Source organism: Ovis aries, chromosome 18 (genome assembly GCF_016772045.2).
Source record: "Ovis aries strain OAR_USU_Benz2616 breed Rambouillet chromosome 18, ARS-UI_Ramb_v3.0, whole genome shotgun sequence".
NCBI lineage: Eukaryota > Metazoa > Chordata > Mammalia > Artiodactyla > Bovidae > Ovis > Ovis aries.
The window spans coordinates 46,722,511-46,861,827 of NC_056071.1; the positions used below are offsets into that span (position 1 = coordinate 46,722,511).

Here is a 139,317-nt window from a genome sequence, read left to right on the forward strand (position 1 = left end):
GACCTAAATGTAAGAACAGAAACTATAAAACTCCTCGAGGAGAATGTAGGCAGAACACCCTCTGACATAAATCACAGCAGGATCCTCTATGACCCACCTCCCAGAGTAACAGCAATAAAAGCAAAAATAAACAATGGGACCTAATTAAACTTAAAAGCTTTTGCACAATGAAGAAACTATAAGCAAGGTGAAAAGACAGCTTTCAGAATGGGAGAAATAGTAAATGAAGCAACGGACAAAGAATTAATCTCAAAAATATACAAGCAACTCATGTAGCTCAAAATCAGAAAAATAAATGACCCGATCAAAAAATGGGCCAAAGAACTAAACAGACATTTCTCCAAAGAAGACATACAGATGGCTAACAAACACAAGAAAAGATGTTCAACATCACTCATTATCAGAGAAATGCAAATCAAAACCACAACAAGGTACCATCTCACGCAGGTCAGAATGGCTGCTATCAAAAAGTCTACAAACAATAAATGCTGGAGAGGGTGTGGAGAAAGGGAACCCTCCTACACTGTTGGTGGGAATGTAAACTAGTACAACCACTATGGAGAACAGTGTGGAGATTCCTTTAAAAATTGCAAATAGAACTGCCATACAACCCAGCAATCTCACTGCTGGGCATACACATCGAGGAAACCAGAATTGCAAGAGACACATGTACCCCAATGTTCATCGCAGCACTGTTTACAATAGCTAGGACATGGAAGCAACCTGGATGTCGGTCGGCAGAAGAATGTATAAGAAAGCTGTGGTACATATACACAATGGAATATTACTCAGCTGTTAAAAAGAACGCAGTTGAATCATTTCTAATGAGGTGGATGAAACTGGAGCCTATTATACAGATGAAGTAAGTCAGAAAGAAAAACACCTATATAATATATTAATGCATATATATGGAATTTATAAAGATGGTAATGAAGACCCTATATGCAAGACAGCAAAAGAGACACAGATATAAATAACAGACTTTTGGACTCTGTGGGATAAGGTGAAGGTGGGATGATTTGAGAGAATAGCACTGAAACATGTATATTACTATATGTGAAATAGATCACCAGTCCATGTTCGACACATGAAACAGAGAACTCAAAGTCAGTGCACTGGGACCACCCTGAGGGATGGGATAGGGAGGAGGTGAGAGCGGGGTTCAGGATGGAGGACACATGTATACCTGTGGCTGATTCATGTCAATGTATGGCAAAAACCACTATAATACTGTAAAAGTAATTAGCCTCCAATTAAAATGAATTAATTTTTTTAAGTTACCAAGATTATTTTTAAATTTTTTAATATAATTTGTACCTTTATGTTCAGAAAACTTACTAAGCACACAAATAAAAAGGTCTAATCCATAAATTTTATAAGAAAATAGGCAACTTACACTTCCTAATTTTCAGAGTTTTATATTTCATAAAAACTTAGAAAAAGAATAAAACAGAGATTCTGACTTTTAAAAAAACTAATTAAATAAACAAATAAATTGGAGGCTCCACAGTTGGTCACAAAGGCTGTAAAAACTCTCCCTGTGGCTCTGGGAGCCTTGTTTACTGCTCCTTGATCGCCATGACAATGCTACCATAAAGAACCCCAAGTAGACTGCTATGCATAGTCACAGAAGACATCCATATGCATGAAGCACCTGTCAGCGCTCCAATCCCATCATTTTCAATACCTGTCAACAAGCCATCAAGGACTCTCTGAGTCTGTGACACAAACAAAACTTACTGTCTCAAAAAAGTAGGCAGCACTGTACGTATTTTGGGAGTGGAAGGAAACGACACAAGAAATGTCCACTATTTGGGGTAAAGAATGTGTATGGGTTTGCCAGTTCACTAGGAACTGTTCTCTGACCCATACCCCTCCCCCAACAGTGCAAGGATCCATTTTCATGGATAAAAATTCAAACCCACTTTTCATTTGTGCCTGAACAATATACACTGACTCACTTCTCGTGAAAGGCAAGGCAGAGAATTCTCTCAGAATGTTCTAGAACAAACTACCAAATGGCAACTAAACCTGGCATGGTGTATATCAGCCACAGCAATTTTTCAGGAAAGGCTTTGGTCACTTGGGCAGAATTAGTTGTAATGGGTTAGTAGGACCAGGAAGATGTCTAGACTGAGAGGCTACTGATAATACAAGCCCAGGTGAGAATCAAGAGTCAGGACAGAAGGGTCAGCCTCCAGGCCAGCAAGATAAACAGTATGCAATTACTGAACCCAGGAACAGGACAAGGGATAAGATTTTACAGCCAAGAGCTAGGACTCAAAACAATTCACAGTGAGAGGAAAGACAGGCAAGCAGTAATTCACGGAGAACGATCCACAGGTGGGGGAAGCAACGAGCAGAGGTCCAGTACCAGCAAGTAAAAGATCCAAAGCCTGGGGAGAAAAATGGGTCATTTCAAGGCATCAGCAGTCAAGGCCTCATGTTGTAAATCTGACTCTGATACAAAATTTGTCTCAGCCAAGCATCTCATATGCTGGCTGCCAAGTCTCTGCACACAGCTGCAAAGAGATAAGTGGCTTCACCTGTCTAGGAGATGGCTTCTGGTGGTTCTGAAAAAGAGAAGGCAAAAATAAAAGCTGAAATAAGAGTGTGCCTTTTTATTGATCTAGTAACACATACATAAATAAATGCATGTGCCATTTAAATAAGACTAATAAAGCTCAACATTCAGAAAACGAAGATCATGGCATCTGGTCCCATCACTTCATGGGAAATAGATGGGGAAACAGTGGAAACAGTGTCAGACTTTATTTTGGGGGGGGCTCCAAAATCTCTGCAGACGATGACTGCAGCCATGAAATTAAAAGACGCTTACTCCTTGGAAGAAAAGTTATGACCAACCTAGATAGCATATTCAAAAGCAGAGACATTACTTTGCCGACTAAGGCTCATCTAGTCAAGGCTATGGTTTTCCCAGTAGTCATGTATGTATGTGAGAGTTGCTGTTGATGTGAGAGTTTTCTGTGAAGAAAGCTGAGTGCCGAAGAATTGATGCTTTTGAACTGTGGTGTTGGAGAAGACTCTTGAGAGTCCCTTGGACTGCAAGGAGATCCAACCAGTCCATTCTGAAGGAGATCAGCCCTGGGATTTCTTTAGAAGGAATGATGCTAAAGCTGAAACTCCAGTACTTTGGCCACCTCATGCAAAGAGTTGACTCATTGGAAAAGACTTTGATGCTGGGAGGGATTGGGGTCAGGAGGAGAAGGGGACGACCGAGGATGAGATGGCTGGATGGCATCACTGACTCGATAGACGTGAGTCTGAGTGAACTCCGGGAGTTGGTGATGGACAGGGAGGCCTGGCGTGCTGCGATTCATGGTGTCACAAAGAGTCAGACACGACTGAGCGACTGAACTGAACTGAATAATGCAGAAAACAGTACCCCTGAATTTGTTTCACTTATGTCTATAGAAAATGACTAATGTGGGTAACAATAATGACGACAGTCATAACAAAAAATTTCTACATGGCAGGGACTTTTGTGAGTAACAAGAAAATAATAGGAACAATAGTAGTATCTAATATCATTAAGCACTCACTAACAACCAGGCTCCGTTTCTAGGTGCTTTTCATGTGATGTCTTTTACTCATCTCAACGATTCTCAGTTAGGTACTATTATTATCTCCATTTTACAGATGAAGCACACAGACATTAATTTTCTCAGAGTCACACAGCTAGCGAGTTTTGATTTGAACACGTTTCCAACTTCAGTAGCCACTCCTAGGAGGAAGAATTAACATGACCCTAGATCTTGGGATGGATCAAAGGAAAGAAAGAAAAAATGTTCACATTCCCAAATCTCCCTTCTCAATTCTGATTCTGTACCTCAAACAGCCTAACAGTCTCTCCTCTACCATCCTCTCCTTCTGACATCTGAAAATGCTAAGCATGGAAAACTTGCAAGGGATTAACATTTACTGAAATACACAGCATTACCTGATGTCAGGTTCCATGCTCAATACTATATATATATGACCCCATTCAGCAGGTGGCTTTAAGAGTGTTGAATCCTCCAGTCAGTCCCCTCCACAGACCAAAGTATACTTTTACTAGCAGCTATTATTACATAACGGAGAAGGCAATGGCACCCCACTCCAGTACTCTTGCCTGGAAAATCCAATGGACAGAGGAGCTTGGTAGGCTGCAGTCCATGGGGTCGCACAGAGTCGGACACAACTGAAGCAACGTAGCAGCAGCAGCAGCAGCATTATTACATAAAGCCAGAAAACAAATCCCAAGTTCATGCCAAAGGTCATAGCCAGAAAGATGGGTTTCAGAGGCTGGGGCAGATCAAAAATGAAAGGTAGAAACAGGAAGAGAACTTCTTGACAGTCTTGATGAAAACTATGGAAAATGAGCTTGTACCGTGTGCCTGGCTGGTGTGTTTATGACAGACCTTCATCTGAGGAGGTCAAAAGTATCTGAAGGGTGCAGGATGAAAGCAACAAGTTCTTTGAACTTCTCAAGGCTGGGCCATGCTTAGCTTTCTGTACTTCATGTGTGATGAGAGAGTATAAAATTTACTGAGAATCCCAGGGACAGGGGAGCCTGGTGGGCTGCCGTCTATGGAGTCGCACAGAGTTGGACATGACTGAAGCAACTTAGTAGCAGCAATATTGTCTTTCCAAACAATGACAAATATATGGGGGGGGGGCAGTTACTCCTTGTCTATAATCAGATGCTGAAAATTGTAATAAACAGTGAATACATTAGAAATAAAATGAGAAATGAATACTATCATAAGGATGAGTCAGAGGATAGTTAAATGGCTGTTTCCATTCAATCTGTCTACTCTAGCCCTTCTCGTAAGGGCATCTCACACATTAAGAAGTGACAAGAAAGCAACCAATTAAACATCTGTCACCACTTTCCCTTTGGTGTTTAATCTACAACAACTTTCCATTTCCTTCTAAATGAGAGTTGATTATCCAAGGGAATGCTGGCTGCATTGTACATGACTTTGACTTGGCCCAGACTAGCATTAACCAGCCAACATATCAACACTGAAACTCACAAGTTCAACACAATGGAAAAGGAACATTTTCACCAGGGTTCAGTGAGGTTGCCTGTGTAAGCATTCCATTCACTGACAGTAACAAAATTAATGAATATAGTGACCTAGATGGTGCTTTCAATGCTACCCTTAAACTGATTTCCAAATACTACTAACTAACCAAAATGAAACAGATCCTATCTAATGTCTATACAGTAACAGACCTTGTCTATTAGGAAATGTAGAAAATATTTCATGTTTTAATTTCAATCTTAAATCTTCAGGTCTTCATTATAAGGGGTGGCTACTCCAACTGCCTTTGTGACATAAATCTATTCTGACCATTAGCTCTCTCCTCCTTAAGGAGCCCCCAAATTTTCCCAGTTCTGCTCCTTTTGCTCACAGGACCCTATGATCAATATTCAAAACCCAAGAGGTATTAAGCCAAGTGGCCCTTTGCCTTCACGGTTATACAGTTACTCAAAGAATGCACTTAACTCGAGAAGGCAATAGCAACCCACTCCAGTACTCTTGCCTGGAAAATCCCATGGGCAGGGGAGCCTTGTAGGCTGCCGTCCATGGGGTCGCTAAGAGTCCGACACAACTGAGCGACTTCACTTTCACTTTTCACTTTCATGCACTGGAAAAGGAAATGGCAACCCACTCCAGTGTTCTTGCCTGGAGAATCCCAGGGATGGAGGAGCCTGGTGGGCTGCGGTCTATGGGGTCGCACAGAGTCGGACACGACTGAAGCAACTTAGCAGCAACACTTAACTCTCTCTCATCTCCCACCACACCCCCTCCTACATCCCTGTCTCCAGATTCACAGAGCTGCTCATCTTCCCTTAAATACACTGTGTGTCTCTATGAGTTGCTCACTGTTCTAGTCTGCTCTAGCCACCACAACAAAATGCCATCGGCTGGTGGCTTAAACAACAGAAATTTATTTTCTCACAGTCCTGGAAGCAAAAACTCCAAGATCAAGGTGTCAGAAAATTCAGATTCTTATGAAAGGTCTCTTTGCAACTTGCAGGCAACCACCTTCCTGCTATGCCTTTAAATGAATTTATTCTGTGAGCACATGAAGAGGAAGAGAGCTCTGATGTCTCTTTCATTTCTTATAAAGACATCTGTCCTCTAAGAATCCCACCCTCTGACTTCAATGGATCTTAATTACCTCCTTAAATATACAGTCACTTAGCGGGTGGTTATGGCTTCAACATGTGAATTTGGTGGGAACAAGTTTAGTAGATAACACTCATGCAGTATCACCAGTCGAGAAAGGTCCTCCCACTCTTTTCCCCTGAGAGACATTCCACTCAGTGTCCACCTAAATGTTATCATCTCCAAGAAGCCTTCTCCAGTTACATTCAGGAATAATTTATTACCATTGGGCCATTACATTTTCCCTCCTATTACTTCTTGTTAGCAGCTTATGTGCCTCTCCTCACTAAAATACTATGAATCCCTTGAAAACAGGGACTCTTCTCAGACTTATCATGCATTGCCCAGGATGCCTAGCACAGTCATTCACTGTCTCTGCAGTGTCTAGCACATGACTACACACAACAGGCACTCAGTTAAAAAAAAAAAAAAAAGAACTTTCTTTCTCTTTCTGCTACTCACATTTTCTGCAATTCCCCTTTAGTCCTTCTTGTCCTCTTTATGAACTCTCTTCTTTCCCTTTTTCCTTTCCACAACATTAACTTTTTTTTCAAGCCCCCCACCCCAAAAATATAACTTGCTCTCTCTTCCCTTATTTCCCCTCCTATACACTTGGTAAAAAAAAAAAAAAAAGAAAGAAAAGAAAGAAAGAAAGATACACAAGAAGAAAGACTTCACGTATGATTCCCAAAGTGCATCTGCATCCCAGACCTCTCTGCTGAATTCCAGCTCTGCATGCCCATATTCCTGATTGATAGCTCTACTGGATGTCCCACAAGCAGTCCAAATACAACAACCCATCCATGCATGGAGAAGGAAATGGCAACCCGCTCCAGCATTCTTGCCTAGAGAATCCCGTGGACAGAGGAGCCTGGTGGGCTGCTGTCCATACGGTCACACAGAGTCGGACACGACTGAAGTAGCAGCATCTACCATAGTCACCCCACATCAAATCAGTACCCAAATCCTGTAGATTAGACTGCCCCAACATCTCCCTTTCTGCCACTTCCTTAATTGAGCCTGGTGTGCAACTTGTCAGGATGATAACAATGATGGTGGGTGTGAGGGCAAGGTGGTGATGATGTTACTGATGATCTTGATGACAATTACTTCAGCAACAACTTAATTATTTGCCCAATTGTGGGAACAGGCTCATTCCCACCATTCCCCTACATTCTCTTTTTGATTCCACTATACCAAATACAATTACCCAACTAATGTGATCTTTCCTGCTATGTTTCTGTACACTCCTCCCTTACCCAACAGTATCAACAGTATCACCCTCCACCTTCTGAATCCAGTTCATTCTCACTCATCTTTCAAAACGGGTCAAGCTGCCACTTCCTACAAGAGGACCTCCAGGATATTCCTTGTAGCCAATGGCACTGCAAGCAATATCGCCTATGTGGAAAGATAAGCTAATTTTCCTTGCTGATTCCTGACTTTCCTCTTCTGAGTCAAAGGTCTTCACTGCCCCAGGAAAAGGAGTGTTATATACACACACACATGTACATATGACAGGAACTAAAGAGTCATCTGACTTTATAAATAGAAATTGGATATCATGTTGCTTTCCCTAATCACAAATTTGAATTATCTAGAATGTATGAGAACTTTGGCTCAATTTTAAAAATAAAAAACTATGTATTCTATCATATTAGATATTGTTTTCTCATATAGAATAAGCAGAGATCCTTCTATAAAACCCTTTCTGGCTGAAATGAAGAAATGAATGAATCTCAACTGAGAGTTACTCTAACAACACTGAGATATTCTTGAAACTGCCATAACTACAGTTAGTCTCAAAATAAGTTTAAAAGCAATAAAATACCTTAAAGAGTTGCAAGGTAGTCATGTTTGGGTCACATCCTTCAGGAAAAAAAATGGTGATATAAGCCTTAGTATGACTGTAAAATCTGCAACTGCCATAGATGACATACACAGCTCCTTGAGCAGGGTCATCAATGTTGCTAAGCACTAAACGATGAGACAGATCACCAATACCCAGGGCCTGAAATGTAATCAATACTACAACATAGAAACTAGGCTTATTATGTTTCAACATGGCCAGGTTTAAAAGGATAACAGCAGAATACAGAAACAGTTCTTTATTTACTTTTGTGAGGAGACGTGGAAGAAACCCTTAACAAGTGGGATAAGACGCAGCTGCATGAGCAAAAAGCTTGTATCTGAGCAGCCCCTCTCTGCTTGAAGACTTCACTAGACCTGACAGCTGAGATCTGCCGAAAACACCAGCACAGGCAGCCACAGCAGTGAGGAATGTGGGAGGTGTGGGGTCCATCTGACAGAGATTTCAAGCTGACCACTCATAACTGTCCACAAACTGACTGGGGAAAACGCACCTAAGTGTGCGTTTACACACAAGTGTCAGGGGTTTTCATGTAGATTTCTTCATCAAGCAATTTATTCTGAAAAAAAGAAAAAGCTATAATCTCACTGACTAATAATTAGGTTTTTAAACATTTAATCCTACAAATTACTTTCAAACTGTTTGATTGTGCTCAACCTACATAATTTTTCACAAACTGATTTTCTAAGGGAGAAAGCTAAGAAGCCATGTAGAAAAGAACAGACTTCAGTTGTGACTACTCAAGCAAGCCAAAATAAATAAATAAATAAATAAATAACCTTCTGGGAACAGAGTGTGGAAATGTTCTCAGAGCCTCCAGTATATGCACAAAAAGTAACCATAAGCCATTTATCTCCTTTCCAGATGAAGAGTAAAGAGATCCATATAGATAATATATCAAAGATAAGCATAAAATGACAGGATTGATTTTCTTATACAATTTACACTAAGTCTCATTGCTCTATAATTATACTAGGTATATTTTTTTAATGACAAACCTTAATACCAAACAACCTTATTTGCATCCTAAGCTATAGATTGCCAAGTACTTTCTTATGCATTAAGTCCAGTGATCCTTAAAATATTACCCTGAGATATATCTCTCATTTCTGCTGCAGAAACTAAGGTTCAGAAACGTGAAGGGCTTGCCCAAGGTCATGCAACTGGTCTGAGCCAGAGCTCTGCCATAAAATCTAATTCCTAATCTAATCACTTTTTGCACTGCACCCCTGTTGCCTCCATGCACCTACGTCTATCCAATCACATCTGCATGCCCAATACTATGAATCCACCTCTTCAATAAACACTGATCATCTACTCTGTGCCTAACAGTATGCTAAGGTATTCACATCAGCAGATTAAACCAACCACAGACAGAATTCCAGTTGACTGAATCCCTGGATTAAGAATCCACAAGCTTGGAGGACTGACCGTACAATGCCATTTCACATAATGGAGCATCCTCAGGTTTTGGTATCCACAGAGAGTCTGGACCCAGTTCCCCACAGGTACCCAGATACGGAGAGACAACTGCAATGATGAGTCCCATAAACAGAGACTAACAGCTGCTCTCCAGGCTAACTGTGTGGCACTACCCCATCAGAGAAAATAGCACATAACTTTTTAGGCACCTGGACTCAAAATATTGTATACTTTTTTTCATGTTGAAAAGTGTATTGTAGAATGTCATATGTCTAGGTGGCCTCAAAAAGGGCTTTTCCCAATCTGTAAAATGTGGGCATTTAGGAGATTTTTGCAAAAAATTAATAAATTCAAGCCCTCCCCCCACCCCCAAGAAAAAGCCGGGCATCCAAAGGTGACTCAGATAACATCACCGACCCCTCAGAGACACAAAATCTACTAGAAAGACAGTGACATCATCAGCATTAACAAAAGAGCTAATTTTTTTTATATATTACCCATGGGCCAGGCACAATTCAAAGCACTTTATAAGTATTCATTTAATCTCATAAAGCTATGAATTGGGTAATTTAATATCTGCATTGTACATACAGATAAGGAAACCAACATGAAAACCAAACTGACACAAAGGATTAAAAGTAGTAAAAAGAAGAGTTTGGTGCTAAAACAGTGTTAAAGACATTTCAACAGAGTAGATCCTATTTGAGCTGAGCTGTAAAAAATGAGCTGGGCTATGAAAGACGGAAAGGAAGACATTTCCAGTGGCAAGGCTGGAATCTTGGCAAGGCTGAAGAGCTGCCTCAAATGTGCTTCATGCTCTTTGGCCTCCTTGTCTTTCTGCTTTCCTTTAGCTACAAATCTCTTCCCTCTTCTCCAGCTGAATATATCCACCAGGGCTTATTGGCTAATTGGAAATGGCTAGAAAGAAGAAGGAAGCAAAGGATAACTCAAAAACATTTGACTAAAAAACAAGAAAGATGGAGCTGCTGTTAGCTGAAAAGAAAACTAGGGGAAGGAAGAGTCACCAAAACAAAAAGGGGAGGGGAGCCAAAACTGTGCGCCCTACACAGGGAGCTTCTGTTTAGAGAAAGATAAGTCTTTCTCTAATCTGCATAAAACACATGTCTAACAACTCCAGGAAATATTGAGAGTTTGGTTTCAGGCATGTTAAGGGATTTATTAGACATCCAAGTTAATCTCTCAAGTAACTGAATAAACAAATCTGGAGTTCCCTGAATAGGTTCAGAAAGGAAATACAATTTAGGAGCTGTGAGCTTAATTATACTGCTTAAAACCATGAGACTGGATAGTTTATCAGTGAAGAGGGAAAAAATAAAGAAGAAATCTAAGGACTGAGGTTTAGAATATCCAATGTTAAGAGATGAGAAAGATGAAAAGGAACCAGCAAAGAAGATCAAGAAAGTAGAAGTATCCTGGAAATTTAAAGAAAGAGTGATAATAATACTGCTGATTGATCCAGTAAGATAAGCACTGAGAAGGGACCACTGGAGTTAACGATATGGCGGTCACTGGTGACGGACAGGAGCAGAATGAGCAGTGAGGAATGGGGGAGAGCAAGCAGAAGCAACTGTAGAAGTTTCGTAGAGGAAAGTAGAAAATGGAGCAGTTGCTGGCAGTTGTGCTAATTATCATTATGTTGCTGCTGTTGTTTTAAGTTGGGAGAAATAGTTGCCTGTTACTAATGGAAACAATCCAATGGAGGAAAGGGAAATGATGGTGCAGAAGAAAGAGGACAGAATTAATGGAGCAATGTCCCTGAGTAAATACAAAAGATGGGATCTAGGGCACAAGTGGGATGACTGTCACAGTTGAGAGCACGAACAGTTCCTCCACAGTAATGGAGCAAAGGCAGACTGCAGGGGCACTGATGCAGGTATGCAGGTAGAAGTAGTAATGGGAATGTGGCCTATCTCTTCTGATTATTCTGTTTTCTCAGAGAAGTGGACAGGAAAGTCATCATCTTAGAATGAGGACTACAAAATATTGCAAGCATTGCTGGCAAAAAAAAAAGAAAAACGAAATACTAAAGACTGACATACCAGAAAAAGGAGTTGTCAATGATGTGAACCACAGAAACTTGCATACACTTGTTGTTCAGTCACCCAGTCATGTCCGACTCCTTTTGACCCACGGGCTGCAGCACGCCAGGCCTCCCTGTCCCTTACCATCTCCTCAAGTTTGCCCAAGTTCATGTCCATTACATCAGTGATGCCATCCAGCCATCTCATCATGCTCTGATGCCCTCTTCTCCTTCCGCCCTCAATCTTTCCAGGCATCAGGGACTTTTCCAATGAGTTGTCTGTGTGTGTCAGATGACCAAAATACTGGAATTTCACCTTTAGCATCAGTCCTTCCAATGAGTATTCAGGGTTGATTTCTCTTAAGATTGATTGATTTGATCGCCTTGCTGTCCCAGGGACTCTCAGGAATCTTATCCAGCACCACAGTTCAAAGGTATCAAATCTTCTGCGCTTCACCTTCTTTATGGTCCAGCTCTCAGAACCATATGTGACCACTGGGAAGACCACAGCCTTAACCATATGGACCTTTGTGAGAAGAGTAATATCTCTACTTTTCAACACACGGTATAGGTTTGTCCTAGCTTTCCTACCAAGAGGCAAACGTCTTCTGATTTCATGGCTGCAGTCGCCATCTGCAGTGATTTTAGAGCCCAAGAAGAGGAAATCTGTCACTACTTCCACCTTTTCCCCTCTCTATTTGCTATGAGGTATTGGGGCTGGATGCCATTATCTTAGTTTTTTTCATATTTAGTTTTAAGCTGGCTCTTTCACTCTCCTCCTTCACCCTCATCAAGAGGCTCTTCAGTTCCTCTTTGCTTTCTGCCATTGGAGTAGTATTATCCAGTTGAGCTATTTCAAATCCTGAAAGATGATGCTGTGAAAGTGCTGCAATCAATATGCCAGCAAATTTGGAAAACTCAGCAGTGGCTACAGGACTGGAAAAGGTCAGTTTTCATTCCAATCCCAAAGAAAGGCAATGCCAAAGAATGCTCAAACTACTGCACAATTGCACTCGTCTTACACGCTAGTAAAGTAATGCTCAAAATTCTCCAAGCCAGGCTTCAGCAATACATGAACCATGAACTTCCAGATGTTCAAGCTGGTTTTAGAAAAGGCAGAGGAACCAGAGATCAAATTGTCAACATCCACTGGATCATCGAAAAAGCAAGAGCGTTCCAGAAAAACATCTATTTCTGCTTTATTGACTATGCCAAAGCTTTTGACTCTGTGGATCACAGTCAGCTGTGGAAAATTCTGAAAGAGATGGGAATACAGACCACCTGACCTGCCTCTTGAGAAACCTATATGCAGGTCAGGAAGCAACAGTTAGAACTGGACATGGAACAACAGACTGGTTCCAAATAGGAAAAGGACTACATCAAGACTGTATATTGTCACCCTGCTTATTTAACTTATATGCAGAGTACATCATGAGAAGCGCTCAGCTGGAGAAAGCACAAGCTGGAATCAAGATTGCTGGAAGAAATATCAATAACCTCAGATATGCAAATGACACCACCCTTATGGCAGAAAGTGAAAAGGAACTAAAAAGCCTCTTGATGAAAGTGAAAGAGGAGAGTGAAAAAGTTGGCTTAAAGCTTAACATTCAGAAAACTAAGATCATGGCATCTGGTCCCATCACTTCATGGGAAATAGATGGGAAACAGTGGAAACAGTGCCAGACTTTATTTTGGGGGGCTCCAAAATCACTGCAGATGGTGACTGCAGCCATGAAATTAAAAGACGCTTACTCTTTGGAAGAAAAGTTATGACCAACCTAGACAGCATATTCAAAAGCAGAGACATTACTTTGCCAACAAAGGTCCATCTAGTCAAGGCTATGGTTTTTCCAGTAGTTATGTATAGATGTGAGAGTTGGACTGTGAAGAAAGCTGAGGGCCAAAGAATTGATGCTTTTGAACTGTGGTGTTGGGGAAGACTCTTGAGAGTCCCTTGGACTGCAAGGAGATCCAACCAGTCCATCCTAAAGGAGACCAGTCCTGGGTATTATTTGGAAGGAGTGATGCTAAAGCTGAAACTCCAATACTTTGGCCACCTCATGCGAAGAGTTGACTCATTGGAAAAGACCCTGATGCTGGGAGGGATTGGGGGCAGGAGGAGAAGGGGATGACAGAGGATGAGATGGCTGGATGGCATCACGGACTCAATGGACATGAGTCTGAGTGAACTCCAGGAGTTGGTGATGGACAGGGAGGCCTGGAGTGCTGTGATTCATGGGGTCACAAAGAGTCGGACACAACTGAGCAACTGAACTGAACTGATCCATATATCTGAGGTTGTTGATGTTTCTCCCACCTGTCTTGATTCCAGCTTGTAACACATCCAGCCCAGCATTTCTCATGATGTGCTCAGCATATAGATAAAACCAACAAAGTAACAGCAGAAAGCCCTGTCATACTTCTTTCTCAGTTTTGAACTAACTAGTTGTTCCATTCAGGGTTCTTCTGACTGTTGCTTCTTGACCTGCATACAGGTTTCTCAGGAGACAGGTAAGATGGTCTGGTATTCCAATTTCTTTAAAAGCTTTCCACAGTTTATTATCTACACAGTCAAAGGCTTTGGCATAGTCAATGAAACAGAGATAGATATCTTTCTGGAATTCCCTAGCTTTCTCTGTGATACAATGAATGTTGGCAATTGATCTCTGCTTCCTCTTCCTTTTCTAAACTGAGCTTGCACATCTGGAAGTTTTGGTTCACATAACACTGAAGCCTAGCATGCAGGATTTTAAGCATGACCTTACTAGCATAACCATACTTTGGCCACCTGATGCAAAGAACTGACTCATTAGGAAAGACCCTGATGCTGGGAAAGATTGAAGCCAGGAGGAGAAGGGGACAACAGACGACAAGATGGTTGGATGGCATTACTGACTAGATGGACATGAGTTTGAGCTAGCTCTGGGAGTTGGTGATGAACAGGGAAGCCTGCCGTGCTGCAGTCCATGGGGTCTCAAAGAGTCAGACATGACCGAACAAATGAACTGAACTACTAGCATGGGAGATGAGTGCAATTGTCCAATTAACATATTCTTTAGCACTACCCTTCTTGGGAACTGGGATGAGGATTGACCTCTTCCAGTCCTGTGGCCACTGCTGGTCTTCCAGATTTGCTGACATATTGAGTACAATACCTTGATGGCATCATCCTTTAGGGTTTTGAATAGTTCTACTGAAATCCCATCACATCCACTAGCTTTACTAACAGCAGTGCTTCCTAAGGCCTACTTGACTTCTCTCTCCAGAATATTTGGCTCTAGGTAGCTGACCACACCACTGGAACAATCCAGTTCATTTGGACCTTTTCTGCACAGTTCTGTGTCTTCTTTCCATCTCCTCTTGATCTCTTCAGCGTCTGCTAGGTCTATACCATTTATGTCCTTTATTGTGCCCATCTTTGGGCAAAATGTTCCCTTGATATTTCCAGTTTTCCTGAAGAGCTCTCCAGTCTTTCCTTTGGTTGTTTTCTTCTAGTTTTATACACTGTTGATTGAAGAAGACTTCTTGTCTCTTGGTGCTGTTCTTTGGAAATCTTCATTTAATTGAATATACCTTTCTCTTTCTCCCTTGTTTATCACGTCTCTTCTTTCTCTAACTATTTGCAAGGACTCAACAGACAACCACTTTGCCTTCAAGCTTTTCTTTGCATACACTGAAAGTGAAATTACTCAGTTGTGTCTGACTCTGCGACTCCATGGACTATATATAGGCTACCAGGCTCCTTCGTCCATGGAATTTTCCAGGCAAAATTACTGGAGTGGGTTACCATTTCCTTCTACTAGATAAGAAAATTGGTAGAACCACTTGGAAAACAGTGTAACAAAATTCAGTAATGGCAAAGATGTTCATATCCTGTGACCGAGCAGTCATTCCTAGTTATACATATTATAGAAACGTGTGTGTGTGTGTGTAATCACAGCCCCATACAAGAATAATCATGGCATGACTGCTCTTAGGTAGGCAGTAAAATTATTTTTTAAAAAAGAAACAACAGACAATCATCAACATACTGGCTACCATTAAGAGGAAGGGGGCTGTGACCATGAATGAACACACTAAAAGATTTTCAAGTACTCACAATGTCTTATTTCTTAATCTGAATGATTTGTTAAACTGTACACATACATTTTATGTACTTTTACAAGCTTTTCAATTTCAACATTAAAAAAATGTTTTTAATTCCTTAGTCTTGCCACTTTTGATTTATACCTGTCTCACTGGGTATTATATCAGTTCAAGAGTCTCCCATTCGCCTCCACCTTCCTTCTCTTCTGAGGATAACATAACTTCCCAAGGTGGTTGCAAGAAATCTTGCCAGCCGAAGTATCTGGTCCAGTAGCGTCTAGCTCAGCCACCTGGTCGCAGGGCATCATGCACTGGTGTCTGATAAATATGAGTTCAATTCCTGCCTCAACTCCAATCCAATCTTGAAGGCAGCATATTCTGAAACCTCCTCACTGAGACCTGGGTCCTCGTTTAGCCTACCAGCTCTCTCAGCACTTATGCATGGCCCAGCTGGCTCAGAAAACCTGAGTGAGGCTTCCCCAAGCTTATCCATTTCTCTGTCCCTTGCTTTCCATCTTCCTGCACCATGCTATGGGAAATACAGCACAAATCTTTACACTCTGAGTGTCTCCCTATAAATACCCACATCCTACATCTTTTCTATTTTCAGGCTCATTTGTACTTAGTCCATCAGACTCTGAATTTTAATAACAGTAAGAAAAGCTTTCAGTTCAGTTCAGTTCAGTCACTCAGTTGTGTCCAACTCTTTGAGACCCCATGAATCGCAGCACGCCAGGCCTCCCTGTCCATCACCATCTCCCAGAGTTCACTCAGACTCATGTCCATCGAGTCCGTGATGCCATCCAGCCATCTCATCCTCTGTCATCCCCTTCTCCTACCGCCCCCAATCCCTCCCAGCATCAGAGTCTTTTCCAGTGAATCAACTCTTCGCATCAGGTGGCCAAAGTACTGGAGTTTCAGCTTCAGCATCTTTCCTTCCAAAGAAATCCCAGGGTTGATCTCCTTCAGAATGGACTGGTTGGATCTCCTTGCAGTCCAAGGGGCCCTCAAGAGTCTTCTCCAACACCACAGTTTAAACGCATCAATTCTTCAGTGCTCAGCCTTCTTCACAGTCCAACTCTCACATCCATACATGACCACTGGAAAAACCACAGCCTTGACTAGACGGACCTTAGTCGGCAAAGTAATGTCTCCGCTTTTGAATATGCTATCTAGGTTGGTCATAACTTTCCTTCCAAGGAGTAAGCGTCTTTTAATTTCATGGCTGCAGTCACCATCTGCAGTGATTTCGGAGCCCCCCAAAATAAAGTCTGACACTGTTTCCACTGTTTCCCAGTCTATTTCCCATGAAGTGATGGGACCAGATGCCATGATCTTAGTTTTCTGAATGTTGAGCTTTAAGCCAACTTTTTCACTCTCCTCTTTCACTTTCATCAAGAGGCTTTTTAGCTCCTCTTCACTTTCTGCCATAAGGGTGGTGTCATCTGCATATCTGAGGTTATTGATATTTCTACCAGCAATCTTGATCCCAGCTTGTGTTTCTTCCAGTCCAGCGCTTCTCATGATGTACTCTGCATAGAAGTTAAATAAGCAGGTTGACAATATACAGCCTTGACGTACTCCTTTTCCTATTTGGAACCAATCTGTTGTTCCATGTCCAGTTCTAACTGTTGCTTCCTCACCTGCATACAGATTTCTCAAGAGGCAGGTCAGGTGGTCTGGTATTCCCATCTCTTTCAGAATTTTCCACAGTTTATTGTGATCCACACAGTCAAAGGCTTTGGCATAGTCAATAAAGTAGAAATAGATGTTTTTCTGGAACTCTCTTGCTTTTTCCATGATCCAGCAGAGGCTGGCAATTTGATCTCTGGTTCCTCTGCCTTTTCTAAAACCAGCTTGAACATCAGGGAGTTCACGGTTCACGTATCTGTCCAGTTTTGTTTCATGTACTTTGAAGCTCCGCTATTAGGTACACACTTACTTATGACTGTTACATTTTTAACACTAATAATAACTTTTGTCTTGAAGTCTAGTCTATCTGATATTAATACAGTTTACTCAGCTTTCTTATGGTTATAGTTCACACAGTATCTCTTTTCCCACCCATTTATTTTCAACCTACTTTAATACTGCCCTACAGGTCTGTGATCTCTGGTCATTTTTTTAAACCTTTTTTCTATGTCCTTCAGAAGAGATAATTTTTATCGATCTATCTTAAAGTTCATTGACTCTTCTGTCACTTTCAATCAAGTATTAAGCTCATTCAGTGAATTTGTATTTCACGTATTATACTTGTCAGTTCTAAAATTTATATCTGGTTCTTTTGTGTAATTTCTGAGATATTATTCTGAGATATATCTGAGATATAATTGCTGAGATATCATTATTTATTACAGAAGTATCTTCCTTTATATCCTTTACATAGTTATAATCACTGCTTTAAAATCTGCTTGCTAAGGATTCTTCAATATCCGCAAATCAATTAATGTAATTCACCACATTAACAAATTGAAAAATAAAAACCATATGATTATCTCAATAGATGCAGAGAAGGCCTTTGACAAAATTCAACATCCATTTATGATAAAAACTCTCCAGAAAGCAGGAATAGAAGGAACATATCTCAACATAATAAAAGCTATCTATGACAAACCCACAGCAAACATTATCCTCAATGGTGAAAAATTGAAAGCATTTCCCCTAAAGTCAGGAACAAGACAAGGGTGTCCACTTTCACCGCTACTATTCAACATAGTTCTGGAAGTTTTGGCCACAGCAATCAGAGCAGAAAAAGAAATAAAAGGAATCCAAATTGGAAAAGAAGAAGTAAAACTCTCACTGTTTGCAGATGACATGATCCTCTACATGGAAAACCCTAAAGACTCCACCAGAAAATTACTAGAGCTAATCAATGAATATAGTAAAGTTGCAGGATACAAAATCAACACACAGAAATCCCTTGCATTCCTATACACGAATAATGAGAAAGTAGAAAAAGAAATTAAGGAAACAATTCCATTCACCATTGCAACGAAAAGAATAAAATATTTAGGAATATATCTACCTAAAGAAACTAAAGACCTATATATAGAAAACTATAAAACACTGATGAAAGAAATCAAAGAGGACACTAATAGATGGAGAAATATACCATGTTCATGGATTGGAAGAATCAATATAGTGAAAATGAGTATACTACCCAAAGCAATTTACAAATTCAATGCAATCCCTATCAAGCTACCAGGCACATTTTTCACAGAACTAGAACAAATAATTTCAAGATTTGTATGGAAATACAAAAACCTCGAATAGCCAAAGCAATCTTGAGAAAGAAGAATGGAACTGGAGGAATCAACTTGCCTGACTTCAGGCTCTACTACAAAGCCACAGTCATCAAGACAGTATGGTACTGGCACAAAGACAGACATATAGATCAATGGAACAAAATAGAAAGCCCAGAGATAAATCCACACACATATGGACACCTTATCTTTGACAAAGGAGGCAAGAATATACAATGGAGTAAAGACAATCTCTTTAACAAGTGGTGCTGGGAAAACTGGTCAACCACTTGTAAAAGAATAAAACTAGATCACTTTCTAACACCGCACACAAAAATAAACTCAAAATGGATTAAAGATCTAAATGTAAGATCAGAAACTATAAAACTCCTAGAGGAGAACATAGGCAAAACACTCTCAGACATAAATCACAGCAGGATCCTCTATGATCCACCTCCCAGAATGCTGGAAATAAAAGCAAAAATAAACAAATGGGATCTAATTAAAATTAAAAGCTTCTGCACAACAAAGGAAAATATAAGCAAGGTGAAAAGACAGCCTTCTGAATGGGAGAAAATAATAGCAAATGAAGCAACTGACAAACAACTAATCTCAAAAATATACAAGCAACTTCTGCAGCTCAACTCCAGAAAATAAACGACCCAATCAAAAAATGGGCCAAAGAACTAAATAGACATTTCTCCAAAGAAGACATACGGATGGCTAACAAACACATGAAAAGATGCTCAACATCACTCATTATTAGAGAAATGCAAATCAAAACCACAATGAGGTACCACTTCACACCAGTCAGAATGGCTGCGATCCAAAAATCGGCAAGCAATAAATGCTGGAGAGGGTGTGGAGAAAGGGAACCCTCCTACACTGTTGGTGGGAATGCAAACTAGTACAGCCACTATGGAGAACAGTGTGGAGATGCCTTAAAAATTGCAAATAGAACTACCTTATGACCCAGCAATCCCACTGCTGGGCATACACACCGAGGAAACCAGAATTGAAAGAGACACATGTACCCCAATGTTCATCGCAGCACTGTTTATAATAGCCAGGACATGGAAACAACCTAGATGTCCATCAGCAGATGAATGGATAAGAAAGCTGTGGTACATATACACAATGGAGTATTACTCAGCCGTTAAAAAGAATTCATTTGAATCAGTTCTGATGAGATGGATGAAACTGGAGCCGATTATACAGAGTGAAGTAAGCCAGAAAGAAAAACACCAATACAGTATACTAACACATATATATGGAATTTAGGAAGATGGCAATGACGACCCTGTATGCAAGACAGGGAAAGAGACACAGATGTGTATAACGGACTTTTGGACTCAGAGGGAGAGGGAGAGGGTGGGATGATTTGGGAGAATGACATTCTAACATGTATACTATCATGTGAATTGAATCGCCAGTCTATGTCTGACGCAGGATGCAGCATGCTTGGGGCTGGTGCATGGGGATGACCCAGAAAGATGTTATGGGGAGGGAGGTGGGAGGGGTTCATGTTTGGGAATGCATGTAAGAATTAAAGATTTTAAAATTTAAAAAATAAAAAACTAAAAAAAATAAATAAATAAAAAATAAATAAATAAAATCTGCTTGCTAAATCCAACATCCAGCTATCTTTGGGTCAGTTTCTCTTCAGTGTGAGTCACATTTTCAGGTCTCTTCATGTCTAATAATTTTAAATGGACCTGGATATGAGAAATGATACATATGGAGACTCTGGTTGCTGTTATGTTTCTCTAGAGAGATTTATTTTTGTTTGTTTTGACAAAAACTTACCTAGGCTGAACTCAAACTCGAAACTCTGCAATCTCAGCTCAGCTCTTTATGTGTCATTCAGGGCCCATCTAGATATTTGGGCAACTGATACAAAGAATTTGGGGCTCCTTTTCCATGGCTCTCTCTTATTCCTGCCTTACTCTTCGGCTGCTAAGGTTATCTCAAATCCTATCTTCAGTAAGGCTAAGGGTTTGCTATCCATGGTTTGGTTTCCGAGTGTGCCAGCCTGGGACTTTCCTCCAGGCTAAAATCTGTTAATATAAGAAACTGGAAACCCACTCAGTGCTGGTCCCTTCCTCTAAATGTCCATATAAAACACATACAAATATGCCTCTTTGGTTTGCTCTCTAACGCCTTCAGATGATTGTGTTTTCCGTTTTATGTGGTGTTTATTGTTATCTGTGGAAAGGTTATCCTGACAGGAGCTTCTAAGCCATCGTCAGAAGCAGAAACTAGCAGCTGCTATTAAAGTCCAGGAATTCTGTGCCGATTCCCTCTAGTGTCATTGCTGTTGTTTAAGTCTCGAAAGAAACTCAATGAAGTCCTTCCTTCTCTCCTTACTTGTGCGCATACGTCTTTTCCCTGAAAGTAGAGAATTCAGCTTCACTGTCTCATTTTAGTGCTGAAAGGACTAAAGGAAATAAGAAAGGGAAACATGAATACATCCCTCTGTAACTGGAGATCTATTATGGAAGAGGCAGCACACTAAAATCGTCACTTGAACACATCAGGTTTCTGGGCTAGGAGGTCCTGAAGAAGAATCCGTGAGAGGACAGAGTACAGAGGAAATAAACACATCCATGGCTGAGTGAGAGGCAGATCTTGGTGGAGCCCCTCAGCGAGCTGTGAGGTGGGGAGGAAAGGCTGGCATCTCATAGATGAAGGAGGAGCCCCAAAGACAGCCTGTTGTCTGCTGTTACTGTTGATTTGCTCAGTCGTGTCTGACTCTTTTCAACCCCGTGCGCTGCAGCCCACCAGCTCCTCTGTCCATGGGATTTCCCAGGCAAGAATACTGGAGTAAGCAGCCATTTCCTTCTCCAGGGGATCTTCCCGGCCTAAGAACTGAACTTGAACAGGCAGATTCTTTATCCCTGAACTACCGGGGAAGCCCAAAAAGACATTTTACAACCCAAGAAAATGGAGAATGCCTAAATTTTAGACTTATACCCTCATGACATTTTAAACCTAAAAGATATTTATCACAGCATCTAAATCCAAAAGTCTTATTTTGGAGACAAGGAAACTGAATCTCACATTTTTGCCTGCCTCATAGCTTAGCCAATTTAACCCTGTCAGTACAGGGTTGGCGATATTCTATTCTTCTTAACAGCAGCCTGGGGCCTGCTCACATTTGTGTTTTGACTAATCAATGTTCTGTATGATAGCTTCAGGTCTGAGCCACTCAATTCATTCTTAAACATGCCAGAGAATTCTAATATAGAGCCTTTTGTTCTTTCTCTGTATATCTTGGAGTTTTAATCACAGCAGAGTGCACTGAGGCTTCTTTATGATTGCATAGAGTACACCAGGCTCCAACTCTCTTTTCTAATTACGACAAAGCCATGTGGCCTCTCATGGATTGCTCAGTGGAGTGTCCAGGTATAGATGGCTCACAGGATTTTATAAAGATTAATTCAGATTAGCTCATAAATTTATTGAAGGAGGTATCTATTAGGTGTTCCTGTCTGTCTGTGTGACTGCTATTGACAATAATAAAATGATATGAGTTTCAAACTCCTTTGTCCCATGCTGCCTTCAGATTTAATCATTAGTCAGAATCTGCCTTCTTCCCTAAGGTATTTTTTTTATCATTTCAAATAAGAATGACAAGCTGAGATTAGTGAATTTAAGAAAATTTATTTCAAATACTACTTTTATCTCCACAGATTTATCCTTTCCTCTCAATATCTGGGTTATAAAACAAATTGACATCTTCTGGACAAATTAATATATAATCAAGATGCGTATAATTGTTTTTTACTTGAAAGACAGCTTGTGCTTCCAGTGACAGTGGTGGCCAAGTGAAAACAGAGTAAAGCATTGTTCACAACCCAGGGTCAATAGTTACTAGATTTCTTTCAAAATGATGCACCCTTGCCCACCTGCCAACCAATAAGAGCCCAAATAGAATATAACAAATAGTCCCAAGGTATCCAATGTAACCAAGAGTAACCTAGCTTTGGGGAAGAATAAAAACAAGGAGTGAGGTTTATTTCCCTTCCATAAATAAAAAATAGAAATGCTAATATTCTTTTTAAAATCTACAAATATTCATATTAGTTTTGAGGCTGTAATTATATAACCCAAAGGTAATTCAAAATTCAGCACTTGGAAATACAAATAACAGCAGCATTTTTTAAACAACTATTATATGTAGAGCCAACAGCAGAAGCCATGTTATGTCTCACCCACTGGGGACTTTGGTCTCTTCTAATCCTAGAATCATTGATCTTCTTTTTAAGATTTTTGCATTTAATATTAAAATCCTCACTAAGAATACTTTCTCCAATCCCAGATTACTGCTGTTAGTTTCAGTGACAAGCCTGATGATCTCCACAATACATAATCAAAATTCATATATAAATAAGACACTGAATCAAATCACTTTTTAAAAAAGATAAATTATTATTTCTCAATAGCCACATATGCAAACATACTACAGGATAAATGAAATCTGATTAAGCAAATTCACAAAATCAGTGACAACCAACTCCCACTTAACATTTCAGACATCACTATCAATAACCCAAGCATGGGTCTCGATCAATTTCAGCGGTTGGCATGAATGAACAGGAGCAGGAGGGAGAGAGAAAACAGGCATCCTTCTGATGCTTTCACAGTATCTCTTCTACTCTGGTATGTTTTCCCCCCCAACATGACCCTGGTAGTTACTGGATTCTATCTTCCTTAGCCTGGAGAAAAATAAACACTGCCAGCTCCCTTTAGCCTCCTAACAACTTTATCCTATCTGAATATAATTGGTGTGTCATATTAATGGACACACTTACAACTAACTTATTTTCTGCTGCTTCCTCAGGCTTTAAAACCTCCTCTCCTGTTAATTTTTGCACATATTCACTCGATGAACAAATATTTTGATGTGGGCTGGGTGTCAAGCAACATAGAAAAGCAAGACTGAACTAGACAAAGAAGGGAACATACATTCCAGGCAGAAGATACCCATTAAAGAGAGATACTGTAGCAAGAAAAAGAGGTTCCATCCTATAAAGACTTGCTATTTTAGTGGCAGCTTGTAATTCAGCCCACGTTATTGGTAAATCTTAAAAATTAGCCCATCAAGCTAATTCTCAAGAAAAAATGTGACAACCACACAGTATGGTTAGTAACCAGGTAAGTGACTGTCAGTGTGATAGCACCAGATGGTCATAGGGAAAATGCATCTTTGCACATATGTCTCAGCGGGGTTAATGGTGTGAGTGACGGGCAAGTAAAATGCAAATGACAGGTAAAAACATTCAGTGCTCTCAATATGGTTTGTAAGATGAATTACATTTTAAATAATTTTGAAACTTCTTTTCAGAAACTCTAATACTCTCTGACTAAAATGCTTAAGTAGATAAATTATCATCACTAACATATATTAATTTTTGGCTTATGATGCTTTAGTAACCAAAAAAAAGGACCTATTTTTCAATATCTTAATTCCTTGAGTTTTTACTGAACTAATATCTTGAAACAAAATGAAGAATATAAGGCGAGGTCCATCCTTGGTTAGACTGGAAAAGATTTGCTTGTAGTTTGGCACTATAATTACATCTTTAACACACAAAATGTCCCTGAGGGTTTTATTTCAGATATAATCAATCCCCTGGGAATTTACCACAAGACATTAATATATATGTATATACAAAATATATTAATATAAAAATGTGATGTCTTAAGCTTTAAACAAAGTAAATTTATTTCCTTTTTTAAAATGAACTTTTAGGGCTTTCCTGGCAGTCCAGTGGTTAGGACACGGCACTTCCACAGCAGGAGGCATGCATCTGATCCCTGGTCAGAGAACTAAGGTCCTGCATGCCACCCATGGCAAAAAGCTAGAAAAGTTAAAAAAACAGAGAGCAAAATAAAATGAACTTTTACATTATGTCACAAAATGGCATTATGAGTACAATATTTAGTACCAAAACTCACATATAAAAATTAAATGCAAAACTACATCAGGTGCATTCCCTTAAGTGTAAATAAAAAAGAAAAATATAATAACCAGATGAAGGTGCTATCAAGGAGATTATAAGCATCCCAGCGGAAAAACAAAGAATGTTACCTGATTGGGATTAAAAACAAAAACAGGTGTTCTTCCTACTCTAAGTTTTCTATAAACAACTGGAACGGAGAAGGGGAGATGGGCGTTTCCAGAAGACCCATCCTGTGCAACCACTGCAGTGGGCTCTGAGGGTGCAGCAGGGAACGAAACATATGTCCCTTGCCCTCTTGGAACTGACATGAGACAGACGAGAACTGAGAAAAGATAGTTTTTCTAAATTGTCTTTCTTCCCTCCCAAGCTCCCCGTAACTTCCTTCCAGTATAAGGAAGAGAAATGCATCTGCAATTCCCTTTAATCACTCTTCATTTTCTACATAGTTCCAGCTCTCTGACCTGGTTTCCCAGGCCTTCCTTGGGCTATTCTCAACCCACAATTGCAATCTCATCTCCCCCACTTTTTCACATGTATGTTTTTCTCAGTCCGGTTTATCCAGTCACTATTTCAAGATGCTGTTTTTACTTTTAATCAAAACAATTCACCAAGTCTTTTAACAGCTTCTCTTCTCTCAAGGGCACCTGGAAGGGCTCCCTTTGTGGATAGCCCTGTCCTACACCTAATGAAGATTTACAGAAAGAAGCAGATGTGTTCCCTGACCTTGAAGAGCTGTTGGGAAAATGAGGAGAAATGGGCAGAGTTGATCTCTTTGCATTAGCTGTCTTCATGATCAATATCTGTCTCCACTAAATCGATTTTATGGAGCCTCAAACTGATAGCTAAAAGAACAGTTTGAATATTGCAACCATGCTACATATGTCCATTCATATTTTCCATGTTGGCTGGGCCAAGGGCTACACATTCTGTATGGTACCATTATTGGGGTTAAAATTAAATATATATAGAAGTCAATCTAGAAATGAATTGCTATTCTTCATAATTTTTCAATATGAGTAAACACGAAGATCTTGTTATAATTTAAGAAAAAAAAGGAGTCAGGAACTATAGCCCAGAGACAACAACTTTAAGACCTAGATAAGACTTCTTAGACTTTCATAATGTCATTTACTTTTTTCACTCTCCATAGGAATTAACAACAGAAACATTAAAAGAAACAACAAAAAGACTCTGCTTTTTCTTTATCTTTGGGAACTGGTGGCCAGTAGGTCCTAATCTAAAGCAAGCACTCAGTTGTTTCATCATGATTTGTAACACTGTGGTCTGCAGGGAGAGAGCTGGGGAGGTAAATACCCCAACTTCCCTCCCTCCGACTTCCTGCCAGGGCTGAACCCAACCAGAAGTCACAAAAGCCCACTGAAGGGTTTCTACAGGTCACCCTCCTGGGATGTGGAGCAGAATGGAGAAGAGTAGAAAGGGAATCCAAGGAAGCAAATGCAGGCTATCTAGCCAGAAGACTTGAAAACCTTTAAAATTAAATTCCAGAAAATTCTTGTGCTTAGATGCAGTTGGTGGCTCAGATGGTAAAAAATCCATCTGCCTGCAATGCAGGAGACCCGGGTTCAATCCCTGGAGTGGGAAGACCCCCTGGAGAAGGAGATGGCTACCCACTCCAGGATTCTTGCCTGTAGAATTCCATGGACAAAGGATCCTGGCTGGCTAAGTAAATGGGGTCACAAACAGTCGCACACAACTGAGTGACTAACACTTTCACTTTCATGCCACGTTAAAATGGTTAGAAAGATGGGGTCTGGAGTATCAATGACTCATTCAAATACATAGTACTTCTTTTAAGAAATATGGACGAATTGGAGACTGACATGTACACACAGCTTTATTTTAAATGGATAACCAACAAGTACCTACTGTATACCCCAGGCAACTCTGCTCAATGTTATGTAACAACCTAAATGGGAAAAGAATTTGAAAAAGAATAGATCCATGTATATGTATAATTGAATCACTCTGCTGCACACCTGAAACTAACATAACATTAATTAATCACTTATACTCCAATATAAAATAAAAAGTTTAAAAAAATAAAATAAGAAATAAGGAGGAATTTGAACCACTTAACAAGAAAGAGACATCTATTAAGTTGTCTTTGAAGTGAGAAAGATAATTTACTTTAATAACTCATAGCTAGGAAATAACACCCCAATTTTCAAACCTTCAAGCCAGGTGATCTGGGAGATGACAATAAATAAGTCAGTGATCACACAGGGATAAGTAAACCCACTGGGTCTCTCACTTCAAATGCAACTTAATGGATGTCTCTTTCGTGTTAAGTGGTTCAAATTCCTCCATATTTCTTATTTTATTTTTTAACCTTTTATTTTATATTGGAGTATAAGTGATTAACAATATTGCGTTAGTTTAGGGTGTACAGCCTTTGTCAGCAACAAAGGCTCCTGCCTCTGTGATACTGTGCTCACAGAAACTGTTAATTAACTGAGAAAGAATGGAGAATTGAGCCCAAAAGCACAGATGTGAACACACACAAATACCCAACACCACACTGAAAGAGCAGAAGGAAAATTTCTACACTAGCATGTATCTTCCTCGAAAGAGGGAAGCCCTTACCTCCAAAACTCTCTCTGCTTCCCCTGCCTCAGCAAGTACAAACCATGCACTAACGGAACCAGACATGGTGCCGGTGAGTTCAGCATCTTATTCTGTGAATTAATCTGGCTGTCACGTGTGGGTTGTTTTCTAGAACACACGATTACTACATTATGAAATGCTAATTGTTTCTGCTACCCAGCATGACCTGCCTGGAAGATGAGATGCAAATTAAGACATAATGTTGATATAATTATGGCTGTTCTCACGCTATTCCAATGTATTTTTCTTCTCCAACAGGCTCAGGTAAAGTGGTCCTTATTTTGTTTAATTCCCATAAGTCTCAACTCCTGCAGCCTATGGACTCTACCCGGTGAAATGTCTAACATTAGTATAAGATAGTGAGGCTTCTTGTTTCCAACAAACATATCAGAATTTCTGTATCCAAACAAGTCTTGTTTCTAATTAATCACCTTGGGAGGATAATTATTTAGGTCACATGGCTGCATTTTTATACCAGTGAGGTTTCATGAAAATACTGTGTCAAGACAAACTCTGAAAGACAAAAGAGGCACCATCAGAGAAGGATGGCACACATCAGCTTGCGGGGGTGTGTGGAAAGGCGGGGCTGTACACTGCCTTAATGACCATGGGGAGTTAGCCAGGCAGAAACCTCTCTTCCTTACCAGCAGCTTTTAAAGCATCCTCTTAGCCTCCTTAGCCAGCTGCCCACCCTGATTCAGGTTTGGTATCTTACCAGAACCGAATGAAATACATTGCTAATGGAAGTGTTTCTAAAAAAAGAAAGAGACAGAGGGGAGTGAGAAGAGAAAAGAAGTGAGGGCAGGAACAGAATGAAGGAGAAATAAATGTGTTTTGGCAAAGTATCTGAAAATCTCCTGTCGATAAGACATTAAGCACTTTAGAATGTTGTACAGTGTGAAGCTGTTTATGATAGTAAATACTTGAAGTTGCTGAACTGTAACTGGTAAAATAGTTTATGGATTATCCATGCATTAGAGTAACTGGCTGTGATTTAAAGCTATTGTATACATCTATTTTCATTGACATGGACAGTTGTTAGAAGAGAAATCACACCACAGACTACATGTACAATGTGATCGCCTTTTAAAAATATGTATGTTTGCACATATAAATGTATATGTGTACACAGGGAAAGAGAGAGAAAACTACAGGAGAAAGAGAGGAGGAAGGGAAGAGTCTCAATAAACATCAAGATGAAAATGGGTATTTTTGAGAGGCAAAAATTATGGCTTCTTTCTTCTTGCTTATTTCAATTATTTTTCTATAAGAGATATGACTTACAAATGTAAAAAGTAAAGAAGGCTGCCATAAAGAAAACTGAGTAGTTGTGGCTGAAGAGTATCATTCAAGTAGTTTCCCAGCATTTGCTTTTGTTTGTACCAGTGTCTCTTTCTAAAAGCAGGCAATGTTATGCTGTAGATACAGCGATGAGATTTGTACATAAACCTCCAGAGTCCACATAAACTGCTCTTTTAAAATCATAAGGCTTCTCATCTCTAACGTGTTATTAAGTGAAAAAGCAAATTGAAGAAGCAGAAAATGTATAAAGTATGCAGCCAGTTGTTCACAAAAGGATATATCAGATTGGCTTCCATGTGCATAAATATTATCTGAAAGGATAAATAAGAAACTTAACAGTGTTTACCTATGGGGAATAATGACTGAGCTGATGGGGGACAGAGATAAACCTCTGTGTGTTTTTTTACATTTGAAACTTGTAAATTTATTACCTAGTCAAAAATAAAAACTTTAATTAATCTTTTATACTTTTTAATGACTTGTCATGTATCCTCAGAATTATAAGTGATAGGTTTAGTGATTTATTCTTGATTTAATATTAATCATATTCAAATATCCATCTCCATGATATTTTTTAATATTTCTACTTTCTCTCTTTCTGAATGCTAAAGATTAGATGACCTTGGGTGGGTGCGGGCAGTCTCGGCATCCTACCAACTGAATAGGACTGAATATTTTTGCCCCGTAGTTTTCTTTTCTGGGGGGTGGGGTGGGGCACATGGCATGTGGGCTTTTAGTTCCCCCACCAGGGGCAGAACTCTTATCCTCTGTGTTGGAAGCATTGAGTCTTAACCACAGGACTGAGAGGGAAGTCCCTGCCCAGTGTTTCTCAATAGCAAGTTTACCAAAAAGGTCAAATAGAAAACAAACCCTAGCTGGGGGTTGGCTGCTAAGAGGCATGAAAGAGGCCACGTTCTCGTTCATCATTCTATTTTGCAGCCAGTATTAACATCTCTTGGATGACAATGCTGCCTCTATTATTTCCCCCTAACATGGGGCACCCAATGGGAACATCTGCCCAACATTAATGAGCTATTCACAGGAGAAACAAGAACTGGGTACCAGGAGCCAAGACAAAACAATTAGAGGGAAAGGGAGTCTGTTGGCTCCTGACCGAAACTGAATTGCTTTTAAGAGACAGAAACAGATTTTTAATTATGTAATCCCTTTGTTTCTCATTTCCTGTAAAATTTAAAGGTCAAATTTCCCTTTTAAATGCTAAAGGCCAGATCTGACATTATTGTACCTGATGTTATTGTGTCTCTGAGACTTGCTGGACTGAACCCAGAAGAGGTGCCCTGTTCAACCTAGATGGATGCAAAGCATTTTGTTGTTATTATCCAGACCACTCTTTGGAAGAACTAGTTAATAACTACTGTCTTTCTCTATTTCATTTTTATTTCCAAATACTGTTTGAAGAGAAAATTTAGCCTGCCTTTGCTATGAAAAAGAACTGTTCGAAGGCATGAAGATTTGGGATAAGAAGTCTAGTTAACTTCCACTTCTGCAAGACTTAACTAGGCTTTGAGGTTTCTTTAATCTACTCCCTCTCACATGTTATTGCTTGCATTATTTCATTAATGGAAGAAATTTTTCTTTCCATACACTTCTCCTCTGCCCTTCCATCCCTCTTTTTCTCAGCGTACACCTTTATCCTTCCCAGCCCAGCTAAGTCCACTTCTTCAACATCAACTTCCCCAGTTTGCACAGCTCCCTCCGATCTTAATCTCTGACTCCCTGACTCTTTCTATTTATAAAACTCGTTTGGCACTCGGGCTCACATTCTCTTCTCTTTCGCTGGCAAGAAGTCTAATAAATGAACTGCACTGGTTCCTAAGGCAGAAAAGAAAAAGAATTAAGGCCTAGCTGTGTCCAGAGGCTCAATCAGTGTCACTGGGCTCTCTGCCTCCTTCTCCATCCCTTTGGCTCTGCTTTCCCTCTGTGCATTTTCTCTCTCAAGCAAGTTCTCCCTACAAGGCATCTTATGTAATCCTAACAGTAGAAAATCCCAGGAGAAAAGGACTCTCCTTCCCAGAGTTCTAGGAGAAGTCCTAGGGCTGTTGGTAGGAGGCCCGGCCCTGAGTTAGATGCTTACCTCTGAACAGGGATCAAGATCAGTTCTACCCAAAATCCATGCACTACAAAGGAGGAAGCTGCTGCTGCTGCTAAGTCACTTCAGTCGTGTCTGACTCTGTGCGACCCCATAGACGGCAGCCCACCAGGCTCCTCCGTCCCTGGGATTCTCCAGGCAAGAACACTGGAGTGGGTTGCCATTTCCCTCTCCAATGCAGGGAAGTGAAAAGTGAAAGTGAAGTCACTGAGTCATGTCCAACTCTCAGCAACCCCATGGACTGCAGCCTAGCAGGCTCCTCCATCCATGGGATTTTCCAGGAAAGAGTACTGGAGTCGGGTGCCATTGCCTTCTCCACAAAGGAGGAAGGGAGAATCCCAAAAAGAAAGGAGGGATTCTGACAGCAAAGCCAACAGTGCTACACACACACACACACACACACGCGCGCGCGCGCGCACGCACACGCACACGCACACACACAAATCATCCTCAAGTTAGCATCAATACTATCGATAATGACGATCTATATGCGTCATTCACCTAGACATGGTGAATTTCCCTGGTGGGATTTCCCTGATCTGCCTACGATGCAGGAGGCCCGGGTTCGACCCCTGGGTCAGGAAGACCCTCTGGAGAAGGAAATGGCAACCCACTCCAGTACTCTTGCCTGGAAAATCCTGTGAATGGAGGAGCCTGGTGGGCTACAGTCCATGGGGTCGCAAAGAGTTGGACATGACCGAGCATCTTCAATTCACTTCACTTCATTTCACCTAGACAGCAAGTTCTTGGAAATCAGAGACATTCTCTATCCTTCATCTTCCAACCTATTATGAAACACACTGTTAGTGAATATTCTACACACACTCACTGAATAAGAAAATTCCTTTTACAAAGAAAGAGAGAGAGAGAAGCCCTGTGTAAGACTCAGAGTCTCTACAGAGCTGGATACTTCCATCAACATTGGAGGAAATTTCCATGTCTGGGGACAACAGACAGTGTTTTCAAGGGTGACAGACCCCAGATGCTCCTGATTCCCTATATGGAAATTCCACATGTCGGCCACTCCTTGTGCCGTAGGGAAAATTCCAGATGCTCATCTTCCTTTCTGAAGAACCTACAGCAGGGACCAGTGAACTTCATCTGTAATGGAGCAGATGGTACAAATTCAGGTTCCATAGGCCGCATGGTCTCTACTGCAGCTATTCAACTCTGTAGCATGAAAGCAGCCGTCGACAACACATGAATGAACTGCATGGCTGAGTTCCAATAAAACTTTACTTATGGTATTGAAATTAGAATTTCAGACACTTTTCATGCACCACAAAATATTATCTTCTTTTGATTTTTCTTTCAACAATTTAAAACTGAGAAATACATTCTTAGCTTGCAGGTCATACACAAGCAGGCAGGAAGCCAGAAGTGGTTCAGGGGCCATACTCTGCCAACCCTTGTTCTAGAGTATTTCAGGTTTTTTAAGAAGGACCTGCTTCTGACTTTACTGGAATAAGATAAAAGCAAAAAGTAAATAAGACAAGTTTAAACTTCCACTTGAAGGTTAACTTTTTGAAAGGTGATAACCAGTTGAGCTTTCAGTGTGATGGTACATAAGTGTACTAAGCTCTTTCAAAGCTGCTCTCAGTCTGACAGCCTACAAAATACATTTAGCCATGTTCACTGGCGTTTTCGAGAACTGAAGCCATTGACACTTGATACCAAGAAAACATCTTCTGCAGATTTTAAAGTCTATCTCTAGCATACTGAATTTTAGATTACCAATACACATGTGGTTAATTTAGGTAACAGTTACATTACAATTTAGTCAGCCTCAAATTGATTAAATAACCAGCTGATCCAGGGGAGGGGAGCTTTTCTAAATTTGTGCATTGATTCAGTTAACATCATTCAGATACTGGATAACAATAGCAATGAATATTCTCTTATTCTATAAAGGAACTGAGGTAGCTAAAAAAACATATATATGATACTCATTTTTTCAGACTGTTTTGAGAATAATTGTGTCATTTATGTGTCATTATGTCATTTAATTCTCCCAACTTGATGAGTTAGTTAGGAAAGTTGTATTACTACAGAAATGCACTTCACTTTAAGAAAACAGAAAGCCAGAGAAGTTAAAGAACCTAAAGCATTTGAACTTGAACCTAGATCCTTTGGCACTAAATGCTTGTTCTTTCCATGATACTTGCTCAAGGATGGAGATTTTGTGTGTTAAGTCAGGTGGTTTATGAGCATCAAATATCTGTGGTGTGACTAAAAATTTAAGCTCCATATATAAAGTCAAATATAGAACAATGAGACTATTGGTCTCTTTGCAAAAGAATTTTAAATTGAAAATCCTACCTTGTGAGGCAAACAGTATTTTAAAACAGAAGATTAAAAAAGACAAGAAATATCAAGTGTTAGGAGAAAAGGAAACCCCTATACACTACTGATGGGAGTGTAAATTGGCACAACCACAGTGGAAAACAGTATTTAGACTCCTTTAAAACAGAACTATAATACAGTAGTTCTAAACCAAAGAATACAAAAACAGATTGAAAAAGATACTCGCACTCTATGATCATGCGACACTATTTACAGTAGACAAAACATGGAAACCTAAATGTCCATCAACAGGTAAATGGGTAAGGAAGGTGCAGTGTGTGTGTGTACGTATATTATATTTTTCGGTCATTAACTTTTCAGTCCTAAAAAAAAAAGATGAAATCTCACCATTCGTGACATGAGCCTCAAGGGCACTATACTAAGTGAAATAAATCAGACAGAGAAAGACAAATACCGTATGATTTCACTCACACGTGAAATGCAAAAAGGAAACACAAACAGAAAAACAAACTATATGAACAAAACAAACCACAAAAAGACAAACAAGTAGATACAGCGAACAGAGCAGAGGTTACCAGAGGGAAAGGGAGGGAGGGGACAAAATGGATAGACAGGATCAACTGTACGATGACGAACAGAAACGAAAGCTTTGGCAGTGAGCACCCTGTAGCCATTACAGAAGCTGAAGTGCAGTGTTTTACATGTGAAACTAACGTAATGTTATAAACCAATGTTACCTCAACATATACAAAAAAAAAATTCTTAAGGAACAAAAGATAGCCTTAGTAAAACCGGGCCTTTAGGAAAACTCCAACAATGAAAATACAGGCATCATTCCTGCAAAAGCTACAAGTGCATGTTCTTCTAAAGGTAGGCCAACCCTAAAATAACCCTAACCCTGATTTGCCAAGTTTTATCCTCTTTGTTCTGACCACACACGTGCCCACACTTCTTTCCCTCCTGAGCTAACCTCTGCCCAACAAATCGAAATGCATCTGTGGACTGGTGGTAGCTTAGAAAGGTTCTAAAACAAAGCAGCTGTTCAGAAAGGACTTTAAAAAACATCCCAGCTGTGGAGCCAGCTTCCCTGGTGGCTCAGATGGTAAAATGTCTGCCGCAACACAGGAAGACCCCGATCTTCCTGGGTCGGGAAGATCCCCTGGAGGAGGAAATGGTAACCCCCTCCAGCATTCTTGCCTGGAAAATTCCATGGACCTAGGACTAGGAGCCTGGTAGGCTACAGTCCATGGGGTCACAAAGAGTCAAACATGACTGAGTGACTTCACTGTGGAGTGTGAACTGTTATAGAATTTAATGATCATTTAGGCACACAACCTACCTTCTTCCTCCAAGGGAAACTCCTACCTGTCTATCAAGAATCTACCTCATTCACCACATATCTGTGACCTTGCCTGACCCTCTATCCCCTGTTAGCATGAATTTGGCACTCGTCTAAGGTCTTATAGCCTTAATTCAGTGTTATTTAACAATACCTGTATATTCACCATATCTCCAACTAGAATGTAACTTTTCAACATCAGTTTCACTTCCTTCTATCTCCACCCCTTTGTTGCTATCTACCACAGCAGAAATCATTGTGATCATCTATTATTAATATGCCAGCGGCTCCCAGTGACCCAAAACTCCTGATTTAAACATGCCCATGTACTTCCCTCCCCATAATTAGTATATACCTCATGATTAGCTTTAATCATAGGATATAGTGGTGGTGCCAGTTCCCAGGCTAAGCCTTGAGAAGACCTGGAACTTCTGCTTTTGAGTCCATGGAACCTGTGGAAAGTTGGGAGACTGCTGGAGAGAGAGAGGCCCCGTTATCTTCGTGTCCCAATTTAATCCAAGCCCCACCTGACCTACAAGTTGAATGAGTCACCAGAGTGACAATCAGCAAGATCAGCAGAACTCTCCAGGTGACCCCATATTGCAGAACTATAAGAAAATTAAGTCTTACTGTTTTAAGCAACTTAAGTTTTCAAATTTTTTAATGTAATAAAAGATAACTGGGAAAAGGTACCTGGAAAATATATGTTGATTGAGTAAATTAACGAATGAATGAAATTCTTGAGTTGTTATTGCTTGGCTACAAAATTGCCATAGCAACAAATATAACATTAAAAACTCATAAAGATAATGGATTGAGAGTCTGGGGTTAGCAGATGCAAACGACTATGTATAGAAGGGATAAACAATAAGGTCCTACTGTATAGCACAGGGAACTATATGCAATAGCCTGTGATAAACCATAACAGAAAAAATATAAAAAGAATGTACATATATATACACAAAATATATATATAACTGAATCACTTTGTGGTACAGTAAAATTAATGCAAAACTAAATTAATTATACTTCAATAAAATAAATCTTTAAAAAAACTCATAAAGAGTGGATTGAGAAAAAGCAGAATGTAAGAAAAAAGAAAAAAATAACATCCCAGAAGTTTAGAAAAGCAAGAAGAGAAGCTATGTGCCCCAGTCCAATGCATCACAATACTGACCCCTATCCAGGTGCCTCCATGTACATGCTGGCTCAGTAAGTCTGGTGTAACAGCAAAAATATATGTACTTTTTTCAAGCTCCCCTATTGATTCTGATACACAGTCAGGTTTGAAAACCCACTGTTCTGGTCCATTAAAAAATATAACTAATTCAGGAAAAACTGTTAGTTTTTACCCTTCAGAGCACATGTCATACTAATGGTATGTGAAAGATGATACATTTTTAATTATGTGGACTCTCTATCTTGACATCTTCAATTCACTAGATGTCATCAACCATCTTCTTTAATGCTGACTTGTGTAAAATCGGTTTAGTATCTCAAAAGGTGAGTTTTTAAATCTCAGCAGTCAGCCTAAAACTGGTACCATTACCCCATAAAACAACAAGGTAGATTTAGGCTTGGTTCTTTGAACAGATACTAATGCATCTTTAGTATAATGTTTCCAGCTGATACAGTACAGTAGATTCAAGCATATATACCTTGTCGTCGTGCTTCTATACTTTGACAATTAAATGTAATGTGTTATAATTTCCAGATCAATGTGGAATCTGGTTTTGTGATTAGTCACTCAGTCACGTCCGACTCTTTGTGACCTCATGGACTGAAGCCTGCCAGGCTCCTCTGTCTATGGAGATTCTCCATTCAGGAATACTGGAGTGGGTTGGAATCTGGTTAACAGCCTCCAAAAAGATGCTCCTATGTCTGCACTAATAACCCATGGAAATATAAAACTAAATCCACCGCACACACAATGAAGTGATCAATTACCTCATGCCACAATCAGTGGAATCAACACAAAGCCCAAGGCATTTGAAAATACACTGAGAAAAACCTAATTGCTCTTCATCACACCACATACTCTGGTGCAAATCATGAAAAAGAAGCCACTTAAGGAAAAAAAAAAAAATACACGACCAAGAATTATTTTTATCCTTTAAAAAATCTTTTTATTTGAGTAACATATAGAAAAGTTCATGCATCATTAGGGCATATAGCTCAATGAATTTTCACAAACCAAACTCATCTGTGTAACCAGCATACAGATCAACAGCCAGAATAAGACCAGCTGCCCAGAGAGTTGCCTCAGGCTCCTGCCAACCACTAACCCCCACACCAAGGCTTGTAGCTTCATTTCAAATTCAAAAAAGATATTTATATTATCCCACTTTCAGTGCCCTGACTCAGAGTCCAAAAAAACGAAGCCCACGTGCCTAGAGCCTGGGCCCCACAGCAAGAGAAGCGGTTGCACACCGCAACAAAGAGTAGCCCCTGCTTGTCACAACTAGAAAAAGTCCCAGAGCAGCAACGAAGACCGGGCACAGCCCAAAATAAAAATAAATAAATAAAAAAGAATGTCACAAACAGAGACGAAGGCCTCCATGCCCCTTGGGTGTTTTTCTGTGTGTGAAACACAGAACCACACAAGACTCCCCTTCCCTACCTCACTCCTCCAAATCTCTGCATCCAGGCAGAGGCAGTAAACACCAGAAAGTAGTGGGCAATAAGCATGCGTACCGAGGTGGCAGGAGATGCAGGAAGGGGCTGGGGACATCTGTGTTCTCTGCTATGAACACCGAATGCTGAGGATCGAAGCTTGTGTGCACCGTAGCGATTCACATGTCACAGAATCAAGCATTAGAAACAAACAGTATGTCAACCGAACAAATGCCCGCTTGCAAAAGAGAAACTGGGTTGAAAGCACAATGCATCAACCTGCCCTTCACATGTCCTGTGAAAAAGAGATCATATCTAAATATCTTTGAACCATATCAATACACCAATATGGTTTGTTAAAGATATGAGTGAGGAGGTAAGAAAAAGTCTACTCACCCTATCTGATGACAAATACGGAGCTTGGATTCATCTCACTTTGTTCAAAGAAACAAAAGGAGAAAAAACCAACATGAGTCTATGAGGGGAAAAAATACAGGATAAAGAAAAAGAGAACAACACATATGAGAGTCCAGGAAAAAAAGAGCTAATGTCTGAAAATAAACTCTTTATATTCCAGCAAAAAAATTTCCAAATTCTGATTAGTTTTCAAGAACAATATAAAAAGACATCTGATCTAACGAAGAGAATCTGGACAAAGAAAGAGCAGGGTGAAATGAGAAGGTCGAATGAATAGTTTTAAGGAAATTAAAAGTACTATAGCACACAGTACTGTTCTGGTAAGTGGTCTGAAAATACCTACTAGACTTGATTATCTGTGTGCTGTATTAGTCAACAAACCTTCTAGTGGATATATAATATTTACCCTAAGAAATATCACAGAGTGCACCAGAATACAAACTTCAAGTTAATGATACTGTATTGGATACTGGAAACTTGCTTAGATTTCAGGTGCTCTAATCATTTGCCAACAAACGTCCGTCTAGTCAAGGCTATGGTTTTTCCTGTGGTCATGTATGGATGTGAGAGTTGGACTGAGAAGAAAGCTGAGTGCTGAAGAATTGATGCTTTTGAACGGTGGTGTTGGAGAAGACTCTTGAGAGTCCCTTGGACTGCAAGGAGATCCAACCAGTCCATTCTGAAGATCAGCCCTGGGATTTCTTTGGAAGGAATGATGCTAAAGCTGAAGCTCCAGTACTTTGGCCACCTCATGCGAAGAGTTGACTCATTGGAAAAGACTGTGATGCTGGGAGGGATTAGGGGCAGAAGGAGAAGGGGACGACAGAGGATGAGGCGGCTGGATGGCATCACTGACTCGATGGACGTGAATCTGAGTGAACTGTGGGAGTTGGTGGTGGACAGGGAGGCCTGGCATGCTGCAATTCATGGAGTCGCAAAGAGTCGGACACGACTGAGCAACTGAACTGAACTGAATCATTTAAAAAATGAAACTATACAAAGGAAAAATATGGTAATTAGCTTGACTGTGGTAATTATTTCACTATGTATATGTACATCGAATCATCATGGTATGTACCTTAAATATATATAATTTGTACTTTTTTAGAGAATGCTTATAGCAGCATTTTTTAGTAGCCAAAAACCATAGTCAACCCAACTATGTGGACCCAACCTAACCCCTGCGGACAGGGTAGTATGGTGCTGCACATAACGATGAGACACCTATCAAGGAGAAACGAAAATGCAGCAGACTACACCTACTCACCCCCACACAGAGGAGTGCCACAAATACAATGACTTACGGAAGGAGCCAAACAATTCACATTGGCTGATTTCTTGTACATAAAGTTAAAAAGCTAAACTGCAATATTTAGGGATTGTATGTAGGCTTCCAAATGATTAAAAAACAGAAAGCAAGGCAGTGATTACCAGCAACGTCAGAAGACCATTACCTTTGAAAGGAACAAGGAGTTTGTCCCTAGGGATGGGGCATTTGGAGACTCCTGGAATGCCGCCATGTTCTGTTTCTAACCTCCTTCTTAGAGAATAAACTTTATTCTCTTAGAATTTCTCAGTGTGTGCATTTAGGATATATACTTTTCTGTATGTGCATTACATTTCATGACTTTAAAAGTTTTGGAAACACATTAGCAAAATTAAAATCTAGGTTGAGAGAAAATGCAGGTTTGATAAAAGAAAAAATGAGAATGAACTTGTATACCTTTTTTTTAGTATTTATTTATTTGGCTGTGCCAGGTCTTAGCTTCAGCATGTGGGATCTAGCTCCCTAACCCGTAATCAAACCCAGGCCTGCTGCTGGGAGTGCAGCATCTTAGCCACTGGGCCACCAGGGAAGTTCCTGAACTTGTATACTCTTATAAAATATAAAACAATAAGAGTTAACATGATGAAAGCAGAAGAAAAAGAAAAGGAAAGATTGAAATGCAGACAACTGACATCTCTGGAAAAAAGCCCCAACAGACAGAAGGGAAAATCAAGTAAATAAATGAGTAACGTTACTAGGTACTGTAGGCTTCCCAGGTGTCACTAGTAGGAAAGAACCCACCTGCCAATGCAGGAGATGTTAAGAGATGCAGGTTCAATCCCTGAGTCAGGAAGATCCATGGAGCAACCCACTCCAGTATTCTTGCCTGGGAAATCCCATGGACAGAGGAGACAACCAGGCTATAGTCCATAGGGTCCCAAAGAGTCAGACAATAGAAGGGACTTAGTAAAGCACAGAACAGAATGATAAGTACTGGGCTAAATATAGAAATTAACTCACTGAATGCTTACAATAACTCTATGAGGTTCCATACCATCACTGGGTTTCTTCCTCGTGCTAGTGGGAAAACTGAAGCCTAACTTACCCAGGATCTTATGACTGGTAACTGGTAGGCAGGTAAGTGGCAGATAGAAACCCTAAACTGCTGTCTGTGAAGTACTAAAGTCAGTCCTCTGAAACACTATACAATACTGTCCCCTCTTTTTTCCTGTCCTGGATTAAAATAAAATGTACTGCAACACTCAAGGCCAAAGGACAGAGGAAAAAAAAAAAAACTCTTTAAAATATTTAAGGAGAAATTCATTTTTCATTTGTTTATTTATTTGTTTGGGCATGATTTTCGGTTGGATTTTTTTTGTTCATTTTTTCCAGAGTTCATTTAATCCAATTCTAACCATGAACACTCATTACAAAAAGTATTTATTCAAACTAAACAGAATTAAAAATATAGATTTTCCTGAACCAACAACTATGAGTCATTTATTACAAAACCAGATGTATTCAATATTTACTACAGAGTCCAAAATTGATTAAAAAAAAAAAAACTTTAAGTCATGTTTGAATGGGTAAAAAATACCTTTTACTTAATGTTCTCTATAAAAGAAAGTCAAGTTTACCTTGGTACTAACTGGGAGTAGCAATAACACGCTCTGGTTAGAAACACTAATTAATTTCTAGGTTCTTTGCCTTTGTTCTACAGAATAAAGTACAAAGTAACCAACGACAATGGCCCTTAAATATTATGCTATTTTAGTTATTCTGTTCAGAATGTATGACCCCGTATGTATTTTTTAACCCTCTTTTGCCGGAAAAGCCTTTCAAAGCAGATCATGCATCTCTATAGGATATAACTAGGTCGTGAAACAATGAACAATCAAAGCCATCCTATATTTAGTACAAAACACTTACCACTGGAGCCAAGCCTGGGCACAGGACGCTGCTGTGGGTGGACATCATCTACACCAAGACCACCGCCTACCGGCCGGCGCTCCTGGTTGGCTGCAGGGGCCACACGTGACCCACTTGCGGCCTGTGACCCACCTGGCGCAGCAGCAGCACGTGGGGACTGCACGTGGGGACTGCACGTGAGCTGCGCGCAAGACCAGGACCCAGCAGCTGGGCGAGGCAGAGAGGGTCTTAGACCACGTCTCGGAGCGCAGGCGGCGGGTGAGCTGTGCAAGCGCAACACCGACGGCCACTTCCGCATAGGCCTTCTGGACACTGGGCTGCGGTCTCGGGGCGCCGGAGGGTATAGGTGCACAGAGCCCGGCTCCGTACACAGCCTCAGCCTTCCACAGAGCTCACGACTACTCTGCGCCAGTCATCAACACGTGGGTCATCCACGTCATCAACACATGGGTCATCCACGTCATCAACACGTGGGTTGTGCTGGGATTTTCGCGAAGCACGCAGACCACCTTAAGGAGTCGGCCGCCTAACTGACCCTGGAGACCCGGCGCCGCAGGGACTCTACCAGGGCCTCGCCCTGCACAGTCGTCCCCCAGAGAACCCAGATGATCTTGAGTCAGGGGCCGGGTCCTCCACAAACCCTCTCTGCTCTCTCTTCACCTTCAGTCCTGGAGCCTGAGGACAAAGCCCTTCTACTTAATGTTTTCTATAACAGTGCAGTGCAGAGGTGTTTGCTGGGGAAAAGGCAGCAACCGGCCGGGCCTCCAAGCCACCGATGGTGCCAGTTCAGGGACCAGGCCACTCTGAGGAGCACCATCAAGTGTGCATGACCTTGTCTCCGCCCTGTTACACCTGAGGGGAAATTCATGGTGATCCAAGAATTTTATAACAGCTGTTGACTAAGGAGGGGGTGGGGGGAGCCTTAAATTTGATAATTGTGTTTTATTCTGAAGGTATCCTGAGGACTTAAGCCAAGCTTTCAACTAGCTGGAAGAGATTGCTCCAGCAGAAGTTAGAGAGGAGGTATGATATATATCAGTTCGGTTCAGTTCAGTCACTCAATCATGTTTGACTCTTTGCAACCCCATGAATTGCAGCACGCCAGGCCTCCCTGTCCATCACCAACTCCCGGAGTTCACCCAAACTCATGTCTATCAAGTCAGTGATGCCATCCAGCCATCTCATCCTCTGTCGTCCCCTTCTCCTCCTGCCCCCAATCCCTACCAGCATCAAAGTCTTTTCCAATGAGTCAGCTCTTCGCATGAGGTGGCCAAAGAGGTTTGCAACAAAAACCAGGTAGTTGGAACATCAAAAGATCACTGTTAATTAAAGAAAATCAGACATCTGAAGTTAATGAATTTAGCACATTGCTCAGTAGGGGAAGATGCAAGAGTCTGGGCTCATTGAAATCCTGTCTTTGATAGGCCGTGTGGGGCAGGTGTCCTGTTTTTGTCCATCCTGGATCCCCTCAGGGGGCACGGTTGGGTGTGGCTGTAGTGACCTCTCTCTTGATAGCCACAGCATCCTTCCTTTACTGGCATGGCAGGCAGCATTTTTCTCATCCATCCACCTAAGTTGTTGCATACTTGTGAAAGCAATAAAACAGACTCGGGTGTTTCAGAAACTATACCCACTCATATTTTTAAAACCTTTTTAAAAAATATACATCTGAAAACCAATTTCATCTGGCCAAAAGAAGCCTAGAAGGACGTAAATATGAAGGAGGCAAACATAGAAGTGTTCCAGAGCTCCGAAAGTGGCTGAAAGATGGATTTAATCATCTAGGGAGAGTTTAAAAAGAGAAACTAAAGCAGTCTCCAAACATTCCTGATGCTGCAAATAAAAAGAAACATTTTTGAAAGAAAAAATATTTTTAAAATTTGTATAATAATATAAATTTTAAAACTCAGATTTCATTAAGAAGAACTGGGTGGGTGAGAGGTAATAAGCAAGGAGAAGGTGATGGTGGTTGTTTAGGTGCTAAGTTATGTCTGACTCTTTTGAGACCCCAAGAACTGTAGCCCACCAGGCTCCTCTGTCCACAGGATTTCCCAGACAAGAATACAGGAGTGGGTTACCATTTCCCTTCCAGGGGATCTTCCCAACCCAGGAATGGAACCTAGGGCTTCTGCCACATCTCCTGCATTGCAGGCAGATTCTTTACCATTAAGCCTCCAGGGATCCTCAAGGAGAAGTCGGAGGGGAGTTTAAACTGCTCTAAATGATAATCAAAGATATGGTTTTACTCTTTGGGAGTTAGACAAATGTAAGTTTATGAATGCTTTTGAAAAGCTTTGAAAGCCCAAGTACCACTAGCAAAATTTAAATAGGTGTGTGACTATCTCCGAAGGAAGATAAAAGCAAAGAAAATGAGATCCATATTTCAAAACAATGAAAACGCACAGAAATGGGAAAACAAAACATGAAACAAGATGACAGGTAACACCAAACATATTGAAATCAGAGGGTTGCAGATCGAGTCCCAAACTGCTGAGTTTAAGAGCCCTATATAATATCAAGTGACATAAAAAGGAAAGGAAAATGTATGAAAAACAGGGCACAGGAGAAAGAAGCAGTGATGAAAATACTCACAACTAATTCATCCGGTCCCATCACTTCATGGGAAATAGATGGGGAAACAGTGGAAACAGTGTCAGACTTTATTTTTGGGGGCTCCAAAATCACTGCAGATGGTGACTGCAGCCATGAAATTAAAAGACGCTTACTCCTTGAATTGGTTCCAAATAGGAAAAGGAGTACGTCAAGGCTGTATATTGTCACCCTGCTTATTTAACTTATATGCAGAGTACATTATGAGAAATGCTGGACTGGAAGAAACACAAGCTGGAATCAAGATTGCCGGGAGAAATATCAATAACCTCAGATATGCAGATGACACCACCCTTATGGCAGAAATTGAAGAGGAGCTAAAAGCCTCTTGATGAAAGTGAAAGAGGAGAGTGAAAAAGTTGGCTTAAAGCTCAACATTCAGAAAACTAAGATCATGGCATCTGGCCCCATCACTTCATGGCAAATAGATGGGGAAACAGTAGAAACAGTGTCAGACTTTATTTTTTGGGGCTCCAAAATCACTGGAGATGGTGACTGCAGCCACGAAATTAAAAGATGCTTACTCCTTGGAAGAAAAGTTATGACCAACCTAGATAGCATATTGAAAAGCAGAGACATTACTTTGCCGACTAAGGTCCGTCTAGTCAAGGCTATGGTTTTTCCAGTGGTCATGTATGGATGTGAGAGTTGGACTGTGAAGAAGGCTGAGCGCTGAAGAATTGATGCGTTTGAACTGTGGTGTTGGAGAAGACTCTTGAGAGTCTCTTGGACTGCAAGGAGATCAACCCTGGGATTTCTTTGGAAGGAATGATGCTAAAGCATCATTAAGAATTAAAAGGAATATAAGGCAAAAAGCATTATATAGGATTGTTTTACATTAAAATAGGATTATTTTTCATTAATAAGTGATACAGTCCTTAGTACATGGACAACAGTCAAATCTCTATATGCCAACTAGGATTGTATCGAAAACACACACAGGAAATATGTCCATTGACATACAAAGATACATTTTCAGCAATGCAATAGTAGTAGAGAATTTTGACACTGTCTGCATCTTGGCCAATCAGATATAGGCCAAAAAAAAAAAAAAGGATGATATTTCAAGGAATACATAAGATCAGTTTATTGGATATGTGTATCATATTATTTATACCACAAACCGAACACCAACTCCTATAAACCTCCTAAAGTAAAACAGAAATCATTAAGATCAATTTAGAAATAACCAAAATGAGAACACTTACACATTAAAAATACAGTATCACCAATGAGGTACTCTGAGGAAAATATTCACGAACATTCAAAGAAAGCATCATAATAAATGAGCTGAGAACTCCTAAGAAAGCAATAAAGCAGGCAGGGTAAGCACAAAGGAATTAATAAGAGAAGAAAGTAATGAAGATGAAAATAGAAAAATATCAGAATGATAACCCCAAAGATGGTTCTTTGAAATTTAAAAAAAAAAAAAAAGGACAAATTTCTGTTGGCTCTAATCAGAAAGCAAAGACAGAAAGTAGTTACAGAGGATCAAGAATCTAGATAAGAGAAACTTTTTAAAGTAAAAGATTTAAAGTTTTGAAAATCTTGATCAAACAATGGAATACAGCTTCACACCAATTAGTCCAGCAAAAATCATACAAATCTAACCAGTGTTGCGCGTGTGTGGTGGATGCGCCGAGAGCGGCTTTGGTTTGGAGGGCAGGAAAGACCGGAGACACCAAGTAGCTCAAAAAGTTGCTTTTCCTTTGATCTACTCCCAATGCAGCAAATAGTGCAAAGGGCATGATGCAGGTGGGTGGATGTGGCTGCCTGTAACTTCTCTTGCTTTTCGTGGTGGCACACTAGAATTCCAGTCCACCATGTTAGAGAGTACAGACTGGAGTGATCCCTGATTTTTTTATACCCTGCTGCTGCTGCTGCTGCTAAGTCTCTTCAGTCGTGTCTGAATCTGTGTGACCCCATAGACGGCAGCCCACCGGGCTCCCCTGTCCCTGGGATTCTCCAGGCAAGAACACTGGAGTGGGTTGCCATTTCCTTCTCCAATGCATGAAAGTGAAAAGTGAAAGTGAAGTCGCTCACTCGTATCTGACTCTGAGCGACCCCTTGGACTGCAGCCTACCAGGCTCTTCCATCTAGGCAAGAGTACTGGAGTGGGGTGCCATTGGCTTCTCCATTTTATACCCTAAGATACATTAAAATCCGGACTTAGATTTTGCTTTGCAAAAAGTCAAGTTGCCTTGCTTGTGCTTAATGTTCAGATTGACATTCCTGCTGTGCCAGCTCTGGGCCAGTCTCCTTGTCTGGGTCAATACTCTTGCACTGTAGGATCCAGGTGTTTTCAATCATGTTGACTCAGGGGATTTGGGTGCCAAAGCACAACATGGCATAGCTTGCCAGAGTAACACCTAGTACTCTGATAGGTCTGTTCATTTGTTTATTCACCCATTCATTTGTTAACCAAATATTTAACAGACTTTTATGTATCAAGCAATGGAATAAAGTCTGCGAATACTTTGGGGGAAAATTACTGCCCTCATTAGGGACAGCACAAGCTAGTGAGAAAGACAGACACAGTAAAAAAAAAAAAAATTATTGTATCAAATGTGCACAGGTAAGCTATGGGAGCAAGCCATCAGAAGTAAGGGAAGTCTTAACTGGGGAGCTCTTTAAGGACAAATATACAGTATTTGTCTTTCTCTGGCATATTTCACTTAGCATAATGTCCTCCAGTTTCATTCATGTTGTTTCAAATGGCAGGATTTTTCTCTAAGGTTGAATAATATTTCTCTTTGTGTGTGTGTACACATATATACATATTTTTCACATTTTTAACAATACTATATTGCACACTTGTAATTAGCTAAGAAGACTAATTTCAGTTTAAATCTTCTCGAGATAAAATTGTAGATGCAACTGTAACTGTGTAGAGCTGATTCATAAATTACTTAGCTTGATTATGGTGATATTTTCACATTTATCAAAACATCAAGCTGAATACTTTAAATATATACAATTTTATATGTCAAATATATCTCAATAAAGTTGTTTTAAAAAATGAAAGAATAAGTATGAATTTTCTGGCTAAAATAACTCCAGGCAGAGTTAGCCTGTCTCTTCTCCCTCCTACATGAGTCTCTGAATTCTATCCTTCTCATTACCCCTCTCCCAGCATCATCCCTCTTGCCTAGATGTCCACAAGCACTTCTCAGCTGTCCTCCTGTTTTCAGGTATGACCTAAATCAAATCCCTTATGACTATACAATGAAAGTGACAAATAGATTCAAGGGATTAGATCTGATAGACAGAGTGCCTGAAGAACTATGGACGGAGGTTCATGACATCATACAGAAGGCAGCGATCAAGACCATCCCCAAGAAAACAATATGCAAAAAGACAAAATGGTTGTCTGAGGAGGCCTTACAAACAGCTATGAAAAGAAGAGAAGCAAAAGGCAACGGAGAAAAGGAAAGATATACCCATCTGAATGCAGAATTCCAAAGAATAGCAAGGAGAGATAAGAAAGCCTTCCTCAGTGATCAATACAAAGAAATAGAGGAAAACAATAGAATGGGAAAGACAAGAGATCTCTTTAAGAAAATTAGAGATACCAAAGGAACTTTTCTTCCAAAGATGGGCACAATAAAGGACAGAAATGGTATGGACCTAACAGAAGCAGAAAATATTAAGAAGAGGTGGCAAGAATACACAGAAGAACTATACAAAAAAGATCTTCATGACCCAGATAACCACAATGGTGTGATCATTCACCTAGAGCCAGACATCCTGGAATGGAAAGTTAAGTGTGCCTTAAGAAGCATCAGTATGAACAAAAATTAGTGGAGGTGATGGAATTCTAGCTGAGCTATTTCAAATCCTAGAAGATGATGCTGTGAAAGTGTTGCACTCAATATGCCAGCAAATTTGGAAAACTCAGCAGTGGCCACAGGACCAGAAAATGTCAGTTTTCATTCCAATCCCAAAGAAAAGCAATGCCAAAGAATGTTCAAACTACCACACAATTGCACTCATCTCACACACTAGCAAAGTAATGCTCAAAATTTTCTAAGCCAGGCTTCAACAGTACGTGAACCATGAACTTCCAGATGTTCAAGCTGGATTTAGAAAAGATTGCCAACATCTGTTGGATCATTGAAAAAAAAGCAAGAGAATTCCAGAAAAACATCTACTTCTGCTTCATTGACTATGCCAAAATCTTTGACTGTGTGGATCACAATAAACTGTGGAAAATTCTGAAAGAGATGGGAATACCAGACCACCTTACCTGCCTCCTGAGAAATCTGTATGCAGGTCAAGAAGCAACAATTAGAACTGGACATAGAACAACAGACTGGTTCCAAATCGGGAAAGGAGTATGTAAAAGCTGTATATTGTCACCCTGCTTATTTAACTTATATGCAGAGTACACCATGAGAAATGCTGGACTAGATGAAACACAAGCTGGAATCAAGATTGCTGGGAGAAATTTCAGTAACCTCAGATACACAGATGACACCACACTTACGGCAGAAAGCGAAGAAGAACTAAAGAATCTCTTGATGAAAGTGAAAGAGGAGAGTGAAAACCCCGGCTTAAAACTCAACATTCAGAAAACTAAGGTCATGGCGTCTGGTCTCATTACTCCATGGCAAATAGATGCGGAAACAATGGAAACAGTGACAGACTTTATTTTGGGGGGCTTCAAAATCACTGCAGATGGTGACTGCAGCCATGAAATTAAAGACACTTACTCCTTGGAAGAAAAGTTATGACCAACATAGATAGCATATTCAAAAGCAGAGACATTACTTTGCCAACAAAGGTCCATCTAGTCAAAGCTATGGTTTTTCCAGTAGTCATGTGTGGATGTGAGAGTTGGACCATAAAGGAAGCTGAGCACCAAAGAACTGACGCTTTTGAACTGTGGTGTTGGAGAAGACTCTTTAGAGTCCCTTGGAGTGCAAGGAGATCCAACCAGTCCATCCTAAAGAAAATCAGTCCTGAATATTCATTGGAAGGACTGATGCTGAGAAAGATTGGAGGCAAGAGGAGAAAGGGACAACAGAGGATGAGATGGTTGGATGGTATCACCAACCCAATGAACATGAGTTTGAGTAAACTCCATGAGTTGGTGATGGACAGGGAGGCCTGGTGTGCTGCAGTCCATTGGGGTCACAAAGAGTCGGACATGACTGAGCAACTGAGCTGAACTGAGCCTTACCAACCTCCAGATTGTCCACTCCAATCAGACATTTTCCTGCTTAAAATCTGCCATGGGATTCTCAGTGCCTTTAAGATAAAATCTAAACTTCTTAACCTGGCTTGCATGGCCCCTCAATATATGACCCGTGTCTATCTCAGCTGTTTCTTCTACTGCATTTTCCCAGTGGATAAATTTGGAGAAGCAGATATTGCCCAATTGAAATACCCCGCTAGACTCTTGTAAGTTAGATTTTCTTGCAGGTTCCAACGGTCTCTTTGCAACACATCCCTAATGTAATACCCAGGTCTGGGAATTTGCTGTATATTCTCAGTGATGGTGACAATGCTTGTAGTAATGATAGTACTGGAAACAGACTATATCTCCATTTAAATTAAAGAAATCAGTCTGGGTGGAGAGGGAGAGGAAAATAGGTGGGAGGTGGGTGGGAGTGAAAGAGGGATATGTAGGACTTATTTACAAGGTTGAGCACCTCAACTCAATATCAAAACACCTGCGGTGGAGGAGATAAGCAGCAGAGGGTTCTGGTAAGTGTAAATCCCAAATCAATAGGAGTTTGAGTCTTTGTTCCTGCCTGGAGTTCTATTCTAACAGGCAATTATAATGAAGGAGTCAGCAGTGTGGAGAAGGTCTATGAGAACTGGTGTACCTGGATGTAGGCAGAGAGCTAGAAAGAGCAACCGAAGTTTTCAGAAACTTTACTGAAGGATCCTGAAGTTACTTGAAAAATCACAAATCAGTATACCAAGCAAGAGGTCACTGCAGCATGGGGCAGTGATGGAAGCCCACAGCCAGTGGCCAAAGTGTGGACCGACTGAGTTTGGGAAGATCAGTAGGACCCCTGCAAGCAGGCGTGGGAGCTGGTCAGCAGAGGCTCCTGGCTGGGCTCTCCTGAAACATCACCAAGAGAGACAGTCCACAAGATACAGGGGCCACAGGCAGCGAGGGGAAGGCTGATGACCAAACACCAAATGGAATGGCCTTCCAGCCGAGCCAGTGATGACCAAATGACACTTTGTTGGTTCAACTGGCCCCATACACTTAGAGCAAGGAAGAATTGAGGAAAGGGGCAGACCACTCCAGATTGGTGGGTGACAGTTTTCATAAACAAGAAAATTTGCATGCAAGACTTGTCTTAGGTGCCCTCTAGATGAGCTGATCTCTGCACTCACCCACCAGAACCTTAAGAGCTTATACAGAGGCTTTAATTAGGTTCTGTCACCTTTTCAGTTCAGATAGACTCATCAACACCTGTTCTTTTAAGGCTGTGTCTTTGAAAGAGCCTCTAGTGTGGGAACAGCGGGCAGAGCATCATTCCAAGAACAGGGGCAGGGGTGAGGAGCATTGATTGTATTGGTCCAGTTCTCCATGCAACTGGTAGTCACATCCTTTCAATGAGTTCCTCCCATACCCTTTCCTCATCTCAGGACTCCATAGAAGCTCCATAGGAACTTTTAATCACCCCCAGAGAAAACAGCAAAAATAAGTCGTGGATTCTAGGGCAAATTACCTGGACTTACTCAAGTCTATCACTAAGTAGCTATGTCATCTTGCATGAGTCATTTGATCATTCTGTGCCTTCATTTCCTCACTGACAAAATGAAAATAATAATGGTGCCTGTCTCAGAGGTTGTCCTTAGCACATGAAACAGTGCCTGGCACAAAGTGAGTGCTCATTTCGTTATTAATTACTATTAAGTTTGTTATTCAGTTACAGTTCATGGTGTATTTGTGTACAATCAGTATAATATAATCCATGTACTTTACCACTTATCAGCCATGCACACTTTTATAAGGCCTTTAAGTCTTAGTTACTTTATCTGTAAAAGGCAGATAATAACGTGGAGTGCCCAACAAACAATGAACAGTCAGAGAGGAGTAAAGCCTCCCATGACAAGGATGGCAACCAACACTTACAGGGCATTTAATAAGCGCCAGGCACTGTTCTAAGCATACTACAGGCACTTAATCATTTAATGCTCACACAACCCTATGAGTAGGTACTGTGATTTTCCCCATCTTACACCTGGGAAGCAGGTTCAGAGAGATTAACGTGCCCAAAGTGATTCAGCTGGGGAGTGGCAAAGTTGGGACTCAAACCCATGCAGTCATGCTCCTAAACATCTCACTCGGCACCCTCTGTCCCCTGCGTGTGTGCTTAATACCAACACCCATGGATTCTTCTTCTTAAAAGAGATAGACTATCTGTTTCCCCTTGTTTGCTAGATAGACAAACATTGATTATACTAAAGAAAAATAAAAGAGAAAGCATCTCTTAATCTAAACTCTGTTGGTTTACTCCTGCTGGAAATAGCAAATGCTCAAACCTTGATGTTTAAAAATAGCTGAAACACCCACTATATCTAACATTTACCAAAGCTGTTTATCCCTACAGATGATCTCCATTCATATGATAAGTTCACTCGAGCATGGAAACATAAGTCAGAGAATTTTTGGCATTTTAGGATCTTCTACTAAATACAACTTTCTTACACAAATTCTCCTGGTTATTGTTATTGTGCTTTTGCTTAAAAAATGAACATCATACTTTAAATCTATATTTAAATGGTAACCAAATGAAACATGACTGAAATATTAAATATTCTGCAAGAAATTGTAGGTCAAAAACGTGGTCAATCTGGAGATTTTAGGGTTATGTGTGACCTTGGAATCCCCTCCCAGTCTCTCTTAATTGTGCTGCAGAGTCCACAACTGCTTTTTTTTTTTTTCACAATTGCTACTTTTAAAAGAATTGATTTACAGAAAATTTTAAATTTTATGTATTTGTAATTTTCTTCTGGGAACACAGATTTTTAAAGTTTTCCATGCATGATGTGGAGATTAACTCAGACTTTCCAAATCTGTACACTTTCAACAAACTATTTTTTTACTTTGAGGGTCCAATTATTTTAGACAGGAGTAGAGATTAGCTGTAAAAAATCCCACACTAAGGCATGAGCATTGATGCTTTTTAAAATCACAAAAAAATAATTAACAATATCCAGAATTTAAAGTGGAGGAGAAATACTAAAAAAAAAAAAAAAAAAATGACTTGTTTCCAGTTATGTAGTAGCTGCTGCCCCTGTGTGGTGAAAAAGGGTTAGTGCCTTCAAGCTATTTTCACCTCTTGTTTGAAATTTCTTCAATATTTTCTAACATTTCTCTGAAATGTTTTCCTTGTTATTTTTATTATGTCATTATTTTCTTCCCTTAGTCGTTTTCTCTTTTGTTTATTGAAGGCCTAATAATATTAATGTGAAAAAACCACAGTGAATTAAAATTTTCACAAAATTCAAGAACTAGTTCAGCAATTCTACAAATCAGTAGAAAGTGAAAATAATACAGAGAAATGTAATGACCTAGCCCTTAACAGAAAAAAAAAGCACAGAATAATTTTTGTCTCTTGACAAATTTGTTTTTCAGTCCTTCTAAAATCTAATAGTAAAGAAGACATGGCAGGAAATATTTTAGTATTAATTTCATTTAAGAACAAAAGTCCGAAATAAAGGACAGATACATTCTAATGTATGAATCATCTACCACAGAAATTTTTCACTGATTATTTGAAATGAAATTATAATTTTCTTTACAGGAAGGATAAACGAGAAAATACTTCATGTCTCCCTCCCTGCATATATCTGACTGGCAGGTTAGTTCTTTTTCTAACTTTCTAGAATCATCAGCAACTGATGTTTTTAGCACAAGGCATTGCTCTATAAATAATTTTCATCTCTAGTCTATAGCACTTATGCAACCTACATAGTATTGCATATAAAGCGAGTGAATGACAGTATCTCTGAGATATTTTTTAGCAACAATTACCAAGGAACACTTAGTGGTTACACAAGGTGTCATAGACTTGTGCAAAGAAGCTTCCAGTTTCAGCATGGACTCCCACCAGGGTGGGACTCTCATCACTGAAACACCCTTCCCGTGGTTACAGCCCACAGAGAAGCCCCACCAGCAGGGCAGACACAGTGGGCAGAGGAGAACATAACCACCGATATTCTGCACAAAGCCGCATGTCAGGTCACCATCTTCATTAACAGGAAAAGCAGACAGATGGCCTTGGCTAGCATCTCGAGAGGCAAATGTAGCCTTCCACTCGAATCCATTGATAAAGATTGGTCTCTTTGGGTTTACTTTGAGCTGTTTGTAAGCAAATCCTGTGACTTGGAATAAAGGTCCTAAAGTGAGAATTGTGTATCACAGAGCAGATGCCGTGGAGGAAGAGGTGAACAGGTCGGACCCAGGAAGCAATCTCCAGGTCCCAGGAAAAGAGTATATGGAGACTAGAACTATCCCAAGACATGCTGATTAGGAAGCTTCACTGAGAGAAGAACCAGAGACTGACAATGGAATTCTCTGTGTCTGTGTAGTTTATACTCTTCTTGTGGATAAATGTGAAACAAGTGACTTGGACTAAGATAACATAGATAGCAGGATACAACGTGAGCTGTAAGATAGACAGCATGCAGAACTGTGAATGAAATGATGAACGCTTTCCTCCTAGCAAGAATATGACTATTGTTAAGTGGGACTACGTCTATGACTTAAGAGAGATCTATTAGGTAGAAGTGGCGCCCAAATTATCAACCTGCTAGGGTCTTCCTCATGTGGTTGATGGATAGAAAATTACACACACTGAACAAGTTTAAAGGGACAGAGAAAAATACAGTAGCTCTCAAAATTATGATTCATGATCTCTGCTCATTCAAAGCACTAATTATAAAGACGTAGAGTGAATCATGTGTAATTCCCATTACTCATCAATATTAAGATTTTTTGTTAGGAATCCTCTTGGATACTGTTAGAAAGACACCCAAACCAGGTGAACCTTATCTGTTCCAAGTGAGCAGATAAGGCATCTTCTGGGACTCAAATGTGCCACCTATCTTGCTGTCTGATTAGTGTTCTCAATGCTGAATCCCTTTTCTTTCCAACATCCAGGTGAAAAGGTAGTATCATCATTGGCACTGTGACCACTGTTTCACCAAGTTAAACTCTTTTTCAATAGTGGGGATTTGATGTAAGGGCACATTTGCAACTGGTTCAAGAATCCGCCTGCAACGCAGGGGACAGGTTCAATTCCTGGGTTGGTAAGATCCCCTGGAGGAGGAAGAGACAACCCGCCCCAGTATTCTTGCCTGGAGAACCCCATGGAGCCTGGCGTGCTAGAGTCCACAGGGTTCCAAAGAGTTGGACACAACTGAGCGACTAAACAGCAACAACGATGACACATTTGGGAGTAAGGGTAAAGGATTCCATAAATACCCACGCTTCAAGATTCAGGGGCACCTAGGAACCCTACCCAGCCATGGCTCATGAACCTTCACCCTCTGGTTCTATAATCAACATGCCTCTTCCACTCTTTGTTTCTTCTCTATCATTTTTCCTCTCATTACAGAACATCTGCTGCTCTCTGAGTTTTCCTATTCAAATTTTAGAGGAAAGGAAGTATACACAGTCTAATTAATTGCCAGTACCCTTACTGGGATATCCTTACACTTGCTACTTGGAAGAAAAGCTATAACCAACCTAGACATCATATTAAAAAGCAGAGACATTACTTTGTCAACAAAGGTCCGTCTAGTCAAAGCTATGGTTTTTCCAGTAGTTATGTATGGAAGTGAGAGTTGGACTATAAAGATAGCTGAGCACCACAGAATTGATGCTTTTAAACTGTGGGGTTGGAGAAGACTCTTGGGAGTCCCTCGGACTGCAAGGAGATCCAACCAGTCTATCCTAAAGGAAATCAGTCCTGAATATTCATTGGAAGGACTGATGCTTAAGCTGAAATTCCAATACTTTGGCCACCTGATGCAAAGAACTGACTCATTGGAAAAGACCCTGATGCTGGGAAAGGCAGGAGGAGAAGGGGATGACAGAGGATGAGATGGTTGGATGGCACCACCGACTCAATGGGCATGAGTTTGAGCAAGCTCCAGGAGTTGGTGATGGACAGGGTAGCCTGGCATGGTGCAGTCCATGGGGTCACAAAGAGTTGGACACGAATGAGCGACTGAACTGATCCTTACTGGGAAAACTTTTTCATGCCAAATCACTTTATGGGTTAGCAGCCAGTCTGCAGCTTAGAGATGCCTTTAAATGATCCCATGCCTTTGTTTAAGGAAGAACCTGGGACTGACTGCTTATCTCAGCAGAAGGGCTGCAAGCAGACGACTTGCTGAGTGTTATAGGCGTGCTGATTGATATGTCTAGAATGCCATGTTAAGGATTTGGTTTTCTTACCCTGTAGTGGCAACCTTAGATTTTATTTATGAGTGGGTTTTATCTATGACAGGTGCAGAGCCATATATAACATGTAGCATGGCTACTTCATTATTAAACATATTTTGTGATTATATTAATAAATAAAAGTAAACTCTGGTCATGTTTAAACATATCTCTTTTCAGCCGTCACAGTTTCATGATCTATTTAATCATAAAAAATCCTTGCAGCAGCCCACATAACTATTGTTTTGTGGAAGGTCTTGCAGAAAGGTGGAGATTTGTTTGAATCCAGTTAATTTCCTTCATTAGACAGCTGGACAGCTAATGATATGGACATATGGACTTAAAACTGAAAGGTGCGGATGTAGCTGTCTCCCATAGAGGCTGAGTAAGCACAATGGGCGCCGTGAACATTCTTGCCAGAGAACCTGTAATAACAAAGCGTGAGCTCCCTGAAACCATGCTGGACTTTAGACTCCAAATGGAAACTAATCATTAGAGTCATTTACAAGCCACATCAAAAGCTGTATGATACTCAATAAGTGAACATAATCGAAAGTGCAACTGTAAATAAATATATAAGAAGATGACAGAGTGGGAGTTGGGAGGGAGGTTCAAGAGGGAGGGGACATCAGTAAACCTCTGGCTGATTCGTGTTGATATATGGTAGAAACTAACACAGTATTACAAAGCAGTTATCCTCTAGTTGAAAATAAATTCAAAGAAATAAAATTTTTAAAAAGGAGATGACATAATACACACAGAACAGCAGTCTGTTGGTGTAGAGACTGCTCAGACTGTTGAGTTCCTTTTTCTAATTCCATGCATATCCACGTCTGTCTAACCCATAATGGTTGCCTAGTGTGTTAACTGCTCAGTCATGTCTGACTCTTTGCGACCCCATAGACTGTAGCCTGCCAGGTTGTCTGTCCATGGGATTTCCCAGGCAAGAATACTGGAGTGGGTTGCCATTCCCTTCTCCAGGGTATCTTCCTGACCCAGAAATAGAACCCAGGTCTCCTGCATTGCAGGCAGATTATCATCTGAGCCACCGGATATCCATGTCTATCTAACCCATAATGGCTGTCTAAGCAACTGATAAATATTCAGTTCAGTTCAGTTCAGTCACTCAGTCGTGTCTGACTCTTTGCGACCCCATGAATTGCAGCATGCCAGGCCTCCCTGTCCATCACCAACTCCTGGAGTTCACTCAAACTCACGTCCATCGAGTCAGTGATGCCATCCAGCTATCTCATCCTCTGTCGTCCCCTTCTCCTCCTGCTCCCAATCCCTCTCAGCATCAGAGTCTTTTCCAATGAGTCAACTCTTCGCATGAGGTGGCCAAAGTACTGGAGTTTCAGCTTTAGCATCATTCCTTCCAGAGAACACCCAGGACTGAGCTCCTTTAGAATGGACTGGTTGGATCTCCTTGCAGTCCAAGGGATTCTCAAGAGTCTTCTCCAACACCACAGTTCAAAAGCATCAATTCTTCGGCACTCAGCCTTCTTCACAGTCCAACTCTCACATCCATACATGACCACTGGAAAAACCATAGCCTTGACTAGATGGACCTTTGTTGGCAAAGTAATGTCTCTGCTTTTGAACATGCTCTCTAGGTTGGTCATAACTTTCCTTCCAAGGAGCAAGTGTCTTTTAATTTCATGGCTGCAGTCCCCATGTGCAGTGATTTTGGAGCCCCCCAAAATAAAGTCTGATACTGTTTCTACTGTTTCCCATCTATTTCCCATGAAGTGATGGGACCAGATGCCATGATCTTAGTTTTCTGAATGCTGAAATATACCTAGTGAAGAGCATTTCATAACATGCCTTCACTTTCACAGTCCTAAAAAATGGGATGCATCTTTCCTAAAATAATTAAAGCTATTCCAAAGTCTATTACTCAGAATCTTATTTTCTCAACATCTTTATCAAAATATAGAAGCTGATTCTGGGTTTTACCAAAACCCAAGATTCAATGAACACATTCTCTTTAGGTACATGATACTGTACTCCCATTAATATTTCAGTAACTTAATAACCTTTGTAATAGAGATACTTACTTGCTGAAAAGGGATATTTGATAAATCAGTTGGCTTAATGTTCTCATTAAAAATATAATTTTAGAATGATACATTTCAAGAGATCATACAGGATGGAATAACCTGGGCTCAGCAGAGGAGGACTGTGGCTGACTCTGTACTCCCCACCTACCTTGTTAGCACTTAGTCAAAATCTGCATTTATCATCACCAGGTGATTCTTATGCCTGGTCAAGCTTGAGAAGCACTGTGCTATGATTCTCTCATCTCCATTGAGTTTTTCTTCCCAGATGTTTTCAAACATGCAAATAACTTGACCTGTCAACATCTCACAAGGATTTTATGAAGATTAATTTTCTGCAGATTATTTTTAAATTGCCTTCGCGACAGGAACTATCAGCCCTAAACCAGTAAATCTAGTGAAATGTGATCGTCACTCATTGGAGGTTCTTCAATCAGAACGCTTATCACTTCAAATGATGTCTTTGCTGTAACTCCTAAGTAATCTACAGATTTGTTATCCTTAGAAAAATGTCTAACCCTTACAAAAATTGTTGATTTTATGGATTTCCCTGTTTTGCTAAAACAAACAGTGCAGTCCTCAGACAAGTTTAAATGTACACATAGGATTCTACTGCGGCTGCTTCACCCTGTTAAGGCAGCTGAGCAAGATCTTGACACAGATCAGAAAATAGAATTCATCCCAGCAGCAGCTCAGGTCACATTTTCCCTAGGAAACAGATTCGCACCCCCTGGCTTTTCATGCCCTTGTCTCTACCTAGAAGTGTACTCTGATTACTGCAGTTGGAAAACACACAGGACTCTACCGTGAAGTAGGTACATGATGTCCTGCTTGTAAAGTGTATTGCTAAACTAGCACAGACTTCCTGCATTACGGGCTGCCCCGCTCTCATTTAATGACAGTAACAGAGGGCCAGATGGCTTTGTAGGTCAATGGTTATAGTGTTGTGTAAAACAGATTTAAATATTCACCATCAAATTCTGGTCAGGGCTTCTTTTTGGTATGTCACATATTAATCCTTCCCAGTTCACTATCTTTTCTTTAAAAGTGTAAGTCACTTGTAGGGCTCAGCAATCTACAGCTCTCCTGTCTTAACTGTCACTGCAAGTGACCTACAGAGGTCAATCAACCATCAAGGATATTGTGAGGGAATTCTTGAACTGGGTAAGGAAATAGGACTTCATGATCTCAATGGACTCTTTTAACTAAAATTTCTCAACTTCATTAAGTACTTCTATGTTCATAAGGAGTAAGCATATGATTTTAACATCAAGTTTTCCCTGAAATTCATTAGAGAATAAATTTTAGATGGCTTGGTAATTAAACAACTAAACAATTATGCTTCTTAATTGGCCTGGACGAAAAAATTTGAATAATTGTTCATTTAAGATTTCCATTAAAAAACTATTCAGAATATGAGCTGATACTCAATTTCCTTCTTCGCTTTCAAAATGCATTTAAGACTTTCAAAGCTTATTATCTTTTTGGTTTTATGAAGCATCTCCTCCATTTATTTTCTATCTCATTAAAATTCTTATTTTACCTTTATTCCCTTTCTCCTTCTTTCCTTAGATTTATTTGTTGTTCATTTTCATTTTCCTGAGTTGATACAAAGTTCATCTATTTTCAATCTTTTTTCTCCAGTTGCCTTTAAAACAATATATCCCTATAATAATCTTTTTTTCCATACCACAAGATTTGATAGAGCACTTTTATTGTTCAATTCTAAACATTTTATAATTTTCATTGAAGTTTCTTATATAACTCATGAGAAAATAACCTTGTTTCCAAGGACAGCAGTGTAACAAAGTCAGAGCACTTGGTTTGAGTTTTATTGCCATATGCCAGCAATTCCAAATAATATCAGTGATAAAATACTCCAGCTTGAAAAAAATTTTATTGGTCTACAATCTATACAACTGCTATGGCTACCTCTGAGTTATAATATGTGTGTAAGTTTCTGATTATTACATTGAGAAAGTGAAGAGGAACTAAAAAGCCTCTTGATGAAAGTGAAACAGGAGAGTGAAAAAGTTGGCTTAAAGCTCAACATTCAGAAAACTAAGATCATGGCATCTGGTCTCATCACTTCATAGCAAATAGATGGAGAAACAGTGGCTGACTTTATACTTTTTGGCTCCAAAGTCACTGCAGATGGTGATTGCAGCCATGAAATTAAAAGACGCTTACTCCTTGGAAGGAAAGTCATGACCAACCTAGATAGCATATTAAGAAAGCAGAGACATTACTTTGCCAGCAAAGGTCTAGTCAAGGCTATAGTTTTTCCAGTGGTCATGTATGGATGTGAGAGTTGGACTGTGAAGAAAGCTGAGCCTGAAGAATTGATGCTTTTGAACTGTGGTGTTGGAGAAGACTCTTGAGAGTCCCTTGGACTGCATGCAAAGAGATCCAACCAGTCCATTCTAAAGGAGATCAGTCCTGGGTGTTCATTGGAAGGACTGATGCTAAAGCTGAAACTCCAATACTTTGGCCACCTCATGCGAAAAGTTGACACATTGGAAAAGACCTTGATGCTGGGAGGGATTGGGGGCAGGAGGAGCAGGGGACGACAGAGGATGAGATGGCTGGATGGCATCACCGACTCGATGGACATGAGTTTGAGTAAATTCCGGGAGTTGGTGATGGACAGGGAGGCCTGGCGTGCTGCGATTCATGGGGTTGCAGTCGGACACGACTGAGCAACTGAACTGAACTGAACTAAACTACCTATCCTTTCATAAACATTGTGTTTGTTCCATACTCGGAACTTAATTCAGAGAAATCCCATACAATCCAGTCCCAACATACAGACACCCTTGTCTTTGGAAGGTTAAATTAGTAACAATTTTTGAATCATTTCATCTCCCTTCAAGAGATTTTTTTTTTTTTTTTGGTCTTCAATATCCATTGGTCAAAGTATCCTAGTGTTTAAACAATAGGTTCAATAAACAGTGGTAATTACAATCATGAAGAAACAATTCACTCAGTCCTTATATGGTCACCCAGAGTTTTTGTTTGTGGTTAAATTTTTAAACAGTGAAACAGTGTGAACTTTGAGGTGTAATCTTTTTTGCAAGTGCAAATTTTAGTGTGCATATGGAAACCTTTACTGAGTTTTAGTATCTTTACAATTAAAACTTTCTTTTTGAACTGTTTTAAAATTTATGGACTGACCAAGAAAATAAAACATTACATTAATGGCACAATTTAGAAATTTTTCTTGGTGCAAAGTTTTAGATGTGGTTGATCAGAAATTAAAATAGTTGCAGTCTAAACAGAACTAAACAGTGTACAGTAAAACATTTTTAAAATTGCTCCTCCATTTTTAAATTGTGAAGAGCAGCACACAGCAGTTGCAGAGAATCAGCTATGCGATGACAAACATGTAAGATATGCATTTACATTGAATAATCAAATTTGAAGAATGCCAGGAAAGCAACAGATGTTGGTCTTAAATGATCAAAGAAATTAAAAGAGCAATGCTCAAATGCCTTGATCATTTTCACCATAAAAGGACATTTGTTCTAAATCAATGGATCAAATAATGTCAATGTTCACCAGCATTGAGGTATTTGTTCTCATTTTTGCAAAAGAAAAATTTTGGAGGATTTTTATCAGATTTAAAAGGAATTTATCTTCAATTCTCTGGTTTACATATATTAGTGGAATTTTTTAGTCCAAGAAGCATTTTGAAAGCCATTAGGATAGATCCTAAAGAAAGTTTTAAGGATCCAGGAATTGTGAAATGGAATATTTATGAATATCTAGGAAACTTAACTTTATTTTCCTATTTGTGTTTCTGTTGCTTTAAATAATAAAGCAATTACTCACTCAACTATGAATAAAGAATGATCAACCTGGCTATGAAAACATCAGTTTTTACAGTCTCAAGACACATTGGCAGAATGTTCAAAAACAGTACATGTAACATTATTATTATAGTGAAAGGCCAATAGATATTTTTCTATATTCATACAATACACTAACAAAGTATTAATCCACTATTTCTTCCTTTTTGTGTTCATTTACCATGCTTTCCCATTTGCCATGCTGCCTTCTTAATCTTTCTTGCTTTTTCTTGATTGAGCAAATTACTTTTATTGTTTCTTTTCCTCTACCGGTTTGGAAATTACATATTCTGGCTTAAAAAGTATGTATCCTGGTTTTATCTTTGTTATCCTTAACTTCTAAAAATACATAGCTAATGTTATGTTGATTTAACAAAACCTAAAGTTAATATTTCTACCCATCTTCCAAACGCTTCAGATGTATTAGTTACTATATATGTTTTTCTATGTTTACTTATGGAAAAAAATCCTCAATTTCCCAAGTATCACATTCTCAACCCAAATAATCTGTCTTCATTTCAGTATTAGCCATAGATAGGGATGGGGGAGTAAAAAATGTGATTTAGCAATGTAACTTCAGTATTACATACTTGTTATTGCATGCCTATTATTACAGTCACCAGATAATATGTTAGACAAGCTTTTACTATGTTAAACAAAGAAGGGACAATGCACATACGAAAGGAGAATGTATTAATTTCATAGACTATTAAAAAGCAAACAAAAAATAGAAGTATCTCTGAAATTACTTGATAAAATGCTCAAGATGAACACAAACCAAATATATGAGTACCAGAAGTATGTATGCATGTACATCAGAAACAGGGATAATATAGACATTAGAAAACAAATAATCCTAATTTGTCAGTATTGCTTGAAAAATAACAAAAAATATGTTCATTTGTTTTTAAAGCCCAGTGCAATAAGCCACAGCACTTGATCTGTAGCAGGCAATAAAGAACACGTCTGCTCCCGTCACTATACTGACCCCAAACAGCATACCTAAGACTAAAGCCTAGGCAGAACTAGAGACCACCCTCCAGCCCCATCTTTTCAATTGCTTCCTTTGTACTATTTCTAGGGAGAGCTATAGATTTGATATATAGTATACAATGTTACCAGGTCAAAGTGTTTGGATTTTATTATGAGGGCAAAGGGAATGACATAATCATAACCCAGGTTTCAGTAAACTGAGGAGATGGAGAAAAAGAGACTGGGGAAAGCAGACTGGTTAGAAAACTAGTTCACCAAACCAGGGGAGATATAATGAAGGTAGAACAGCAGTAGAACGGAGACCAGCCAACAGTGGCTTCCCTGGTGGCTCAGAGGGTAAAGGGCCTGCCCGCAATACGGGAGGCCCAGGTTCAATCCCTGGGTTGGGAAGATCCTCTGGAGAAGAAAATGGCAACCCACTCCAGTACTCTTGCCTGGAAAATTCCATGGATGGAAGAGCCTGGCAGCGCATGGCGTTGCAAAGAGTAGGACACAACTGAGCAACTCCACTTAAACTTAAAAAAAAAACCAGATTAGGGAGATACTAAAGAGCTGGAATTGGTACAGTCTGGTTACTAAAGATATTGAGGAGAGGAAGAGTTGAAAATGATTCCTTGGTTTCTGGTCTGGCCTGGACAACAAGCACATTCCTTAGATGCAGTCTGGGCTAGGAAATATGAAACCGAATTATCAAGTGGAGAAGTAGATAAAGAAAATATCAGGTCGCTTTTGCAATCAGCCAATAAAAGAATAAATTCATTCTGTTACAACAAACTATAACTGTGCATAGATGAGATCTAAATTCACTTTTAGAGATAAGGGCACCAAGGGTAAGTAGGTTCAAGAATGAATTCCCAAACAGTTCTGGACACACCAAAGCTTCTCAGTGCTGCTCATGATTTAGCAAATATTCACTATCCACTCTAAATTCATAGAAAGGGTTAACATTTCTTCCTTCAAGTCTATTTAAATAGCTAGCATTTAGTAATAGCTAAAAAATAATCCAGATGACTTCTTTCAAATGGTAAGTTAAAAGGATATGATGATATATTTGTTCATCCTTACCCCTTAAATACAGAGGTATTAACACTTTAGTTCTCTCAGCTGTAATGAGGACAGTTTAGGGGTAAGTACCAACTCACCACTCAAGAGAAGAAATAACAATACTTTCTTGAAGGACCCAAGTTAAAGGGGCCAGGCCAACTAAACATGTATCATCATCACAGGGACTCTTCTCAGGTCCTGACAGCAAAAACAAATAACTACGTGGGGGATGAAAATGCTCTAAAATTGATTATAGTTATACCTACACAACTCCATGAATATTTAAAAACTAGTGAATTGTGTGAGGTGAATTAACTCAATAAAGCTGTTATTTGTTTTTAATAAGTGACTTTTTGATCCATCAATAGCAGGTTTTATAAATGCTCTAATTTTACACTAGGCCTTTCAGGCTTACTAGATTTCAAAGTAAGCGGGAAAACAGAGAAAATGTATATTTTATTGGTATTTAGACCTATCATAGTTCAAATAAAATGGAACAGAGCAATTTATTTATTCTAATCAAATAAAACATATAAACAATTCATTTAAAGTATCTGTTTTACCATCAAATGATTGTGTTCATGCAAATACAATCATCGCACAGTCCTTCTAAGCCCATATAGTAGCACCACCTTTTATTGCAGTACTTGATGTAAATTTCATTGTCAAACATATCTGGCTTTAGCAATGTAAACATCTGCTACAAGTAAACTTTAAAAGGTAAAAGTGAATGATACTAATGAATAAATCAAAAGAGAACTGAGCATCATCACATGATAAAATTCAACAAAATATTAGATAATACTGTTTCAATAAGAACTACAACTTAATACAGTTCACGAAATGGAAGCAAAAACAGAAAGTAGTGTGTAAACTCCCAAGAGTTTAAAATACTGAAGGATATAATATAAAACTTACCTCAGAAAAACAAAAGGAAATAACAAAAGCATGCAGTGAATATTAAATTTGGTTTAGAAGTTACAATAGTCTTTTTACCGCAAAGCCTTTCTAAAATGTACTGTGATGAAACTATTTCTTTTCTATTTCCCCTTATTAAAAAAAATATGTTTAATCACATAGTTGGGTCCTTTGTGGAAATTTCACATGTTATCAATTATGGGAATTATCACCCAGAAAAACTTTCATCTCTAAACTATTTTTTTCAAATGACCAAAAACATTAAATTATCTTCATGAAAATTACCATATATAAAGTCAAATAATTCCTAAACAAGTCATCATAAAAATAAATCTGCCTTAACAGAGTAGGTACAGAAGAAATGTATACATAAGTGCTGAATATCATGGAAAAATATTCAATGAATAGGTAAAATTGTTCACATTTATCATTACTGTTGATTTTGTTTACTTTCTGATTAAAATTAAGAAACAAGTTTTCAAAAAGTCAGGAACATTCAGTGCAACTTTGAATTTGTCTGCAACATACAAATGAGTTATATCCCTGCAGTGCAAGGCAGACTCTATTTTTACTTTTTAACATAATTAAGTTATAAAGCATCACCGACTAGATGGACATGAGTTTGAGTGAACTCTGGGAGTTGGTGATGGACAGGGAGGCCTGGCGTGCTGCGATTCATGGGGTCGCAAAGAGTCGGACACGACTGAGCGACTGAACTGAACTGAAGTTATAAAGACCTCAAATTTCTAAAACCAGTTATAATACTGTGGCAAGGAAAACAAATTTGTTCGTATTGCTCTTATACTCTAGCTTAATCTACAAACATGAACATTTTTCCAAATGTTGTCTCAAACCATACTAATACAAAAAGAGTCTACAGAGATCTCTGTTGATTTCCACAGAGTAAGTGAAGAGAAGAGAAAAAAAGAAACAAATACTATTTCATTCTCTCAATCTTAATAAGTTCAGCACATCAAGCAGCACTTGACACAGCAAGTTTTTTCAAGTGATCCATGAACACTTGCAAACTAACATCATCTGTGAGAATCGGTGCTCCAGACTCCTAGAAGAAAAGAAAGATATTTTCTATAATTAAAAACACAGGATGATACCTTAAAATATATAAGCAAATGTGTAAAAAAAAAAAAAGACAAGGAAATCATTTTAAGCAGAATAATGTCTACGTTCTTGTATAATAAAGAATCTGACTGGTCTTTGTCCCAGATTCCTGAGGGGGAGACTACATCCTTGGAATTAACCGACAGCAGCATCTGTTATTCATGAGCCCTTCAGATCACACTAGACTTTATGCTGTGAGATGAGATGACTCAGGATAGGGACCAGTCACCAGAAAGATCAACCATGTAATTAGATGGCTGGGCTTTAAGAGAGCCTGACCTCCAGGGAGGAAGGGATGGTGTGGGGTGGTAGGAGGCTAGATTTTCAATCAATCATACAAAACAAAGGCAAAGGGGAAAAAAAAAAAAAAAAAAACACTCGATACCAGAGTCAAGTGAAGATTCCTATTTGAGGAATAAATACATCAATACATCAGCTGGGAGAGTGACAAACCCCGATTCCATGGGAAAAGGAATTATCAGTTCTACAATAAAACTGTAATCATAAATACAGTGCTTTCCTGAGTTCTGTGAGTTGTTCTAGGGAATTTCCAAACCTGATGGGGAGTTGTGGGAACCCATCCTCTTATTCACCCCACCCACCCATCTCCCATCTGAACACTCTCCCTTTCTCACCACCCCCCACACATGAAATTGTAGCCAGCCGGTCGGAAACGTGGGTAACCTGGGATTCAACTTTCAGCTGGCATCTGAAGTAGGGTAGGTCTTGTTGTGGACCTTATCCTTTAACTTTTGGGGTCTGCACTAACCCCAAGTGGTCAGAGTCAGATTTCTACTGCAATTCATCAATTAGCATTAGAATGGCTCCATATCCAATTTAGTCTTTAAAGTAGTAAAGTGTTAATTTGTCTTGAATGTATTGGTGCTTTTATCTCTACTAAGAAGTAAGCCTCCCTCATTGCTGCCTGTTTACTAAAATAAAATTTCAATTACACATATTTTAGCAGAACTGCCAGCTGGAAGGAAGAGAATTTATATCATGTTTTAAATAAAACACATATATTTTCATTCAAGTCATTTTCATTGATTCTTGTGGGTTCTATGTAATTAACAAGAGTTAGGGAAAATTCCTGACTTTTATTTAAATAAAAACCATGTTGATGAAATGATCTTAATAATCCAATCCACTAATAATGAAATTTTATTGTAGCAAGAAAGTTTCCTGGAGTATTTTATATCTGGATTTTTAAATTCTTCACCTGATATCCAATTTCTTATTTATGGGTATATATAAAAGTCTAAAATAAGGAAATTCAGTAATTTTCAGAGGATATCAGCAAATTAGTGGCAAACATGAGATAAGAATTTATAGCTCTTGTGGTTCTTATCTGGCATAGCCACAGACATGCCATAACCTCTCCTGAAAAGGAAAATCAATCTTATTATGTGTTTTCATAGGTGAATTCATAAGAACTTGAAAAACTACATAATGAAGGGAGACAACAGCCCTGGCATTAAGAGCTTAGAGACTGGAGCCAGACAGACTGAGCTCAAATCCTGGCTCTGCTGCTTACTGCCTGTACGACTTTGAAGAAGTGACTTAACCTCTTTGAGTCTTAGTTTCCTCATTTGTAAAATATAGATAAGAACAGAACCTATTGCATGTGGTTATGTTGATTAAATGAGTTAAATTGTGTAAAGCAAACAGAACAATACCTGACCCACGCAGTCGGCCTGCAACATTATTATCTATTTTAGAAAATCTGTTCTTTTATAGGCTGAAATACTTCTTATTCTACATTCACAGCTAACATAGGAAGTAAGGTATCAAAAATGTGACTTAAACTAGTAATAAGCCCATAGCTCCTTTTTTTTCTTCCTGTAATTATACCTGATTTTTCTTCCACTTTACACATTTTCCACCTCAATTCACCTAATCCCAGATCTATCTTTCCTAGTAAAGACAAAATATATATGGGTTTTCTACTTTATATACTGTGACCTTATTTGAAATGATAAATACTAAATGCTCAACTCAATCTTATCAAAAATTTCCAGTTGACTGATCTCAGTTTTTCAACTGTACCCTTTTTCTCTTTAACAAACACCCAGGATTGGGCAGAAAGGGCCAAGTTTTATATCATTTAGTATATGAAGCACTACAGCATCAGAGGCCTCCAGCACCATCACAGAAGCAGTGTGGCAGCGGTGCCCCCTTCAGGTCATCCATGGATAATACTTACACTGGATTCTTGATTTCTGACAAAAAGAAAACTAAGGTATTAGATTTCATAATTTTTAGCAAAATGCTTGGCTATCATGTTAACTCCCTATATTTCAATCATCAATTTAGCTTGATGGTTAAAAATTCGGATTCTGGAGTTAGAATGACCTAGGATCAAATCCAAACCCTTGTCACAGTTTATGTGATTTGGAGAAAGTTACTTTACGAAAGCGTCGATTTCCTCTTCTGAAAAATAAGATTAACAGTACGCACCTCACAAGAGTGTTTTAATAAACAAGAGTTTATGAAAATCTTAGTATAATGACTAAAACAGTACAGATTCAGCTTATTATTATCTATAAAAATATTAACATAATTTCTCTTATAAAAGTCATATGTCAAGAAAAACCTTAGGCTCTTGGTTTCTTTCTCACTTCTAATTATCACATTTATTTAATTTTGACATTTCACACAGCGTTACAAAAAAGGGATGCTTTCAAATTTAACAAAATATAAAGACTGAGAAACACTGATTTAAATACTTCAGACCAAAATTTCATTGTTTTTAGACACATGAACTAATTCAACACAGACTGAAAGATCTTTCAAATAGTTTGGAACCAATCTAAAAGGAGTTGTTTGTTTTGTTTTCATAAGAGTCTATTCATAAAAGATAGGATCAAATGCCAGCTTCCCCCAAAGGTATAACTGTGACTAATTCTTAAATTTTCCTAAACCGGATGCATTTCCGGGAAAGATTATTACATTTTCTAAAATGTAATAATAAGAAGAAATCCAAACTGCTTTTAACTGCCTCTTTGAGGAAAAAACTTAATAAAATAATCTAAGGAGAGACAGATCTGATAACATAATTAAAACTACCATATAGTGTAAGGATATAATTTAACCGAATGATTGCAAATATTTAAACAAGGTTTTATCAAATGAATAAAAAGAACTCCTTTAATAACAACAAAGCATATTTAAGTTTCTCCAAAGACAATGGCTTTCAAAATTGATAGATGGATGGGTGGATGGATAAATGAATGAGTGAATAAGATAAACAATATGTATGTTTGTTCCTTGGACTGGGATTTCCTTCTCCATCATATTCACTCAGTGAAATGATCTTCCTCCTTCAGGGTCTGGCTTACAATGTTAGGCCTCTAATGTTCCTATTTCCAGGCAGTAATAATTAAGTTTCAGTTTAATTATTATAGGTTATATTATTATAGGTTTTCTTTCCTATCTTAAATATCTTTAGAGAGAAACTGTTTTCTCCAGTGATAACAAGGAAAACTAATAACTAATATTTACTGAGTATTACTGGGCATATCAAGTATGTGTCATTAAACTCTATAATAGATAAGGAAAAGAAGGCATATGGAAGTTTAGTAACTTGCAGAGTTTTCAACTACCAGCCCAGAATGACACGTGGATTGATGCCTTTCCACCTCAACTCACCCAATCCCAGATCTATTTCTCCTAGACCAGACAAAATATATATGGGTTTGCAAATTTCTATACTGTGATCTTATTTGAAATGATAAATACTAATGCTCAACTCAATCTTATCAAAAATTTCCAGTTGATTGATCTCTATTTTTCAACTGTACCCTTTTTCTCTTTAAAAATATATCCATGATGGTTTTCCACCTCAATTCGCCCATAGGTTATAATAATATAACCTATAATAATTAAACTGGAACTTAATTATTACTACCTAGAAATAGGAACACTAGAGGCATAAACAAGAGCCCTAACATTTAAGCCAGTTCAACAGGTTCTTTATAAGCCTTCCATTTACATCTCCACGTTGTAATTTAAATCCCCCAAAACAAAGAACAAGTCATTATTTCCAAGAACTAAACCATGCTTTCTTAATGCAGAAAATCAGCCACAAGGAGATATGTTTTATTTGGACTTCATAACGTTAGCTCACAACACTTTGTTAATTGAATTACGTGAACACCAACAGTCATCTGGAGGGGAGGAACAACTACTCCCTTTAGAGAAAGATCTGTGGACCTGCCCCATAAACCCTAGTCTGCCACAGCCCCCAGCCCTCACGTATTGCTTTCTGACACTGAGACTGACAGGGGCTCTTATGCGCAGCCAGTTTCACTCATCTGCTCACCTAGTCCCTACGGGCAATTGATAAATGACCCCTGATGAATACTGTTTTAAAGTATCCTTTAACTTCCCCTTCATATTGATTATTTACTATTTTCATTAACTCTATTTATTGATGCTATATTTTCTATATCCTGTGATTTTCTTTTCTTAAATTAGTTCCTCTTAACTTGTGGGATCCAGAACCAAAACCAATACTCAACTGACTAAAGTATAAAAGAAAGGCTAACTCGTGGACATCCTGCTGTCCAAATTTCCACATCACAGTATTATACTTGGCTTTTTGTCTCCCCCCACCCCCAACCAAGTAGAAGACGGTGAAGGATGATATTCAAAATCTATATGTACATGTATTATGTGGAGACAAATTTTTCTCACACGTGCTATGTAGCCTTTGAACAATTTCCAGGAGTAAGTTCCTTTCCTTGCTATTAAAAAAAAAAAAAAAAAAAAAAAAACTCCTCACTTTTCAGGACTGTTAGACCATGGACTCAATTTATCTATCTATATCACAAAAGCTTCTTAACTCCTAAAGCATCTCCACAGATTCCCCTACTCTGATCTCTATTCTCTTGTCCAGATGTATTATAGTCAATATGTGCTAATGTTTAAGGTGCTGTGGAAAGTCAAAAATGAAAGTGACACAGGTTTTACCCTCAAGCAGTTTATATTCTAATAGGAAAAATTAGTGCCATCAGAAATGGATGGAGAAAGAGAGGGGGAATGAAGGGTCAGGGATATTCCATAATATCCAGTCATACAATCACAGAAAAAGTTTCATGGAGTCAGTAAACTTTTAAAACTGAGCCTTGAGGGATGGCTGCTATGTGTGACAAGTAGTGACAGGGGCAAGTTACATGCTCAGTATACTCAGAGTGCGGTAGGAAAGCCAGTTTGATTAAAAAGACTAAATAGTAGCTAAAAGTGGGCAAAGCTATGTGGAGCACACTACAAAGGACCCTCAATAGCAACACGGAGCTTTTAGAAACTCAACAGGGGGTTATTAAAGATTTCCAGGTAGTGCTTTGACTCAGAACTGTTTTAGGGAGACCACTCTGACCAGTGCCAAAATGGGAGGAAACGGCTAGAGCGGAGCCAGCAGGTAATTCCAACAGTCTATGTGAAGAGTAACAAGGGCCTAACCTTGATTAGTGATGGGGACAGGAGGGAATGGCTAGGGAAAATAAGTCAATTATTAGGGGCAGAAGGGAGAAAATGTACATGACTAAAGTTCCAAGCCCTGGCAACTCAGAGAATGGTAGGCTCCTCTGTAAAAAACCTCCAAGTCAGTAAGTGCAAGATGGTATGAAAGAGCTCAAGTTGGGGCATGCTGCTTATGAAACGTCTACAGGAAACTCAAGCGCTCTGCACCTGGTGGTTATAAACTCCAGCCTGCAGGTCACCGTGAAGCCAAAGCAAAGATGGAGACTTATAAGTTAGACTCAAATGAAAGCTGAAGCCACAAGAATGGATACAATCACCCAGAAAAAATTCTCTAAAATGTAGAGAAGTCAAGGCAAACTTTTGAGGCACCTCTGCATTCAAAGGGCTTCCCTCATAGCTCAGCTGGTAAAGAATCTACCTGCAATGCAGGAGACCTGGTTTGATTCCTGGGTGGGCAAGTTCCCCTGGAGAAGGGACAGGCTACCCACTCCAGTCTTCTTGGGTTTCCCTTGTGGCTCAGCTGGTAAAAGAATCCGCCTGCAATACGGAAGACCTGCGTTCAATCCCTGGGTTGGGAAGATCCCCTGGAGAAGAGAAAAGCTACCCACTTCAGTATTCTAACCTGGAGAATTTCATGGACTGCATAGTCCGTAGGGTGGCAAAGAGTCGGACACAACTGAGCAACTTTCACTCACTCACTCACTATATTCAAAGAAAAGGGCCTGAATTCCAATTATTGCTTTATTTCTCTTCTAACCAGCCTGGGCCCCATAGTCAGTTGTTTAACAATGCTCTCAAATATTCTACTGTCTTTGCTGTGTCCATCTTTCTTACCTCTAGCTCTAAATTAGCCCCAGTTCTTCCATCTTTGATGCAATGCCTAACTACACAGCGTGGCTAAAGAACATTATGGAACCATGCTCAAGAAATTGTTAGTAAATAAAATGGACCCTCAAACTGCTGTCTTTTATTCATCCTCTATTGTTTTCTTATATTCCTTATTGCTGTTTTTAACTTGTTCTGTTATCCAGTCCTTAACCCCAGCATTTCTCACTCTAGCAAATAATCTATTACTGAAAAGAAACAGGCTTCTCCAATGAGAGCTTTTCTCACCACCTCAAAATCTTTCTGTCTTTACCCTTCTTCTCACTCTTTGCTTTTGCAGAAAGAAATGTCCTGCCTCCCTACCAGTGCTTAAACTCTACATAATGTGATCACACTGTCTCCCTCTGAGGATCTTAAACATCCATACAGTGTTCTTCTGGATCTCCCCAACAATAGCTCCTTACACTTAGTCTACAAATAAGTTTTGTGCCCTTACTCTAATAACAATCATCCTCCTACTATTCATTCAGGCTAAATTTGCAAAATATTCATTTATACTTAATGACCTCCACTTCTTCACCACTCATTAATTCTTTAACAATCTATCCTCTACACAATGACTATATTAAAACTGCTTAGCAAGGGCACAAATAACCGCCTAGTCCTCAAATCAAGTATCTGCAGCATCTCAGTATTTGTTGCTCCCTTCTTTTTCCCCACCTAGTCCTCAAATCAAGTATCTGCAGCATCTCAGTATTTGTTGCTCCCTTCTTTTTCCCCACCTAGTCCTCAAATCAAGTATCTGCAGCATCTCAGTATTTGTTGCTCCCTTCTTTTTCCCCACCTAGTCCTCAAATCAAGTATCTGCAGCATCTCAGTATTTGTTACTCCCTTCATTTTCCCCACCTAGTCCTCAAATCAAGTATCTGCAGCATCTCAGTATTTGTTACTCCCTTCTTCCTTCTGTAAAGTTCTCCCTCACCACTTAGGACATGGTGCTCCTCTCAGTTTCCTTCCACTTCTCTGATTACATATAAAATACTCCTACCACTTGTACTTCCTCAAGGTTCTATCTCATCCTTCCTTTGCCTCTGTAGTCTCCTTGGACAACCATCCACTGTGCTAGCTTTCAGTATCACTTGTCTAATCCTTGCCCTGACCACCAAACCCAAATTTTCAACAGCCTACTCATTTGGGCAGCTAGATGTATCTCAAACTCAAGGTCTAAAATGTTTTCTTTTCACTCTCATTCTTACTGGCACATGTTCTCCTCAGTTACCCAGGCTCAGAACGCCTTACTCCCTTGTTTTCCCTCAACTATTTTTCAAAAATTTAAACCTTAGAAAGTACAATGAATACCAACATAGCGCTAAACTTAAAATCAATGATGAATATTTTGCCACATTTTATGTTTGTATCTATTTTTTCTTTTCTTTTTCTTCTTATTGAATCATTTTTGCAAGTTGAAGACATCACAATATTTTATCCCTGAACACTTTAGGATATATCTCCCAAGATCACGGACAATCGCCTACATGACCACAACACTGTTATTACTCTTAAGATATTTATTACTATACTAGTATCTGACATACAGTCTATATAGTTCACAAATCATCCCAATTATGTTCTTTATAAGCTGTTTGCTCTAATCCAGAATCCAATCAGAATTCAGATTTTGCATACAGCTATCTGGCCCCAGAGTGAGTTTTACTTTCCTGCAACTGTTAATCAAATCTCACTGAGTCTCCTCTCGAGATATAACTCAAATCTATTCTTTTTCACCATCTCATCTTCTTTCTCTCTCACTTGGATTACTTCAGCCGAAACAGTTCCAACTTACAGACTGCTTCCAACTAATCTTAAGATTCAGCTGTATTATCCAAGAGCCAAAATTGGCCCTCTGGCCAAAAACCTTCAGTGACATTCCGTAACTTAGCAAATAAAAACTTAGCTCCTCAGTCCTCAGCCTGGTATTCAAGAGCCGCCATAAGTGACTGCACAATTACATTTCCAGTTTATTGTTCACTGTTCATCTTGACATATACTCTTTATCTTAGTCCATACTGTCGTCTACCTAGAATTCTGTACCCCACACAATTTCTACTTATTGCAGTAACAAGCACTCTAAAGGAAATATCTTTTCCTTTGCCATCATGAGACCCTTTCCCCTCCTTCTCCTCTCTCCCCCAGTAACACTTTAAATTTTCCTAAAAGCACACAACCCAATCTGCCTTGTATTTTTAACGACTTAGGTATGTGTTTTATTTCTAATACTAGACTACAAGCTCTTCAAAGGCAGGGATGATAGCTGGGATCCTGAAGTAACCAACACAGAGTTCTGCAGATTGGACACTTGATAAGTGGTGATATAGTGTATCAAGAGGCAGAATTTCTACCAAATTAAAATATATTAATAATGATGTCCAGGCCTCTAGCCTCTCTTGTTCAACCACAATCCCTGACCACTCCCAGCATCCTGTGGCCTTTTGCGGTTCACAGCCTAGCATTAAGTCTGAATCATCACCTTCTAGTTCATTTACTACACACTTTATTGCTTTTTGTCTCAAGGGAAACATGTTAGCTTGAAATATGAAAAGTTTCTATATATTTGATATAATCACTTTTGTATTTTCTGTGGTGCCACCAAATGCTAATTCTATTTTAACCTCTTTTTTTTATTATTACTTTTCCAACAGAAACCATTACCAAAAACAAAGGCAAAAAATGTAGCTTTCACTAAAATAACGAACTATAAAAAACACAAAGAAATAATTTCCACGATCTGCTATTTACACTTACCTGTCCCCAGGCATACATATTATTATGAGTCTGTGAGGGGTTAACTTTTGAAAGCAGGAAACGAGCCTTAAAAGCAAAGAAGAAATAATATTATCCATCAAATATAAGATTTGGTCAATATAAGCTAGACAAATACATTATGCCATATAAAATCAATTCTATTTACTATATTTTCATAAAATTAATTTTATTAAAATGAAACTTAAAAAAATGAGATAAATCTTGAAATATGTAAACCGCTATATGTTACAAATAAGTGTAACCTCCCCAAATCACACATACATAATAACATGTACAGTAACAAATACAAATTGTAGAATTCAAAACTCGGCATATAAAGAGTATGTGTGCAACAACTATGACAAAGTTAGTGGGACATTTACCAAACACCTGGTCTGAAACATCAACAAAGGTTCAAAGTCTCCAAAAGTTCAAAGTCTCTACATGTTCTTTCACTTTAAACAATGACTCTCAAACTTTTTCAAACTACAGGCTATTCCATGAGAGCACTTGCCCAACATTTTGCCCATCTATCCACCATGCCTTATCATCATGAAATAATAACCAGAATTGAAAAGGAATATAGCAGTACATGTGGTGAGACATCAATGAGAGAACAAGTCATAAATTATTATTTCACATTAAAAGAACACGACAGTCCTATCATTTGAAATTTAGTACCATACAACATCTTTTTCTACTTCTAAAGAACATCTCGGAGAAGGCAATGGCAACCCACTCCAGTATTCTTGCCTGGAAAATCCCATAACAGAGGAGCCTGGTAGGCTGCAGTCCATGGGGTCGCTGAGAGTCGGACACAACTGAGCGACTTCACTTTCACTTTTCACTTTCATGCATTGGAGAAGGAAATGGCAACCCACTCCAGTGTTCTTGCCTGGAGAATCCCAGGGACGGGGGAGCCTGGTGGGCTGCTGTCTATGGGGTCGCACAGAGTCGGACACAACTGAAGCGACTTAGCAGCAGCAGCAGCAAAGAACATCTGGATTCAAATCCCAATTCCTCCATCTACAGTTTTCCTTGGCCACAAGTAACCTAGTCTCAGTTTTATTACCCGTAAAATGGAAACAATAATAGGACTGCTAGAGAATCAAATGAGAGAAGTTATGTAAAGTGTTATCAGCTTTGCAAATTCTCAATAGGGCACAGTAGCTTCTATTATAAATATAGTAAAACCCTAATAATAATTGCTATCATTTCTGAATAATAGTTACTGATATCTACTACCTACTTTGCAATACTGTGCTAGGCACTAGGGATACATCAATAAAGCAAGGTCTGTACTTTCTAGGAACGAGTGAAAAAAGCTTACAATAACCTATAATTAATTTATATACCTCTAATAAGAATTAAAAGGCAGCAGTAAAAGTGATTCAAGAGTTGGGCTTTCCTAGTGGCTCAGTGGTAAAGATTCTACCTGCCAGTGCTGGAGACACAGGTTCAATCCCCAGTTTGGGAAGATCCCACATGCCTCTGAGCAACTAAGCCCGTATGCTACAACTATTGAGCCTGTGCTCTAAAACCTGGGAGCCACAGCTAAACCCATGTGCCACAACTGCTACAGCCTGCACACCCTAGAGCCCATGCTCCACACTAGAGAAGCTCCTCAGTGAGAAGCCTGCACACCAGAACTACAGAGTAGGACCTGCTCACTACAACTAGAGAAAAGCCTGTGCAGCAACAAAGACCCAGCGTGGCCAAAAATAATAAATAAAAAAAAATTTTTTTTAACAGAAAAAAAAAAAATGAGTGTATGTTATGGGGTCCTAACTGAGTCTTCTGTAAGGCCAAAAAGGGCTATATGTATGTCATTTAACCTTCATAACTCTAAAAATTACACAACTTTTTATAATGCCATAATGCTTTCCTATTACATGACATTTTCTAGAAAAGTAAAATGATAGAATGAGGAAAACAAAAATTATGTTACCACAAACTTTATATTCACAGACTTTGTCAGTAAACAAAGAGATCTGAGAAAAGTACACTAAATTATTTCCTAAGTTGTTCATATCTAGTTGCTCAATTAAAGCTGGCATATCACCAAAACACCACCCTGGCTCTTTACTAGAGCTGAGCTGGAGGAAGAAGATGGGAGAAACCACGACCTGTAGTCAGCCAGTCAATGATCTTACTGCTCTGCTCTCAAAACTAAGGCAAGAAGAAAGCACACCTTCCCCTGGAAACCATCTACCCATCTCTTTCCTTTTCATTTGCTTGGGGAAGCAGTCTATTCAAACTAACGTCAGAAGGCAAACAGCAACTCATTGTAAAATCAGCAACACACATGCAAACAAACGCAGAGTATTACCTGACTGCCACCATGTTCTGTGTCAATGTATCTCGGCATCGGAAACCTGGAGTGAAGGATTTCCTGGGCATCATCCACTGGGGCTTGCAGAAGGTGGCGGAAGTTTTCATATTCTGGCATGTCCTGGTATCCTGACTTGCGCCACTGAGCTATGGTCTAATTTTAAAATGATTAAAAGAATTATTACTTTTTTCCTTGCCTAACCAAAAAATATTTTTTTTCAAATGAAACAATCCTCAGAAAATAAGAAAATCACAGAATATTATCCCATTTATTTCTAAGTTACTAATTTTTTAAAGTTACAATACTAATTTCAGTATTCTTGAGTAAACAGATGCAAAATTAGGATATTTCTTCTTTAAAAGTAAAAAGAAATAATAATGAAGAAAAAAATTTTAAAACACTACACTTATCATAGTAAAGTTAGCTAAAAGGTATCGCTGGGCTTCCCAGGTGGCTCAGTGGTAAAGAATCCACAAATCAATGCAGGAGACAAGGGTTCAATCCCTGGGTCAGGAAGATCCCATGGAGAAGGAAACAGCAACTCACTCTAGAATTGTTGCCTGGAGAATTCCAAGGACAGAAGAGCCTGGTGGGCTATAGGCCATGGGGTTGTAAAGAGTCGGACATGACTTAGCGACTGAACAACAACAAAAAGGTATCTACCTAAGCTTATGATAAGTAAAGGGGATTTCTGGTACAGAAGATTTCCTAGAGACTTTAAAATTAATTACTCTTATATTATGAATCTTTACCAATGGAGTTACATTCTCACAAGATACATAAAGGTAAAAACTTTAATAATAATAGCAATAATATTATAAAGATAATATACCTATAAAAGAGCATTTGAATCAATATTTTTAGGTAAATGACCCAAAAATGCCACTTAATTAAATCATCCAAAGATTTAACCTGGCTTGATTTCTAAGTTAAGTGAATCAATATATAGAGATATATCTCTATATTTAACAGAGGAACAGTCATCTGAATTTCTGATTTCTCATTTATGCATGTTAACAAGCTATTTGAAGAAATAAAACTACTGAAAGACAAAAGAAATAATCAAAAATCTAGCTCTGTCACAGAGCTAGTGTCACAGGCATTATTCTTATAAGTTAAATAGCTCTAGTAACTGGTATCAATTAAAAATAATAATCAATAGGTCTTTAAAAGTTCCATATATTTAAAGTGATATTTTGAATAAGATCTTCCTTGAGTGCATGCATGCCAAGTCACTTCAGTGACATCTGATTCTTGGCAACCTTATGGACTGCAGACCGCCAGGCTCCTCTGTCCATGGGATTCTCCAGGCAAGAATACTGGAGTGGATTGCTTTGCCTTCCTCCAGGGCATCTTCCTAACCCAGGGATCGAACCCTGGGTTATGTCTCCTATGTCTCCTGCACTGGCAGGTGGGTTCTTTACCACTAGCGCCACCTGGAAAGCCCCTTCTCTATTACAGTGCAAATCTAATCATTTACAGTTATAACACTGGAAAAATATATCTGCACAAGTTACCTGAATACTAGACTATAAGCTTGAGTATAAGTTTATGAAAAAGGAGATCTGTATTTCTCAAAGTATCTAGATTTCAGTGCTTTCTTACACAGAGGAAGCACTTAAATACCGCCTGAATGAATAAATACAGGAATGAATAGAGTTATGCTAAATAACCTAGATTAACTCAATTGCTACTCAAGTAGTCTGCTCTTTTCAATCATTTACCTATCCAATTAAGTTATAAATTTTAATTAGCTTGTGCTTTAAATGAAATCTTTAAGATCAACTGAATTTTTTTTTTACTTTAAATACTTTGTGTGGAATATCTGGAGGGTGGGGATGAGGTCTGTGTAGGGTTTTGGTTGCACCATGCAGGCTCTAGCTCCCTAACCAGGGATAAAACCTAGCCCCCTGCATTGGGAGTATGGAGTCTTAACCACTGGACCACCAGGGAAGTCCCAGAATACTTTTTAAATGGACACATGAAATAATAAAAAGGAAAGCCCGCCTACTGACTTTTCCCTTCTAAGTGTCTTCAGGTAAAACCCAAAAGTATGATATGCTCACTCTTACTTTCACAGCTATGCTTTGTATCAAATTCATTTCTCCAATTATGTGCAGACAGACAGACAAAATAACCACAGACAGGTCAACTGCAAATTAAGTCTAAAAATTCACAAAAGGAAGAATCACATTTTACACATAACTTAATAAAAGTGGAAATAAAGTTTATCATAGAGGAGACACTAGTCATATAGCAAAGGAAGGAAAGCTTCTAGCAATATGAATTAAAATATGAATTTACTGAAACTACATGCATAGCTTTAAACACAAGGGAATCTTACCTCACCATGATAAATCAAAATCTGGAAAAATGTGTCCATGAGGAGAATACGATCTGCAAGAATGCTGCTGCTATCAAGAAGAACCGGCTGATGTGAGGATAATAATGAAAGAGGAAGAAGGAAAAATTAATTACTTAAAAATACAAAATTGATCTTTTTAGAATCTTTTAAATTTTTTAAATGTATTATCTTACTACTTAAAACCTCTTGCTATTATGAATTCTTAAAGGATGTTTCAATTTAATTTTCTGAGGAATTGCTAAACTGAAGTAACAAGTGAAAATAGAGTCTCAGTTCAGTTCAGTTCAGTTGCTCAGTCGTGTCCCACTCTTTGCGACCCCATGAATCTCAGCACACCAGGCCTCCCTGTCCATCGTCATCTCCTAGAGTTCACTCAGACTCACGTCCATTGAGTCAGTGATGCCATCCAGCCATCTCATCCTCTGTCGTCCCCTTCTCCTCCTGCCCCCAATCCCGCCCAGCATCAGAGTCTTTTCCAATGAGTCAACTCTTCCCATGAGGTGCTCAAAGTACTGCAGTTTCAGCTTTAGCATCATTCCTTCCAAAGAAATCCCAGGGTTGATCTCCTTCAGAATGGTCTGGTTGGATCTCCTTGGAGTCCAAGGGACTCTCAAGAGTCTTCTCCAATACCACAGTTCAAAAGCATCAATTCTTCAGTGCTCAGCTTTCTTCACAGTCCAACTCTCACATCCATACATGACCACAGGAAAAACCATAGCCTTGACTAGACAGACTTAGTCAGCCAAGTAATGTCTCTGCTTTTGAATATACTATCTAGGTTGGTCATAAGTTTTTTTCCAAGGAGTAAGCGTCTTTCAATTTCATGGCTGCAGTCACCATCTGCAGTGATTTTGGAGCCCAAAACAATAAAGTCTGATACTGTTTCCACTGTTTCCCCATCTAATTTCCATGAAGTGATGGGACCAGATGCCATGATCTTCATTTTCTGAATGTTGAGCTTTAAGCCAACTTTTCGCTCTCCTCTTTCACTTTCATCAAGAGGCTTTTTAGCTCCTCTTCACTTTCTGCCATAAGGGTGGTGTCATCTGCATATCTGAGGTTATGGATATTTCTCCCAGCAATCTTGATTCCAGCTTGTGTTTCTTCCAGTCCAGCGTTTCTCATGACGTACTCTGCATAGAAGTTAAATAAGCAGGGTGACAATATACAGCCTTGACGTACTCCTTTTCCTATTTGGAACCAGTCTGTTGTTCCATGTCCAGTCCTAACTGTTGCTTCCTGACCTGCATCAGGCTTCTCAAGAGGCAGGTCAGGTGGTCTGGTATTCCCATCTCTCTCATAATTTTCCACAGTTTATTGTGATCCACACAGTCAAAGGCTTTGGCATAGTCAATAAAGCAGAAATAGATGTTTTTCTGGAACTCTCTTGCTTTTTCCATAATCCAGTGGATGTTGGCAATTTCATCTCTGGTTCCTCTGCCTTTTCTAAAACCAGCTTGAACGTCAGGGAGTTCGCGGTTCATGTACTGCTGAAGCCTGGCTTGGAGAATTTTGAGTATTACTTTACTAGCATGTGAGTCTAGTCAAGAGGAAATCAGAGATGACTCCTAAGTCTGATGGTGTGCAGCACCACTGAGAGGGGAAAGGCTTTGGACAGAGATAATTTGGAGATGGAAACATAGTTCTGAATATGAAATAGAAGGAAGTGGCCTGAACTGACATAAATTTGGGTATCACATGCATGAAGATGGCAATTAGAGCTATGTAATTAGACTGCACCACTTCAAGCAAATCTAGAGAAGCCAGAGGTTGAGCCTGGAGCACACCAACATTTAGAGTTCAGAAAGGGAGAAGCCAGCAGGGGGAGTCTGAGAAGGAACAGGCAGTGAGGAAGAGGAAAACCAGTAAGTGCTGTAGGCACTGGAGAAAGTGAAAGGTGAAAATGAAAGTGAAGTCACTCAGTCGTGTCCGACTCTTTGTGATACCATGAACCGTAGCCCACCAGGCTCCTCCGTCCATGGGATTCTCCAGGCAAGAGTACTGGAGTGGGTTGCCATTTCCTTCTCCAGGGGATCTTCCCGACCCAGGGATTGAACCCAGGGCTCCTGCCCTGCAGGCTGACGCTTTAACCTCTGAGCCACCAGGGAAGCCCTTGGAGAAGCCTAGAGCAGAAGGTTTTCAAGGAGAGTCCTCACTGTGTAAATGCTGTGTGAGTTCCAACAAGACGAGGGCTTGGTGGCCTTGATAAAGAGTTGTTTCAGAATAATCTCAGGGACAAGAGTCTGACTAATATAGGTTGAGAAGAGAATGTAACGTGGGAACATATAAGCAACAAGGAACTCTCTGCATTTAGCCGTGACTGGGACCAGAGCAATGAGGCGGCAATTAGAGACAATGTGAAGTCCAGGGGCTTTTGTTTAACAGGAGTGACACTAAGGCTTCTATGTTAATGAGAATGATCATGAGGAGAGGAGTGACAATGCAGAAGAGAAAGAGGATAACTTCAAATGCAAAGCCTTAAGAAATGAAAGGGATTCATGGATTAAACGGAGAGTTTGAAATCTGACAGGAGCAGGCAGTTCGATTCCATTTTTCTTCTAAACAGTTTTTGACATTTTCCACATGTTTACAACTTACATATATTACTATGAAATTTTTTTTAAAAAAAGTATTTCTAAAACTTACTTTCCTCATTCAAACAACTATGAGACCAAATGTATAGCTAGACCAATTAAAAATGCATTTTCTAGAAAAGTAAAAACTATGACAAATTACTTTAAAAAATAGCAACAAAATATAACTTTTTACCCACTATTTTTTTTACAAAAGTGAATAAAGGCAGCATTAGAGATCATTAACCAATAGATATTATATTCTCTTTATACTGACCTTTCCTAAAGTTATTATTTTCAAATACAGTCATTACATACTTTTAAGTAAACAAATTGCTTTAATCATGAAACAGAAAAACTATCTATTTGAAAATAGGTTAAAATAATTAGGACAGTTTGCTAAGAAGGCAAAATGGATAGCTTTATCATTTTTCTGAGTATATATCTTTATAATCAACTATATCTTATGTTCCAAAAGACTATAGGAGAATGGGACTGTATTAAAACAAGAGGTTTTCTTTACACAGAATGCCCTAGTTGTCAGACACTAAACTCTGGAATACAGTTTCTAGAATCATCATCACCTGTAAGACATTGGTAAAGACATAAGACTAGGCATGAGCCCTATAGGATTTTTATCAACCCAATGACTAGACAAAACGATCTTTAAAAAGTCTGTTAAAAATTTTTTTTAATAAATAAAAAGTCTCTTATAGCTGTTTATTTTTTGAAATAACTTCCTAATATAGCCTAGCATTTTATCTAGCATATAGTAAGCACTCATAAATATTAAGAATATATATGAATAACAAGATATTCATGTTTGAATTAAATTCTCATATTTAATAAATATATTTCAAGAAAAACCTAGTTGTTTTAACAGCACACAGCACAGTAACAAAACCAATTTCTTTTTCTACCCCTCTTACCTCTGGTGGCCCACTAAAAGAATAAGCGTACAGAATAGGCTGAATCATGATGAGAGACTGGGTCAAGTCTTGACGCATAAAGTGGTGACGATAATATGAACTCTCATCAGGACTATTGTTGAAAACTTGCAAGAAAGGAGATCTTCTTAAATGAAACATAAACTACAAGATAAAACATGCGAGATAGCTTTTACTGATTTTAATATGGCAACAGAAGTTTACTACTATGAACACATTTTATTACAACTATGAAGACAAAAAAACAACTTACAATAAGAACATTCTAAATTGTATTTCTCAGAATCTTACCCATGATATTTATCAGTTACTTAAAAATGCAACTCAACAACAACTAAAAAGTAAAAGAGATGACTCAAAAGAAAAACAAGACTAGGGACAAAAACCCCTTGTTTGGATTTAACTCAAATATTTAGACTAAAGGCTTCCCTGGTGCCTCAGTGGTAAAGAATCTGCCTGCCAAAGCAGGAGACACAGTTTCAATTCCTCAGATGGAAGATCCCCTGGAGAAGGAAATGGCAACCCACTCCAGTATTCTTGCCTGGAGAATTCCAAGGACGGAGGAGTCTGGCAAGCTACAATCCACAGGGTCACAAAGGAATTGCACATGACTGAGTGACTAAACAACAATAACTTAGACGAATGCCCTCAATTCCCTCACTATTTCCTGATATGAAGTGAGGCCCAAGAATTCTCAAAACACAAAGGGTTGCCTCCCTTAAGACAAGTGAGTGAGTGACAGTCACTTAGTTGTGCCTGAATCTTTTCAACCCCATGGACTATATATAGCCTGCCAGGCTCCTCTGTCCATGGAATTCTCCAGGCAAGAATACTGGAGTGGGTAGCCATTCCCTTCTCCATTAAGACAAGTAGACTCTGCCTTATTCTAATTCTCCAAAATCTCAACCAGAGACCTGGGGAAGTCTCCCCCTAGAAACATGGAGTTTCTTCTAGGTTACAGATCAATAAAATATTTTCAAAAAATAAGAGTATCTCTGAAAAGAAGGTCGAAGCTTTAAACAAAGTTTTTGTGAGGAGCAAAAATTTGAATTTCCGTATCTCAATATTAATCATCTCTCCAGGTTAAGGTAAAATAAAATACCACTTGTTCCATAAAGATATACCAAATAATCCATTTGGAAGGATTCTTTAGAGTTTCCTTTAAATATTGTGTCTCTCTTGTAGTGTTGAATCTCACTTTCTTTTCTGCATTGTTTACATATATTACAGATCTCACCCTTCAAAATGAAAGCTCCTTGAAAACAGAATCCATGTCAACCATCTCTATTCTCCTAAATTACTTGCACTTCGTATATACTCAGTTGAATAAATATTATCTCTATTACTCATCATATAAACCTATACTTTAAAGAATATCTACCAAAATAACAGACAGATAGACTCCACTATCCAAGTAGAAAGGTTCTGTAAGATAAAGGTTCTTTTCTGTTTATCTGGGATGTCTCCATAAAGCTGTCCTCAGGCAACGATACCATAAGACTAGCAGACTGTTAAAATTACTTCCTTTTGGCAGTACTGCAATTAGTTAGATCCCTTTTATCAGATGGAAAGCTAATCTGCTTCACACCAAATTATGCTCCCCAATAAGGTTTTGGTGTAAATTTCTACTCACCACAAATATATGCTATATTCAAGGTTATCATAAAAATACTACTTACTTTTCACTAACTATTCAATCATAATACTATTTTCTTAGCTATCTCAAAACTTAAAACCTAACCAAAAGAGTAATCCTGTAAGATGAGTAATAAAAGAAAACAGGAAAAGTGAGACCCAACACTACTGTCAACACTAAGAACACAGATCTTTTGTCTACTCACCTGTGGATAAAGAGAGAAAGTTTCTGAAAATCTGAAGGAACTTGGATCATCTTTGTGATACTCGCCAAACTTCTGACACTAAATAAAATAAAACTTGTCAATAATACATTCTCTGGCACAGAGCTAAAACTTCTGCCTATGTGTTTTCTATTTTTAAAAAGTTATTCTCTTTAGGAGGCAGATACTTGATACAGGATAAAACTGGGATATTATTTATAGACTTACCAAGAGAATGATTACCAAAAAAAGACAGAAATTTTAATTTTGGAAGCAAACAATACATTTGCTTCAGTGCAGAACAACTCATCTTAAAAGTGTTTGAATTTTTTTAAACTAAGTGTCTCTGATAGCAAATGAAGAGCTCTGGGTGATGGCCCAAAAAGCTCAATATGTGCCCCCTAAGACCCTACCTAAAAAAGACAACAGTCTACAGACAGAAAGATGTACTGTCAAGATACCATAGTGGCTCTAAAGGCAAAATGATGGTATAAAATTGGGTACACTTGAAAAAATGCCAAAAAGAAAGAGCTACTGAGGAAAAGAAAATCAAGATCAACAGGTAAACCAGTAAAGAAGGAACACAAAGGCAGAAACTAAAAGGCAATAAAGGAGACACATACTCTAGCAACAGGGAAGTAAACCCTCCATGATAATATAACAAAAGGCATCAAAATAACTGAGATAATCCACAGGAGAAAGTGCGCAGCACAATGCCTGACACTAAGCACTCAGTAAATGGGGACTTCCTCTTTGTTCCTCAGCAAAGTCTCTGACCTGAAAAGTTTCTATAGTACTTATGTAACTGGTCTGCTTCCTGGCAACCTCTATCAGTACTTGCATATGATCAAGGGCAAAAATAACAAGCAAAAAGTAACAAAAGGTTCACTGCTGAAAGTAGTACAGGGCTTTCGTAGCCTAAAATGTTCAACTAAATCATTTACATAGCTATCTGTGCCATAAGGAACACATAAAAGGCATAATTGGTTTGATCACATTTTTGGCTTTCAGGAAAAATCATTTCAGAACCACAGCTAGCCAAAGGATAAAAAAGCTGCAGTCGCAGCACTAATCCTCAGAAAATAGATCTTGGTATCTGGGAATAAGAGTATTTCTGACACAATGCGCCCTAACAACATTTCACTGATAAAACTTATAGATTAGGATAATAATTTTCACTGTCCAATATGAAAGCCACTAGCTATGATAAATTTAAATTAATTCAAATTAAATTAAAATCCAGCTTCTCAGTTGCACTAGCCATATTTCAAGTACTCAAGAGCCACATGTCGGCAGTAGTTCCATAATGGACAGTGCCGATGACAGGACATTTCTGCCATTGTAAAAGTTCTCCTGGAAGCACTGGTCAAAAATATAAAATATACTGGAGATCTAGAACATCAAACGCATTGAAAAGATTCTTCAGAAAAGCCATGTCACACATCGTTTGATTTTATTTAGAGATCAGCAACTTTTTCATGGTTTTCGTTTTCATTTTCATTGGTCACTGCATTCCTTCTTATGCTAATTCCTTGTCCATGATCTTTGCTTATCTTTTACCCCAATACTACTGATTTGCAATAGCTCTTATAGATGAAAATTTTCACATGCTACCATACATGTAATAAAGTTGGTAATAAATTGTGCTAATGGTATTTTTAACCACACAGACTTGTGTTTCATTTGAATGTAATAAATCTTATAATATTTTTATTCATGGCTCCTGATTATGTTTCATATTTAAAGTCCTTTTTCATCCAGAGGTTAAATACATATTAACTTATTTTTATAAATATTGCCTATGCCACAGATAACAATATAAATTTTGTGTAATATACACATACATAAATTTCTAATCTTTGGGTTACTTTTTAAAATTTTATTGAACACTCAAATGCCCTAGCATTAATTACTGGAATTGTGAGGAGTTCTTATTTACAACCCAACCAGAACACTACCACAAATGAGAAAAAAAAAAAAAACTGAAGCAAAAAGGAGGTATATCAAAGATCCACTGTTTCAGTTATTTAGTAGTAGTAAGATTGGGCAAATAAAGCTACAGTAACACAATTTTCTCGGAGAAAATAACACTTCTAAGAACTTTAGTCTTTAATTCAGCTATTAGTTATGCACAAAGCCAGCCACATAAATGGGCCCAAAGGGTCAAAGCCTAACCTCTATAAGAAAATGGTAATGATGGAAGCAGTCCTTAAAAACAGCACAACTAAAGTGCCTGGTCCTACCAGTATACCAGAAAAAGTCCAGCTTCACACTGAAAGCTACTTATCAGTGGGTTTTACACAAGTTGATAACCCAAGTTGTACTATCCAATTTTGTGTCATATGTCATAACCTACAAAAGCAGTGACAGCTCCAGCAAAACGGAGAAAAGTACTTCACTACAAATCATAACCATATGACAAATAAATGTGATTACTTCAAACAGCTTTTAGATTCTCAAAGCAGTAAAGTATTTGTTAAAATTACATAGTCACAATCAGTGAAAAAGCCCAGGAAACAAGATATTTCAGAGAAAAATTTATTATCTAGAAAAGAAAAAGTCACACAGTGGATAAGAACCTAATAATGACCACATGTAAAATTAGAGTAAGTAAAATGCTAGGATAAGATGAAGTCTGAGAAATTAGAAAGGTTCCATTGTAAAACAATACAAAAAATGAATGCATTCATGACATGTTACATGATGTTGAAGAGGTTTGTATAACTGCCTTAAAAATAACAGCTTCCCTAATCAAGCAAACAAGTCAATAGATTTCACCAATGTCATGCCAAGTTGCTAAATAACAGTGAAATTGCAGAGGACTTTTCTGCTGCCCTCAACAAGCAAAGGGCAAAACATATTTAATGCTTTGACCTTCTTATATGGAAACCGAAGTCTACCTTGGAGAAAATATGCTGGCATTTGTACTGATGGTGTCCAATTAATGGTTGGCTCCAAGAGAGGTTTTATGACTCTTGTCAAAAAAAGACAGGCTGATGTTGTCATAACACTGCTTTCTTTACAAAGAGGCACCAGCATAAAAACGCCCTCAAAAGTGAAAGAGGGAAAGCACTGGAAGATGCTACAAAATAGTTACCTTTATTAAACAAAGACTGGTGCCCTCAATAATGTTTTAAATATACATGAAAATTTAGACAACACAAAAACTTCCTGCTGAAAAAAAGAAATTTGATAGCCTAGCAAAGAGAGTTCTCAATAGAGTTTCCAAACTCAAGGAAGAACTGAAGAAGTACTTTCAAGGAAATTATAGGCCAGAATTTGCTGAGTAAATAGGAAGCATTAACTAAGAACTTAACCAAGCATTCTAGGTCATAACGCAAGTAATGGGTTCCATACATGTTAAAGCCCAAGTATAATTATCATTCTTAACAACTTTACTAACATATACTTTGGTAGCCTAGACACAGATAATAAAGACTTGTCTATGTTTTGTATGTTAATGTGTATAATTTTTATATCCTAATTAATTTCTCTTTAAACTTCCACTAAAATAAAAATAGAAAATTAAAACCACAGCAGTGGAGGAAACTATGTAAAAATACAGTAAAAACAAATACAGCAATTAAACTGGGAATTAATTTGGTATCAGTCCCCCCAAATAATAATAGGTTACATCATTGTGACTCCTTCATTTTAAGGAAGAAAGGCATTTTCATTTACTGGAAGAGATCAATGAACTCTACTATTCATCACTATGCCTTTCTCAGCAACTTGATCAGTAGTCCCTCACACAGTACTTCAGTTACACTGTCAAATACCTTTGAAAGAGATTATCAGAAAACACTGACCATAAATAAATGCATACCGATTCAGAACAGTATGTTTACTTCTTACCAGTCTAATGAGCTGTCTGTCTAGCCATCTAAGCACATCTGGACCTTCTTCAGTTTCAGCTCTATAAATCGCCAGCCGAGCCATAAGAATGGCAGCTGCCTCCTGGTCAAAAGATGCAGCAATGTTTTGGATCTGAGTTTGAGCATCTGCCCAGCTAAAAACAAGAAGAAAACACAGAATTGCTGCTAAATTACTATGTTCATGATACCTTAGTTGGCTATTACACAGATTTAAATTTAAAAGATACAGAAAATTACTTCAATATTTCAAAATTCCAATATTACCTAGAAAATTACGTTTAAAAAAATCACTAATAGTAGTTTCAGTATAGTACTCACTGTTTTTCAGAAAAAAACATCCAAACCTAATAAAATCCTCTAAAATAACTGCATGTGCCTAGGTGCTTCAGTCCTGTCCAACTCTTTGTGACCCCATGGACAGCAGCCCGCCAGGCTTCTCTGTCCATGGGATTCTCCAGGAAAGAATACTCGAGTGAGTTGCAATGCCCTCCTCCTGGGGATGTTCCTGACCCATGGATGAAACTTGTGTCCCTTACCGCTCCTGCACTGGCAGGCAAGTTCTTGACCACTAGTGTCTGCAGAAGCAGTACATTTCCAAACACATTCCTTAAAACATTAAGATCATTACACATAAAAATAACAGCACAGGTATGTGCATACGTATGCACACAGATACATGGGTTGGTATCACAACAAACTATGGAGAATTCAACAGTTAGAACTGGACATGGAACAACAGATTGGTTCCAAGTCAGGAAAGGAGTACATCAAGGCTTTATATTGGCACTGTGCTTATTTAACTTACATGCAGAGTACATCATGAGAAACGCTGGACTGGAAGAAACACAAGCTGGAATCAAGATTGCCAGGAGAAATATCAATAACCTCAGATATGCAGATGACACCACCCTTACGGCAGAAAGTGAAGAAGAATTAAAGAGCCTCCTAATGAAAGTGAAAGAGGAGAGTGAAAAAGTTGGCTTAAAGCTCAATATTCAGAAAACGAAGATCATGGCATCTGGTCCCATCACTTCATGGCAAATAGATGAAGAAACAGTGGAAACAGTGACAGACTTGATTTCTGGGGGCTTCAAAATCACTGCAGATGATAACTGAAGCCATGAAATTAAAAGACATTTGCTCCTTGGAAGAAAAGTTATGACCAACCTAGACAGCATATCAAAAAGCAGAGACATTACTTTGCCAACAAAGGTCCGTCTAGTCAAGGCTATGGTTTTCCAGTGGTCATGTATGGATGTGAGAGTTGGACTATAAAGAACACTGAGCGCCAAAGAATTGATGCTTTTGAACTGTGGTGTTGGAAAAGACTCTTGAGAGTCCTTTGGACTTCAAGGAGATCCAACCAGTTCATCCTAAAGGAAATCAGTCCTGAATATTCATTGGAAGGCCTGATGTTGAAGCTGAAACTCCAATACTTTGGCCACCTGATGCAAAGAAGTGACTCATTTGAAAAGACCCTGATGCTGGGAAAGATTAAAAGCAGGAGGAAAAGGGAACGACAGAGGATGCAATGGTTGGATGGCATCACCGACTGAATGGGCATGAATCTGAGTAAGCTCCAGGGGTTGGTGATGGACAGGGAGGCCTGGCATGCTGCAATCCATGGGGTCGCAAAGAGTCAGACGTGACTGAGCAACTGAACTGAACCGAACTGACATGGGTTGGTATATCCGACTTTAAAAATTCATTTCTTCAATCCTATCAAATCTTTAATCTTATAAAAACATAAAAATGGAAACACAAAAAATAAAATTTTCTCCCAGACTAAATAATTATCATTTCCTAAACTGGAAAATGAATAAAGTATCAGAATTTTTTCTCATTGGTCTTTAATTCAATTATTAGTAATAAAAATTACCTAATTAAAATTATTATGTATTCTTTTATCTCCATATGACACAATAAAACCAATCAAAAATAATAAGTAAAATTTTAGTCTAAGTGATTCATTTGCTATTATATATAAAATAGCACAATTTATTAAACTCATCTGTTCTATAAATTTAATCCAGTCAAGCTGATAACAAGGAGACCCAGCAATAGCTTTTGTTTGTTTAACATTTCACAGGCAGAGTTTTTTAATACTTCAGCTGATCCTGTTCCTAAAGTATCTCACGTAAAGAAATTCTAGCAATACTTATAGCTTCATGAAAAGCTGAACCACTTTTACATGACTCAGAGCTCTAAGAAGGGATCCCAAGAAAACTCAGGCAGCAGCACTCAAATTCTTCTCCTTTTTCCCTCTGCTTTTAATTTTTTTTCAAGTAGACAAATAATTGTTTAATATTTTCCAGGTGACTTATAGCCATAGATTATCTCAGTGCAATGAAATACCGAGAAGCAGAAAACAATGAGAATGAATAAAGGAATAAGAACTGATAATTTTAAAGGTTATTTTTAGTGCAATTTAAACACTTGGTGATTATACTAATAGTTTAATTACTTTTTAACTAAAAAAATATCATAGAACTAAAAACAAAGCTGTTGCTTTTTTGGCCACACAGCAGGGCTTGCAGAATCTGCAACCAGGGAGTGAACCAGGGCCCACAGCAGCTGAAGTACCAATGGTTAGAACCACTAGAACACCACGGAATTCTCAAAAGCAAAATTGTTTTAAATGGGAATTTCCCCAACTTGTACGACCATGATATTCACTTGCTGAAACATTTTTCTCCTGACAACAAAATGGCTCAGCAGTGAAAAATATATTAGCAAGCAAACACATACAAATTTACTACTTAAAAGTTATTTAGCCATAAATTTAAAATTTTATTCCTAAAGTTTAAAGGGTTTGTTCACATGGCAAAATCTGTCTTCTGTATTTTCAATACTCTTTCACTATGATTCTTACCAGTAGTTTCAAACCAAACTTTCCAGATCAAAGTTATTTTCTCTATACAACACAGGATAACTTGACTGTATCTCAGGAACTTAAGTCCTTTACCTTCATATGGTTTATTCACTTAACAAATGCACTTGCCTCAGCCCCTAAAGTCATATTTCTAATAAATAAAGGGAAAAAATTAAGACTCGATTATTGAAAATGGCCAGGATAAGTTAATTTGAAGAAGCAGGTGCCTTGGTGAGACACAATGATATAAATGGCATCAAAACACATATGGTATCTCTCTACAAATAGCCTCAAAAATTCGAAGCAAAAAGAATTTGAAGATCTATAAATCCATGAAAAATTTCTTATGACAAAAAAAAAAAAGTTCCCTTTCTCTTGAAAGATTAACCTCTTTTTAAAACTTTTCATTTTAAGAGTATTTCAAACATAAAAGAAATGAGTAGAATGATCTATATATTCATCTATATATTCATTAAACAATTGTTAGCACTTTAACATTCTGTTTTGCCATTCTCTCTTCCTTTGTACACACACACTTTTTCTTTTGCCAAACTTTGTGAGAGTAAATTAAAGATAGATATATCACCTTCTCCTTAAATACCTCAGTGTGTCTCTCCTAAGAATAAAAAAGTTCCCTTATACAGCTCCAGTTACAAAATTAATGAAATTAAACACTGATATAACTCCAGTATTCTTGTCTGGGAAATCTCATGGACAGAAGAACCAGGCAGGCTATTGTCCGTGGCATCACAAAGAGTCGGACACAACTTAGCAAATGAATACCACCACCACCACACAATCTGGAGACTAGGATTTTGGGAAATAGTTCTTGATGGAAATTTGGCATAAAATGGAAAGTGAAGTGACCTAGCAATATGGAATATAGACTTTTGTAAGAAATTAAAATTTGAGTATAGAATAATAGTTGCAAATATTCAAACAATAAAGTCCTTGGTTAAAGGAAAAAAAAGATAAAATATTATTATCCGATATGTAGATCAAATTCAAATTGCCCCAATTGTCTCAACAATGTCCCTATAGCAAAAATTTTCCGGACAGGATTTTATCCAGGATTGCATACTGGCTTTAGTTGTAACATCTCTTTCGTCTCCTTTAATTTGGACAAGTCACTAACAGTTTCTTTGCCTTCTAAGACATTTTTGTTGTGTCTAAGCCAATGGCTTTGTAAAGTATCCCTCAATTTGACAAGCTCAGTTGTTTCCTTAAGCAAATATTTTGAATTCCAAATTAAGTTATACATGCATGTGGGGGTGGGATGTGTACATGTTGCTAAGTCACTTCAGTCGTGTCCAACTCTGTGCAACCCCATAGACAGCAGCCCACCAGGCTCCTCTGTCCCTGGGATTCTCCAGGCAAGAACACTGGTGTGGGTTGCCATTTCCTTCTCCAGTGTATATGTTGAGGGGGCATAAATAAATTGACCTATTTGCCAAGAATCAATACTTCAAAATTTATAGTATGAAATCTGAACAAACATAAAGGAAAGCTCAATTGGCACGTTTTCTTCAAAAGAATAATATATTCCCTTAACATTCATTCAAGGATTTTAAGTCAGAGCAAAGTTATAGCAGGACAATATATCTCATCTCTCTACATACTGCCCTCTACTATTTAACAGGCCATCTAACACAACACTCACCAAAATAGTCTCATGGTTTTCAGAAATGAAGCTGGAATTTAAATACATTTCAATAAAAGGAGAGCTACTTCCTTCAGTGTGCATTTTCTAAACCATATCTAGATCAGGTTAAGTTTATACTGACGAACACTTCCTACCCAGACAATCAAGTCCAAGACAAACAAAAATAGACCAAAAGCCTGTTCACATCTAGACTCACCTCATCTAAGAATTCTTTCCAGACTAACTTTACTCCAAAATGTCATTCAAAATAGGAAGCCAGTTTTGGGAGCACGACACATAAATTAAATCTCTAACAAATAAAACTTACTTCCTAGCAATGGTGGTCACCCGTATACGTCTCTGCCCACTTGAATGCTGATACTGAGTCACAAACTGGATTGCACCACGCCCTCCTTGAGGAATTGGAGCATTATGCTGCATAAAAATAAAAGAGCAGAATCTAAGCAAAGTCTATTACAGTGTTGTCATATACTCATGGATTGCATATCCTAGCACTAACAATTCATTCTAAAATCTATCAGGAGGATGCTTATTTCAAGGGCATACAGAACAATGGTGATTTGCCACATGAAAGAGAAATATATTGGGGAGAGGAGAAAAATTATGAAGGATAAGACGGGATTGAGTCAAGCTAGTAAACCAATTTCAAGTAATATATAATTCAGAGAAACATGAAAAAGCAAAATGAAGGGAGAAGCATAAAGAAATTAAAAGATTAAAAAAAAGCATATGTGAGGCAATTCTGCCTAACAGTAACTGGATAAAAAGAAATGGAACTAACATAGAAAAGAATGAAATAATGCCTTTTACAGCAATATGGATGGACTGAGATATAATCATACTAAGTAAGAGAGACAGAGAAACATGTATATCATATGATATCATTTATATGTAGAATCTAAAAAAAAAAGATACAAATGAACTTATTTACAAAACAGAAATAAATTCACAGACATAGAAAACAAATTTATGGTTACCAAAGGGGAAGGTTGGGGTGGGGGATTAGGATTTGGGGATTAACATAGACACACTACTATATATAAAACAGATAACCAACAAGGACCTACTGTAGAGCACAGGGAACTATACTCAATATTTTGAAATAACCTATAAGGGAAAAGAATCTGAAAAAGAATAGAAAAATATATATGTATAACTTTGCTATAGACCTGAAACTAACACAACATTTTAAATTGACTACAATTCAATAAAAGAAAGAGAACTTGAGCTAAGTTCTCCTCCCCTAGGTACATAAGATGAAAACAGAAATTTTAGGAAGATAATCACATGATGAACAGATGACCAACAGAAAACCATTAATGAGAAGAGACCAACAGTAATATATGATAATAATCCTCAGAAAGAAACAAGACGGTCAAAAGGGAAACTTTCTTCATGCCCTTTGACAATAGACATTCTTGCTTTGTGGTGGTTGTTACTGTCTATCAATAAGAGCCACTATCTTTTTCACAAATTTTAATAGTTAAAAAAAAAAATTACTGCATCTATTTTAGGCAGGCTCACTACTAATACTTCATAGTTCATTTTATGCCCCATAACTACTGGTATATCAATATTTATGTTATATCATTCCTTAATATGATAATGTTCTCCTGCAGCAGAACAAAATATCTTTCCAAATATTGCCATCTTTTACCTTCCAATCTTTTTCTATAAATTTTGATATCTTAAACTTTCTTTCAAAAGGACTCATATATCAGTATATACCTTGCAACACCTAGGAGGAACTAGATACCTACCTACAAAAATGCATAACTAGAACAGAATTTAAGATTTTATTTATGCTACAGTTTTAAAACAAAAGACTAAAAGCTGGGTTCCCCAAAGAGGTTGGGTATTTGCAGCTCTCCCTGATGTCTCTTATTATATAGTATGTCCTCTCACCAAGGAGTGTAGCCTTGAGAAATAGAAAATGACAAAGAAAAATTTCAAAACAGAATGATCTTTTGGTCATAGCTCTGGAAATACTCATGGCCTAAATTATGTTTTCAAATATACATTTCCAAATTCAAATATAAAAGTCATACCTGATTGACAACTTCAAAATATATGGCTAAGGTTGTAGTGGGACTGAGTCCACATATCTTCCACTGACAAGTGCCACCTGTTCCTATCTCCTGTAAAAATAAAACAGCATATCTGAAGGCTAGAGAATACAATTTATCTCTGGTGGTGGTGGTGGTGGTTTAGTCAATAAGTCGAGTCCGACTCTTGCGACCCCATGGACTGTAGCCTGCCAGACTCCTCTGTCCATGGGATTCTCCAGGCAAGAGTACTGGGGTGGGAATTTACCATTGCTGCTGCTGCTGCCGCTAAGTCGCTTCAGTCGTGTCCGACTCTGTGCGACCCCATAGATGGCAGCCCACCAGGCTCCCCCGTCCCTGGGATTCTCCAGGCAAGAACACTGGGGTGGGTTGCCATTGCCTTCTCCAATGTATGAAAGTGAAAATGAAGTCGCTCAGTCGTGTCCGACTCTTAGCGACCCCATGGACTGCAGCCTACCAGGCTCCTCCACCCATGGGATTTTCCAGGCAGTTGCCATTGCCTTCTCCAATTTACCACTATATATATATATATATATATATATATATATGGGCTTCCTTTGTAGCTGACTTGGTAAAGAATCTGCCTGCAGTGCAGGAGACCTGGGTTCGATCACTGGGTTGGGAAGATCCCCTGGAGAAGGAAATGGCAACTCACTCCAGTATCCTTGCCTGGAAAATCTCATGGACACAGGAGCCTGGTGTGCTACAGTCCATGGGGTCGCAAAGAGTCGGGCATGACTGAGCGACTAACACTTACCTATTTATACACACACACACACACACACACACACACACACACATATATGCCATATATATATAAAGGTGGAAATGTAGAAAAAAATACCAGTGAAAAAAAATTCACTTCAGGTTTCTAACTAATTCAATAAATGTCAAATGTATGATTTTTTTAAGATCATATAAACACGCCATGAAATAAAATTAAGCAGTTTTCACACAAATAAAATTAATTCAAATCCTTGCTAAGTAAATTATAAAAGTATTAGCATAAGTTCCTCATATTGTAGACATTAACAGTGTACTCAATTTAATGAAGTAATTACAACTAACATTAACCTTCTATCCAATGATTTAATCCACTTAAAGAGATAGTGATTTAACATACGCCTATATGAATACAGGTTCTTTGGATCAGAACTGTGTAATTTAAGCAGTCTAATTTCCAAGAAAACATCTTAGATATAAATTTTTATATACTTAATTAATTTTTAAAGCGTCATTTCAAAGATGATTGCACACTTTATATTTTATCGCATCATTTTCTTCACAGCTATATGAGTCTACCATTTCAAAGCACGTTATACATCTCCTAGATAGAATAATAGTAAAGAAAGGAATTAATTCAGCTTGTGGTTTAGCTGGTAAAGAATTTGCCTGCAATGTGGGAGATCTGAGTTAGAACCCTGGGTTGGGAAGATCCCTTGGAGAAGGGAAAGGCTACCCACTCCAGTATTCTGGCCTGGAGAATTCCATGGACTGTATAGTCCATGGGGTCGCAAAGAGTCAGACACAACTGAGTGACTTTCACTTTCAAAATCTTTAATTTAATTACTCCAATGGAATCTCTAATGAAAAAAATGGGGGGATTAATTTTGACTTTCAGAAATCTCCAACTTTCCAAATCATAATAGTTGCTTTTTCCCCTCCAGGCACAATGGGCAAGGAATAACTTAGGCATGAAAAATAGAAGACTAGTGACAGTGCAAAAGTTCTAATTTAGGGACGGATGGGAAAAGTAGTATGTGGAAAGAACAACCACAGACAGAGGTATACCAATGGGAGCTGAAGCACGTTCTACTGAAAAGCACCCACACAGTCATTTTGAAAGGAATGCTACATACTGCCACCCCAGGTCTCTATTGGATCTGCCCTGAGAATTAATGATTTTCTTTTTAGAAAAAAAGGTCGTGACTTACATTTTCAGACACACAGGGTCCTTTAGAATTGAGAGAGACACAGGGTCCAATAGCTCCTGAAATCTTTATTTCCCTTGAGGTCTGCAAAATAAGAATATACAGTCAGCCCTCCATGTTGGTGGGCTCCACATCGGCATCTGTTTGAATGAGAGCTTTCTGGATACATGTGGCAATTTCTTAAAATAAGACAACAATGAAGTTTGCTGCATCAAATGACTCTTCTTTTCACAAGCAATTTCTCTGTAGAATGCAACACTGTTGGACAGCATTTTATCCATTAACTGAACCGCTTTCAAAATTGGAGTGAGTCCTCTCAAACTCTGTCACTGCTTCATCAACTAAGTTAATATAATACTTTAAATCCTTTGTGGTCATTTCAACAATCCATACAGTATTTTCACCAGTAGATTCTATTTCAAGAAACCCCACTTTCTTTGCTCTTTCTGAAGAAGAAACTCCTCTCCATTCAAGTTTCATCATGAGACTGTGGCAATTCAGTCACATCTTCAGGCTTCATTTAAGTATTTATTTATTTCGCTGCACCAGGTCCTAGCTGCAGCACACAGGATCTTTGATCTTTACTGCAGCATGTAGGATCTTCTAGTTGTGGCACGTGGCTTCTTTCAGTTGCAACATACGAACTCGTATTTGCGGCATGTGGGATCTAGTTCCCTGACCAGGGATGGAACCTAGGCCCCCTGCATTGGCAGCACAGTCTCAGCCACTGGACCACCAGAGAAGTCCCCAGGCTCTAATTCTAGTTAGCTCTAATTCCCCACTGCTAATTCTAGTTCCCTAGTTGTTTCCACTATATGTATAATTATTTCCTCCACTGAAGTCTTGAACCCCTCAGAGACCCATGAGGCTTGAAACTTCTTTCAAATGCCTGTTAAGGCTGATATTTTTTACCTCTTTCCACAAATCACATATGTTCTTAATGGCATCTAGAATGGTGAATTCTCTGCCAAGATTCATCAAATGAATGGCAGCCATGACCTTATGAAACATATTTCCTAAAAAATAGGACTTGAAAGTTGAAATTACTCCCTGATCCATGGCTGCATAACGGATACTGGGTTAGCAGGCATGAAAACAACATGAATCTCACTGTCCATCTGTATCAGAGCTCTTGGAGTACCAGGTGCATTTTCAGTGAGCAGTAGTATTTAAAAGAGAACCTTTTTTTTTTGAGCAGCAGGTCTCAACAGTGGGTTCAAAATATTCAGCAAACATGCAGTAAACAGATATGCTGTCATCCAGACTATGCTGTTCCACTTAAAGAGCATGGAGAGAAGATTCTTAAGGGTCCAAGGATTTTCAGAAATGGTAAATGAGCCTTAATTCAATTTACAGTCACCAACTGCATTAGCCCCTAACAAGAGTCAAGACTGTCCTTTGAAGCCAGACACTGACTTCTCTCTAGCTATGAAAGTTCTCAATGGCATTTTCTTCCAGCAGAATAGCATTTCACCTACATTGAAAACTTGTTTTAATTAACTACCTTCATTAACTATCTTAGCTAGATCTTCTGGATAATTTTCCTGCAGCTTCTACATCACCACTTGCTGCTTCCCTTGCACTTTCATACTTTCCTTAAACCTTATGAACCGACTCTGTGCTAGCTTCAGATTTTTCCTCTGCACCTTCCTCACCTCTCTCAGCCTCCCAAGAATTGAAGAGAGTTAGGGCCTGCTCGAGGTTAGGATTTGGCCTAAGGGAATGTTATAGCAGGTTTTATCCTCTACCCAGGACACTAAAAATATCCACAATCAGGCTATTTCACTTTCTTTTTGCTATCATTCATGTACTTTTAATTTCCTTCAAGAACTTTTCCTTTGCCGTCATAACTTGGCTAAATGTTTGGTGCCAAGAAGCCTAGCTTTTGGCCTGTCTTGGCTTTTGACATGCTTCCTCAGTAAGCTTTTGATTTAAAGTGAGAGATGTGGGACTCTTTCTTTCACTTGAACCCTTTAGAGGCCACTGTATGGTTATTAATTGACCTAATTTAAAATATTATTGTGTCTCAGGGAATGGGAAGGCCTGAGAAGAGGGAGAGAGACAGATGGAGTGATCAGAACATATACATTTGCTGATTAAGTTCACTCTCTTAAGTGGGCATGGTCCATGGTGCCCCAAAACAATTATGGTATTAATGGTAACATCAAAAATCACAGATGACAAATGCAATAATAATGTAAAGGTTTCAAATATTGTGAGAATAACCAAAATGTGACAGAGACATAAAATAAGCAAATGCTGGTGGGAAAATGGTGCTAACAGACTTGCTCCACACAGGGCTGCTACAAATCCTCAACTTGTAAAAAACATAGTACCTGCAAAGCACAATAAAACAAGGTATACCTAGCCTTAAAAAGTTAAACCCTATGTAAACAAAAAATGGAGTCAAAGGAAATTTTACTTACATGATTTTTTCTTGTTTTAACAATTATCTGTGGATACTCAAGTAAAATTTCATTATATGTTTAATAATGAACAGTATTACAGTGAATAAAATCTCTAACTCCAGGTTTCAATATAAAATAACCACTATTTTTAAAGTATATATGGAATTTGACTGATGGTATTTTAAAATTATGATCAAGCCTACAAATTTCTCTCTTGGTAACATACCACACATGTCAAGTTTTAGCTCTTACCTTTATTTCTAATGTACCACCAAAGCCCATCTTAAACTGCCCATGCATATCTTTGGTAAAAACTCTTTGAAAGGTCTGCTTGAATAAAGAAGTGTTGAAAGAGTCGCCCATTACCATGTATCCTCTGCATGAAAAGAACAAGAGACAATGTGATGCCAGTACTTGGGTCCATGTGGTAAAACCAGAAAAGCAAATTATTTCTCAATACTACTAACAACATTTTAAAGATATTTCCTAAAATGTGTTTATTAACATTAATTTTAAAAACTCAATTATATGAAAATATTCCTATCCCACAAATAATCTCAATTCTGAGGGTACCTGAGTGCCCCTAACACTTGTATTTGTCCTCAGTAATTTTTCAAAAATCTTTTTTAAATAGGTTATACATCATACATTACAAAATTCAGAAAGCAAAAATAGGTACACAGTAACATGTGTTGGATGTGAGAGCTGGACTATAAGGAAAGCTGAGCACCAAAGAATTGATGCTTTTGAACTGTGGTGTTGGAGAAGACTCTTGAGAGTCCCTTGAACTGCAAGGAGATCCAACCAGTCCATCCTAAAGGAGATCAGTCCTGGGTGTTCATTGGAAGGACTGATGTTGAAGCTGAAACTCCAATCCTTTGGCCACCTGATGTGGAGAGCTGACACATTTGAAAAGACCTTGATGCTGGGAAAGATTGAGGGCAGGAGGAGAGGGGATGACAGGAAGAGATGCTTGGATGGCATCACCGACTTGATGGACATGAGTTTGGATGGACTCCAGGAGTTGGTGATGGACAGGGACGGCTGGCGTGCTCTGGTTCATGGGGTCACAAAGAGTCGGACACGACTGTGTGACTGAACTGAACTGAACATATGTGTCTCTCCTACCCCAGTTACCCAGTTCTCCCTGCTAGTGAAGACAGCTGAGTTAATGGCAGGCATTCTCATTTTTAAAAACAAACGTCTACATGTGTATGTGTATACACACGTATTTGTCTCTGTGTGTCACAGCAAACTTAACAGTATTATACACAGTAATGAGAATACAGGGATATGTGGGAGCATTTTCAACTTTATGCACTTAAATACTGTTAATTTTTTTTCCATAACCATGTACTTCTGTAAATTTGTTTTAAAAAAACATTAATTGTCAAATAGAAACTATCTGAGATGCCATTTCCACCCTAATAAATCAGCAAAGCAGTCTGACAATGTATTCTGTTGAGGAGATTGTGGGAAAAGTAGGCACTTTCATAATTGCTGATGGGAATGGAAAATGGTGCAACCCCAACGCAAGGGAATGTGACAATATATAACAAAATTAAATATGTATTTTCTCTTTAATCCAGCAAACACACTATTAGGAATCCATCCCAAAGATGACTGGGCAAACAAAACCAAAAAGCAAAATATAGGCACAAGTCTATTCACTTCAGTATTTTTACAGCAATGAAAGATTAGAAATAATCCAGATGATCATCTGTTGAACTAGCCAAATAAAATACAGTATATCCACACAGTGGAGTAATATACAATTGATCCTTAAACAACACAGGTTTTGAACTACATGCGTTCACTTACATGTGTGGTTTTTTTTTTTTTTTTTTCAGTAGTAAATACACAGAACCATACTGTCCACTGAGGGTTGAATCTGAGAATGCAGAACTGCAAATATGGAAGAACCACAGATAACGAAGGGCCAGCTATAAATTATATTCAGACTTTCCACTATGCAAAGGGTCAGTTCCTCAAATTGTTCAAGAGTCAACTGTATAAATCTATTTCCAGGATGTGAGTAAAAAATGCAAAGTAGGAAAAAATGCAAATTAAGGGAAAGTGAAGTCACTAAACAACATGAGTACAAACATTTATAAACATTTTATATAGTTTTTAAATAATAACAACATTTTGAGCAGTTTTAAATGATAAAAACAATCAAAAATTAAATTAGGCAAAAGAATAAAACTGATGTGGTATAATTAATCAATGGTAATTTTTTTAATGAGATTGTATTTATTTATTTATTTGGCTGTGCCAGGTCTTCACTGAGGCACGCAGGATCTGGTTCCAGGACCAGGGATTGAAATCAGACCCCTTACATTGGAAGTATGGAGTCTTAGCTACTGAACTACCAGAGAAGTACCCAACAGTAATTTTATTTTTGATGTTGCTAAAGTCCTAATTTATATCATCTCTGATGCTATCATAGATTGTATGTTGTTAAATTTTGTTCGCTCTTTATTGTTGACTCTTGAATAACCCAGAGTTGGGACACAGACCCTTATGCTCTAGTCAAAAATCTATGTAAAACTTTTTAGTTACCCCTTTGTATCCAGGTTCCGCATCCCCAAATTCAACCAACTAAGGATGGTGTAGTAATTCAGTGTCTATTCACTGAAAAAATATCTACATATAAGTGGACCTGTGCAGTTCAAATTCATGGTGTTCAAGGGTCTACTGTATTTGTTACTGGTATACAAAAATATAATTGGAGCTTGTACACTGACCCTGATTTAGAAGTCTTGACAACCTAACATACTGATTTTACACTCGGCATGTACATTCTTTCAGATTTTCTACTTTTGTAAACATACCATCTATAATGATCTACGTTATCACTACACCTAGTTAAGCATCCTAAATTACTGGCAACATATACTACACCCTATTATCTGCTCCCTTTTACAACAAACTTTTAGGCAAGAGCTGTCTATACCCTTCCTAGTCAGTGTGGCCCTTGATCCATCAACATTAGCATCACCAAGGGGTCTTGTTTGAAAAGCAGAATTTTAAGTCCCATCCTATCCATACTAAACCCAGAATCTGCGTTTTACCAAGATATCCTTCTGACGTGTAAATGTGAAATGGAAGTCTGAGAAGTTCTGGTCTCTACCAGCTGCTCACAATCCCCTCTCCTGTTCCTTTTCTTATTCATTCTAAGTCAACTTTCAACGCTCTTAGGAAAGTCACCAATGACCTTCACAGTGATAAATTACACAATCTTATAATCTCATCCACTTTTACTACTTTACAAAAACATGTAATATTCTGGCAACTCCCACATTTATATCTATAGATATAAATCCAGACCTATCATCTGCCTACCAGGTTCTAATATCCAACTGCCTACTCAATTCCTCCAATGGATGTCTACTGGCATATTAAACCAAACACGTTCAGAACTGAACTCCTAATCTTCTCCCCAACTGTTCCTCCCAGTCGTATCCATTTCAATAAAGAACAGCACAATCCTTCTAGACTCATTTGCTTTTCTCAAACCCCAGATCCAACCTATCAGCAAATCTTCTACCTTGTAAATATATCCCAAATCCAACCACGTCTCACCACCTGTGATACCACCACTTGCTATTCCTGTATCTCACTGCTGAAGACAACTGAAATAAATGACCCTTTAAAAATATTTAGTCAAATCGTATCACTCCTCTCCCGAAAACTCACTAATGACTTCCCATCTCACTCAAAGTAAAATCCAACAAACTAGGGATAAAAGCATATTCAACCTGATAAAAGCATCTACAAAACCCACAGCTAACGTTATTCTTAATGGTGAAGGACAAAATGGCTTCCCCCAATGTCAAGAACAGGCAAATCTATAGAGACAGAAAGTAGTTCAGTGGTTGTCCAGGCTGAAAGGGGAGGGCAAGGAAGGAGAAATAGAGAGTGACTGCTAATGGGTAGAGTCTCTTGCGGGGATAATGTAGATGTCCTAAAGCTAAATTATGGTGACAGTTAGAATATAGTAAAAAAAAAAGTAAGTTATATGCTTAGGGACGTCCATGGCTGTCCAGTGGTGAAGACTCTGTGCTCCCAATGCAGGGGGCACCAGTTTAATCCCTGGTCGGGGAACTAAGATCCCACATGCCGCATACCATGCGGCACAGCCAAAAGAAAGTAAAATAAATTCTATGCTTTCAATGGGTAAATTTTACGGTATGTTAATTAAATTTCACAAAAGCCACTAAAGTAATAAAATACAACAATGACTTAAGAGTATCAAGATGAGCTTTTCAAACAGAAATTGTGCCTTTTTAACTGTATTTTAGAAAAAATTTAAAGTGAGCATCACTGAAAGGAGTATAAAAAACTTAACAGCTGTTGCCCTAGAGTGGCAGGATGATGACTCAGTTACTTTTTCCAAAACTGTAATTGGTTTATATTCGTAAACTCTCATTATTAGTTTATAATTGCAAAACTTATAAAAATGTGCATACGTACCCGGTAAGGTTAGGACAGCATTTCATCTCCAGGAGACCTGTCTGATCTAATGCACATGCATAGATATCAATAACATGACCAGTGGTAGCAGCACGATTAGCCAATGCTTCAAAATGCTACAACAGAATTTTTAAGATCAAATCAGAGTAATGTACAAATGTCATCATCCTGTAACTCTTTTACCATTAATAGATCAAGATGATCCAAGAAATGTTCAGAGTCCACAATAATTTAAATGGGATCTGTCCTAATTTAACTTTCTATAATGTCTCATAAAATAATACAATAAATTCTAGTAAGTCTGGCACTTTCTTTACTTTAACTGCTATTCTTTCTAAACTCCTCAATCAAGTTAACCTTGAAGAAAAGCATAGTGAACATCTTGCTCTTAATACATAAAAATAATAGAAGAATCAACACAGAACTTTTTCTTGGCTAAATCTATACCCAAGTAACATCAAAAATAGAGAGACAATAACAAAAGCGTTAAGATAAACAAATATAAAACTTTTTTTGTAGCTCTAAGAAATATTCCAAGCTCAAAAGGGAAATTAGATGTCAGGAAAATAGTATCCATTAATAGTAACAAAAATTATCTGTTATTAACTACACACTAAAAATTGAATAATGACTACCAAAAAGAAACATGAGACAAAACAGCACAACTAAGCTAATATTGTAAACTTTAGAGAATTTTTTTAAAAGGGGGATGGTTGGGAATTAACAAGCAGAACCAATACAAGGGTGTCAAGAATCAAAAGTAGTAAAAATGCACTGACACAAACTCAGGTAAAATTGAAGTTTCATGAACAGAGAACAACTTATGAGAAAATGATGGACTATTCAAATTACGAATAATAGTCACATCTAAAGGGCAGCCTCTTGAAAATGAGAATTAGGAAAATTTAAGAAATTCTTCCTTATGGGAAAGACATTCTTTAACATGAATATTAAAAAGACACACAGGTTTTCTCCCAGGATTAATTTTTAAAGAGACACCTACTGGTGTCCACTATTAAGTTTTTAATTAAAAAGTTAATATTTAAATTTAATTTAAAAATATTAAATTTTTAAAGTTTTTAATACTTCAGCTATCTGATGCGAAGATCTGACTCATTAAAAAAAGATCCTGATTCGGGGAAAGATTGAAGACAGGAGAAGAAGAGGACAACAGAGGATGAGATGGTCAGATGGCATCACTGACTCAATGGACATGAGCTTGAGTAAACTCCAGGAGCTGGTGATAGACAGGGAGGCCGGGCATGCTGCAGTCCATGGGGTTGCAAAGAGTCGGACACAACTGAGCAACTAAACAACAAAATTAAGTTTTTAAATATTTAAAACCAGGAAAAAAATACCCTAAGTTATCAAGGAAAAAAAGACTATTTCTCTAATTCTGAATGGCAGCTATAGGATCATCATAATATCGGATTTATCATCAGGTAATTATATTCCTCCTCCTTCATCAAATGAATTTTTCTAATAAGGCAAAAAGACTTAAAAATCAAACTTACCTTAGTTCCCTTTTTGACATATTTGGCATTGTCTTTTTCAATGTCATGCCATGATCTTATGGGTGTCTTCAATTCATCTCCAACAACCATTCCAGGCCCCTGAGTGGCTGGACCACCAATGAACATCATGATACGAGCACCAGTGTTTGGAAAAGTACACTATCAGGAAAAAGTAACCCATGAGAAGAGTTTAAAGGGAAACATATGGATACACATTTCTGATAGTGAATTTTGACATATTCTTTCTAAACAACAGGAAAGCACACATATCTCAAGAATAATCAAATGTTTAAAACAAAATTTAAACACAAGATATATCTTTCTTTTGAAGTTCTATTCTAATAGCCATGTTTTCCTAATTTGTTTTTTTTTCCTAATTTTAAAATTATCTATAAACCTGATCCCTACAAGCAAGGTTGTTCCTCCAGACAGGAAGGAGTAGGGAAAGAAGAAGAAAACAGGGCACTCTATTTGTTCCACAAATGAATAATATCATATTTTAAATGCTTTTAAATTTCTATAAGCAGTTATTGAAAAAAAATACAGAATGCATTTTCAAGCTATTTATTCATTACATTCAGAAAAGAATATATCACTTCTCGGGCTTTTGGCTAAGATCAAGTGCAGAAAAGAATGTAAGTGATATAAACTTTAATAATAATTTTAAAAATCACATACTTAACAAATCTAGGGAAGAGCAAGGAAAACTGCCTTTTAATTTTCATTTTCATATATCCTTATATATTGTTTGAATGTTTTTATTAGTTATACTTATTACTTATATGACTTTCTTAAATTAGATTAATAAATAAAAATATTCTTTTCATCCTGGGTATCATCTTGCTGATCTAATACCAATCATGTAAAGCTGAAACATCAGTAAAGAAGAACAAATAAAAGTATACAAACCACACATCTTCATGACTAGAACACAAAAAACATTTAAACTTTGAATTACTTATAAGGAAAAAAATAGACACTAAGTCCCAGTGAGCTATCTCCCATGAAAACCTTCACATAGAGGAAGGGCAGTTTGGGGAAAAGTACAGGGAAGAAAGAAGGGAGCTAGCAACCAGCATAGAACAACTGCCAGATTTAAATTAAAACTTAAAGGAAACTGAAGAAAAGCAAGAAAATACCCGAGAGCATAAAAACGAAGTAAAGAAGAATAAAAGGGCAGAGACAAAGTGGCTGAAATGGAAAACTAACAAAGATCCAATTTATGTGTAATTGGAGTTCTTAAGGAAGATAAAACAATGAAAAAACTTAACACTTAAAACTATGATACAAGAAAACTTTATAGAAACAAAAGTTTTGAATACACATATAAAAAATGATCACCAGACACTGGAGAAAATTTACCCACAAGACACTCTACTAATGCTATTAAGATAATAAAGATAAATTGCTCAAGACCTCCAAGCAAAATGATCAAATAATTTACATGGGCAAGAGAATTAGACTGGCGTCAGTCTTCTCAAAATCATCAAAGCAAGAAAACAATGGAGCATCATTTTCAAAAACTACCAGAAAGAAAGTGAGAAGCAAGGCTTTCTATATCCTGCCAAGTTATCCTTCAACTATAAAAAAAACCACAGAAACAGTGTTTAAACACTAGACAGTTTATGAAATTCTGTACCCTTACATCTTCTTAAGAAATTTATTAGAAGACAAATTTCATACAACAAAGGGACTAACATATTCCGAATATATAGTTTTGTACAACTTTGATTTGGAAGAATGTTAATGTTTCGCTACACATATATACACATGCAAAACAAGAATGGGATTTTTTTTAAAGAAATGGACAGAATGTGCAACAAATGAAAAACAACCACATGAAGCGGGGGGAGGGTGTGGATAACTAACCCAGTTCACTTTTGAGTATAGTGTATTTTGTCTCATATATCCTCAGAACGTTAAATAAACATTGAGCCCTAACTCCTAGGCTTTTTTCACAGAGGTCTGAGCTAAAAATTCTCAAACTAGTCTATCTGTATTCGAGGACTGAGCAAATAAGTAAATATATTTTGAATAGTCGCAGTCAGCTTCTCACGGTCAAAGAAAGAATTAGAAATATGCAAAGTGGGAAGGACAGAATAAATCCTGTGGTACTAAATTGGAATTAGATATATCTGAAAGAAATCTTGATTTTTAATATATACAGTGTTTACAGTTTTAATAGAGATAGACATAGATGTTTTCAGGGGAATGTAGATATATGTGTAAATATATGCACACATACACTTAATTATACGGGTATGTGTGTATATATATAAATATATAGCTATAGAGAGAGACGGAGAAGGCAATGGCACCCCACTCTAGTACTCTTGCCTGGAAAATCCCATGGACTGAGGAGCCTGGTGGGCTGCAGGCCATGGGGTCATGACTGAGAGTCTTCACTTTCACTTTTCACTTTCATGCATTGGAGAAGGAATGGCAACCCACTCCAGTGTTCTTGCCTGGAGAATCCCAGGGATAGGGGAGCCAGGTGGGCTGCCGTCTATGGGGTCGCACAGAGTCGGACACAACTAAAGTGACTTAGCAGCAGCAGCAGCATAGAGAGGGAAACATACCTATAGATATATCTACTTATCATCTTCTTATACACATCTGCTTCTTAGCTCTTTTCACTAGGACATAAAAGCAATGACATCCTAGTAACAGTGAGCACATGAACCATCAGTTCAGTCACTCAGTTGTGTCCAACTGTTTGTGACCCCATGGGCTGCAGTACACCAGACTCCCTGTCCATCACCAACTCCTGGAGCTTGCTCAAACATGTCCATCAAGTCGGTCATGCCATCCAACCATCTATCCTCTGTCATCCCCTTCTTCTCCTGCCTTCAATTTTTCCTAGCATCAGGGTCTTTTCCAATGAGTCAGTTCTTCACATCAGGTGGCCAAAGTATGGGAGCTTCAGCTTCAGCATCAGTCCTTCCAATGAATATTCAGGACTGATTTCCTTTAGGATGAACTGGCTGGATCCTCTTGCAGTTCAATCTTCTCCAACACCACAGTTCAAAAGCATCAGTTCTTTGGCACTCAGCTTTCTTTATAGCCCAACTCTCACATCCATACATGACTACTGGAAAAACCATAGCTTTGACTAGATGGACCTTTGTTGGCAAAGTAACGTCTCTGCTTTTTACTCTGCTGTCTAGGCTGGTCATAGCTTTTCTTCCAAAGAGCAAGCATCTTTTAATTTCATGGCTGCAGTCACCATCTGCAGTGATTTTGGAGCCCAAAAAAATAAAGCCTGTTTCCATTGTTTCCCCATCTATTTGCCATGAAGTGACGGGACTAGATGCCATATCTTAGTTTTCTGAATATTGAGTTCTAAGCCTACTTTTTCACTCTCCTCTTTCACTTTTATCAAGAAGCTCTTCAGTTCCTCTTCACTTTCTGCCATAAAGGTGATGTCATCTGCATATCCGAGGTTACTGATATTTCTCCCAGCAATCTTGATTCCAGCTTGTCCTTCATCCAGTCTGGCATTTCGCATGTTATACTCTGCATATAAGTTAAATAAAAGCAGGGTGACAATCTACAGCCTTGATGCACTCCTTTCCCAATTTGGAAGCAGTTTGTTGTTCCACGTCTGGTTCTAACTGTTGCTTCTTGACTTGCATACAGATTTCTCAGGAGGCAGGTAAGGTGGTCTGGTATTCTCATCTCTTTAAGAATTTTCCACAATTTGTTGTTATTCACACAGTCAAAGGCCTTGGTGTAGTCAATAAAGCAGAAGTAGAAGCATGGTTATGTTCCAAAAGAAACAGAGCTAAAAGAAACCAGGGCTTCTAAATGGCTGATTTCAGGTCAAGGGCAGGGAACAAGTAAGATGAGCCTTGAACATCTTACTATATTAGAAAGCAAGTAAATGTTCAAACAGTGATGAGGACATATAATAAGGACCCAGGAGCCAGCTTGAAAGGGCTCCCATTGCCCAAATCTGGACAATTTGAGTTTCAAAATAAATAATGACAGTAAAGGAATATAATCCATTGGATGAAATAAGAATTCACACTGATATAAACATAAATGAAGAACAGAACACTCTTCCTCAAGTAGAAAGTCAATAAATGTAGAAGAAATGATGGAATTAGAAAGTCACTATTTAGCCCCCCTCCCAATAATAACTGATCAAGCAAGAATCAAGAATGGACACTAAAACTACTGCATAAAAGTTTGATGAGTACACAAGGAATCTCCCCACAGATACTTACAATGGGAAAAATACAACGCTACATTGAAGAAACCTGGTTGAAACCACTTTGACCAAGTGATCAAAGCTAAGTAAACCAGCAGTAATAAAATAAGTTAACGTCACATCATGGACTTCCTGAGATGCTGCACTAAGCAGATCACAAATAAGTATTTGCATTTTTTTTTGCAATATTCCTGCCAAAAGTGCAAAAGCTCAATCTACTCATGAGAAAAGATCAGATAAACCCAAATTGAAAGTCATTCTACAGAATAACTAGCCTAAACTAACACAACATTATAAAGCCATTGTCCTACAATTAAAAATTTCAAAATTAAAATAAAAAAATTACTAGACTGTACTCTTAAAAAATATTAATGTCACAAAACACAAAGAAAAACTGAGGAACTATTAGAATAAAGGACACTAAAGAGACAAGACAACTGAATACAATACAGAGTTAGCATTAGGATAACTGGTGAAATCTGAATAAAGTTTAAAGATGTGGAAAATAGTGTTCTATCAATGTTAATCTCATGACTGTTAAATGAACTGCATTATAAAAGGAATGTTTTTGTGTAATTAAGATATACACACTAAAGTACTTAGAAGTAAAGGGATATATTTACAACTGACTTTCAAATGGTTTCACTATCTATATAAATATCTAGAGAGAGAAGGACAAATCAAACGTAATAAATGTTAACATTTGAGGAATCTGGTTAAAAGATATAAAGGAATTCTTTGAACGATTTTTGTGACTTTTCCATATGTTTGGAATTATGTCAAACTAGAAAGTTAAAAGAAAAACAAAACTGAAAGTCACAGATTTATAACTCATATAAAACAGGAAATCATCAATCCACAGTGGTATTAATAAATAAATGAGTAAATTGAAAGTTTGATGAGGAATGGGATATTTTCACGGTTTTAAAGATCCTCACCATCTAACGTTTATTAATCATAAAGGGAAGAGAAATGAGAGTAATTTTACAGTGGAGACTTCTGCCAGACACATCAAAGTAATCATCATTAATAATGGGGCAAATGAAAATCACATGTCACCTGATAGGCTATAAAAGAACACAGCATTACTTCTGTGATCTTCCTGCCAATGATGCAAGACCTCAATCTAATTGTGAGGCTACCATCAAGGCAAACCTAATTTGAGAGACGTTCTATATACTGGCCTGAATCTTCCAACATGTCAAGGTCATGAAAGTAAAGGCAGGCTGAGGAAATGTACTCGAGTGAAGGAGACTAAACAGACATAATCACTACAGGTGCGTGCATGCATGCTGAGTTGCTTCAGTCGTGTCCAACTCTTTATGACCCCATGGACTGTAGCCCACCAGGCTCCTCTATCCATAGAATTCTCCAGGCAAGAACACTGGAGAAGGTTGCCATGCCCTTCTCCAGGGGATCTGCCCGACCCAGGGGTCAAACCTACATCCCTTATGTCTTGTGCACTGGCAGGCAGGTTCTTTACCACTAGTGTCACCTGGGAAGCCCAACCACTACATGCCTCTGAATTAAATCTTTTAAGCAAAAAAAATTATTGAGATAATCAGTGAAACTTGAATGAGTTCTGAGAATTAGATGGCAGTAATATATCTGTGTTATGTATTGTATAATTCAACGGATATGAACTTGAGCAAACTCTTGGAGATAGTGAAGGACAGGGAAGCCTGGTGTGCTGCAGTCCATGGGGCTGCAAAGAGTCAGATGCAACTTACAACTGAACACCACCACAATACATCAGTGTCATGTATTGTATAAAACATCGATGTGTATATATACTGATATATGTATCTCACATATTTTAAAATCTGATTTTAAAAGCTGGATTGTGGTTATGTAGGAGAATATCTTAGTTTATAGAAAATACAACTAAAGTATTCAAGGAGTAGGAACATCACTTAATCACAAATAGTTCAGAGAAAAAAGTCCTTTGCAACTTTTCTAGTAACATTTTAAACTTTTATAAAAAAAAAAACTTTTTTTTACAAAAACTCTTCTAATTATTAAGATAAAGCTAAGATATGTCAAGTTTAAAATTTTCAAATTGTATTTCGTAAAATTCTCCTTATCCTGCTTGGGTAAACATCATTCCAGAAGCTTCTCTACACATAAAAGGATATACCACAGATCAAACTTTAAATAAAATCATGTATGTGCTGTCCAGGGACCTGATTTTTCCACCCAGCATCATCTTGTGCATATCAGTCCATACATACATGTACGTATTTACATTCCAAAATAAAGTTACTGTCACTACCTCAAGGAGTCCTACAGCTATGGAAAGTGCCACCCCAGAGGAGCGCAAAGGTCTCTTTCCCTGTGGTACAGGCCAGGGGTCCCGCTGAAGTTCTCCCAGAAGGTCTGTGAGATTCATGTCTATCTTCTGTACTGGCTGTAAGAATCTACAAAACAAAATAAAAAGCCATTGATAAATGTTTGTGGGTGAAGGTTTAAGAAACAAATTGTCTACTTTCTTAAGAACAGAAAAAGAAGGTGAATACAAGGCAGACCAAATGGTTCTCAAACTTTTGTGTATATCAGAATCGGTGAGAGGGTTTGTACTGACACAGATTGCTGGTTCCAGGGTTTTGTTTCAGCAGGTCTGGGGTGGTGACCAAGAATTTGCATTTCAAGTAAATTCCCAAGTGATGCTGTCTACTGCTGAGAAACTCAGTGTGTACAATTACTGTAAAGAAAACACTCAAACCAAGTATTACTTTGGGACTGCATCTTCCATTTACCAACCTAGTAAGTTTTAGAGTTACTGAATTAATTATGAGAAGATATATCGACTCAGTTTTACTAATACCACCTCTGATTAGTTAAGTTTAGCAGAAAAAGCTACCCACAAAACTAAGAAGGCAAAACTAAAAGCTTATGGGGACCTATTTTTGCTTGGCTGCCCTCAAGCACAAAAATTAAATTTTTTGAACTTAAAAATAGAAAATCAGGAATATATCAAAACTACATTGCAGGGGCTTTCCTGGTGTCTCAGTGGTAAAAAATCTGCCTGCCAATGCAGGAGACACAGGTTTGATCCCGAGTCCAGGAAGGCCCCACATGCTGCAGAGCAACCAAACCCCAATGCCACAACTATTGGGCCTGTGCTCTGGAGCCTGCAAGTCTCAACTACGGAGCCCATGTGCCACAGCGACTGAGCCCGTACACCCTAGAGCGTATGCTCTGCAATGGGAGAGGCCGCTGCAGTGAGAAGCCCTCGCACCAAACGGAAGAGTAACCCCCGCTCACAGCAACCAGAGAGAAGTCCGTGTGACAAAAGACCCAGTACCATTCAGACAAACAAATAAATAAAATGCCCCACATAAGTTAAAAAAAAAACTATACTCCAATATTTAAAAAAAAAATTTTAAAGACCATATCAAAACTAAAGTAACGCCTTACATTGTAATGATGAAAAACCAACCCATTTCAGCAATGTGATGTTACCGCAACTCTTTAAAAAGTATACCAATTCAGTATTTATATTCTTAAAAATATTTAATGGTATCAGATCACTGAAGGCCTGTGTTCAAGTTAAGGGTGAAGACAGATGTATCAACTGTAAAACTGGGAAGTTCTTTTTGCCATATTTATTACCTATTGGAAGGAGGTGGCTGCTGTACCTGAGGACCACGTGTTGCTTGAGTAACTGGTACTTTAGAGAGCCCCAGCATTTCCTGTAAAGAGATTATTTCTGTGATGTCTGTTTAATTACTCCCACAAAGATGTATTAACTATTTATGGCATGGAAGGTGCTTCCATAGACATTAGAAACACAAAAATAAAGAACACAAAATCTCTTCCCTTGAAATCAAAAGTTCCAGTTGGGAAGACTATCAGGTAAACAGTAATACAATGAAATAAACATCGTAAGAGAGCAAAGTACAAAGTGCTAAGTGAGCAAAGATGGGGAAACTAGCTCAGAATACTTCATTTCTAATAGTCAAAATAAACTACTGTGTAATTTGAATGTCTGTATTCTTAACCTGTATTCATTTATTCCTTTCAGCAGCTATATACTTCAAGTATCTGTTATGGGCCAGGTATGTAATGGTGAAAAATATAAACAGTCCCTGACTGTATGAAAATTTAAATCTGGTGAAACCAACAAAAGTTAAAGCATTAGCTAAATTAAGTGTAATGACGCTTTTCTGCTAAGCAGCCTGAGGTGACCCCTAAAAATGGTGCACTATTCACTTGACCCAGAAAACCCCACAAAATCATACAAATCAAGAGGTTCAAATCTTCGGGTTCACTTTAAGAACACTCGTGAAACTGCCCAGGCCATAAAGGGTATGCATACCCGAAAAGCCAGCAAGTATCTGAAGGATGTCACTTTAAAGAAGCAATGTGTGCCATTCCGTCGTTCCAACGGTAGAGTTGGTAGGTGTGCACAGGCCAAACAGTGGGGCTGGACACAGGGTCGGTGGCCCAAAAGAGTGCTGAATTTTTACTACACATGCTCAAAAACGCAGAGAGTAATGCTGAACTTAAGGGCTTAGATGTAGATTCTCTGGTCATTGAGCACATCCAAGTGAACAAAGCCCCCCAGATGCGGTGCAGCACTTACAGAGCTCATGGTCGGATCCACCCCTACATGAGCTCTCCCTGCCACACTGAGAGGATCCTTACTGAGAAAGAACAGATTGTTCCTAAACCAGAAGAGGAGGCTGCACAGAAGAAAAAGATATCCCAGAAGAAACTGAAGAAACAAAAACTTATGGCCCGGGAATAAATGCTGCAAAAGTAAATGCAAATATAAAAGTAAAAGTGTAATAATAAATATGATGGAGAAATAATAAGGAATTGTATAAAGGGGGGTTATAAAGTAATAAACATCTTGCATGTCTATGCTCCTTAATTCTCTGACTTATATGAACATTCTCTGCCCTCTCAACTATCTTCCAATCTATGAACATATTTAAAGTAATACGAATATCTCTCAGCATCTATCAAAATATCTAGACAGAAAAAGATTTTGAAAAATATACCAAGATAATCCTAGTATGTTGCACATAACTCCCCCAGACAAGGCTTTAATTTGCTCCAAAGACAAAAATATCCCAGTATATGAATATATATATATATATATATATTCACAGTTCACCTATTAACTTTCAAGACTTAAAATATCTCCCCTTGCCAAACACAAAGTGTTTAGTTCCTAAGTGACATGCAAAGAAACAAAAGTGGTTGCCTTCTCTCAGTCTTCAGAATGCCTCTTCTACAAACCTTCAAATCTTTAGTAAAATAGTTTCAGTTTCACTCTAAGTTTTACAGATACTTCAAAAGTGAAGGGTCTTCAATCTCTATGATTACAGTGTAAGGCAAATGAAAGAAAGCTGAGGCCAACACTACATTTAAATAGTTATATAATATAATATAGTTATAACATATAATAGTTATAGTTATAGTTATATAATAGTTATAACATATAATATCATTATAATATAACTATATTAGTCATTCATAATATTTTCTGGAAACATATATCTAGAAGGCATTTTTAGACATACATAGAGTGATATGCAGAGACAGGCAAACTACCATTCTTGTTGCTTACCTGCAGTTGTTTGGCAGACAGATCTTTTGTTCCTCTAAAGACATAGCTTTTTGAAATGCCCTCACATCCAAGTTCATGAACCTGCACCATTCTCCCAAAAGTAATTAAGCCAACCAAAGCTGTAGGTGGTAAAAGGCTTAGTGACATCTGCATAGATTCTTTCAGGGCTTGTAAATCTTCATCTTCCATGCAAGTATCAACCACATAGAGGAATATCAAAGGCATCTGAGGACCACGCTTTTAAAAAATATTGTGATTAAAAACATGTTGTTTTAAATGTTGTTTTAAAAGTATAACACTTCAGCTCAATATATAGGATAATCAATAGAGGACTAATTAAATAATGTATTGTATGTTTAACAATGGAATTCTAATAAAGCCATTTTACAAAGGAAATATTATATATCCAATACATCATCAAGTGAAAAATTAAGTTTATGAGCATTAGTCATGTTACAAGAAAGATATTTTCACTTTCAATTTTACTTAACTGCACGAAGTTTCATTTCTTACAACAAGCATTTCTTTTAAAATAAGAAAACAGTAACTTCAAAGCTTAAAAGAAAAATTAGGTGACTTTTATAAAATAATTATCTTATCTGAATTGCACTGTAAGGGAACTAGAAATTAGTCAGAGAGGACAAATTAGTGACAGACTCAAGTGAGTCATATTCTGCTTTCTCTACAACATTCATAAGACATTACCTTAATACTTAAGTATTAAATTATGTAAAGCTGTTCAGAAAGGGAAGAAAAATTATTTTCCTAACAAGAACCAATTCAAGAGTAATTTCATTATTAGAATTGGGGATATATCATTAGGCTCCAGTATCATATTGACCAAGTATCTGTAACTAACCTTTCAACTACAAAGCAAAATTGATACTTTACTATTTACTGACCTACTTGATACAGCAAATCAAACCTCCCCGCCCAAAATCCTGGCCACCTTTCAAATAACTACAATAAAAATTACCTTGCTCAAACTGACCTTGACAGTTCTTACCTTTGAAATGCTCAATCAATTCAATGTGAGAATGAAGAATGATACCTTTTAAGTGAGCTTAATTGAATAATTATTTTGGTATAAAGTACTGCTAAATTACTGGATACTTTAAACTTCCTTAAAGAGTTACTCTTATGTTCTTACCAGAACTACATATTCAATGCTAGAAAACTGAGGTAAAAGTTCAGCAGGTTGATTCAGTTCAGATATACCAGCGTAAGTCGGTGGAAACTAGAGGTAGAAAAAAGCAAAATTTTTTAACAAATTATTACCAAGTAATGAAATTTTAAACTGAAAAGAATTATTTCCTGATCACTTAATCACTTAAAAATAGACACTTTAATCATTTATTTATTTAATCCTATAAAAAATTAGTCTTTATTTTTAAATGTGTATTTTCCTGCATCTATAGACCAGTACTGGTATTACAGCATTAACATCTACAATTGGGGGCTTTCTTACCTGATTCCTCTGATAACAAAAGTTGCAAGCCCAGAGTTTCGCTCGATAATCCACTTGACTGTTTTAAGAAAAGATACAATAGCTCATGATTCAGCTAAACTGTGCAGAAATTCCAATTTCAATAAAATTAACTTCTTTCTGAAAATGAATTAATTCAAACTGACAGTGAAAGCAATCTTTAAAAGCCGTTTATCTTTAGGTGTTGCCAATATTTAATTCATACTTTTAACACATACAAGTTCACCAAAATGAATATACTGTAACTTTTAATATTCAGTAAATACCAACAATAAATTAAGATAATCCTATTTTTTTCTCCAAGTGACTCAGTAACTTCTAAACTCAGCTCTAGAAAACACATATTCAATACAAATATATATAGTTATTGAATGCCATTATTCTAGGTGCTGATGATAAGTAAATGAGATCAAACGTCCTACTATCATAAAGCTTATATTCTAGAAATGAAAAACAATAAACAATAAATGCATAAATGCAGACGATACTTTTAGATTGTGATAATAAAAACTAAAGATAACAACACAAGACATGAGAAAGTATTTGGGAGGGCAACTTTAAAGGAAAGCCTTAATTAAGAAACAACTAAAATGTAACTGAAATTAAAAGAAACCAGTTACAGGAAAATCTGGGGGCAAAGCAATCCAGGCAGCATGTATAGCAGCTATTGCACAAAGTCTGTGGTAGAAATAAGTATATCCAAGAATAGAAAGAAGATAAGGTATAATGTAGGCGAAAATGAAGAACATGGATGATACAGATGAAGGCAGAAATATACACAGGCTAGATTATATAGAGCTTTACAGGTCTTGATAAGGGGTTTGGATTTTTCATTATAAGTGTAATTCTCCACTCTTCTGGGTGGAGAAGAGACTGATAAAAGGCAAGAATGGAAACAGGAAGATCAGTTAGGAGGATAATGAAACCACCCAAGAAAAGATTACCATCTTTTGAAGCACCATGTACTAGCAGAGAATGAGAATAAGAGACAGGATCAGTAATGTTCTTGAGACAGAATCCACCAGATTTGCCAGTGGATTGAGTGGAAAGAGAGGGAGTAGAAAGAGGAATAAAAGGTGATTCTTCAGAGTCTGGCTTATATAACAAGAAATCACAACATTTTTGAAACACCATACCACTCCATTATGACTTTACAAATGACACAAAATGAGGTGATAGCCAGCATCAGTATCTAGAGAATACTGATAGAATCTAACAGTTTACATACTGACAATTCTGTATTTGGTTTCTTTTTAACTCATTACAACCTGCATGTGTCTAAAATTTTGTAGCTCTTTGGTTCTACTTTAATTTGAAAAAACAACTATAAACAAAAACATTTTATATAAATGAACAAGTAAGAAACTACATTTTTAAAATCATAAGGACACTTTAGTGTTTTCCATATACTTTAATTACCATAAAGGATTCAAAACGGCACGGCAAGTGGTCCTACTACAGAGAACAGGTTCATATTGAATGGGCGGCAGATCTGGTCTCTCCCTCAGTGGTGTAAATAAGGCTGCTACTGGAACGACCATTCTTGTAGCTTCCAATCGACTCGACGGCCAGACGTTCCAACTAAATCGGACTCCATCTCGCTCTTCATTTTGCTGGATGAATTCCAGATAGGTTGTCATGGTAGAGCTTGATTCTTATTTCTGTAACAAAATTAAAAGATAGTTTTAAATCCTATTAAGAAAATTCAAAGTAAGTATGTTTTTCCCAGTTCCACTGACACTCATCCATTAGAAATCATAAATGAAAGAAAATAATTATCTCAGAAAAAAATTACCAAGTGAACAATGACCTCAGTTATAACAAAATAATGAATGGCTCTACAGAACCCAAAGCTCATTAGGCCCCAAAAGAAGTATTCTTTCCTTTTTTCATTCACTCTTGAAAAAAACTACAGAAAAAATAATAAATGATAAAATTGATGTCCTATTGATTTAGGTCAAAAATGGGGAAAATCCAGGTCCTACGTTTTCTATATCAACCTTGTGAGTTACATCGTTCTAATAAACAGATTGTCAAAAACATTAAATTCTAAAATTCACATGCTTTTCTACCCAGAAGGTAGTAAGCTTCCATTAAACTTGCTAAAGATAATGCTTAAGAGTACACAACAGAAAGATTTTTCTAAAACGAGGTACTCCTATTTTAGACAGGCCATTTTTTATCATACTAATACAGGCCATTTGAGGAACAAGAAATAAACGCATGATAAGTGTGTTCCATGTGATGTATACATCACTTACTTCTTTTGCAGAAACAATTCAGAATACTTCTAACATTCCAACTTATGAGAGCATTTTAAACTCTAATTTGAGATATATAATTTCAATATAATCATTTAAACTCACTACCAGAAGAGGGAGATGCCATTTTGGTTAGGGCCTAGTATCAAAAGACATCTTCATCTTGTTATTCTCTAACTGTTTGACTAGGATGCCAGCTCTCCTACCTAGGCAACAGGTCTCTCTCATGCTCTCAAACTGCAGCAGTGGTTAGTGATGGAGGGAAATTATAAAATTTAAAGGTCTAAGAAGATAGAATCTCAAGTACTATCTGGCTGGCTAGAAGATTTGTGAGAGGGATGAATGGCATCAAGAATCGAAGAATTATCAAGGTAGGGTAGCCACAGAGCCAGCACGGATGCTGAAGTTGCTAAGAACAATGATGGGATGAGGAACTGATTCTAAAATATACGTGAGGGAAGAAAAGGTATTATTAGATATAACAGTTTTCAGAAAAATGCTCAAATATATTTTGATAATACAAATTACAGAAACTGATGCTTAACAAACCTAAGTATCTTAAACAGCTAAGAACTTTCCCTTCTTTAAAAGAAATAAGAATGTTATTAGTCAATTATATCCTAATTGAAAATATAAAAAGAAAATAACAATTAGACACTGTGTTTCCTCCTATCAGAATTTCAGAGACAACTAGGGAATTTTATACTAAGCAAAAGCAATCATGGATTTTTCAAAGATTGACAAAGGGTAGAGAGAAATCCTAAGATAACTAGATTTGTTTAGAAAAGATTATTTTAAAGCTAAATATAGGAGATGGCTTTGAGAAAAACAGAAGCATTCGAGAAAAAATGGCTGTTGAAAGATAATGATAAAACAAAGGTCAAGGATAATCAGGGGGGAGTTAGAAGATGCCAACCTTAGTTTTAGCATAGGAAACAATAAGAGCTTTCCAGCTACATGTTTACGTGAGGCCAGATTTCCTTCATACTATTCAACCAGACGACATATCAAAACAGACAGCAAGTAGATCCAAAAATCCACCTGTCTTCTATTAAGCCTGACTCAGCTGGTAAAGAATCCTCCTGCAAAGCAGGAGACCTGGGTTCAATCCCTGGGTTGGGAAGATCCCCTGGAGAAGGGAAAGGCTACCCACTTCAGTATTCTGGCCTGGAGAATTCCATGTACTGTATAGTCCATGGAGTCGCAAAGAGTAGGACATGACTGAGGGACTTTTTTGGGTTTTTTTTCCTTTTCTTTTCTTTCCTTCTGGATCCTCAATAATGTTTAAGAATATAAAGAGGCCCTGAGAATCACTTCTTTAGGACTCTAGGGCTTAATTTAAAAGCACGGAAGCTGGTAGAGAAAGGCTCTATGAAACTTATCATGAAGACATCTACACACAGGCAATGGCCAGGTTTAAGTTTCTACAAGAGGCAACAAGCCTGGATTGTAACTTGACATCCTTACTTTTTATTGAGACATACTTAGTATCACCTGATTGATATTTAAGTACAATTCCCCTCCTCTTCCTCACTGTTTGTCTCCTCAATCGCTCTGCTCTAAGATCATATTTGTTCTCTAAATCACATCTATTTATTTCTTACATTATCACTTTTCAATGGCAGTCTGAAAAATGTCCCACATTGTTCATCTTAACTGGTCCGATTACAGAGACATGCAAAACACCTCCCCAAATTCCCTCACCTTTCCAAGGAAGAAATTAATCTTAAAATCACTCACTCTGAAACAAATCCTGCCAGGCTTGGTCCCATATTCAACAACAGCATATCTGAAACAAAGTCCTTTTGCAAACCAGCTCTTTATGAAATGGCATTATTTGAAAAGCATTCTCTCCCCTCACACTGTCTGCATAAAAGCATAAAACTAAAAAATTTTGATTCAAACACTAAACTAGGATGCAGACAACATACTAGTCATTACATTTTATTAAGTGGTACAAAACATAAAAGACCATTCTAAAGAAATGGCTCCTTTTCAGCACAACTTACAATCATTGGGAATGTACTTTCTTATGGTATAACTAAAAGTAAAGAAACATTAAGTCACTTTAACCTAGCACATAAGATATATGCCCATTAGCCATTTTATAGATAGCTAAGTGAAACACATTGTAAATTGCAAGTAAAATTTGAGTTCCTTCCAATCAGATATATCTGTTAACAGACAATTAAATGTGGCTTTCCCACTTTTCTGTCCTAAAATCCTCAATGAAGTGTCTTCAACTACTTCCCACGACTAGATTTATTATACTGCACAAATAGCTTAACCTCTCTGATCCTCAAATTCTCATCAGTAAAATGAGGGGTTTGGGTTGGAAAACTACAAGGCCCCTTCCAAATCTAAAATTCTGAGCCAATTAAAAATGACTGAACTTCCAAAGTGATGTCAGTTAAGACTACTGGAGAAGGCAGAAAAGGAAGACTTAACATAAATCTATAATTAAATCTTAAACTTCTTTTAACCAAGTTCACTTGGCTAGTTATCCACTCCTTTGAGGGGTGGACCTTGAGGAAGCTCCGGGATTCAACATACTCACTCCAGTGATTACAAGAGGATTTACTATGACTTTTCCCTTCCCACCAAAACGGGAAAACATTTAGGGCCAAATGGAAGTACGGAAGATGGGTCCAATCTGAAAACTTAAGTCTATTTGTAATCAAGGCCCAAGGTGTGAGCTCTACCTGGCACTTTTCTCCTTATCCCCTTTAACTCCGAAGGCCAAACTACGAGTGTCAAGTCACCTCGGGTCAAAGTCTAGAGCTCTTCTGAAGAGACAAGGAATGAACCAAGAAGCCAAAGTACCCAGAAGCGGCGATGGGGTGGGGTGGGGTGCGGTGGGGAAGGCAGATCGGCCATGAGCGGAGGGTTGGGTGCTGCGAGAGATGCCCTAACTGCTGTTTTTCACTCGACTCTCATTTGTGATCCGGGGGAGGTGGGTGAGGGAGCCGGGTTCCCAGGCCCTTACAGAACTAAGCAGAGGTGGTAGGTGAGAAGGTGACAAGTTCAGGGCTCAAGGCAGCCCCCGACGGGCCGGGTCGCAGCCCCAGGGCACCGCTACCTAGCCCGGGGCACCCAGAGGGCAGAGTGGGCACCACCCTCGAGACCCCGGCCCGCGGACCCGCCGCCGACCTTCCCCCGCTTCCCAGCGAGCGCTCGCGGCCCCGAAATCGATCCTTACCACAGTGCCACCACGTACGAGATCCGCGCCTGTCGCAGCCTCTACCTGACAAATCCGTGCCCTCCGCCGAGCGGGAGCGGCCGTGGCACCGCAATCCCGGACCGCGCAGCCCCGCCCCCGGCCTGCGCACAGAATTCTGCTGGACCAACATGGCTGGTGCCGCCTCTGCCACGTCAAAGGGAGGGGGAGGGGCGGGGCGGGAGGGGAGGGGCGGGGATGGGGCGGGGCCATCCTGGGGGCGGGGCGAGCGAGCCGCAGAACCGCAGGGGAGGGAGCGGGACCGCGGCGGAGCCCGGAGGTTGGAGAAGGGGAGGAGAGAGGGGAGGGGAGAGAGGCGGAGACGGAGCTGGAGGGGCGGGGCGACAGTGACAAACTTGATGCGGATACCCGGGGGAGGCGCCGAAACCCGGTGGAACTAAAACGCGACGGTGGGGTGCGTCGTGGCGATGCGGTCTCCTCTCCCGGGAGTCACGGCGGATCCCAGTCCCCGTGGGCCTCCACGATGTACGACCTTCTGTCGCCAGACTCCTCACCTCGCTGAGAGAAACGGAGGTGTTCCCTAGGACATCCGCTCCTCTAGGGCCCCGGTTGATTCCAAGAACAAGCCGCATCTCCCCTGAAAAAGCAAAGTGAGAAGTTCGTTCTTTCACTTAGGGCAACAAACATTTACTGAACATTCGTCTGCTTTGTGCTAGGCACAGTAGCGATGCTATGATACCGCGTAGGCAAAAAAGGCCAAATATTCGATCTGGAAGAACTTACATACTATTTATACACTATTGATGTATTCCCAGTCAGTTTACCTACCCTCCTACACTGCCTCTGCCACCTCTCCCCCCTAAACACACACCAACACACACATACACACCCTCTACAATCTTTGGTTGATTCATCCTGATGTGTTTTCTGCTTCTCTTTTCAAGAAAGGAATTGAGCAAAATGGGAAAGACAGAAACTGGCGGGAAAGACAGAAACTGGCTGGAAAGACACGAGTTTGATGGCCTGAGGCAACCCCACCCTTCAGTGAGGAGTTTGTTGACTAAAAAAATAATATAGTCACAACTTTAAAGTAGAGAGGTATTTTATTTGGTGGGAATGTTAAGGACTTTGAGCCCAGAAGCAGCATCTCACTAGACCTGAGAAAATTGCTCCAAGGAGGCAAGAGGGGGAGTCATGCTATATACAAGTTTACAACAAAGTGGGGCAGGCAGTGTGACCATCAAAGGTTATTGTGAGGTAAGGGAAAACAACATTCAGAAAACTAAGATCATGGCATCTGGTCCCATAACTTCATGGCAAATAGATGGGGAAACAGTGGAAACAGTGGCTGACTTTATTTTGGGGGGCTCCAAAATCACTGCAGATGATGACTGCAGCCATGAAATTAAAAGATGCTTACTCCTTGGCAGGAAAGTTATGACCAACCTAGACAGCGTATCAAAAAGCAGAGACATTACTTTGCCAACAAAGATCCATCTAGTCAAAACTATGGTTTTTCCAGTAGTCATGTATGGGTGTGAGAGTTGAACTATAAAGAAAGCTGAGTGTCAAAGAACTGATGCTTTTGAACTGTGGTGTTGGAGAAGACTCTTGAGAGTCCCTTGGACTGCAAGAAGATCTAACTGTCCATCCTAAAGGAAATCAGTCCTGAATATCCATTGGAAGGACTGATGCTGAAGCTGAAACTCACATTCTTTGGCCACCTCATGTGAAGAACTGACTCACTGGAAAAGCCCCTGATGCTGGGAAAGATTGAAGGCAGGAGGAGAAGGGGATGACAGAGGATGAGATGGTTGGATCGCATCCCCGACTGAATGGACACAAGTTTGAGTAAACTCCAGGAGTTGGTGATGGACAGGGAAGCCTAGCATGCTGCAGTCCACCGGGTTGCAGAGTCGGACACGACTGAGCGACTGAACTGAACTGAACTGAAGGGAAATCAGAAATCAAGTTAAGGAATTTAGCATTCTATGTATGGGAAAATGCAAGTCTCTGGGCTCACTGACTTCATTCCTTTCATATGGACCTTAACTCTCTGGGGCCAAATCCTGTTTCCTGATTGTTTACATCCTCAATTCCTTGTTCACCGTAAGAAGCGGCAAATGTGGCAGATGGCTGCTTCCCCTAGCTTCTCAGCAATCCTGGGGGTGGAGGGTAGGGAGAGGGGCATGGCAGCATCTGCTGGACAGAAGGCATTGTGTTCCAAAATTGCTGATGTCTGTGACATTTCTTATTTATGGATATGGCAGGAGTCACTCCATGTCACAGATTGTTCATGAAATTATTTCCAAAAAGGACAACACCTAAACTCTTGCCATGCTTAGCCCTATAAGCATTTTACTGCACAGAGAAAATGATTAATTTTTTTGTTCTTCAAAGCTTATATTCACAAGAAAGAAGATACATAGCAAATACATAATTTACTTTCTCAAAGCTTGTTTTGTAAGATAAAAGAGGATGACTTTGGTTGTCAGATTTTAAACACTCCTGAAGAGGAAATGGGAATCAAAGGCCAAAATTCTGTACAGACCTGCAAACAAAGTGGGGTCAGTGTGCCACCTTAACAAGGATTCTTGACTGAAAGTACAGCAAGTAAATAGCTGTAGACAATGATATAAAGGTGGAATACGGACATTCACACACAAAAAACAAGATCTAAGAATGAGTAGGATTAATAGAGACAGATGAGAGGATCCACTGGGATCCTGGAATTCCGTGAGGAATAGATCAAAGTACAGCACCTTTGGTAATTTCATTCATTTTATGGTCCCCAGAGAGGGATCATTGCCATCCAACTCAGTGAAGTCTAAGAACTCATAATGTTTATGTTTTCAGCTGGACAAAAGGCTGTTGTTTCCTATCACAATGAAATAAATGTTAGGATGGGTAACAAATTCAATTATATCTGTCTTTATGTACTTAAAGATTAATGAGTTTAAGAGTTAACCCTTAGGTTAGGATATTAGGATCTATTAGATCCAACTTTCGTTTTCAAAGATTTCCTCTTCTGGGAGTACTGTTTGTAAGGATTGATTTTTTACAACTTTTATTCTTTCTTAAAGGTCTTCCAAAACACAAAAATTCATTTTAAAAAATAAGATTAAAAAAAGGATAAAATTTTATTTTATTTGCAGTAGTTACATGGGTCCATTGAACTCTTGTAAATCTAGGATACACCATGGAAACTTACTGATCTTATTTTTCCTGTCTTGCAACATTCTGCTACTTCATCATCCATGGAATTATTTCATCACTAATGATTAATTGTTCCAAACTATGCTTCAAAATATACTAAAATAATAAGAAAATGGAAAATGATATAATTACCTAAGATGATAGAATAGTGAAGTAAGTCATCATATTGCATTATCCTTCAGTTTTCTTTTTGCAATGCTCCAAGTACTATAACTTCTTTCAAGATCTTTGTACTATGCCTCTAGCTTTCATTGAATATAGTTGAGAATTCAGAAGATGAACACAGAAATAGAAATACAGAAATTGCTCTCTAATAATGAGAGCAAAATCTTAAACTAAGAATCTTTAGATGACCATTTCCTAAATGAATGTTTCTAAGTAAAGAATTAATGAGTCAACAATATATTTCTAAAGACAAAAACTGTGATATTCTCATTTAGTTGTTCATTCAAAAGGAATAACTTCATTCCATAAGCATCTGCATGATCTTATTTTGCTAAGAGCACATATTATGGAATTCTTTCATCTTTTATGATGTTTATATGGATAATTTACTTGATAAGATTCTTAAAGGGATATTTGCAAAAGGCAGTTTTGTATACAAAGATGATAAGAAGGAAACAGATAATCAGGAAATTAAAAATTCTTTGAGTTGCTCATTTATTAAACTAAAAATACAAATGTTTTGCAACTAGGTAGCAAAGAAGATATGTCCTCTATTCAACAAAATGACGAGCCTTTAAAGGTTTCAGAAAATTCTTATGTTTTGATGATGCAACTCCAAAAATAAACAGAAGTAACAATAAGCAATTCATAGTATGCAGTAGTAATGTATTTGGAATTTGCAGTCACTATATGTAAGATGGATGTGTTCCAGACACATTATTGCAGGCAATGAGAAGGTAGTTGCATTCAGAGCACATTGCCCATTTGGGGTATATCTTCAAAACCAGGAAAATAGGGAATAAAAACTGGGATTTTCTATGCTTAGATTACTTATTTAAATTTCCAACAAAGTTGCTCTCTATTATCCTTTTATTCTTTTTTAAATAATGACTTTATTGAATATCCCTTTAATCTAAATATGTATCCGTTATTCATGAAATGACTTGAAGATATAAACTTAAAAAGGATAATGAGTCCAGATGGTAAACGATGAAGACTATTTTTTCTGATATATTGAAAGTAAAGTAGTTTTGATCTGAAGAAGAATAGAGAATGGGAAAAAAAATTTTTAATTGAAGTATAGTTGATTTACAATGTTGTGTTTGTTTTTGGTCTGGTATACAGCAAAGTGATTCTGACGCATAGGTATAGATAGATATGTGTATATATTCTTTTGACTAGATCAGTCTGACTTAAGAAAATACAGCTAAGATTCATAGTAGAGAATGTTTTGCCTATGTTCTCTTCTACGAGTTTCATGGTATCATGTCATTTAAGTCTTAAGTCATTTTGAGCTTATTTTTGCAAATGGTGTGAGAGTGTGTTCTAACTTCATTGATTTACATGCAACTGTCCAGGTTTCCCAACACCACTTGCTAAAGAGACTGTCTTTTCCCCATTGTATATTCTTGCCTCTTTTGTTGAAGATCAATTAACCATACATGTGTGAGCTAATTTCTGGGCTCTCTCTTTTCTGTTCCACTGATGCATATGTCTGTTTTGTGTAGTCCTACCACACTGTTTGGGCTTCCCTGGTGGCTCAGAATAGAATCCACCTGCCAATGCAGAGGATACAAGTTTGATCCCTGGTCTGGGAAGATTCCCTGGAGAACCCACTGCAGTATTCTGGTCTCAAAGAGCTGGTCACGACTTAGCAACTGAACAACACACAGCACTGCTTTGATTACTCTAGCTTTGTAGTAATGTCTGAAGTCTGGGAGGGTTATGCCTCCAACTTCGTTCTTTCTCCTCAGGATTGCTTTAGCAATTCTGGGTCTTCTGAAGTTCCATAAAATTTTTAGGATTATTTGTTCTACTTCTGTGAAAAATGTAATGGGCAATTTGACAAATATTGCATTAAATCTGTAGATTGCTTTGAAGAGTATGGCCATTTTAAACAATGGAAAATTTCTTGAGCTCCTGAGAAAGGAGTCAGACAATGAATTGGAAAAAGGGAAAATCTCCAAAAAAATCTTTACGGGCTTTCTATTTAATTATAGACATCCCTAGACCAAGGCATTTTAGATCAATATGTAAACCTGAAGGCTGCTAGTTAAACATTTACCAACATGCAACTGATTATAACTGTTTGCTTTCAGTTACATCACCCTGTAAGTCCTAGCACAAAATGACTGTTCCCTCAAATATGAATTGAGCATAAAACCTAAACAATTATAAAATACTGTTTTTATCATTATCATTCTTATGTATTTAGATTGACTGTAAAACTATAAAATCTGACATAAACCTCCCCACAGAAAAAGTCTTTTTTAAAAGCAAATACTCCTAAGATAATTACTTCAAACTGGTATATTTTGAAAATGTCAGAACAGCCTGGCATACTGCAGTCTATGGGGTCACAAAAAGTTGGACACAACTGAGTGACTGAACAACAGCAAATTAAAAAAAGAGAGGAAGAAGGAGAGGTCACGTGGTCAAATAAAGTCTGGAAATGCCAGTTATGTAAAATAGGTCTCTTAACTTGTCAAGAGTTTTAATATGTTAATATTCATTGTGAATCTTTAAGAGTGGCATTTGTGTACATTTCCCAAAGATATTTGACCTTGGACTTTTTCCAGGGACTATCTAGGGGCAAGTGTTCTAAACAACCTATGACTTTGTCTTCGGTCATTAGTCACTTTAATCACTAGTTAATGTGTAACAGCTAATATTTTCCTTCCCACTTTTGAACCCACAGGTTTTTCCAAACTGTATGACAGTCCAGTAGGACAGTCAAAGAATGCAAATCTCTTGAAATTGCATAGGGTCACCAGCAGATGGAGCCTTCGCCTCGACTTTTTCTTTCTGGTTTAATCTGTTTTTTGGCTTTTGTCCTGTGGGATCTCAGTGCTCTCTCTGCCCAAGGATTGAACCTGGGTCACAACAGTAAAAGCACCAAACCACTAGACCAGGGAATAAATGAACCACCTGTAGTTTTTTTTCTAACATGGATTGTCTTCTATTTGTTCAGATGGTGACATTATAAGACACTACCCAAATATTTTTGGAGTACTCACTAGAAAAAGTAATACTAAGCATCAGCAGAGTGTCCATATATATTGCATATGTGATATCATAGTCCATATAGTGTTGTAGGCTGCGCATACAACTACAACTGTTGTCGTTCAGTTGCTATGTGTGTCCAGCTCTTTGCGACCCCATGGACTGCAGCATGCCAGGCTTCCCTGTCCTTCATTATCTCCTGGAGTTTGTTCAAACTCCTGTCCATTGAGTCTGTGATGCCATCCTCTATCTCCCCCTTCTCCTCCTGCCCTCAATTTTTCCTAGCATCAGTTTCTTTTCCAGTAGGTCAGCTTTTCACATCTGATAGCCAAAGTATTGGAGCTTCGGCTTTAGTATCAGCCCTTCCAATGAATATTCAGGGTTGATTTCCTTTAGGATTGAGTGGCTTGGTCTCCTTGCTGTCCAAGGGACTCTCAAGAGTCTTCTACAGCACCACAGTTCAAAAGCATCAATTCTTCAGCATTCAGCCTTCTTTCTGGTCCAACTCTAGCATCAATACGTGACTACTGGAAAAACCATAGCTTTAACCCTACGGACCTTTATCAGCAACGTGATTTTAAAAATCTGAAAAATAGTCTTGGAATGTTATATTAACTTCATAAAATAGTTTTCCATTATACTGTTATCTAGTTTTAAATCACCTTGAATGATGAATCCTTTTCAGGATTTCATTTTGCGTATTCTTATTGCAGTATACACATGATAATAAATTTTTGTTCATGTTTGACCTTAATGAAAATGTAGATCTATATTATTAGTTCCAAAAATGGGCAGAAGACCTAAATAATCAACATCACAATTTATTAGAGAAATTCAAATCATAGCTACAATGAGGTACCACTTCACACCAGTCAGAATGGCCATCATCAAAAACTCTACAAACGACAAATGCTGGAAAGGGTATGAAGGAAAGGGAGCCCTTCTACACTGTTGATGGGAATGTAAGTTGGTGCGGGCCACTGTGGAAAACAAGATGAAGATTCCTCAGAAAACTAAAACTAGAGTTACCATATGATCCAGCAATCCCGCTCCTGGGCACAGATCCAGACAAAATTCTAATTGAAAAACACACATGCAGTCCTATGTTCATAGCAGCGCTATTCACAACAGCCAAGACATGGAAACAACCTAAATGCCCATTGACAGATGAATGGATAAAGAAGATGTGGTACATATATACAATGGAATACTACTCAGTGATTTTAAAAATGCCATTTGTAGCAACATGGGTGCAGCTAGAGATTATGATACTAAGTGATGTAAGTCAGAAAGAGAAAATCAAATAACATAAGATACCACTTACATATGGATTCTAAAATATAACACAAATGAACCTATCTATGAAACAGAAACAGAACCAAAACACAGAGAACAGACTGGTGATTATCAAGGGGGAGGGATGGAGTGGGAGGATGGGGCCAGCAAATACAGGCTTTTATGCATAGAATGAATAAACAACAAAGTCCTACTGCATAGCACAAAGAACTATATTCAATATGCTATGATAAACCATAATGGAAAAGAATATTAAAAAAGAATGTATAAATATATAAATATAAGTATAATGAAATCACTTTGCTGTAGAGCAGCAACAAACACAAAATGTAATTCAACTCTACTTCAACAAAAAAATTGATAATCTGCAAAAAAGAATTATACACGAGTTATACAATTCTAAACTCAAACAGATCTCAGTGATCAGTTAGTCTAACCCCTGTACATAACAAATGAATGTGAGGATAATAGAGTTTAAGTAGCATATCCATGGTCAGGGTGTTTATGTCCATTTAACACCTAGAACACTTAGTATTAGTTTCATGCCTATCATAGCCTCTTTAAATGTTGGCGAGACCTGGCATTAAAATTTATAGCTCTTGTTCAAACAGCAATTGTTTCTATTCCACAGAGTGCCCCACCAGTATTATACTTCAATATCATTTCATTCTGCCACTCTGACCAAATCCATAATTAATTACTAAGAGCACACGTAATCAAACAAAAGAAATGAAATTGTATGATCTGTTCTTCATTCAGTTATAGCTAAAGAAGCCGAACATGGTTATTTTAAAATATTTTTTAGAGTTTTTTTCCTTTTCTTTTTATCTAATGTTTATTTGATTTCTAAAGAACATGAAAATTATTAAAACCATGTAGCAAAGAAGAGAACTCCTACTTTAAAAGGAAGGACCTAGATTTGTATTTTCACTTTATTTATTTATTTATTTATTTTTGTATTTTTACTTTAAAAGAGGAGTAAAATTTTGGGTTTGGGGTTTCTATAATTAAATTAGACCTTGCTTCAACTTTCTGGCATCAAGTACGCTTTGTGGATCTGGATTCAAAAACTTACAAACAGCATTCTCAGACATAGAGACTGACTGTTCATGCCCAAAGGGTGTGACCTCGCATCTAATAGAATTGCCTCTCTCTGGAATTGCCAGTTCCAGTTCCAGTTCAGTCGCTCAGTCATGTCCGACTCTTTGCGACCCCATGAATCGCAGCACGCCAGACCTCCCTGTCAATCACCAACTCCAGGAGTTTACTCAAACTCATCTCCATTGAGTTGGTGATGACATCCAGCCATCTCATCCTCTGTCGTCCACTTCTTCTTCTGCCCCGAATCCCTCCCAGAATCAGGGTCTTTTCCAGTGAATCAACTCTTCGCATGAGGTGGCCAAAGTATTGGAGTTTCAGCTTTAGCATGAGTCCTTCCAATGAACACCCAGGATCTCCTTTAGAATGGGCAGGTTGGACCTCCTTGCCGTCCAAGGGACTCTCAAGATTCTTCTTCAACACAACAGTTCAAAAGCATCAATTCTTCGGCTCTCAGCTTTCTTCACAGTCCAACTCTCACATCCATACATGACTACTGGAAAAACCATAGCCTTGACTAGACGGACCTTAGTTGACAAAGTAATGTCTCTGCTTTTCAATATGCTATCTAGATTGGTCATAAATTGCCTGCCAAGGAGTAAGCGTCTTTTAATTTCATGGCTGCAGTCACCATCTGCAGTGATTTTGGAGCCCAGAAAAATAGTCTGACACTGTTTCCACTGTTTCCCCATCTATTTCCCATGAAGTGACGGGAATGACATGATCTTCCTTTTCTGAATGTTGAGCTTTAAGCCAACTTTTTCACTCTCCTCTTTCACTTTCATCAAGAGGCTCTTTAGTTCCTCTTCACTTTCTGCCATAAGGGTGGTGTCATCTGCATATCTGAGGTTACTGATATTTCTCCCAGCAATCTTGATTCCAGCTTGTGTTACTTCCAGTCCAGCGTTTCTCATGATGTACTCTGCATAGAAGTTAAATAAGCAGGATGACAATATACAGCCTTGATGTACTCCTTTTCCTATTTGAAACCAGTCTGTTGTTTCACGTCCAGTTCTAACTGTTGCTCCCTGACCTGCATATAGGTTTCTCAAGAGGCAGGTCAGGTGGTCTGGTATTCCCATCTCTTTCAGAATTTTCCACAGTTTATTGTGATCCACACAGTCAAAGGCTTTGGCATAGTCAATAAAGCAGAAATAGATCTTTTTCTGGAACTCTCTTGCTTTTTCCATGATCCAGTGGATGTTGGCAATTTGATCTCTGGTTCCTCTGCCTTTTCTAAAATCAGCTTGAACATCTGGAAGATCACAGTTGACGTATTGCTGAAACCTGGTTTGGAGAATTTTGAGCATTACTTTACTAGCATGTGAGATGAGTGCAATTGTGCCATAGTTTGAGCATTCTTTGGCATTGCCTTTCTTTGGGATTGGAATGAAAACTGATCTTTTCCAGTCCTGTGGCCACTGCTGAGTTTTCCAAATTTGCTGGCATGTTGAGTGCAGTGCTTTCACAGCATCATCTTTCAGGATTTGAAATAGCTCAACTGGAATTCCATCACCTCCACTAGCTTTGTTTGTAGTGATGCTTTCTAAGGCCCACTTGACCTCACATTCCAGGATGTCTGGCTCTAGGTGAGTGATCACACCATTGTGATTATCTGGGTCATGAAGATCTTTTTTGTACAGCTCTTCTGTGTATTCTTGCCACCTCTTCTTAGTATCTTCTGCTTCTGTTAGGTCTATACCATTTCTGTCCTTTATCGAGCCCATCTTTGCGTGAAATGTTCCCTTGGTATCTCTAATTTTCTTGAAGAGATCTCTAGTCTTTCCCATTCTGTTGTTTTCCTCTATTTCTTTGCATTGATTGCTGAGGAAGGCTTTCTTATCTCTTCTTGCTATTCTTTGGAACTCTGCATTCAGACGCTTATATTTTCCTTTCCTGCTTTGCTTTTCACTTTTCTTTTCACAGCTATTTGTAAGGCCTCCCCAGACAGCCATTTTGCTTTTTTGCATTTCTTTTCCATGGGGATGGTCTTGATCCCTGTCTCCTGTACAATGTCGTGAACCTCTGTCCATAGTTCATCAGGCACTCTGTCTATCAGATCTAGTCCTTTAAATCTATTTCTCACTTCCACTGTATAATCATAAGGGATTTGATTTAGGTCATACCTGAATGGGATTTCTTTGGAAGGAATAATGTTAAAGCTGAAACTCCAAATCTTGGGCCACCTCATGCGAAGAGCTGACTCATTGGAAAAGACTCTGATGCTGGGAGGGATTGGGGGCAGGAGGAGAAGGGGACGACCGAGGATGAGATGGCTGGATGGCATCACGAACTCGATGGACTTGACTCTGAGTGAACTCTGGGAGTTTTTGATGGACAGGGAGGCTTGGCATGCTGCGATTCATGGGGTCGCAAAGAGTCGGACACGACTGAGCAACTGAACTGAACTGAATGGTCTAGAGGTTTTCCCTTTCTTCAATTTCAGTTTGAATTTGGCAATAAGGAGTTCATGATCTGAGCCACAGTCAGCTCCCGGTCTTGTTTTTGCTGACTGTATAGAGCTTCCCCATCTTTGGCTGCAAAGAATATAATCAATCTGATTTCGGTGTTGGCCATCTGGTGATGTCCATGTGTAGAGTCTTCTCTCGTGTTGTTGGAAGAGGGTGTTTGCTGTGACCAGTGCGTTCTCCTGGCAAAACTCTATTAGCCTTTGCCCTGCTTCATTCTGTACTCCTAGGCCAAATTTGCCTGTTACTCCAGGTGTTTCTTGACTTCCTACTTTTGCATTCCAGTTCCCTATAATGAAAAGGACATCTTTTTTAGGTGTTAGTTCTAAAAGGTCTTGTAGATCTTCATAGAACCATTCAACTTCAGCTTCTTCAGCATTACTAGTTGGGGCATAAGCTTGAATTACCGTGATATTGAATAGTTTGCCTTGGTAATGAACAGAGATTATTCTGTCATTTTTGAGACTGCATCCAAATACTGCATTTCAGACTCTTTTGTTGACCATGATGGCTACTCCATTTCTTCTAACGGATTCCTGTCCACAATAGTAGATATAATGGTCATCTGAGTTAAATTCACCCATTCCAGTCCATTTTAGTTCACTGATTCCTAGAATGTCAAGGTTCACTCTTGCCATCTCCTGTTTGACCACTTCCAATTTGCCTTGATTCATGGACCTAACATTCCAGGTTCCTATGCAATATTGCTCTTTACAGTGGGTCATAAGGGCTCTCACAAGAGATGAGCTGTATCTCGTGGAGTATAGTAATTTTTAGAGCAATGGTTCATTAATCTGACTACCCAAGATGGACTCTCACCTCCATCCACTTCCTAGCTGTATTATCTGGGCATGTTATATAACCTTTTCTGAGCCAGTTTCTTCATCTGAAAATAAATATAATAATTGTACTTACCACTTAGAATAACAACATATCATGATAAACTGTATAAAACATTTAGCCCAAGAAAGAGAAAAGCAGTTTCTAAGAAACTGAAATTAGCCTGGCTCTATCTCTGGGTTGGGAAGATCCCCTGGAGGAGGACATGGCAACCCACTCCAGTATTCTTGCTTGGAGAATCCCAAGGACAGAGGAGCATGGCAGGCTACAGTCCATAGAGTAGCAGGGAGTCAGACATGACTGAAGTGACTGAGCATGCACACATGGTCAGGCCTAAAAAATCACATATAAGTATTTAATCAAGGAACAGGATTCATCAGAATTGTCCTCCTCAAAATTGTCCCCATTTCCTGACAGCAAACCTCCACTGTCCCCACATTACCTAATAAAGCCCAATCCCTACGATAGTATCTGACACATAATAGAAAACTGATAAACCTAGACAGCATATTAAAAAGCAGAGACATTACTTTGTGAACAAAGGTCTGTCTAGTCAAGGCTATGGTTTTCAAGTAGTCATGTATGGATGTGAGAGTCAGACTCTCTTTATAGAGAGACTCTCTTTATAGAGAGAAGGCTGGGGGCAGAAGAATTGATGCTTTTGAACTGTGGTGTTGGAGAAGACTCTTGCGAGTCCCTTGGACTGCAAGGAGATCCAACCAGTCTATCCTAAAGGAAATCAGTACTGGGTGTTCATTGGAAGGAGTGATGTTGAAGCTGAAACTCTAATATTTTGGCCACCTGATGGGAAGAGCTGACTCATTGGAAAAGACCCTGATGCTGGGAGGGATTGGGGGCAGGAGGAGAAGGGGACAACAGAGGATGAGATGGTTAGATGGCATCACTGACTCAATGGACATGGGTTTGGGTGGACTCCAGGAGTTGGTGATGGAGAGGGAGGCCTGGCGTGGTGCGATTCATGGGGTCGCAAAGAGTCGGACATGACTGAACGACTGAACTGAACTTAATTGAAACGTGAATTGGATGACTGAATTTATTAAAGTTTAATGGCATAAAAGTGACAAGCGAAATTTCAGACTGTGGCCAAGGAGAAAAGAACTGACAAAGTATGGTAAGACAGAATTCTAGGGTGTGTGATAAGTTGTTTGAGTCATGTCTGACTCTTTGAGAGCCTATGGACTGTAGCCTGCCAGGCTCCTCTCTCCATGGGATTTTTCAGGCAAGAATACCGGACTGGGTTGTCACGCCATCCTCCAAGGGATCTTGCCAACCCAGCAATCGAACCCATGTCTCTTACGTCTCCTGCATTGCCAGGTGAGTTCTTTACCACTAATACCACATGGAAGCCCCAAATTCTCGGGGAGTAAATCTTAAAGAATAAGGAGGAAAAGATAAAATGGATGGACTAAGCTATGTTTCTCACTTGGAATGCTTTCAAAAAATTTCAGGTTCAGAGTCCTACAGCCAATAAACAGAGTCAGAAACTCTGGAGGAGAGAGTTATAGAACCCAGGAGTCTGTATTTTCAATAATTTCTTGCAGATAATTCTTATATACACTAATACTTGAAAATAACTGAGCTGCTTAAAAGGACATAAAGTACAGGGACAAATTTTTCATTTAGCTCTGCAAGTTTGACTTAGCAGATGCTTCTGTCATCAATAAACATACATTCTGTGCTCACAACCTTCATATTACTCCCACAGCCAAGCACCAATGTAAGAAACATTGAAACATAAAAATCTTTCCATTGTAAACTGAGAAGTGACTGGAAATCTTTAAAAACAGGGCCTCAGAAGCAGTTAAATATCTTAGAAATAGTTCTTCCTAGGAAGAAATGGTTATTATAGTTTTAGAAGTTCAGATTTCTAAAAAGTTAAGTTTCTCTTCAGAATAATTTCATCAACAAAATAGAGTTTCTTCTCAACTGTCTCATATCTCAATCAAAACATTCGAAAATACTTAGTGCAGGGGACTTCCCTGGTGGTCCAGTGGTTAAGACTTCACCTTCCAATACAGGGGCTGTGGGTTCTATCCCTGGTCAGGAAGCTAACATGCCTCATGACCAAAAAACCAAAACATAAAACAGAAGCAGTATTGTGACAAATTCAATAAAGACTTAAAAAAAATACTTAGTGCAATTTCCTATTTATAACGTGTTCCAAAATTCATTCCTCAATTCTTTTAAGCCAGATATGTTTTAAAGACCAGACAGTAAGCCTTATAAATGTTTAATTAATTTCCTCTCTCTTGAATGAATTCATTCCTGTGTATTTAAAATTTTAGAACCATTTCAGAATTATTGATGTCCTTGATTACACACTTCTTTTGAAAAAATTTTCTGATTATTTCCTGGGACAAGCTTAGTTCCATTTTGTTATCTCTATCCTTGTTTCCTTCATGCATGTGTAGTTCTGCCATGCACTTATATATGGAGTCCAGTATTAAGAACTGTTCCCTTGTGGTTGACCTAGTAGGTTCTTTTCACAGAAAAATGGGAGGAAATTGCTAATAAGCTAGTTTCCAAAGAAAAAAGTATGTGTAAGAAAATCCAGAAATGACACATTAAGATTTCTAATTTATTCTTCATCATCACCAAAATGTTCGGTGACAGGAGTGTTTCTCTGCATCTCTTATAAGTTTGTTTGTTCTAAAATCAGCAAGATTTTTTAACCAAATAACTTTTTAGTTTGCAGCCAGGCAGTTTCTTTCCATGTCTCCCAATTGTTTAGTTAGTATTTATAAGCACTAATTCTTAAGCACTTAACCTAAAGATTGTCCTTACTTTATCTCCAGTTTAGAAAGTTACATTCTGGTTTTAAAATTAATTGCGTTCAATCTAAAGACTGATTTAAGAACAAACAAACCAAAAAAAGCCTGAAATTAAACAGACCTTAGAAAACAATTGTATTCACTCGGAGCTTGTTTAGAAAAGACCGAGACATAGTACTTTCATTGTTTCTTGCAAGTTGTGACCTAGCATAAGTTAACTTAATCCATTTCTGCCTTGTTCACTCACTTGTAAAGTGGAAATAATAGGACCCCCTCACAAGATTGCCCCTGAGATTAATAATGATAACTTCTGGGTGTTGGCATTAACTTTGTTCTTTGCACTATTTAAGAAATCTCTCTTAAAAAGAAAAAGGGATGGCTACTCTATTATACAGTCAACAAAAACAAGACCAGGAGCTGACTGTGCTTCAGATCATGAACTCCTTATTACCAAATTCAGACTTAAATTGAAGAAAGTAGGAAAACCGCTAGATCATTCAGGTATGACCTAAATCAAATCCCTTATGATTATACAGTGGAAGTGAGAAATAGATTTAAAGGCCTAGATCTGATAGATAGAGTACCTGATGAACTATGGAATGAGGTTCGTGACATTGTACAGGAGACAGGGATCAAGACCATCCCCATGGAAAAGAAATGCAAAAAAGCAAAATGGCTGTCTGGGGAGGCCTTACAAATAGCTGTGAAAAGAAGAGAAGCAAAGAGCAAAGGAGCAAAGGAAAGATATAAGCATCTGAATGCAGAGTTCCAAAGAATAGCAAGAAGAGATAAGAAAGCCTTCTTCAGTGATCAATGCAAAGAAATAGAGGAAAACAACAGAATGAGAAAGACTAGAGACCTCTTCAAGAAAATTAGAGATACCAAGGGAACATTTCATGCAAAGATGGGCTCGATAAAGGACATAAATGGTATGGACCTAACAGAAGCAGAAGATATTAAGAAGAGGTGGCAAGAATACACAGAAGAACTGTACAAAAAAGATCTTCATGACCCAGATAATCACAATGGTGTGATCACTTACCTAGAGCCAGACATCCTGGAATGTGAGGTCAAGTGGGCCTTAGAAAGCATCACTACAAACAAAGCTAGTGGAGGTGATGGAATTCCAGTTGAGCTATTTCAAATCCTGAAAGATGATGCTGTGAAAGTGCTGCACTCAATATGCCAGCAAATTTGGAAAACTCAGCAGTGGCCAAAGGACTGGGAAAGGTCAGTTTTCATTCCAATCCCAAAGAAAGGCAATGCCAAAGAATGCTCAAACTATGGCACAATTGCACTCATCTCACATGCTAGTAAAGTAATGCTCAAAATCCTCCAAGCCAGCCTTCAGCAATATGTGAACCGTGAACGTCCAGATGTTCAAGCTGGTTTTAGAAAAGGCAGAGGAACCAGAGATCAAATTGCCAACATCCACTGGATCATGGAAAAAGCAAGAGAGTTCCAGAAAAGATCTATTTCTGCTTTATTGACTATGCCAAAGCCTTTGACTGTGTGGATCACAATAAACTGTGGAAAATTCTGAAAGAGATGGGAATACAGACCACCTGACCTGCCTCTTGAGAAATCTGTATGCAGGTCAGGAAGCAACAGTTAGAACTGGACAAAGAACAATAGACTGGTTCCAAATAGGAAAAGGAGTACATCAAGGCTGTATATTATCACCCTGCCGATTTAACTTCTATGCAGAGTACATCATGAGAAATGCTGGACTGGAAGAAACACAAGCTAGAATCAAGATTGCCGGGAGAAATATCAATAACCTCAGATATGCAGATGACACCACCCTTACAGCAGAAAGTGAAGAGAAACTAAAAAGCCTCTTGATGAAAGTGAAAGAGGAGAGTGAAAAAGTTGGCTTAAAGCTCAACATTCAGAAAATGAAGATCATGGCATCCGGTCCCATCACTTCATGGGAAATAGATGCAGAAACAGGGGAAATACTGTCAGACTTTATTTTGGGGGGCTCCAAAATCACTGCAGATGGTGATGGCAGCCATGAAATTAAAAGACGCTTACTCCTTGGAAGAAAAGTTATGACCAACCTAGATAGCATATTCAAAAGCAGAGACATTACTAAGACATGCCGACTAAGGTCCATCTAGTCAAGGCTATGGTTTTTCCTGTGGTCATGTATGGATGTGAGAGTTGGACTGTGAAGAAGGCTGAGCGCCAAAGAATTGATGCTTTTGAACTGTGATGTTGGAGAAGACTCTTGAGAGTCCCTTGGACTGCAAGGAGATCCAATCAGTCCATTCTGAAGGAGATCAGCCCTGGGATTTCTTTGGAAGGAATGATGCTAAAGCTGAAGCTCCAGTATTTTGGCCACCTCGTGCGAAGAGTTGACTCATTGGAAAAGACTCTGATGCTGGGAGGGATTGGGGGCAGGAGGAGAAGGGGACGACAGAGGATGAGATGGCTGGATGGCATCACTGACTCGATGGACGTGAGTCTGAGTGAACTCTGGGAGTTGGTGATGGACAGGGAGGCCTCGCATGCTGCGATTCATGGGGTCGCAAAGAGTCGGACACGACTGAGCGACTGAACTGAACTCTATTATTACTAGATAATTTTGGATAAATATAAACTGATCTTTGGCACAGCCAAGTAGAAGAAATTCCTCTGGGAAACTAATTTTACATTCATTTGGCATCAGATAAATCTGTGTTGGAATCGGCTCTTCTCTTTTGTTGTTCTTGTTCAGTGGTGTCTGACTCTGCGATCCCATAGACTGAAACACGCCAGGCTTCCCTATCCTTCACCATCGCCCAGAGTTTGCTGAAACTCATGTCCCTGGGGTTGGTGATGCCATCCAAGGATCTCATCATCTGTCCTTCCCGTCTCCTCCTGCTATCAATCCTTCCCAGGGGCAGGGTCTTTTCCAATAGGTCTTCCTTAGAAGAAAGTTACAATTGTCCTTAACCCCTCTTTCAGTCGATTTCCGTCCCCACAAACTTTGCATAATACCACTTACTTTAAAAGACTAAAAATTAAATGAGGAAATGCAGGTGATG

General features: G+C 38.5%; 1 protein-coding gene across 1 annotated transcript; it reads right to left on the reverse strand.

Moving 5' to 3' along the window:
* Positions 1 to 63,123: 63,123 nt before the first annotated feature.
* SEC23A (SEC23 homolog A, COPII coat complex component) lies at positions 63,124 to 121,579 on the reverse strand. Its single transcript, XM_004017906.5, has 20 exons — positions 121,429 to 121,579; positions 117,388 to 117,629; positions 115,951 to 116,008; positions 115,633 to 115,719; positions 114,483 to 114,719; positions 112,517 to 112,596; positions 111,177 to 111,321; positions 104,692 to 104,850; positions 103,178 to 103,293; positions 98,954 to 99,077; positions 96,297 to 96,377; positions 94,345 to 94,434; positions 92,604 to 92,710; positions 87,742 to 87,895; positions 83,890 to 83,967; positions 82,031 to 82,192; positions 78,508 to 78,594; positions 76,161 to 76,316; positions 73,832 to 73,897; positions 63,124 to 64,667 (listed from the first exon to the last, which is right to left on the reverse strand). The coding sequence occupies exons 2-20, from the start codon at positions 117,606 to 117,608 to the stop codon at positions 64,578 to 64,580; spliced, it is 2,298 nt and encodes a 765-aa protein (XP_004017955.1). The 5' UTR covers positions 117,609 to 117,629; positions 121,429 to 121,579; the 3' UTR covers positions 63,124 to 64,577.
* Between the last annotated feature and the right edge of the window lie 17,738 nt (positions 121,580 to 139,317).

Bases quoted from the DNA above. Each gene is read 5' to 3' on its own strand.
- SEC23A (XM_004017906.5), bottom strand. From the start codon at position 117,608: ATGACAACCTATCTGGAATTCATCCAGCAAAATGAAGAGCGAGATGGA. The intron at 114,720-115,632 runs GTAAGAACATAA...ATTTTTTAAAAG, and splicing joins GCATTGAATATGTAGTTCTG to CGTGGTCCTCAGATGCCTTT. The intron at 82,193-83,889 runs GTGAGTAGACAA...TTTATCTTGTAG, and splicing joins CTTTCTCTCTTTATCCACAG to TTTATGTTTCATTTAAGAAG.